The sequence below is a fragment of the Triticum urartu genome, chromosome 1 (genome assembly GCF_003073215.2).
Source record: "Triticum urartu cultivar G1812 chromosome 1, Tu2.1, whole genome shotgun sequence".
Lineage (NCBI taxonomy): Eukaryota > Viridiplantae > Streptophyta > Magnoliopsida > Poales > Poaceae > Triticum > Triticum urartu.
The window spans coordinates 370,302,469-370,446,647 of NC_053022.1; positions in this window are offsets into that span (position 1 = coordinate 370,302,469).

Here is a 144,179-nt window from a genome sequence, read left to right on the forward strand (position 1 = left end):
CATGATCATAATGAGACCTAGCCACAAACAGCATGTAGGGTTATTACCGGATGATGTTTCCCGGGGCCCGAAGCTGTCTAAACCCTTGTCTTGTGTCGCGTCTCTCGATTCTGCTCAACCCCTCTCAAGCTACCACATAGATGCGTTGGCCTCGCGACTAAGTCCTCACACTAAGGACATCTGCCGTGACAATTCCACGACAACTTGTGTTAAAGTTTGTGATTCCCGTAGCATGCATGTATGGTGAACCGTTATGTGATGAAGTCAGAGCATGACTTATTTTTTGATTGTCTTCCTTATGAGTGGCGGTCGGGGACGAGCGATTGTATTTTCCTACCAATCTATCCCCCTAGGAGCATGCGCGTAATACTTTGCTTTGATAACTTGTAGATTTTTGCAATTAGTATATGAGTTCTTTATGACTAATGTTGAGTCCACGGATTATATGCACTTTTCTTCCTTCCACCATTGCCAGCCTCTCTAATACCGCACACCTTTCGCCGGTATCATACACCCACCATATACCTTCCTCAAAACAGCCACCATACCTACCTATTATGGCATTTCCATAGCCATTCCGAGATATATTGCCATGCAACTTTCCACCATTTCGTTTATTATGACACACTCCATCATTGTCATATTGCTTAGCATGATCATGTAGTTGACATTGTTTTTGTGGAAAAGCCACCATTCATAATTCTTTCATACATGTCACTCTTGATTCATTGCATATCCCGGTACACCGCCGGAGGCATTCATATAGAGTCATATTTTGTTCTAAGTATCGAGTTGTAATTGTTGAGTTGTAAGAAAATAAAAGTGTGATGATCATCATTATTAGAGCATTGTCCCAATGAGGAAAGGATGATGGAGACTATGATTCCCCCACAAGTCGGGATGAGACTCCGGACGAAAAAAAAGAGGCCATAAAAAAGAGAAAAGGCCCAAATTAAAAAAATGAGAGAAAAAGAGAGAAGGGACAATGTTACTATCCTTTACCACACTTGTGCTTCAAAGTAGCACCATGATATTCATGATAGAGAGTCTCTCATTTCGTCACTTTCATATACTAGTGGGAATTTTCCATTATAGAACTTGGCTTGTATATTCCAATGATGGGCTTCCTCAAAATGCCCTAGGTCTTCATGAGCAAGCAAGTTGGATGCACACCCACTTAGTTTCTTTTGTTGAGCTTTCATATACTTATAGCTCTAGTGCATCCGTTGCATGGCAATCCCTACTCACTCACATTGATATCTATTGATGGGCATCTTTGTAGCCCGTTGATACACCTAGTTGATGTGAGACTATCTTCCCCTTTTTGTCTTCTCCACAACCACCATTCTATTCCACATATAGTGCTATATCCATGGCTCACACTCATGTATTGCGTGAAGATTGAAAAAGTTTGAGAATGTCAAAAGTATGAAACAATTGCTTGGCTTGTCATCGGGGTTGTGCACGATTTAAATATTTTGTGTGGTGAAGATAGAGCATAGCCAGACTATATGATTTTGTAGGGATAACTTTCTTTGGCCATGTTATTTTGAGAAGACATGATTGCTTTGTTAGTATGCTTGAAGTATTATTATTTTTATGTCAATATTAAACTTTTATCTTGAATCTTTGGGATCTGAATATTCATACCACAATTAAGAAGAGTTACATTAAAATTATGCCAAGTAGCACTCCACATCAAAAATTATCTTTTTTATCATTTACCTACTCGAGGACGAGCATGAATTAAGCTTGGGGATGCTTGATACGTCTCCAACGCATCTATAATTTTTGATTGCTCCATGCTATATTATCTACTGTTTTGGACATTATTGGGCTTTATTATCCACTTTTATATTATTTTTGGGACTAACCTATTAACCAGAGGCCCAGCCCAGAATTGTTGTTTTTTTTGCCTATTTTAGGGTTTCGAAGAAAAGGAATATCAAACTGAGTCCAAACGGAATGAAACCTTCGGGAACGTGATTTTCTCAACGAACAAGACCCAGGGACTTGGACCCTACGTCAAGCAACCAACAGGGAGGCCACGAGGTAGGGGGCGCGCCTACCCCCCCCCCCCAGGCGCGCCCTCCACCCTCGTAGGCCCCCTGTTGCTCCACCAACGTACTTCTTCCTCCTATATATACCTACGTACCCCCAAACGATCAGATACGGAGCCAAAACCCTAATTCCACCGCCGCAACTTTCTGTGTCCATGAGATCCCATCTTGGGGCCTTTTCCGGAGCTCCGCCGGAGGGGGCATCCATCACGGAGGGCTTCTACATCAACACCATAACCTCTCCGATGAAGTGTGAGTAGTTTACCTCAGACCTTCGGGTCCATAGTTATTAGCTAGATGGCTTCTTCTCTCTTTTTGTATCTCAATACAATGTTCTCCCCCTCTCTTGTGGAGATCTATTCGATGTAATCTTCTTTTTGCGGTGTGTTTGTTGAGACCGATGAATTGTGGGTTTATGATCAAGATTATCTATGAACAATATTTGAATCTTCTCTGAATTCTTTTATGTATGATTGGTTATCTTTGCAAGTCTCTTCGAATTATCAGTTTGGTTTGGCCTACTAGATTGATCTTTCTTGCAATGGGAGAAGTGTTTAGCTTTGGGTTCAATCTTGCGGTGCCCTTTCCAGTGACAGTAGGGGCAGCAAGGCACGTATTGTATTGTTGCCATCGAGGATAACAAGATGGTTTTTTATCATATTGCATGAATCTATCCCTCTACATCATGTCATCTTGCTTAAGGCGTTACTCTGTTTTCATGAAGTTAATACTCTAGTTTGAGGAGTTCATGTATTCACAATGTGTTAATGTTTTGTTCCTCTACTCTATTAAAAGGAGGCCTTAATATCCCTTAGTTTCCAAATGGACCCCGCTGCCACGGGAGGGTAGGACAAAAGATGTCATGCAAGTTCTTTCCATAAGCACGTATGACTATTTAAGGAATACATGCCTACATTATATTTATGAACTGGAGCTAGTGCCGCATCACCCTAGGTTATGACTGTCATGATGAATATCATCCAACAAATCATCGATCCAATGCCTACGAATTTATCTTATATTGTTCTTGCTAAGTTACTACTGCTATCGTTACTGCTGCACTTGCTACAAAATTATTGCTATCACCGTTACCGTTACCTTTGCTACTGTCACTACTATCAAAACTATCATATTACTTTGCTACTGATCACGTTGCTGTAGATAATTAATCTCCAGGTGTGGTTGAATTGACAACTCAGCTGCTAATACCTTCAAATATTCTTTGGCTCCCCATGTGTCGAATCTATAAATTTGGGTTGAATACTCTACCCTCGAAAACTATTGCGATCCCCTATAATTGTGGGTTATAAACTAACCTATTGACATAGTGCCCACTGCCAATTGTTGTTTTTTGCTTGTTTTCACTTTGCAGAATATCAGTACCAAACGGAGTCCAAATGCATCGAAAATTTTTGGAGAATTTTTCTGGACCAGAAGACACCTGTTGGGCTAAAGAAGTACCAGAGTGGGGCACAACCCACCTGGGCTCGCCTCTTCGCCCTATAAACACCCAAATATTCCATAAACCCTAAGGGAGTCGATGAAACACAATTCCAGCCGCCGCAAGTTCTAGAACCACGAGATCCAATCTAGATACCATCACGGAGGAGTTCATCATCCTCATTGGTGCCTCTCTGATGATGCATGAGTAGTTCATTGTAGACCAACGGTTCCGTAGGCAGTACCTAGACGGCTTCTTCTCTCTTCTTGATTCTCAATACAATGGTCTCTTGTAGATCTATTTGATGTAACTCTTTTTGCCGTGTGTTTGTTGGGATCCAATGAACTTTGGGTTTATGATCAGATCTATTTATCCATGAAAGTTACTAGAGTTTCTTTGATCTCTTATATGCATGATTATTTATAGCCTTGTATTTCTTCTTCGAATATTTAGTTTAGTTAGGCCAACTAGATCGATTTTTCTTGCCATGGGAAGAGGTGCTTTGTGATGGATTCGATCGTACGGTGTTCTTTCCCAGTGACAGAAGGGGCAGTAAGACACATATGCATCATTGCTATTAAGGATAACAAGATGGGGGCTATCCTACATGAATAGATCTCATCTACATCATGTCATCGTTCTTATTGCATTACTCCATTTCTCCATGAACTTAATACACTAAATGCATGCTGGATAGCGGTCGATGTGTGGAGTAATAGTAGTACATGCAGGCGGGAGTCGGTCTACTAATGTTCGACATGATGCCTATATAATGATTATTGCCTGGATATCGTCATAATTATTTGAGGTTCTATCAATTGCCCAACAGTAGTTTGTTTACCCTGTTGGAAATATGCCCTAGAGGCAATAATAAATTAGTTATTATTATATTTCCTTGTTCATGATAATCGTTTATTATCCATGCTAGAATTGTATTGATAGGAAACTCAGATACATGTGTGGATACATAGACAACACCATGTCCCTAGTAAGCCTCTAGTTGACTAGCTCGTTGATCAATAGATGGTTACGGTTTCCTGACCATGGACATTGGATGTCATTGATAACGGGATCACATCATTAGAAGAATGATGTGATGGACAAGACCCAATCCTAAGCATAGCATAAGATCGTGTAGTTCGCATGCTAAAGCTTTTCTAATGTCAAGTATCATTTCCTTAGACCATGAGATTGTGCAACTCCCGGATACCGTAGGAATACTTTCGGTGTGCCAAACGTCACAACGTAACCGGGTGGCTATAAAAGTGCACTACGGGTATCTTCGAAAGTGTCTATTGGGTTGGCACGAATCGAGACTGGGATTTGTCACTCCGTGTGACGGAGAGGTATCTCTGGGCCCACTCGGTAGGACATCATCATAATGTGCACAATGTGATCAAGGAGTTGATCACGGGATGATGTGTTACGGGACGAGTAAAGAGACTTGTCGGTAACGAGATTGAACAAGGTATCGGGATACCGACGATCGAATCTAGGGCAAGTACAATACCGCTAGACAAAGGGAATTGTATACGGGATTGATCGAATCCTTGACATCGTGGTTCATCCGATGAGATCATCGTGGAACATGTGGGAGCCAACATGGGTATCCAGATCCCGCTGTTGGTTATTGACCGGAGAGTTATCTCGGTCATGTCTGCATGGTTCCCGAACCCGTAGGGTCTACACACTTAAGGTTCGATGACGCTAGGGTTATAGGGAAAGTATGTACATGGTTACCGAATGTTGTTCGGAGTCCCGGATGAGATCCCAGACGTCACGAGGAGTTACGGAATGGTCCGGAGGTAAAGATTGATATATATGTGAAGTATGGTTTTGGCCACCGGAAGTGTTCCGGGCATCACCGGTAGTGTACAGGGACCACCGGAGGGGTCCGGGGGTCCACCAGGTGGGGCCACCAGCCCCGGAGGCCTACATGGGCCAATAGTGGGAAGGGACCAGCCCCTAGGTAGGCTGGGGCGCATCCCACCAAGGCCCAAGGCGCCTCCAAGAGGGGAAGGGGGCAAACCCTAGGGCAGATGGGCCCTAAGGCCCACCCCAGGTGCGCCTCCCCCTCTCTCCCCCCTTGGCCGCCCCCCTAGATGGGATCTAGGGCTGGCCGCCACCCCTAGGGGTGGAAACCTAGGTGGGGGCGCAGCCCCTCCCCTCCCCCTATATATACTTGAGGTTTTGGGCTGCCAGAGAGACGATTCAATCTCCTTCTTGGTGCAGCCCTACCCCTCTCCCTCCTCGTGTCTTGCGGTGCTTGGCGAAGCCCTGCTGGAGTACCACGCTCCTCCACCACCACCACGCCGTCGTGTTGCTGCTGGATGGAGTCTTCCCCAACCTCTCCTTCTCCCCTTGCTGGATCAAGGCCTAGGAGACGTCACCGGGCTGTACGTGTGTTGAACACGGAGGTGCCGTCCGTTCGGCACTAGGATCATCGGTGATTTGGATCACGACGAGTACGACTCCATCAACCCCGTTCACTTGAACGCTTCTGCTTAGCGATCTACAAGGGTATGTAGATGCACTCTCCTTCCCTCGTTGCTAGATTACTCCATAGATTGATCTTGGTGATGCGTAGAAAATTTTGAATTTCTGCTACGTTCACCAACAGTGGCATCATGAGCTAGGTCTATGCGTAGTTACTATGCACAAGTAGAACACAAAGTAGTTGTGGGCGTCGATATTGTCAATTATCTTGTCGTTACTAGTCTTATCTTGATTCGACGGCATCGTGGGATGAAGCGGTCCGGACCAACCTTACACGTACGCTTACGTGAGACCGGTTCCACCGACTGACATGCACTAGTTGCATAAGGTGGTTGGCGGATGTCTGTCTCTCCCACTTTAGTCGGATCGGATTCGATGAACAGGGTCCTTATGAATGGTAAATAGAAATTGGCAATTCATGTTGTGGTTTTGGCGTAGGTAAGAAACGTTCTTGCTAGAAACCTATAGCAGCCACGTAAAACCTTGCAACAACAATTAGAGGACGTCTAACTTGTTTTTGCAGCAAGTGTTTTGTGATGTGATATGGCCAAAGGATGTGATGAATGATATATGTGATGTATGAGATGATCATGTTCTTGTAATAGGAATCACGACTTGCATGTCGATGAGTATGACAACCGGCAGGAGCCATAGGAGTTGTCTTAATTTATTTATGACCTGCGTGTCAATATAAATGTCATGTAATTACTTTACTTTATTGCTAACCGTTAGCTGTAGTAGTAGAAGTAATAGTTGGCGAGACAACTTCATGAAGACACGATGATGGAGATCATGATGATGGAGATCATGGTGTCATGCCGGTGACAACGATGATCATGGAGCCCCGAAGATGGAGATCAAAAGGAGCAAAATGATATTGGCCATATCATGTCACTTTTTTGATTGCATGTGATGTTTATCATGTTTTTACATCTTATTTGCTTAGAACGACGGTAGTAAATAAGATGATCCCTCATTAAAATTTCAAGAAAGTGTTCCCCCTAACTGTGCACCGTTGCGAAGGTTCGTTGTTTCGAAGCACCACGTGATGATCGGGTGTGATAGATTCTAACATTCGAATACAACGGGTGTTGACGAGCCTAGCATGTACAGACATGGCCTCGGGACACATGCGAAACACTTAGGTTGACTTGACGAGCCTAGCATGTACAGACATGGCCTCGGAACACGGAGGACCAAAAGGTCAAGCATGAGTCGTATGGTAGATACGATCAACATGACGATGTTCACCGATGATGACTAGTCCGTCTCACGTGATGATCGGACACGGCCTAGTTGACTCGGATGATGTTATCACTTAGATGACTACAGGGATGTCTATCTGAGTGGGAGTTCATAAGATGAACTTAATTATCCTGAACATAGTCAAAAGGTCTTCGCAAATTATGTCGTAGCTCGCGCTTCAGTTCTACTGTTTAGATATGTTCCTAGAGAAAAATTAGTTGAAAGTTGATAGTAGCAATTATGCAGACAGTAGAAGGCTTATGTCCTTAATGCACCGCTCAGTGTGCTGAACCTCGAACGTCGTCTGTGGATGTTGCGAACATCTGACATACACGTTTTGATGACTACATGATAGTTCAGTGCGTAATGCTAAATGGTTTAGAATTGAGGCACCAAAGACGTTTTTGAAACATCGCAGAACATATGAGATGTTCCAAGGACTGAAATTGGGATTTCAGGCTCATGCCCACATCAAGAGGTATAAGACCTCGACGATTTTCTTAGCCCGCAAACTTAGGGAGAAAAGCTCAATTGTTGAGCTTGTGCTCAGATTGTCTGAGTACAACAATCATTTGAATCGAGTGGGAGTTGATCTTCCAGATGAGATAGTGATGTTTCTCTGAAGTCATTACCACCAAGCTGCTAGAGCTTCGTGATGAACTATAATATATCAGGGACATAAATGATGATCCTTGAGATATTCGCGATGTTTGACACCACAAAAGTAGAAATCAAGAAGGAGCATCAATTCTTGATGGTTGGTGAAAGCACTAGTTTCAAGAAGGGCAAGGGTAAAAAGGGATACTTCATGAAACGGCAAATCAGCTGCTGCTCTAGTGAAGAAACCCAAGGTTGAACCCAAACCCGAGACTAAGTGCTTCTGCAATAAGGGGAACAGCCACTGGAGCAGAATTACCATAGATACTTGGTAGATGAGAAGGCTGGCAAGGTCGATAGAAGTATATTGGATACACATTGTGTTAATGTGTACTTTACTAGTACTCCTAGTAGCACCATGGTATTAGATACCGGTTCGGTTGCTAAGTGTTAGTAAACTCGAAATAAAAGGTTGCGGAGTAAACGGAGACTAGCTAAAGGTGAGCTGGCGATATGTGTTGGAAGTTTTTTCCAAGCTTGATGTGATCAAGCATCGCACGCTCCCTCTACCATCGAGATTGGTGTTTGCATTGAGCATACACATGATTGGATTATGTCTATCGCAATACGGTTATTCATTTAAGGAGAATAATGGTTACTCTATTTATTTGAATAATACCTTCAATGGTCTTGCACCTAAAATGAATGGTTTATTGAATCTTGATCGTAGTGATACACATGTTCATGCCAAAAGATATAAGCTAGTAATGATAGTACCACCTACTTGTAGCACTGCCACGTAAGTCATATCGGTATAAAACGCATGAAGAAGCTCCATGTTGATGGATCTTTGGGCTCACTCGTTTTGAAAAGTTTGAGACATGCGAACCATGTCTATTGGTGTATATGCATGAAGAAACTCCATGCAAATGGACCATTTGGACTCACTTGATTTTGAATCACTTGAGACATGCAAATCATACCACATGGGCAAGATGAATGAAAGCCTCGTTTTCAGTAAAATGGAACTAGAAAGCAACTTGTTGGAAGTAATACATTTTGATGTGTGCAGTCCAATGAGTGCTGAGGCGTGTAGTGGATATCGTTATGTTCTTACTTCACAGATGATTTGAGTAGATGTTGAGTATGTTTACTTGATGAATCACGAGTCTGAATTATTGAAAGGTTCAAGTAATTTCAAGGTGAAGTTGAAAGTTCGTCGTGACAAGAGGATAAAATGTCTATGATATGATCATAGAAATGATTATCTGAGTTACGAGTTTGGCACACAATTAAGACACTGTGGAAATTGTTTCACAACTAATACCGCCTGGAACACCATAGTGTGATGGTGTGTCCGAACATCATAGTTGCACCCTATTGGATATGGTGTGTACCATGATGTCTCTTATCAATTACCACTATCGTTCATGGGTTAGGCATTAGAGACAACCGCACTCACTTTAAATAGGGCACCACGTAATTCCGATGAGATGACACCGTATGAACTATGGTTTAGAGAAACCTAAGCTGTCATTTCTTAAAAGTTTGGGGCTGCGACGCTTATGTGAAAAGTTTCAGGTTGATAAGCTCGAACCCAAAGCGGATAAAATGCATCTTCATAGGACACCCAAAACAGTTGGGTATACCTCCTAATTCAGATCCGAAAGTAATAGGGATTGTTTCTGGAATCGGGTCCTTTCTCGAGGAAAGGTTTCTCTCGAAAGAATTGAGTGGGAGGATGGTGGAGACTTGATGAGGTTATTGAACCGTCTCTTCAACTAGTGTGTGTCAGGGCACAGGGAGTTGTTCCTGTGGCACCTACACCAATTGAAGTGGAAGCTTATGATAGTGATCACGAAAGTTCAGATCAAGTCATTACCAAACCTCGTAGGATGACAAGGATGCGTACTACTTCAGAGTGGTACGTAATCCTGTCTTGGAAGTCATGTTGCTAGACAACAATGAACCTACGAGCTATGGAGAAGCGATGGTGGGCCCAGATTCCGATAAATGGCTCGAGGCCATAAAATCCGAGAGAGGATCCATGTATAAAAACAAAGTGTAGACTTTGGCAGAATGGCTCGATGGTCGTAAGGCTGTTGAGTACACATGGATTTTAAAAGGAAGACGGACAATGATGGTAAATGTCACCATTAAGAAAGCTCGACTTGTCGTTAAGATGTTTCCCGACAAGTTCAAGGAGTTGACTACGGTGAGACTTTCTCACTCGTAGCGATGCTAAGAGTCTGTTGGAATTATATTAGCAGTCACTGCATTATTTATGAAATCTTGCAGACAGGATGTCAAAAACCATTGTTTCCTCACGATTTTCTTGAGGAAAGGTTGTATGTGATACAACCAGAAGGTTTTAACAATCCTGAAAGATGCTAACAAGTATGCAAAGCTCTAGCAATCCTTCTAAGGACTGGAGTAAGCATCTCGGAGTTGGAATATACGCTTTGATGATGATCAAAGATTTTGGGTTTATACAAAGTTTATGAGAAACTTGTATTTCCAAAGGAGTGGGAGCACTATAGAATTTCCGATGAGTATATGTTGTTAACATATTGTTGATCGGAAATGATGTAGAATTTCTGGAAAGCATGTAGAGTTATTTGAAAAGTGTTTTTCAATTGAAAACCTGGATTAGGCTACTTGAGTATTGAGCATTAAGATCTATAAGGATAGATCAAAACGCTTAATAGTACTTTCAAATGAATACATACCATGACAAGATTTTGAAGGAGTTCAAAATGGATCGGCAAAGAAGGAGTTCTTGGCTGTGTTATAAGGTGTGAACATTGAGTAAGACTCGAAACCTGACCGCGGCAGAATAGAGAGAAAGGACGAAGGTCGTCCCCTATGCTTTAGACGTAGGCTCTACAGTATGCTATGCTGTGTACCGCACCTGAAGTGTGCCTTGCCATGAGTCAGTCAAGGGGTACAAGAGTGATCCAAGAATGGATCACAGGACAGTGGTCAAAGTTATCCATAGTAACTAGTGGACTAAGGAATTTTCTCGATTATGGAGGTGGTAAAAGAGTTCGTCGTAAAGGGTTACGCCGATGCAAACTTTGACACTAATACAGATTATTCTGAGTAGTAAACTGGATTCGTATAGTAGAATAGTTATTTGGAATAGCTCCAAATAGAACGTGGTAGCTGCATCTAGGAGATGACATAGAGATTTGTAAAGCACACACGGACCTGAAAGGTTCAGACCCGTTGACTATAACCTCTCTCACAAGCATAACATGATCAACCCCAGAACTCTTTGGGTGTTAGTCACATGGGGATGTGACCTTGAGTGTTAATCACATATCGATGTGAACTGGATTATGGACTCTAGTACAAGTGGGAGACTGTTGGAAATATGCCCTAGAGGCAATAATAAATTAGTTATTATTATATTTCCTTGTTCATGATAATCGTTTATTATCCATGCTAGAATTGTATTGATAGGAAACTCAGATACATGTGTGGATACATAGACAACACCATGTCCCTAGTAAGCCTCTAGTTGACTAGCTCGTTGATCAATAGATGGTTACGGTTTCCTGACCATGGACATTGGATGTCATTGATAACGGGATCACATCATTAGAAGAATGATGTGATGGACAAGACCCAATCCTAAGCATAGCACAAGATCGTGTAGTTCGCATGCTAAAGCTTTTCTAATGTCAAGTATCATTTCCTTAGACCATGAGATTGTGCAATTCCCGGATACCGTAGGAATACTTTGGGTGTGCCAAACATCACAACGTAACTGGGTGGCTATAAAGGTGCACTACGGGTATCTCCGAAAGTGTCTGTTGGGTTGGCACGAATCGAGACTGGGATTTGTCACTCCGTGTGACGGAGAGGTATCTCTGGGCCCACTCGGTAGGACATCATCATAATGTGCACAATGTGATCAAGGAGTTGATCACGGGATGATGTATTACGGGACGAGTAAAGAGACTTGCCGGTAAAGAGATTGAACAAGGTATCGGGATACCGACGATCGAATCTAGGGCAGGTACAATACCGATAGACAAAGGGAATTGTATGCGGGATTGATCGAATCCTCGACATCGTGGTTCATCCGATGAGATCATCATGGAACATGTGGGAGCCAACATGGGTTTCCAGATCCCTCTGTTGGTTATTGACCGGAGAGTTATCTCGGTCATGTCTGCATGGTTCCCGAACCCGTAGGGTCTACACACTTAAGGTTCAATGATGCTAGGGTTATAGGGAAAGTATGTACGCTATTACCGAATGTTGTTCGGAGTCCCGGATGAGATCCTAGACGTCACGAGGAGTTCCGGAATGGTCCAGAGGTAAAGATTTATATATAGGAAGTATGGTTTTGGCCACCGGAAGTGTTCCGGGAATCACCGGTAGTGTACCGGGACCACCGGAGGGGTCCGGGGGTCCACCAGGTGGGGCCACCAGCCCCGGAGGCCTACATGGGCCAATAGTGGGAAGGGACCAGCCCCTAGGTGGGCTGGGGCGCATCCCACCAAGGCCCAAGGCACCTCCAAGAGGGGAAGGGGGCAAACGCTAGGGCAGATGGGCCCTAAGGCCCACCCCAGGTGCGCCTCCCCCTCTCTTCCCCCTTGGCCGCCCCCTAGATGGGATCTAGGGCTGGCCGCCACCCCTAGGGGTGGAAACCTAGGTGGGGGCACAGACCCTTCCCTCCCCCTATATATACTTGAGGTTTTGGGCTGCCAGAGAGACGATTCAATCTCCTTCTTGGCGCAGCCCTACCCCTCTCCCTCCTCGTCTCTTGCGGTGCTTGGCGAAGCCCTGCTGGAGTACCATGCTCCTCCACCACCACCACGCCGTCGTGCTGCTGCTGGATGGAGTCTTCCCCAACCTCTCCTTCTCCCCTTGCTGGATCAAGGCGTAGGAGACGTCACCGGGCTGTACGTGTGTTGAACACGGAGGTGCCGTCCGTTCGGCACTAGGATCATCGGTGATTTGGATCACGACGAGTACAACTCCATCAACCCCGTTCACTTGAATGCTTCTGCTTAGCGATCTACAAGGGTATGCAGATGCACTCTCCTTCCCTCGTTGCTAGATTACTCCATAGATTTATCTTGGTGATGCATAGAAAATTTTGAATTTCTGCTACATTCACCAACATACCCACCGTATCCTATTTTGTCAAGAGAAGCCACTAGTGAAATCTACAGCCCCCGGGTCTATCCTTTATCATATCTTTTCAGAACTATATTCTATTTGCCTATTTCTTTATTTCATCTTTCATTCTCATATCTATATTACCAAAAACCCAAAAATACATTGCTGAATTTTATTTGTCGTTATTATATTTGCATCTACCAAACTATCTCTTTACCTTTTACCCGAGAGGGATTGACAACCCCTCTTACGCATCAGGTTGCAAGTATTTGTTCTTTGTGTGTGATACGTCTCCAACGTATCTATAATTATTGATTGCTCCATGCTATATTATCTACTATTTTGGACATTATTGGGCTTTATTATCAACTTTTATATTATTTTTGGTACTAACCTACTAACCGGAGGCCCAGCCCAGAATTGTTGTATTTTGCCTATTTTAGGGTTTCGAAGAAAAGGAATATCAAATGGAGTCCAAACGGAATGAAACCTTCGGGAACGTGATTTTCTCAACGAACAAGACCCAGGAGACTTGGACCCTACGTTAAGCAACCAACAGCGAGGCCACGAGGTAGGGGGGGGGGGCGCCTACCCCCCTGATGACCAACGAGTATAGGGGATCTATTGTAGTCCTTTCGATAAGTAAGAGTGTCGAACGCAACGAGGAGCAGAAGGAAATGATATGCGGTTTCCAGCAAGGTATTCTCTGCAAGTACTGAAATAAGTGGTAACAGATAGTTTTGTGATAAGATAATTTGTAACGAGCAACAGGTAACAAAAGTAAATAAGGTACAGCAAGGTGGCCCAATCCTTTTTGTAGTAAAGTAAAAGCCTGGACAAACTCTTATATGATGTAAAGCGCTCCCGAGGACACATGGGAATATCGTCAAGCTACTTTTCATCATGTTCATATGATTCGCATTCGGTACTTTGATAATTTGGTATGTGGGTGGACCGGTGCTTGGGTGATGCCCTTACTTGGACAAGCATCCCACTTATGATTAACCTCTATTGCAAGAATCCGCAAATACAACAAAAGTATTAAGGTAAACCTAACCATAGCATGAAACATATGGATCCAAATCAGCCCCTTACGAAGCAACACATAAACTAGGGTTTAAGCTTCTGTCACTCTAGCAACCCATCATCTACTTATTACTTCCCAATGCCTTCCTCTAGGCCCAAACAATGGTGAAGTGTCATGTAGTCGACGTTCACATAACACCACTAGAGGAGAGACAATATGCATCTCATCAAAATATCGAACGAATACCAAATTCACATGACTACTAATAGCAAGACTTCTCCCATGTCCTCAGGAACAAAAGTAACTACTCACAAAGCATAAACATGTTCATAATCAGAGGGGTATTAATATGCATATAGTATCTGAACATATGATCTTCCACCAATTAAACCAACTAGCATCAACTACAAGGAGTAATTAACACTACTAGGAACCTACTAGCACCAATCCCGGACTTGGACACAAGAATTGGATACAAGAGATGAACTAGGGTTTTGAGAGGAGATGGTGATGATGAAGATGTTGATGGAGATTTCCCTCTCCCGATGAGAGGAGCGTTGGTGATGACGATGGCGATGATTTCCTCCTCCGGGAGGGAAGTTTCCCCGGCAGAACAGCCCCGCCAGAACCCTAGATTGGTTCCGCCAAGGTTTCCCCTCATGGCGGCGGAGTTTCGTCCGAGAAGATGGCTTATGATTATTTTCCCATCGAACGATTCCATATAGCAAAAGATGGTCACCGGAGGGCCACCAGGGGGCCCACGAGGTAGGGGGCGCGCCCAGGGGGTAGGGCACTCCCCCCACCCTCGTGGGCAGGGTGTGTCCCCATGGTGAAGTTCTTGCACTCAATGTTTTTTTATATATTTGGAAAACATCATCCGTGAAGTTTCAGGACTTTTGGAGCTGTGCAGAATAGGTCTCTAATATTTGCTCCTTTTCCAGCCAGAATCCCAGCTCCCGGCATTCTCCCTCTTTATGTAAACCTTGTAAAATAAGAGAGAATAGGCATAAGTATTGTGACATAATGTGTAATAACAGCCCATAATGCAATAAATATTGATATAAAAGCATGATGCAAAATGGACGTATCAACTCCCCCAAGCTTAGATCTCGCTTGTCCTCAAGAGAAAAGCCGAAATCGGAAAATATGTCCGCATGTTTAGAGATGAAGGTGTCGATAAAAATAAAATACGGACATGAGGGCATCATGATCATTCTTAGAGAAGCAACTTATATAATTCTTGTCATATGATATCTTATGCTAGAGTAATAATTCAATCACAATATTAAGTATGAATCGTAAACTTCATTGAAAACTAACAAACTATAATCTCAGTCATTGAAGCAATTGCAATTTATCATAACATAGGAAAGAGTCAATGTATAAGAGCTTTTTAGCAAGTCCACATACTCAACTATCATATAATCTTTCACAATTGCTGACACTCACGCAATACTTATGGGTATGGAGTTTTAATCGGACACAGAGAAACATAGGGGCTTATAGTTTTGCCTCCCAACGTTTTACCTCAAGGGTAATGTCAACAGTAATAGTTCATGAAAACTCACATCCAATTAGCAATATATACCAAGATCTTTCCAACATATTGTGCTTTCCAAAGGATAAAATGTAAAAAGGAAGGGTGAAGATCACCATGACTCTTATGCAATGTAGGAGGTAAAAGTAAAAGATAGGCCCTTCGCAAAGGGAAGCAGAGGTTGTCATGCGCTTTTATGGTTGGATGCACAAAATCCTAATGCGAAAGAACGTCACTTTATATTGCCACTTGTGATATGGACCTTTATTATGCAGTCTCGCTTTTATTACTTCCATATTACACAATTGTATAAAGCTTATTTCTACCACACCAATCAATCATACATATTTAGAGAGCAATTTTTATTGCTTGCACCGATGACAACTTACTTGACGGATCTTACTCAATCCATAGGTAGGTATGGTGGACTCTCATGGCAAAACTGGTTTAAGGGTATTTGGAAGCACAAGTAGTATCTCTACTTGGTGCAATGAATTTGGCTAGCATGAGGGAGAAAGGCAAGCTCAACATGTTGGAGGATCCAAGACAAAATAATTTATCTCAGATGTAAGAAAAAATAACCCATCACGTTGTCTTCCTTGTCCAATGTCAACTCTTTAGCATGTCATATTTTAATGAGTGCTCACAATCATAAAAGATGTCCAAGATAGTATATTTATATGTGAAGACCTCTCTTTCTTTATTACTTCCTGTTAATTGCAACGATGAACAAAACTATGTTTGTCAACCCTCAATAACTTTTATTCATCATACTCTTTCTATGTGAGCTCATTATTCTCCATAAGTGTCACATGATCTCTTTGTTTCTTTTTATTTCTTTCTCTTTTCTTTTATTCACTTGGGATCATGGTAAAAATAATCAAGCCCTTGACTCAACACTAATCTTTATTATATAGCTCATGGACTCAATTACATAGAAGGATAATAAAGCAAAACTCACAACTAGATCATACTAAGAACTTTTATTCTACTAGATCAGGGATATTACCAAAAGGATCGAACTAAGAAAAAGGTAAAGATAAAAGTGATGGTGATACGATACCGGGGCACTCCCCCAAGCTTTCAGTTTCCAAGTGGAGTGCCCATACCGTATACTCAATTCTTCTTTGTTGGAGGAGACGGTGGAGTTGTTGATGATGGATAGTCGCACATCGAGCGTAGGAGGTCTTCTAGCTTGCGGATAATGCCCTTGAGTGCGATGATATGCTCCTTCAACAAAATATTTTCACGTGTGAGATACTTATTTTGTATATGAGCCAACTCAATCATCTTGAAAGCTTCGATTGTGATCCAGTTGAAGGGTGTCCTCTGTTGCTGGAACTCGGTCCTCCATGGCCTTCTTGATCCCTTCATCCTTGTTGATCTCCATAGGTTCTTCTCTCTTCAGCTACATCTTCATTAGCCAAGCATCATTTCCCTCATGGTTGGAGGAGGAGGGAGATGACATAGTACCTGGCCTTGAGAACCCTGACAGAAAACAGCTCGAAACAAAGACAGGAGATTTTTGCGTGATACGGGAGTCAAAACCCCCGGGAGGTTATATAATGAATTTTTACCGACCAAAATACGTGTCCTGTAAGAAAATGGAGTCCGGAGAGCACACGAGGTGCCCACGAGGTAGGGGGGCGTGCCCAGGGGGTAGGGCGCGCCCTCCACCCTCGTGGGGCCCTCGTGTCCTTTCCGGACTGCTGCTTATTTTTCTATTTTTCTAAATATTCCAAAACGTAGAAATATTGCCTTAAAAACTGTTTTGGAGTCGGTTTAGTTATCGTACCACATACCTATTCCTTTTCGGAGTCTGAAACATTCCGAAAAGTGTCCTTTATGTACTCCTCCGGGGTTACGGTTTCAATAACATTGGTTTCAACATTTATGGGATTACCTGAAATATAGTGTTTGATTCTTTGACCGTTCACCACCTTCGGATTTGTGCCTTCTAAGTTGTTGATTTTTATGGCACCGGAATGGCAGACCTCCTCGATAACATAAGGACCCTCCCATTTAGAGAGAAGTTTTCCTACAAAAAATCTTAAACGAGAGTTGTATAGAAATACATAATCACCTACATTAAACTCACGCTTTTGTATTCTTTTGTCATGCCATCTTTTAACTTTTTCTTTAAACAACTTGGCATTTTCGTAGGCTTGGGTTCTCCATTCATCAAGCGAGCTAATATCAAATAACCTCTTCTCACCGGCAAGTTTAAAATAATAATTAAGTTCTTTAATAGCCCAATAAGACTTGTGTTATAGTTCGAGAGGGAAGTGACATGCTTTTCCATAGACCATTTGTACGGAGACATACACATAGGATTTTTATATGCAGTTCTATAGGCCCATAATGCATCATCAAGTTTCTTGGACCAATTCTTTCTGGACCTATTAGCAGTCTTTTGCAAAATTAATTTGAGTTCTCTATTGCTCAGTTCTACTTGACCACTAGACTGAGGGTGACAAGGAGATGCAATTCTATGATTAACATCATAGTTAGCAAGCATTTTACGGAAAGCACCATGAATAAAATGTGAACCACCATCAGTCATTAAATATCTAGGGACTCCAAACCTTGGAAAAATAACTTCTTTAAGCATTTTAATAGAAGTGTTATGATCAGCACTACTAGTTGGAATAGCTTCTACCCACTTGGTAACGTAATCAACAGCAACTAAAATATGTGTATAACCATTAGAGGAAGGAAAATGTCCCATATAGTCAAAGCCCCAAACATCAAATGGTTCAATAACAAGTGAATAATTCATAGGCATTTCTTGACGTCTACTAACATTACCAATTCTTTGACATTCATCACAAGATAAGACAAACTTATAGGCATCCTTGAAGAGAGTAGGCCAATAAAAACCAGATTGCAGTACCTTATGTGCAGTCCTATCTCCAGCATGGTGTCCTCCATAAGCTTCGGAGTGACACTTGCGTAGGATCTGTTCCTGTTCATGCTCAGGTACACAACATCTAATAACACCATCTACTCCTTCTTTATAAAGATGTGGGTCATCCCAAAAGTAATGCCTCAAATCATAGAAGAACCTTTTCTTTTGCTGGTATGTGAAACTAGGTGGTATAAACTTAGCAACAATATAATTAGCATAGTCAGCATACCATGGAGCAGTATGAGAAGTATTTATGACATTAGTTGCTCATCAGGAAAGCTATCATAAATAGGTAGTGGGTCATCAAGCACATTTACTAACCTAGACAAGTTGTCTGCAATGGGGTTCTGAGCTCCTTTTCTATCAACAGTATGTAAATCAAATTCTTGTAGCAAGAAAACTCATCTAATAAGTCTAGGTTTAGCATCTTTCTTTTCCCTAAGATATTTAATAGTAGGATGATCAGTGTGAATAGTTACTTTAGAATCAACAATATAAGGTCTAAACTTATCACCAGCAAATACAACTGCTAAGAATTCTTTTTCAGTAGTAGCATAATTTCTTTGAGCATTCTCTTGAGTTTTACTAGCATATTGAATAACATTTAGTTTCTTATCAACTCTTTGTCCTAGAACAGCACCTACAGCATAATCACTAGCATCACACATAATTTCAAAGGGTAAATTCCAATCAGGTGGCTGAACAATAGGTGCAGAGATCAATGCTTTCTTAAGTATTTCAAATGCTTCTACACAATCATCATCAAAGACAAATGGTATATCTTTTTGTAATAAATTAGTCAGAGGCCGAGAGATTTTTGAGAAGTCCTTAATGAACCTCCTATAAAAACCGGCATGACCAAGGAAACTTCTTATACCTTTGATGTCCTTGGGACATGGCATCTTTTCAATAGCATCAACCTAGGCTTTATCAACTTCAATACCTCTTTCAGAAACTTTATGGCCCAATACAATACCTTCATTAACCATAAAGTGGCACTTTTCCCAATTCAAGACATGATTAGTTTCTTCACATCTCTGCAAAACTCGATCAAGGTTGCTCAAGCAATCATCAAAAGAAGATCCATAGACGGAAAAGTCGTCCATGAAAACCTCACAATTCTTTTCACAAAAGTCAGAGATATAGCCATCATGCATCTTTGAAAGGTAGCAGGTGCATTACATAAACCAAAAGGCATACATCTATAAGCAAAAGTACCAAAAGGGCATGTAAAAGTAGTGTTTGATTGATCTTTGGCTGACACGGGTATTTGAGAGAAACCAGAATAACCATCTAGAAAGAAAAAATGTGTATGTTTAGACAATCTTTCTAGCATTTGATTGATAAAAGGTAAGGGGTAATGATCCTTTTTAGTAGCCTTATTTAACTTGCGGAAATCAATTACCATCCTATAACCAGTGATAATTCTTTGAGGAATCAATTCATCTTTATCATTAGGAACAACGGTAATACCTTCCTTCTTAGGGACACAATGGACATGACTTACCCACTTACTATCAGCAATGGGATAAATTATACCTGCCTCAAGGAGCTTTAGTATCTCCTTTCTTAGCACTTCTTTCATTTTAGGATTCAGACGGCGTTGATGATCACGAACTGGTTTAGCATCCTCTTCCAAATTAATTTTATGTTGACATAGAGTGGGACTAATGCCCTTAAGATCATCAAGAGTTACCCAATAGCGGCACAGTTCTTCTTCAGAGTTTTTAATAATCTCTCTTCTTCATGTTCTGAAAGGTTAGCACTAATAATAACATGATATATCTTTTTCTCATCAAGATAAGCATATTTAAGAGTATCAGGTAACGGTTTAAGCTCAAACACGGGATCACCCTTGGGTGGAGGAGGATCCCCTAGGATTTCAACAGGTAAATTGTTTTTCAGAATAGGTTCCTGTTTAAAGAATACTTCATCTAATTCCCTTCTTTCATTCATAAACATATCATTTTCATGGTCTAGCAAATATTGTTCTAAAGGATCACTAGGAGGAAGGGCAATAGAAGCAAGACCAATAATTTCATCCTTACTAGGTCATTCTTCTTCATGGTGTTGTCTACTAAATTTAGAAAAATTAAATTCATGAGTCATATCATCTAAAGCGACAGTAACAACATCCCTTTTGCAATCTATGGTAGCATTAACAGTATTTAAGAAGGGTCTACCAAATATAATGGGACAAAAACTATCTTGTGGGGAACCAAGACAAGAAAATCAGCAGGATATTTAGTTTTCCCACACAAGACTTCAACATCTCTAACAATTCCCATTGGTGAAATAGTATCTCTATTAGCAAGTTTAATTGTGACATCAACATCTTCTAACTCAGCGGGTGCAATGTCATGCATAATTTCTTTGTATAAGTCAATAGGTATTGCACTAGCACTAGCACCCATATCACACAAGCCATGATAACAATGATCTCCTATTTTAACAGAAATAACAGACATGCCTACCACAGGTCTAGGTTTATCTGTATCACGGGGTTTAGCAATTCTAGCAGTTTCATTACAGAAATAAATAACATGCCCATCTATATTATCAGACAAGAGATCTTTAACAATAGCAATATTAGGTTCAACTTTAACTTGCTCAGGAGGTGTATATGTTTTAATATTGCTTTTACGAACCAAAGTTGAAGCTTTAGCATGATCCTTTATCCTAACAAGGAAAGGCGGTTTCTCAACATAAGAAGTAGGAACAATAGGATCATTATAAGTAATAGTCTTTTCTTCAACTTTAATAGGTGCAGCTACTTTTACTTCTATGAGAGGATGATATTTAAACCACTTCTCCTTGGGGAGATCAACATAAGCAGAAAAAGATTCATAGAAAGAAGCTACTATTTCAGAGTCAAGTCCATATTTAGTGCTAAATTTACGAAAAATATCGGTATCCATAAAAGATTTAACACAATCAAAACTAGGTGTCATACCTGACTCCTTACCATTGTCGAGGTCCCAATCTTCGGAGTTCCGTTTAATTCTTTCCAATAAATCCCATTTGAATTCAATAGTCTTCATCATAAAAGATCCAGCACAAGAAGTATCAATCATGGTGCGATTGTTACCAGAAAGCCGAGCATAAAATTTTGAATAATCATTTCTCTTTAGAGCTCATGATTGGGGCATGAATATAACATTGATTTAAGCCTCCCCCAAGCTTGAGCGATGCTTTCTCCTTTGCGAGGCCAAAAATTATATATATAATTGCGATCACGATGAACACGATGCATAGGATAAAACTTTTGATGAAATTACAATTTCAATCGTTTGTAGTTCCAAGACTCCATATCATCACATAGCCTATACCATGTCGATGCATCTCCCCTCAAAGATAAAGGGAAGACCTTATTCTTAACAACATCTCCGGGTACAGCTGCAAGCTTAAATAGTCCACAAACTTCATCCACATATATTAGATGCTCATCAGGATGTTTTGTTCCATCTCCTAAAAAAGGATTAGCTAGCAGTTTTTCTACCATACCCAAAGGAATTTCAAAGCAAGCATTTTCATTTTCAGTAGGTTCAGTAGGTTGAGGAGCAACTCTTTGCTCTACTGGTCGGGGTGAAGATACCCTGAACAAGCCCCTCAGAGGATTACTTTCCATAGTAACAAGTGACAGTAAATTTCAGCACACTATATAAATTTTTCCTTACCAAATTCCACCTACCAAAGGCGCTTCACTCCCCGGCAACGGTGCCAGAAAAGAGACTTGATGACCCACAAGTATAGGGGATCTATCGTAGTCCTTTTGATAAGTAAGAGTGTCGAACCCAACGAGGAGCAGAAGGAAATGATAAGCGGTTTCCAGCAAGGTATTCTCTGCAAGTACTGAAATAAGTGGTAACAGATAGTTTTGTGATAAGATAATATGTAACGAGCAACAAGTAACGAAAGTAAACAAGGTGCAGCAAGGTGGCCCAATCCTTTTTGTAGCAAAGGACAAGCCTGGACAAACTATTATATGATGTGAAGCGCTCCTGAGGACACATGGGAATATCGTCAAGCTAGTTTTCATCACGTTCATATGATACGCGTTCGGTACATTGATAATTTGGTATGTGGGTGGACCGGTGCTTGCGTGCTGCCCTTACTTGGACAAGCATCCCACTTATGATTAACCTCTATTGCAAGCATCCGCAAATACAGCAAAAGTATTAAGGTAAATGTAACCATAGCATGAAATATATGGATCCAAATCAGCCCCTTACGAAGCAACACATAAACTAGGGTTTCACTCTAGCAACCCATCATCTACTTATTACTTCCCAATGCCTTCCTCTAGGCCCAAACAATGGTGAAGTCTCATGTAGTCGACGTTCACATAACACCACTAGAGGAGAGACAACATACATCTCATCAAAATATCGAACGAATACCAAATTCACATGACTACTAATAGCAAGACTTCTCCCATGTCCTCAGGAACAAAAGTAACTACTCACAAAGCATAAACTTGTTCATAATCAGAGGAGTATTAATATGCATATAGGATCTGAACATATGATCTTCCACCAATTAAACCAACTAGCATCAAATACAAGGAGTAATTAACACTACTAGCAACCTACTAGCACCAATCCCGGACTTGGACACAAGAATTGGATACAAGAGATGAACTAGGGTTTTGAGAGGAGATGGTGCTGATGAAGATGTTGATGGAGATTGCCCTCTCCCGATGAGAGGAGCGTTGGTGATGACGATGGCGATGATTTCCGCCTCCGGGAGGGAAGTTTCGCCGGCAAAACAGCCCCGCCAGAACCCTAGATTGGTTCCGCCAAGGTTCCGCCTCGTGGCGGCAGAGTTTCGTCCGAGAAGATGGCTTACGATTATTTTCCCATCGAAAGAGTCCATATAGCAGAAGATTGTCATCGAAGGGTCACCAAGGGGCCCATGAGGTAGGGGCGCGCCTAGGGGGGTAGGGCGTGCCCCCCACCCTCGTGGGCAGGGTGTGGCCCCCTGGTGAAGTTCTTGCGCTCAATGTTTTTTATATATTTGGAAAACATCATCCGTGAAGTTTCAGGACTTTTGGAGCTGTGCAGAATAGGTCTCTAATATTTGCTCCTTTTCCAGCCAGAATCCCAGTTGCCGGCATTCTCCCTCTTTATGTAAACCTTGTAAAATAAGAGAGAATAGGCATAAGTATTGTGACATAATGTGTAATAACAGCCCATAATGCAATAAATATTGATATAAAAACATGATGCAAAATGGACGTATCACCCCCCCAGGCGCGCCCTCCACCCTGGTGGGCCCCCTGTTGCTCCACCGACATACTTCTTCCTCCTATATATACCTACGTACCCCCAAACAATCAGATACGGAGCCAAAACCCTAATTCCACCGCCGCAACTTTCTGTATCCACGAGATCCCATCTTGGGGCCTGTTCTGGAGCTCCACCGGAGGGGGCATCCATCACGGAGGGCTTCTACATAAAGGCGGATGAAGTGTGAGTAGTTTACCTCAGACCTTCGGGTCCATAGTTATTAGCTAGATGGCATGTTCTCTCTTTTTGGATCTCAATAAAATGTCCCCCCTCTCTTGTGGAGATCTACTCGATGTAATCTTCTTTTTGCAGTTTGTTTGTTGAGACTGATGAATTCTGGGTTTATGATCAAGATTATCTATGAACAATATTTGAATCTTCTCTGAATTCTTTTATGTATGATTGGTTATCTTTGCAAGTCTCTTCGAATTATCAGTTTGGTTTGGCCTACTAGATTGATCTTTCTTGCAATGGGAGAAGTGTTTAGCTTTGGGTTCAATTTTGCGGTGTCCTTTCCCAGTGACAGTAGGGGCAGTAAGGCACGTATTGTATTGTTGCCATCGAGGATAACAATATGGAGTTTTTATCATATTGCATGAATCTATCCCTCTACATCATGTCATCTTGCTTAAGGCGTTACTCTGTTTTCATGAACTTAATACTCTAGATGCATGCTGGATAGCGGTCGATGAGTGGAGTAATAGTAGTAGATGCAGGTAGGAGTCGGTCTACTTGTCTCGGACGTGATGCCTACATACATGATCATACCTAGATATTCTCATAACTATGCTCAATTCTGTCAATTGCTCAACATTAATTCGTTCACCCACCGTAAAATACTTATGCTCTTGAGAGAAGCCACTAGTGAAACCTATGGCCCCCGGGTCTATCTTCATCATATTAATCTTCCAATACTTAGTTATTTCCTTTGCTTTTATTTTACTTTGCATCTTTATCACAAAATACCAAAAATATTATCTTATCATATCTATCAGATCTCACTCTCGTAAGTGACCGTGAAGGGATTGGCAACCCCTTATCACGTTGGTTGCGAGGAGTTATTTGTTTTGTGCAGGTACGAGGGACTCGCGTGTAGACTCCTACTGGATTGATACCTTGGTTCTCAAAAACTGAGGGAAATACTTATGCTACTTTGTTGCATCTCCTTTCCCCTTCAAGGAAATCCAATGCAGTGCTCAAGAGGTAGCAGTGTGCAGGTACCATTTACCTAGTGTTGCTTGGTTCTCCTACTGGTTCGATAGCCTTGGTTTCATAACTGAGGGATATACCTATCATAGCTGTGCTGCATCATCCCTTCCTCTTCAGGGAAATACTGACGCGAACACGAGCCATCAGAGATGTTGTGGATAGGAAGTCAACTTCCGAAGGGTGCCAATTCCTTGGTCGCTCTTTGGTAAGTTGGTCTTCAAAGAAGAAAAATTGCGTGTCTCTCTCTTCCACCGAGGCCGAGTATGTTGCCGCCGCAAGTTGTTGTGCACAATTGCTATGTATGAGACAAACTTTAAAGGATTATGGTGTCACTTGTCACAAAGTGCCTCTTCTATGTGACAACGAAAGTGCAATCAAGATTTCCCGCAACCTGGTGCTTCATAGCAAGACGAAGCACATTGAGATTCATGATTATTTCATCCGGGAGCATATCAGGCATGGGGAGATTGATATTATCTACGTCAACACTCAAGAGAAACTAGAGGATATTTTCACGAAACCCTTGGATGAAGCAAGATTTTGCGAGTTAAGGAATGAGCTAAATATCATTGATTCAAGCAATGTGGCTTGAATCAAGGCACACCCCTCCAGATTCTCCATAATGTCTTGTTCTAGATGTACGCATGGATATAGGTTGAGTGTTGTTCTCTCAATGAACTCTCCCTCCCCCATTATGCATAAATTGATCAAGTCTTTCACATTCACACATCAGGTGGCGTGAGCTTAGGTCTGTAGTTCTTGATCGGAGGTGCCCATCTATGGCCCTTATCTTTTGAAGTTGATTGAGGTGAAGTGGGCTGCTGAGTATCTAGGAGAGGCTCTTTCCTACTGAGCACATGGTCTCTCACACAGTTCTGAATTTGCGCTTGAAGGATAACTAGGGAACTGCGTCTGCTGGACCCGGAGAGGAGATTGCCCCCACTGACTCAGATGATGAGCAGGAGCTGATTACGAGTTTGTTCCTTCTCCAGAGAAGGTGCCATCTTGGGCATCTAAGCTCAAGTCAAAGATGAAGAAGCTTTTCTACATAGAGGCCAAGGGTCAGTATAGGGAACATGTGGCTGAGAAGGCTGCTCGCACTCGCCATAAGACTATGATGAGAGCCCTCGGTAAGGAGATCACTAGTGGCTCGGAGGAGCGCCTTATAGATGAGGAGGTTTGGGTTTCCCAACACTACAAGTGGTAAGACTCAGAGACAGAGCATCAACATGCAGCAGCAACAGAGGAGTCTAAGGGGCACGAGGAGTCCGGGGATGAGGAGGACTCAGTTGGGCCTGAGGTGTACTAATGAGATGGCGCTTCACCATCACCTTGGTCGTGTCTAGTACTCTTTGCCCTTTTGGTGTCTCGATGCCAAAGGGGAGAGAATTTAGAAATTTGCCGAGTCACAAGTGTGTCTTGTTTGCTGTTGATTTCGTTCTCTTGTGAACTCTTTATCGTCCTTTGGTTTGCTTTTCATCCGAATGTGGAACCTATCATATGGTGTGAGGCATATGCTACCTTATCCTATCATCTTTATGTCTACTTGTTAGATTGTGAGATGTTATCTATCTTGTGCCCTATATTTATGCTCACATGCTATTCACTTGCACCCTTGCTTAATCCTCTCATATTATTGTTGCAAGTATTGCTAGTCTATAAAATATAGGGGGAGTGTTGATCCTAGTGTGTGGGCTTTGCATTCCAAAGGCATACCCATATAGTGCACACATCTAGGAGGAGCCCATCTATATTTTGTAGATGTTGGGTTTGCAGGTTATCTTATCTCTCTTTTGTGCAAATCTCGTATTGTCATCAATCCACCAAAAGGGGGAGATTCTTAGGGCATATTTATCCCTTAGTGGTTTTGGTGATTGATGACAATGCTTTTGCGGACTAATCGTGTGTGTTGAGCATTTCAGATACATCTACCTTTGCCGGGGTACTGATCCACGGGCACCTATGGGACCGGCGGGCCGGGTCCCTTTCGGTTCGGCGGGGGCGGAGGTCGTGCAAAGAGCAAATCGAGGCGAAGCACGCGAGCGATTTACCCAGGTTCGGGCCGCACGGATGCGTAAAACCCTACTCCTGCTTTGTGGTTTGGTATTGATTTCTAGCTCGGGAGCGCGGAGTGCTACAGTACACACCAGCGGCTAGCAAGACCGAGCGTGAATGTTGGAACTGGCTAACCCCCCCTCTACGTTGCACACGGGCCTCCTTTTATATGCTCAAGGGGTTACCCACAGGTGGCGACGGAGGTAAAGGGCAAAAATGGAAAGGTGCTGTGGTAGGTACAGCTACCTGTTACAGTGTTATCATACCTAACCCTGGCGGCAGGGGACAAGGGCATTAATTGCCCGTCTGCGTCGCCTAAACAGTACCGAAAGGGACCGCTAGGGACGCCACCGTTTGCCACGATGGTTATCTTGTCAGCGCCTGCTTGCCACCTCGCACCCCTAGCTGCACAGCCTTCCGCCACGTACGCCTGGAAGGGCCCCAGAGCGACACGTTGATGGATGTGCTAGAGCGCGAGCGCAGAGGGGTGGCTTGCCGCGGCAAGCGCTTTGCCGCGGTCGTTGTCTTGTCGTGTTCAGGAGCTTGTCGCTCACCGGGCCTTGCCGGGACGCGTGGCGCGTCGCGGCAAGTTTTCTTGGTATGCCTTGGTTGGCCTTCCCGGCAAGCTCCTCTTGCCGGGGTCTTTGGATGCTTTTGCTAGCCTTCCCGGCAAGCTCCTCTTGCCGGGGTCTTGTCTTCTTGGCTTGGACACTTTGTTCTTGAATGGTCTTCAAAGGAACCACGGGGGATCTTGGCGGTCACCCGGCAAGCCTTGCCTCGGGATGCTACGACTGCCCGTGCACAAGTTCGGGATACTAGGGTACCCCTACTCTAGTACACCGACAGGAGCCCCCGGGCCTGGGCCATACACGGTGCCGAGCGCTGTTGGGCCAGGCCCAAAACAGTGCATGGGCACGCGCGGCCTAGGTCACGCCGCATATCTCTCCGCTTCCACCACGCACGCCCAGAACGGCACGCGTCAAACGCGGCGTCGTGGGTGACGTGGGCGGCGTGCATGGGGCTAAGCCCCGCGAGCATGCGTCAGGCCATGATGAAGGGGACGGTTCACGCCCTCCTCCCTAAACGGAGGTAGGTGTGGGGGCGCGGTGCATTTACTGGACGGGGCCAGTGCGCGGTTTTTCGAGGCGTCCACTCCCCGCGATCACGGGGTGGGGCGAGGCCGCCTCATTCGTCGCCTCGGTCCTGCATCCCCGCCACGCGGCTCCCATGCGCTTGGGGTCGCGGACGGTGGAAGCTGGAAACTGGGCTGCCGCGAGCAGAGGCAGCGGGTCGGCCCCGACTCCCTGCTCTTCCCGTGCCTTGATTCGCTGAGCGGGGCGGCCGAGCCCCCACCTCGCTCCTTTATAAAGAGCAGGAGGGGGGCACAGAAGCCCGCACTCTCTCATCTCCTCCTTTCTTCAGCTTCTGCTCCCCTTTCTCTCATTCGCCATGGAGAAAGGGAACCCTGGCCCTTCATCGGTGGCGGCGAGGGTCGCCGCCAGACAGCGCACCCCTCCCTCTCCTGCACCCGTGGTGGCAGAGCCAGCCATAAGGGGAAGAGGGAGGGGGCGAGGTCGTGGACGAGGTCGAGGACGAGGTCGAGGCGCTCGGGGAAGAGGCGGACGGGGCGGCGCGCCAGCTTCGCTTCCGCCGGTGGTTCCTCTCCCCACGGCGGTCCATATAGGGGACGACCCTTGCGAGTTCTTCGTCAGGCTGCGCCGGGCGCCTCGCCGTTGCCTCTGGCTTCCAGCTCCGTTTGCGAGCGCAATGGAGTTGGACCCGCCCGAGACACTGAGACTGCACACGAGGGGCTGTGGGATCAGCGGCACGCGAGTCCGCGTTGTCTTCCCAGCCCCTAATGTGATGTATCTTGATCGAGGGTGGAAGACGTTCGCCCGTATCCACAGCCTGATGGAGGGGTTTACCCTCCATTTTAAGTTGATGGAGGGCGATCTTCTCTCCTTCAAAGTCTTCGGGTGCTTCGGCACCCGGACGAAGTGCTGCGCGGACAGCTCCTCTGATAGTGAAGGCTCCCCCTCGAGCGAGAGTGACGAGGAGGAGAGCGACAGCGACGATGAGGGTAGCGGGCGGCGGGATGGCGGGTCCGACTAGGCGTCGGGCGCCGCTTCGTGTGGCACCGGTGACCCCATTATCCGTGTCGCCGGCTCCTTGAACTCTCTGGGGGTCGTCTCCTTGGGCGGCTGGCGTAGGGAGGCTGCAGAAGGGGAAGAGGGCTGGCGACAAGGCCGTCAGGTCGGAGTACGAGGGCGTGGTGCCCTCGACAGCATGCTGACGTCCTGCCGCCCCGTCTTCGAGCCCCGCTTCCGGCACCGCCATCACCGTCCGGCTTTCGGACGGCCTCCGGGATTTTCTCTTGGTGTCTTCTGGCACCCGTAGCTCGCCTAGGTGCCCCTTTTGCCCTTTTCGCCTCCTTGCCCTACCTCCTGAAGAGAGGGACAGGAAAGGGATTACGGGCATCTTATCTTTTTAATTTGTAAGCCTTCGGGCCTTTTCTGCATCTAAAACTTGTAATCCTCTCTTTCATGTTTTTCATCCTCTATGGACTGTACCTGAGTGGGATGTTTTTTAATGAAAAGGGGATGCTTGCCGGGTTATTTGTCTCGCGGGTTGAACCCACACCAAGGAGCAAATCCTTGGTATCCCTCGGACAGACATTTCATTTCCCGGCAACAGGCCCTGCCGCCTTCCCACATCGCTCGACCTTCCTCACGCCTTTGACGGAGGCGGGAACGAGGTGGGTGCGGCCTCCTCGTTTCATCCCTTTGCTGCTGCGACTACGACCAAACTTGGCCCCGGGAACGAGCCCCAGGGCCTAGAGTTGAGGGAGCACGGCAGTTTCCGGGAAGAAACGCAGTTTCGCATTCCCCAGTCCATAAGAGGATGCTTGATGAGGGACGAAAGACTTATCAGACATCGCAGCCCCCGGCAATTCTGGCTTGCCGGGGCCCGGGTGCCGGCGCGCCCTTCTTCTCCTTTTCGTCCTCAAGCGGTCCGGTCAGGATATGCGAGCCCTGCGAACGAAAGAGAAGCAAAGGGACGGACACTCGACCTCTAAGCTAGGGGTTAGCCGCTGTTAGGCACTATCAACCCTAACCAAGGACGAGACTCGACCTAGCATGCATGCTATAACCCCGGGGTGTCAGCGCTTCATTTACTTGTGCTCAGGGTCTGCGCCTGGCTCTGTACAAAGGATTACATGCAACAGCGGCAAGACTTGTACAGAAGGGTGGTTGCCGGACAGGGTCCGACAACCGCGCCTTACGGGTAAAACTTATGAAGATGCTCGATGTTCCAGGAGTTGCTCACTGGTACGCCATCTTTGGTCTCAAGGCGGACAGCGCCAGGCCTTGTGACTTGTTTCACCCGGTAAGGGCCTTCCCACTTCGGCGTCAACTTGTTGGAATTCTTGGCGGACTGAACGCGCCGAAGAACAAGGTCGCCTTCCTCGAGACTTCTGGCATTAACTTTGCGGCTATGGTAGCGGCGCAAAGCTTGCTGGTAGCGAGCAGCTCACACAGCATCCTGAAGACGGTCTTCCTCAAGGAGCAGCGCGTCATCTTGTCGCAGCCGCTCTTGCTCGAGCTCATCATAAGCGAGCACTCGAGGTGACCCGTATACGAGTTCCGTGGGGATAACTGCCTCTGCTCCATAGACTAGAGCAAAAGGTGTCTGTCCAGTGGCTCGATTTGGCGTCGTTCTGACCGACCAAAGAACCACCGGCAGCTCCTCGATCCAGTTCCTTCCGCACTTGTGCAGCCTGTCAAAAGTTCTGGTCTTGAGCCCGCGCAGCACTTCGGCATTTGCCCTCTCCGCTTGACCGTTGCTTCTCGGGTGGGCAACAGAAGCGAAGCAGATCTTGGTGCCAAGATCTTGGACATATTGCATGAAGGTGCGGCTCGTGAATTGTGTACTGTTGTCGGTGATTATCCTGTTAGGGATCCCGAAGCGGCAAACAATCGACCTGAAGAACTTGACGGCTGACTGTGCGGTCACCTTCCTCACTGGTTCCACTTCCGGACACTTTGTGAACTTGTCGATTGCAACGTACAAGTACTCAAAGCCCTCGACAGCTCGGGGAAAGGGGCCGAGGATGTCGAGCCCCCAGACCGAAAATGGCCAGGATAAAGGGATCGTCTGGAGAGCTTGAGCTGGCTGGTGTATCTGCTTGGAATGGAACTGGCACGCTTCACACTTGGTTACTTGTGCAGTTGCATCCTGGAGGGCTGTTGGCCAGAAGAAACCTTGCCGGAATGCTTTGCCGATAAGTGCTCTTGCGCCAATGTGGTGACCACATATGCCTCCGTGTATCTCTGCCAACAGTTTTTGTCCGTCTTCCCGGTGAATACACTTCATTTCACACCGTTGAGTCTTCTTCTGTACAGTGTCTTGTCGACAAACTGGTACATACTTGACTGCCGGGCTACTCTTTCCGCTTCTTCTTGCTCTTCGGGAAGTTCTCCCGTCTGAAGGAAACGGACAATCTGCTGCGCCCATGTTGGAGCTTGGGGCTCGACAACAAGGACTAAAGGCAAATCTGCTGCTGCGGGAACGTCCGCTTCCACGGCAAGAACCCGCGGCTCTGCCGGAGCTTGACGTTCCCCGACAAGCTTGCCGGAGCAAAACTTATCGGGACCTTCTGCTTCGACGGAACAAACCCTAGGGCTTGCCGGAGCATCTTGCTCCTCAGCGCTCTTGGTGCTGATCTTGGAGACTGCTGCGGGAATATCTGCTTCTACGGCAAGAACCCGCGGCTCTGCCGGAGCGTGACGTTCCCCGGCAAGCTTGCTGGAGCAAAACTTGTCGGGAGCTTCTACTTCAACGGAACAAACCCTAGGGCTTGCCGGAGCATCTTGCTCCTCAGCGCTCTTGGCGTTGACCTTGGGGACCTTCTTGGCGGCGGCTTCGGGAAGCTCTGCCGGCAAATAGTCATCAGAAACCAACTTCCTCTTCTTGCTCTGTCCAGTTGATGGCGTTACGGACGGCTGAGTCAGCTTGAGCACAAAGATCCCTGGTTCCACAGGTAACTTAAGTGCGGCACACTTTGACAGGCCATCTGCAATGGCGTTTTGAGTTCTTGGAACGTGTTCCATTTGTAGGCCGTCAAAGTGTTCTTCTAGCTTTCTCACTTCGTCGACGTAAGCTTCCATCAACGGACTCTGATAATTCTTGTTTACTTGGCGGACGACAAGCTGTGAATCACCCCTGACAATGAGCTTCTTGATCCCAAGGTCCGCCGCGATCCTGAGACCGGCGAGCAATCCCTCATACTCTGCAGTATTGTTTGTTGCTTGCTCCTTGGGAAAGTGCATCTGGACTACGTACTTGAGGTGCTCTCCGGTGGGTGCGATAAGCAGCACACCAGCGCCGGCGCCTTGGAGCGAAAAGGCACCATCAAAGTACATCAGCCACTCTATGCTTGCTTCCTTGCCGGGGATGCTTGTTTCCGGAATTTCTTCATCTGGTGTTGGCGTCCATTCTGCTATAAATTCTGCCAATGCTCTGCTCTGGATAGTTGAGGTGCTTTCAAACTTGAGGCCAAAGCTTGACAGTTCCAGTGCCCACTCAACAATCCTGCCTGTCGCTTCTGGATTCTGCAGTATCCTCTTCAGCGGAAAGCGAGTGACAACTGTGATCTCATGTGCTTGGAAGTAATGGCGCAGCTTTCTCGAGGCCATGAGAAGGCCGAAGATCAATTTCTGTACACCAGAGTACCTTGACCTAGCCCCCTGCAGGATGGAACTGACAAAGTAAACTGGACGCTGCACCATTTTCTTCTGTGTCTCCTCGTGCATCTGCGCAGATCCATCTTTGTCGGGACCAGAGCTTGCCGGGGAAGCCCCCTGCTTGTCGCTGGATGCGCTTGCCGCGGTTGCTGGCTCATCATCTGCCTCCCTCTCTGCTACTAACGCAGCACTAACCACTTGATTGGTTGCCGCTATGTACAGCAGCAACTTCTCTTGTGGTTTAGGTGCGACAAGTATTGGAGGGGAGGACAGGTATCTCTTCAGGTCTTGCAGCGCAGCCTCCGCTTCCGGAGTCCATCTCATTGGACCTGCCTTTTTCAATAATTTGAAAAACGGCAGGGCGCGCTCAGCAGACCGAGAGATAAACCTGCTGAGAGTAGCCACGCAACCGGCAAGTTTCTGTACATCCTTGATGCGCTTTGGTGCTTCAATCTGCTCAATGGCCTTGATCTTGTCGGGATTGGCTTCAATTCCCCGCTGAGACACGAAGAACCCGAGAAGCTTGCTGGAGGGAACTCCAAACACACACTTCTCTGGGTTGAGCTTGAGGCTGATCTTGCGCAGATTTGCAAAGGTCTCGTCTAAATCTTGAATTAGGGTTGCTCTATCCTTGCTCTTGACCACTATATCATCCATGTAGGCTTCCACATTTCTGTGTATTTGTGGCTCCAGAGCAACATGGACTACTCTTGCAAATGTCGAACCAACATTTTTTAATCCGAAAGGCATCCGTACGAAACAGTACGTGCCACATGGAGTAATAAATGCAGTCTTCTCTTCATCCTCTTCTGCCATGAAGATCTGGTGATACCCTGAGTATGCGTCAAGGAATGAAAGCAAATCACATCCGGCTGTGGAGTCAACAATCTGGTCAATGCGCGGCAAGGGAAATGGGTCTTTGGGACAAGCTTTGTTAACATCGATAAAATCGATACAAAGCCTCCATTTCCCGTTTCCCTTGCGCACGACTACAGGATTGGCCAACCACGTGGGATGGAGCACTCCTCTGACAAGGCCTGCTGCTTCCAGTTTCTTGATCTCTTCTGCAATGAATTCTTGGCGCTCCACTGCCTGCTTCCTGACTTTCTGCTTGACGGGCCGCGCATGAGGACAAACGGCAAGGTGGTGCTCAATCACTTTCCTAGGAACACCGGGGATGTCCGACGGCTGCCATGCAAACACGTCGACATTCGCCCGCAGGAAAGTAACGAGCGCGCTTTCCTATTTAGGGTCGAGCGTGGCACTGATGGTGAAGGTACCACCAGTGCCGTCCTCCTTGGCGGATGCCTTCTTCGTCTCTGGCGGAGCTGCCATCGTCTTCTTGCACTTGTCGGTGGAGCTCGATGGTGCGTCCTCAACGACAGCGCAGCACTCCGAAGAGGTGCGCTTGCCGGAGTGGGCATCAGAACTCTTGCCGGACTTGCCGGTGGAGCTCGATGGTGCGTCCTCGACGGCAGCGCAGCACTCCGAGGAGGTGCGCTTGCCGGAGTGGGCATCAGAACTCTTGCCGGACTTGGTCTTCTTCCCCCCGGGAGCTTCAGCGGCAAGTGGGTTGCGATCCGCCGTGGCTGCTGCTTCCCGGTAGATCTTGTCGGCACAGATAAGAGCATCCTTCTTGTCGCCAGGGACAGAAATGACGCTTATCGGGCCTGGCATCTTCAGCATGTTATATGTGTAGTGAGAGGCTGCCATGAACTTGGTGAGTGCTGGACGGCCAAGTATCCCATTGTAGGGCAATGGGATATCGGCAACGTCGAATGTGACCTTCTCGGTCCTGAAGTTTAGCTCGCTGCCAAATGTTACCGGCAGCGTGACCTTCCCCTTCGGCTTGCTCCTTCCCGGATTCATTCCTTGGAATGTGCCGGTCCCTTCGAGCTCGCTGTCAGGGATTTGGAGTTTCTGGAGTACAGCGGAGGAGATCAGGTTCAAGCCGGCCCCGCCGTCAACTAACATCTTAGTGACCTTGAGGTTGCGGATAGTTGGTGAAACCAACATCGGCAGGCACCCGACCGCGGTTGTGCTGGACCATTTTAGAAGCTTGCGTGATTCGACAGGTGGTTCCGCTGCATTGACTTCCCGCGCCCACTGCTTGAGTTGGCGGTGTGAAGTGTGCAGAGAAGCACCGCCATCGACGCACAAGACCTCTGTGGCTTTCTGAAACTCCTGTTCACTGGTCTCAAATCATCCATGTCTTCATCGTCGTCATCTTCATCGTTGTCGCGGCCGCGGGGAGGCCTGTCTCCTTGCCGCTGCTTGGCCTTGTCGCGGCGTCCTCCCCGTCCGGCGCGCTTCTTGCCGGATTCTTCAGCACCCCCTTGGGCCCTCTCCTTGTCGTGCCGCTCGTACTCAGCTTTTTGTTGCTGGACAAGCTGCTCGACTTTCCTGCAGCTCCGGAGGTCATGGCCCTTGGTGCGGTGAATCTTGCAGTATTGGTTGTCGTAGCCGTCCTGCTTGTCGGCGGCCGCCACAGCCTGGCAGTTGGTGCATGCGGCAACCTCCTTGCCGGAGCTACTGACCTTAGCTCGCTTGGCGCCGCCGTCGCTGCTGGACTGCTCAACGACCAGCACCTCTTGGTTCTGCTTCTTCCTATTGTTGCGCCGCCGGTTTTTCTTTGCCAGGGCGGCATCCTCGCTGTCAGATCCCCCTACTCCAGTGCTTTCTCCGGGGAACTTCCTCCCTTCCTCAGCGCGCGCACATTTGTCGGCCAGGGCGTATAGCTCGCTAACGTCCCGAATCTTGCACATCGCCATCTCCTCCCGCATCCTGTGGTTACGCACGTTTTGATGGAACGCGCTGATTACTGCGGCAGGGTGGATATTTGGGATGGTGTGCTGTACACAGCTGAACCTCTGGATATACTTGCGCAGGGGCTCCCCTTCCTTCTGGCCGAGCAGGTGAAGGTCACTCTCTTGGCCATGAGGTTTGTGGCCGCCTGTGAAGGCGCCAACAAACTGATGGCACAGGTCTGCCCAGGAGGATACGGAGTTTTCCGGCAAGTGCATGAGCCAAGACCTAACGTTGGGCTTAAGCACCAGCGGGAAGTAGTTGGCAAGGATTTTATCGTCCCGCCCCCCAGCAGCCTGCACCGCGATGGTGTAGATGCTGAGGAACTCCGACGGATGTGACTTGCCGTCGTACTTCTCTGGTACATCTGGTTTGAAATTCTTTGTACTGGGCCACTGGACTTCCCGCAGCTCACGAGTGAACGCAGGGCAACCTACCGCGTGCGGCAAGTCGCCTTGTTCCCCTGGCGCATGCATGTCAACAGAGGGCCCAGCGCGCTGGTCTGATTGACGCCGCGCTTCTCTCCGGTGCTCGATGCGAGTATGAGCGTCTTCTTGTTGTCGTTCTCGAAGAACTTGGCACTGATCGCGACGAGCTCGCGGATCTGATGACGCGGTGGAGTCGCTGTCGAGGTGGACCCGGCGAGTCGGCGATCTTGGCCTTCGGGGTGGAGAGTGCACAGTAGTTGCACCCCCACCAGTCTTGTCGTCTCCGGCTCGTGCCTGGCTGGCTTGTCGCGGCTGAGACGTGCTCGGTTGCCGTGGAGTGGTCGCCGTTGGCGAAGCCGATGAGACTCTGGATAGTGGCCCTCCAGTCGTCAATCTTGTCCGCCGCTGGAGGGTAGTCTAGGAGCAGCTGAGCTCGCGCCAGAGCTTCTGCTGCGGTGGCGGGTGGCGGTGGCGAACGGTGCGAGGAGCGGGATATGCTCGGACTTCTAACTACGTTAGAAGGAGCAGTATCTCGTCCAGGCGACCGTGTCTCGCTCGCGCCAGCAGGTTGACGTGCATGGTGGTCCTGAGCGCTCCGAGATCCACCAGCTCGATCTTGATCTAGCGAACGCATGGTACCATGAGTACCATGACGCTGCCGGTCCCGCGCCTCCTGAGATGGGCACGGTGCATGCACAGACGCCGAGGTCTTGGAGTGCGCCCGGTCGTTGTGGGAGCCGGCTACGCCGCCGATGGGCAGCGCAGCCTTGTCCTGGGACCTGGCAGCACCGTGAGTTCCCTCGTCGACGTGTGTCCTTCCGCCGGTGCCTGCCCCACCAACCGTTTGCTCCGGCGGTGGCTGGCTCGGCGCGGACGGAGCGGCTGCCTCCGAAACTTTCTTCTTCGGCGGCATGTTGATGAAGATGATGAAGACCTAGCTCGCAAGAACGCCGGATCTGGTTCACACAACTTCGACGCCCCCTACCTGGCGCGCCAAAGATGCCGGGGTACTGATCCACGGGCACCTATGGGACCGGCGGGCCGGGTCCCTTTCGTTTCGGCGGGGGTGGAGGTCGTGCAAAGAGCAAATCGAGGCGAAGCACGCGAGCGATTTACCCAGGTTCGGGCCGCACGGATGCGTAAAACCCTACTCCTGCTTTGTGGTTTGGTATTGATTTCTAGCTCGGGAGCGCGGAGTGCTACAGTACACACCAGCGGCTAGCAAGACCGAGCGTGAATGTTGGAACTGGCTACCCCCCCCCCTCTACGTTGCACACGGGCCTCCTTTTATATGCTCAAGGGGTTACCCACAGGTGGCGACGGAGGTAAAGGGCAAAAATGGAAAGGTGCTGTGGTAGGTACAGCTACCTGTTAAAGTGTTATCATACCTAACCCTGGCGGCAGGGGACAAGGGCATTAATTGCCCGTCTGTGTCGCCTAAACAGTACCGAAAGGGACCGCTAGGGACGCCACCGTTTGCCATGATGGTTATCTTGTCAGCGCCTGCTTGCCACCTCGCACCCCTAGCTGCACAGCCTTCCGCCACGTACGCCTGGAAGGGCCCCAGAGCGACACATTGATGGATGTGCTGGAGCGCGGGCGCGGAGGGGTGGCTTGCCGCAGCAAGCGCTTTGCCGCGGTCGTTGTCTTGTCGTGTTCGGGAGCTTGTCGCTCACCGGGCCTTGCCGGGACGCGTGGCGCGTCGCGGCAAGTTTTCTTGGTATGCCTTGGTTGGCCTTCCCGGCAAGCTCCTCTTGCCGGGGTCTTTGGATGCTTTTTCTAGCCTTCCCGGCAAGCTCCTCTTGCCGGGGTCTTGTCTTCTTGGCTTGGACACTTTGTTCTTGAATGGTCTTCAAAGGAACCACGGGGGATCTTGGCGGTCACCCGGCAAGCCTTGCCGCGGGATGCTGCGACTGCCCGTGCACAAGTTCGGGATACTAGGGTACCCCTACTCTAGTACGCCGACAACCTTATGGCACAAGACGATTCGAACCTCTGTGGAGATTTATAAAGACGGTGTTTTCTTGCGTTTCTTTTTTGGTGGACTTGAGTCATAGGATCACCATACTATTAAGAGGGGGTCCTCTTTGGAAAGGTTTGGGTGGAATCTTCACGTACACTATCCTTGCACCCTATTTCCTTTCCCGACATTGGAGATTGTTCATCCTTATGTTTGCACCTTGGCAGAACAGACTAAGCAGTACTACAGCTCCACACAACGGTAGTACCGCTCCCGCGGTACTGCTGCTATGTAGTACGGATCCTACTTCTGCATATTTCGCGGGTTTTGTAAATGGGCGGTAGTAGAGCGGTAGTTCTCCACGGTAGTACCGCTCCTGCGGTACTACAGGGCTAAATGCCTCTCTACTACCGTGGATTTACGAGGCTTTAACGAGCTAAGTGGAAGTACCGCTGGTCTCCACGGTAGTACCACTTAAGCGGAACTACCACTGGAGAGTACCGTGGGGAGTACCACTTATTTCCTTCGTTCTGTTACGGTCTGTTCCACGAGCGGTAGTAGGGCGGTAGTTCCCAGCGGGAGTGGGCTGTTGGCAGCCGATACCACGGGTATCGGCTGTTATTCATCTCCACACGGTAGTATCGCGGGAGGGCATGGTAGTATTGCTCAGGTGGCACTACCATTCCCCTGGTCTGCTCAAAAAGAACTAGGAAGCCGGCACTTCCGTGCCAGCGAAAGTACCGTTCATCCGAGCGTTACTACCGCTTATGCGCGGGCTGTTGGAGCATAACGGTTGGATCCTTCTTCCCACTATAAAAGGGAGTTATCTTTCTTCTAGTTGGCCACCTCTTCCTCCCCCAAGCTCCATTGTTCCTCACTAGCTTATTCTTGCCCAATCTCTCTCCCTAGCCAATCAAATTTATTGATTCTTTAGGGATTGCTTGAGAAGGCCTAGATCTACACTTCCACCAAGATAAATTTGATTCCCCCACTAATCCCTTGCGGTTCTTGTTACTATTGGGTGTTTGAGCACCCTAGACGGTTGAGGTCTCCTCGGAGCCACATTCCATTGTGGTGAAGCTTCATGGTGTTGTTCGGAGCCTCCAATTCGGTTGTGGAGAGAGACCCAACCTTGTTTGTAAAGGTGCGGTTGCCGCCTTCAAGAGCACCACTAGTGGAATCATGGCATCTTGCATTGTGTGAGGGCGTGAGGAGAATACGGTGGCCCTAGTGGCTTCTTGGGGAGTTGTGCCTCCACACCGCTCCAATGGAGACGTACTTCCTCTCAAAGGGAAGTAACTTTAGTAACACATCCTTGTCTCCACAGTCTCCACTTGTGGTTATCTCTTACCTTTACCTTGTGCAAGCTTTACTTGTGTTATATTCTTTGCTTCCTTGTGTTGCTTGTGTTGGTAGCATCATATAGGTTGCTACCTAGTTGCACATCTAGACAACCTATTTGTTGATAATCCTAATTTGTTAAGAAAAGTTAAAAATTGGTAGTTGCCTATTCACCCCCTGTCAACCATGTCGATCCTTTCAGTTATGACCATCCTGCAATAGTGGTAGTACAAATTTGCATGCTCATACACATTATAGGACCATTGTGTTTCCTTGTTTAGGTACTAGTACCAATGTTGCATGCTACCAAATGTGGAAGTGGTCACAACTTGCACTACTAGCTTTAGATCATGGCCATGATGTTCGCTGATCAATGGCTATTACCCACGAGCAAGTTCCACTCATTAGTGACACTTGCTCTTCAGTAAATGCCACTGATCATGTTTTGGAAACTGCACTGATCAGTGGTTGTTGCCCATGAGCAAGTGCCACTCATCAGTGACACTTGCTCTTCGGCAAGTGCCACTCATCAGTGTCTGAACCCAACCAGGCTATTACTAACCCATGTCATCTTATCTGACAAGGTGATGAAGACAGAGTCAGACAGGGCCAGTCGAGGAGCTCAGGTCGTGGTCGGTGCCGAAGGCTCCATTGACTTCATCCCCACGAACCGATGGATCAAGAGGGTGGACCTTCCTGGAAGGGTTGCCTTCATGAGCAAGCCATGTTCAAGGGGGTGATCTCCGAGGATCGGCCATGAGGAGGGGTCCTGAGAGTCGCTGCATTTCTACTGCTAGATCAAGGACAAGGAGGATCTCGCCACGCTCGTCATCTCGCCCAAGTTCACGGAGGTGATAAAGTAGTGGATGGTGATCAAGCCCCCACATGTCGTCAGGCTGCCGGCCAACAAGTGGTGTGAGTTCTGGGTTCAGGTCTGGAATTTCCAGGGGGAGATGGTGCTTGGACGGGGCTGTCAGTACTTCTGCCGCCACAATAGGATCGTCCCCAGTGACCTTGTTGTCATGCGGATCTCTGGCCTAGGCCTGAAGGTGTAGATCTACAACCACGACATCTCGGTCAGATGCAGGGTACACTACACCAGGCACAGCTGCATCGGCGACTTCTCCCGGGCTCTCTATATCGTTAGTTACCCTATCTTATTATGGAACTATTAGTAGTGTTAGTAGTTTGTGTTGGGGACTGATAGTGATACCTTTAGTGATTAGATGGATCACTAGCCCTTACTCTCAGTCACTGATTCAAGAACGAATACCGAGACAGAAAAAACCCTTGCTGGTCTACTGCTTAATCGCTTTACATCGCTAAAGAATCCATAATGGACAGCAAGAACTCTGAATCAAGAAAAGTACCAAAGGTGATCGTTTGAACTTGTGCTACAAACATGTTAATATTTTGGCTAGGATCAGCATCCTGGCATGAAGCGGGGGGCACGGGATGCCCCTGTTGTCTTTAATGATGGCCCTAGTATATTAGTTACACTCTTAATCTGATGTTATCTTCATGTGCAATGCTTGTTTACATTGTTTTCCTACTATCAGTTGTGCCTGTTGGTGTGTTGCTAATGTGGTGGTAAGGCCACCACATTTGAATGGGTTGAGTAGAACACAAACATGTATGCAGCCAAACAGCTATGGTTTGCATCTGCTCAGTCCTTAAGCACATATGCAGGCAACCAAACACCCAGCCCTAAAGTGCTCACTGATGCAATGCAAGCAACCAAACAACATGCAGGTGTTGGTTTGTTGCCTGTTTTTGCTCAACCAGGCTGGGTCGAGATCGGGATGAAATGCAAGTACTGTTGCGGAAGACAACCAAACACGCCCTTATAGACGGAGATTGTTTGTTCATTTTGTTCGCCTCCAATGGGAAAGCGGTGTGAGATGAGATGGGGTGGTGCATGTGGTTCCTAGCTAGCACGTCAGGGATCATCGCCTCCTTCAATATGGACTCGTATGTACTAGATTAGGATTGTGCCTTGGCGCGAGGGTGCCGGTCCCAACATTTTGGTCAAGCATGTAATGCTCAAGTTCGTAAGAATCCTCATTTAGCATATGTATTCAAACAAGAAAACAAAATAAAAGAAGAAACATTAACTTCTAATAGAAGCAAGACAACAAAACATAACCACTTGACATTAAGTTCAGTACTAAGAGCGCAAACATGAGAGGAAGTACTAATCTTAAACAAAGTTTGTAACATATCCATATATAAGAAAGGCAGCTACCCAAAAGCAAATTCACTACAAAGGAAACATCTCAAAAGCACTAGGTAGTAAACACATACTGATAGTTACAAAACATTACAGTAGAGAACAGTTCCACGTCGAACGACAATGCATCAAATATTTGATCCTATGAGTCCAGTCAAAGTAAATATTGCCCAGTATAATTGAGATGTATCAAGTTTGGCATAAATAAATAGACAAAAAAGCAACAAAGTTGAATGGATCGGGATTACAACAAGTTGTTCAAATATAAAGCAACACATTCCACAAGTCTAAGGACCATTGGTAATAATTAGCAAAAGTTGTTTACAAATAAAGGGACTGAAAACCAAGTAGGACATTACATGGCAGCTGGATAGTATAGTACATAAAGCAAGGCCTACAAAAGACTATACAAAAGGCAAGTAACAAAATCAGATAGCTTCCTTGATAAGTATACAAAATGAGTGAATGGTGTAGCTCATGAGGGCAAGTGATACCGTTGGAAGCATAGTTCCAATTGTCGGTGTCAAAACCGGCGGATCTTGGGTCGGGGGTCCCGAACTGTGCGTCTAAGGTCGATGGTAACAGGAGACAAGGGACATGATGTTTACCCAGGTTCGGGCCCTCTCTATGGAGGTAATACCATATGTCCTGCTTGATTGATATTGATGAGTATGAGTATTACAAGAGTTGATCTACCTCGAGATCGCGATGGCTGAACCCTAGAGGTCTAGCTTGTATGGCTATGATAATGAATTCTCTCCCTCTCTGGACAACGTCCTCCGGTTTATATAAGCACCGGGAGGATCTAGGGTTACACAAGGTCGGTTACAAAGAAAGGAATCTACATATCCGGTCGCCAAGCTTGCCTTCCACGCCAAGGAGAGTTCCATCCGGACACGGGTGCAGTCTTCGGTCTTCGTATCTTCATAGCCCATCAGTCCAGCCCACGGCTAACAGGCCGGACGCCCGAGGACCCCTTAGTCCAAGACTCCCTCAGTAGCCCCTGAACCTGGCTTCAATGACAAGGTATCCGGCGTGTAGATCTGTCTTCGACATTGTAAGGCGGGTTCCTCCTTCCGAACTCCCAAACAGTCTTCGGATGTATCAATGTGTCCGGACCTGTAAATCACACCACACACAACTGTAGAGAGAATATAATATTTCACGAATCCAATCTGCTGACAACTTTTTTATAACATGACATCATGTCTGCCCGGTCACTATATCGAATCATTTTGTCCGCCATCCCGTATTTCGAGATGCGGTTTCCATTGGCATGTCTTGTCAAAGCAGAGATCGTGTCCCCTTATTGCGGGATTCTCATCAATACAGGCGTGGGTAACCCAACCGTGCCATTTACACAGCCCTTGGGAGCAGGTGAATTTTAAGGCGCGTGGGGAGGCGTTCAATATTTACTACCTTTATAAGGAGACAAGAATCTCTTTTCTCCACCCACGCCTTCTTTCTTCCTCTGCCCTTCCACTCTTGAGCTCCAGCGCCCAAGTTCTCATCCTCTCCATCTCTAGAAAGCACTCAACCATGTCCGGATCCGGAGGTCAAGGCAAGTGGATGGCCTCCTCCATCCATGAGGAGGACATCGCCGAGCTTTGGGCGGCCGGGTACCTGGCGAAGGGAATCGCCCACCGCCTTCCAACCCAGGGACAAATCGTTCCCATGCCGAAGCCCAACGAGAGGGTAGTATTCATCCCCCGTTTCCTCTGCGGGTTAGGATTTCCACTCCACCCCTTCGTCCATGGACTGATGTTCTACTACGGGATAGGCTTCCATGATCTATCCCCGAACTCCCTCCTCAACATCTCGGCGTTCATAGTCGTGTGTGACGCCTTCCTTCACATCCAACCCCACTTCAGGTTGTGGCTCAAGGTCTTCAACGTGAAGCCGAAAGTGGTGGACGGCCAACACGCGGAGTGCGGAGGCTCCATGGTTAGCAAGCTGGCCAATATCTCCTAGCCGAAAGGCACTTTCGTGGAGACTATAAAGGAATGGCAGAAACATTGGTTCTATATCACAGAGCCCTGCTGACGGTGTCCTGGACTAGGGGGTACTCATCACATCGTCTCTCGGTCAGTTGGATTGGGCCGAGGACCCCCATGGCCGCATACTCATGGGCCAGTTCGGACAGTTTCCGCATACAAGGAAGATTCCACAAGACTTGGTGATCAAGACAAGGACTCCACCCCACCGGCGTATTCATCTAGGACTCTTGTTATCCTAGGCCTCTGGTGCATTATATAAACCGAGGCCAGGCTAGTCGATAGAGATATACAACAATCATACCATAAGCTAGCTTCTAGGGTTTTAGCCTCTACGATCTCGTGGTAGATCAACTCTTGTAATACTCATATCATCAATATCAATCAAGCAGGACATAGGGTATTACCTCCATCAAGAGGGCCCGAACCTGGGTAAACATCGTGTCCCCTGCCTCCTGTTACCATCGATCCTAGACGCACAGTTCAGGAACCCTACCCGAGATCCGCCGGTTTTGACACCGACATTGGTGCTTTCATTGAAAGTTCCGCTGTGTGATCGGCAAAAGGATCGATGGCTCGTCTGCAGGTCAACTGCGATGCCGACATCTTCGTCGCCGGCTCGACTGGTCACCTTGGCTCGACCGAGGACCATGCTCCATCTTCGATCGTCATGTTTGAACGAGGGCCTTCATCAACATCAACTCCGATCTCTATCAAGATCATGGAGGAATCATCCATGGAGCTCGGGGGCTCAACGTCAACATTGCTCTCGGGCGACCGTGCTGTTTTTCTGAACAGCAAACTTGTATCCGCTGTCACCACCTCTTAGAGCATCGCTTTGACGATCCCTTTGGTGGAATTTTGCGGAATTGAGTCTACAACAACCCTGGAAAATTTCGTCGAGTTCCGATGGAGGAATCTCCGACAATCTATGATCTACCGGAGCCCTGTCAAATCTGGACGGGAATCTGGACGAGTGTAGGGCGTGGTCTCCAGAGCCCAGCTCGGAGGTTCTTTGGAAGATCCAACCGTTCATCTACTGTGGAAATCCCATATCTACCAACCCTTCAAATTGTAGCTCGATCCAACGGTTCAAACTCCGGGAAACTTCCGATGAGTGGACCAATTTTCGGATCTGTTTTTTGCGCGAATACGGATCCGACCCGAATTTATGTTTCTTTATGAACGTGATATTGGACAACCTTTTTTAAGGAATTTTCTTCCATGGTATTGTGCGTTGTTTTTAAACACGTACCCATAAAATTTTAAGCCGCCTTCAAGGTAATCTTCACCATCACGCTGGTGTTAAACCAGTCCGGCGGTACTGCTCCACGGCTGCCGACCTGCGCTACACACGTCGCCGTTTTATTGAGCCGAGCTCAATTCCTTCGATCATCATCTCGGCAAGCCGAACAAGAGTTCGGCATCACGAAGGATAAATCATCAACAACATCGCCGCCCCACGGATTACACGGAGTGGGCATACCGGCATCGCCACATGGTCACTTCATCAAGCCGGCAACGACCACGTCACGACATGCATCGGCAGGGCCGCACTATTGCTTCTTCAAGCTGGTGTCCATCACGCCGACCTACTTCAACTCATCGGCTGACATCGAGGCTTCGACATCTCGGCTGGACCGGGGGCTTCGCCATCTCTTCATCAACCTACTCCAGAGACTTCGGCGTCACTAGTCGACCAGCTCCGTCATGTTAGCTGGACCGAGGGCTTTGCCTCGGCGAGCCAACCTTTGACAGCATCGCCATACCGTCGCTTTATCGCCATTCAGGCAATGGGTGTGCGGATCGAGTCCCAATTTTGGGAATCACCTTTCTTCGGATTGCTACAACAAATAAACTAGGTGCTATTAATCCTAGTATTTTTTTCTTGTTTGGGTTTATTATTCCCAAGGAATTATTACTCTGGTTTGTCCATCATCTGTACACAGGTCTATCAAATGATGGCCACATTAACGACGGTCACGTGGTGGTTCGGTCAGTTTTCGTACATAGTCTGGCGAACGCCGCATCCGGAACTCGGACCGACCTATGAATTCAGGCTTTGCCACGCCTTTACCGCATCACGCCGACACCCTGCATCGACATTGACTTCGGCGCCAGGCCATATTTCTTTTATTACTCACTTTGCATAAATTATTTATTATGCAATGATTTTTTTATTTATTATTATTACTATTATCTCCGGTTTTCACTACTTTTTGTGCACAGGAAAATGATCCGGGGACTTCGGCATCACACTGCCGGTCTGCATTGACCGTGCTATGTCACCACTTCGGCGTGTCGAGCTCTCCGCTCCGCCACCTCGGGACCGTCTTGGGGGATGGAACCTTGTCCCGCATCAAGCTCAGACCACGTCATCAATGTCGAACACATCAACCAGCTAAGTCGCTTTCATGCTCAAAATTTTAATTTTTAACTTGTGTTCGGTTCGACCAAGCATTATACTTTTTTGGGAAAAAGTTGCTTGTAAAAAATTTCCTTGTCCAAACTTTGTTTGTGACACACATATTCAAATACCCCATTTATTTGGGGGCTTCCTTTATGAAGCATTTCTTCTTGCATATGATTATACTTGTACGACTTCGTTCCTTGTTCGTATATTACGCCACAATATGCACCATATTGACTTAAGCGATTTGCAAGCTGGGTTGCCTGGCTCCTGTGCTTACCCCTATGTTCCCGATTGTTCGGCTAGGGAGTAAAGGGAGCACCTCTGCGATTGTCACGACCGGGTCCTTTGAGCTCTGACCTCAGACTGGGTGAAGCCGAAAGCTAGCGCTCTTATTGTTTTCAATCATGGTCGGCACACAACGGAACTCATGAGTACAAAAAATCTATTGCACAAGTCTCATAGTAATAATGAGCACCGAAGAAAGGTATCGGTGGGGGTACTATTTTCTTCAAAGATGCTTCTTACACTTCGTCTGTAATATAGCATAAGTTCCCTGAGCGCGCTTTGTCTGTTACAGCCTTATGGCCCGGTTGCCTGGTTATCGGAAACACTGTTGATATTCTCGACAGGTGGAGTACATAACACTTTTCGGTCCTTGACCGATGAGGGAGAAGCCGACGGTCGGTTAAGACGCGTTTAAAGTTCGGTTGAACAAAGATATGATATAAGTACTTCGGTACATACAATCATTATACATAAAATCTTTTACCCAAGTCACTTGGGGGCTCTTAAAATTTATATGAGCTATTTTACAGTAAATGTTTTTTCTTCTTGGTCGTTGCAAAGTCTCTTTCTATCGCTCCTTTTTCGACGTGAGTGTGTGGTCAATAGCCAGATAACCCATTTTCTCTCTAGTGACCGCTCGAGTTTAGTTCGCTAAACTGGTCTAACGAGAAGTACTCCGCCTTCGGGATAGGAGGTTGAAGTCGTAGGCTGACCCGCTTGAAGTCTTGAGATAGGATGTGTCATGTTAAAGCATCACAGAAGCACTTTTTTTCTAAAGTCCAATTTTCGGATTGGCACCAAACACTTGATCTTGTTCGGACGTCAAGTTTTTACTGACGTTTTTTCCTTTTCCAAGCTTATGGCACTTTTAAACTATTTATGTGTTTTCAGCACAAGTCTCGCAGTGCAATGCCGGACACCTTTATAGATTCGGCAAAAACATTCTCGGATCTCACTATATATGCATTGGTTTTGAATTGTGTCTTCGGTCAATAGTTGGGTTGCCCGGCTCCTGCGCTTGCCTCCTATGTTCCGCTTTGTTCGGCTAGGTGTGCAAAGGGAGAACCATTGCGATTGTGCTTCCAGCTCACATGGTTAAGCACCTCAGTGGAGAAAACTGAAAACTGACTGTCACAATAAGCGTAAACTGGTCAGCAATCCGATGACAGTGTTAAATTACGGGCCATTCATAACAATGGCCGAAGTGTTTACGGCTTGACCTCGACTGTCGGCGAACACTACCGGGGGCTATTAACTGGCCTCCCAAACTAAATCCTCGATATTATGCTCTTACATTAGAGCTGAGGCTGCATGATCATGCTTAGCATGACAACCCAAAGAAAGGAACCGATAGCGGGACTATTTTCTTTGGAAGACATTTCTTATGTTAAACAGTAATATAACATATCTCTCTGTGTACCTTTGTTCATAAAACCGTATGGCCAAATTGCCTTGTTTGTCATAAATCTTTGCCCTCATAAAGGCTTTATAAAGTAGGACAAACACTCCTCGGCTACTAGTCGAGGAGGTGGAAGCCGATGGTCGGTCAACAAAGTTTTGTACAATGCTGATCCAAGCATTAATGACGTAAAGTACTTGGATACATAGAGTCATTACACATAATTTTTGATTTTACTATGGATATCGATCCTTAATTCGGCCACCCGTGCCCGCATTAAGGCTCGGGGGCTACTGGGCTTTGGCCTTATTATTTACAAATATTAAAGGGGCACATCGATCCCCTGATCTGGTGTTGCCACCCGACCAGTGTCTCGGGGGCTACTGCATTGCCTGTTCAATGCAGAAAATTTTAAGTGCAATACAGTTGCCGAGGAGATTTTGATCCTCAGGTTGGTCGGCCGCACCCAACCTGAGTCTCGAGGACTAAGCACGCCGCTTTTTGTGTCCCGAAGTATTCTGCCGAGCTAGGACTTCATCCTCAGGCCGATTTTGCAAATCAACCTGAGTCTCAGCGGCTACTGGGATCAGCGGTCTTACGTCATCCTTCAGGTGCATCTCGGGTTTTAGACCGATACACACCTTGAGGGCTACTGGCCATATATCTCAGCAGAGAATAAATTGCAATAATAAAAAATATTGACAAAAAATCGGCCCACAGTCGGGGTGGTGCACCACCTCGGAAGCAGTCTGGCATAAAGCTCAGGTGCTAGTGGCTGGCTCCATAGAGGGCATTTCCGGCATTAAGCTCGGCTAAACTCCTTCAACTTTTTTGAACCAAGGTGATATGACACCTCGGATATAGTCCAGCGTTGGAGCTGGGACACTGTCCGGTGTTGGAGCTCATATATAGTCCGGCGTTGGAGCTTGGATACAGTCCGGCGTTGGAGCTTGGACAAAGTCCGGCGTTGGAGCTCGGATACATTCCGGCGTTGGAGCTCGGAAGCGGTCCGGCATTGATGCTCGACCGCAAAAGATACCTCGAATGCAGTCCGGCGTTAGAGCTCAGACGCAAGAGGACACTACCTCCCGGGAACAACTTCAAACCCGAGGTGTGGCATAAAAATAACAAGGCATTGATAAAGGCCAGAAACTTAAAGGGGCTCCGCGGATACCCGACGTGTAGACTCGCCGAATGCATTTCGGCGATCCTCAAGATCGAAGATGAGAAGATTTGCTGAACCAGTTTTCAAGACCGTCAACCGAAGATGAAGAATAGTTCAGAAGAATCGAGGAGCGTCCCTAACTTGAAGACCGGTTCAGGGGGCTACTGACGGTGTCCTGGACTAGGGGGTACTCATCACATCATCTCCCGATCAGTTGGATTGGGCCGAGGACCCCCATGGCCGCATACTCATGGGCCAGTTCGGACAGCTACCGCATACAAGGAAGATTCCACAAGACTTGGCGATCAAGACAAGGACTCCACCCCACCGGCATATTTGGCTAGGACTCTTGTTATCCTAGGCCTCTGGTGCATTATATAAACCGAGGCCAGGCTAGTCGATAGAGATATACAACAATCATACCATAGGCTAGCTTCTAGGGTTTTAGCCTCTACGATCTCGTGGTAGATCAACTCTTGTAATACTCATATCATCAATATCAATCAAGCAGGACATAGGGTATTACCTCCATCAAGAGGGCCCGAACCTGGGTAAACATCGTGTCCCCTGCCTCCTATTACCATCGATCCTAGAAGCACAGTTCGGGACCCCCTACCCGAGATCCGCCGGTTTTGACACCGACACCTGCGGCACAACCTGGGCCGCAACTTCTAAATTCAACTCTGGCGCTCCCATGCGAGTCACCTCCTGCGTCGAGAAGGGCCTGAACTGGTGTTTGTCAGACGAGCTGACGGTGCTGCAGACGCGCATTCGAAGCATGGTGGATAGAGATATCAAACTCGTCGATATAATCTAGGTGATGCTAGTTCGCCGGATTATTCCATGCCAAAGCTAAATCCGCCCTCTCTGGGAGTTCAATCCGAAGAAGCACCATACCCTAAAGAGGCTCTTCAAAACTACTCATGAAGATGCCTGGAGGTTGCTTTTTAAGGGCAACGAAACTCCGTCGGCCATAGATTCAGATTGTGGGCATGACATCAACCACCTCGCCAACGAGGTATATTATTCTTACTGCATCCCTTACTTGTTTGTTTCAAGGATGAGGTCTAAGCCTTTATTATCATGGCTTCTTCAGGAGTGGATGGAGAAGGCGAAGCTGATCCAATGTCCGGCTCCGCTGCCAGAAGAATCAGTCATCTTGCGTTTAGCAAAGATGATGGTGCTGGCGCCTTATAAGGCGCCAGAGAAGAAGGCCACTGGGAAGGCCAAGGGGGTCCGGAGTGGCCCCCGCCGCCGGGCCACTTCAGACGCGACGTCCAAAGCTAAGACCCGCTCCTCCGCCACCGAAGATGGCGATGATGAAGAGGAGGAGGAGAACAACCCTCCCCCTGATGAGGGGAGGAGGAAGAGGGTGGCCTCGGCAAATCTGGAGGCGGAGACGTCTAAGAAAGGGAAGAGCTCCCTTGCGGATAACACCGCATGGGACGCCGATAGTAGTCAGGAGAGATGCCCCCGCACTAAGCCTCGGGCCGCATCGTAAGTGCTAATACCTATATCCGCCCATAAACCAAGTCTTTCCCCTTCATTCTATTGATATAATCAGTTATGCTATTGCAGTCCAGCCCATGATAGTCCCCAGCGATCCTCATCACGAGGTTCGCTGGACTCAAAGGCTATGGCCAGCGATTTAACGCCGGCCGCTCACTCCCCCAAGGCCAAGGACGATGCGGAGGTGCTGTCCCAAAGGACTATTCCAGGCGGGGGAGAGGCTCAGGAGGCGCCAGAAGGCGAAACCCACGTCGCCGGACACCAGGGGGAGTCAATCCCCATGGAGACTGGGGGGGAGGGTCGTATTCAGTTCGGCCCTCAGCCGGACTTGATTCTAGAGTCCAATGCGGCTCCGGAATCCGGCACGCAACCTCCTTCGAAGGAAGGGGGATGCCTATTCCCCCGGTGACCCCTGTCCAACTAGGGGCACCGGATAATCTGCTGGAAGTGCTGCGAGGCGCTTCCATTGTGGATGAGCACCGTGTCCTTATGGGCACGGTAATTGAAAGGGTTCAATCCACCAAGAGCGGACTAACCAAAGCCTGCAGCAGCCTGTTGACAGGTTTTGAAGTAAGCGGCGCAAAAAGGAGAAAATCCCAATATAGACAGTAGCCCCTGAGACACCGTCCGGTGTTCGGAAAGAAAAAACCGGACAGAGGATCAATCTCCTATTGCAGGAAACTAACTAAATTTGTCTTAAATGTATGCACAAGCGTCGCTGCTGGCCGCGGCCTCGCATACTACCAAAGTCTCCGGACTGAAGCAGAACTAGCGGAGGTCGAGGAGGAGCTGGGCCATGTGAAGAGGAAGCTCCAGAAAAAATAAGGTAAGTAATAACATGTTATCTATTCGAAAAAGGGAAAATGATATGCAATGACCGAAATACCATGATGTGAACAGAGGCGACGACCGAGGTCGAAGCCCTGAAGGCGGCCCTGGTCGAAGCCGAGGGGAAGGCTGTCAAGGAGCAGGCCGCCCGTAAGAGGCTCAAGGCCCGGGTCAAGGAAGTCCAACAGGAGATCCAGGACGCGATGAGGAAGTGCGAGACCTTGGAGCACAATACATCGGCTCAAGAGGCCGAACTCGCCAAGGCTCATAAGAGTGTGGAGACGACCCAGAGTGAAGCCCAGGGCGCCCTCCAGGAGATCCAGGAGGCTAGGAAGATCGCGGCAGGTAAGGCATTCAATATGCAAAGCAAGAATGTGAAGAGGAAATATCTTTTACTGACCCGGATTCGGAGTTCTCCAGGGGATTTTGCTGATCTGCCACGCAGTGGGACCGACGCCGCCGAATTCTTCCGAGCCGAAGGAGGGGGATCCCCGGAGAAGCTATTCTGGTCGCAATATCTTGCGCCGGAACATCCGGTGCCCTTTAGTGATCAGCTAAAACAGCTGGTCGAGCTGCACAGGGTGGCCGAACTGGCCATGAAGGATTTAATAATCCGTCTATGGCCAGCCGAAGCTATACCCAACAGTTACTTCGGCCTCGTGAAGAGGCTGGTTGATTCCTGTCCCCGGCTTGACATCATCAAGCGGTCCGTCTGCATTGAAGGCGCGCGTCTAGACTTCTCCTATGTCATGGTCTGGTGGGCGAAGATGGACGCCGTCAAGTTGGCGACTGAGGGGCCGCCTGAAGGCAAGCAGCACCGCACACCTGAGCAATACTTTGGCGATGTCTTGGAAGGGTCACGTATTGTTGCGGATCATTGTGCGAAAGACACTACCTTTGAGTGAATGTATTCGAGCTCCCCCTACCTTGTATGATAAAACAAAGTGATTGTGCAATATAATGTTGGTTATGTTTTTAAATTTTTACTTCCTGTGCGGCCGTGTTGTACAAAATCTGAGGGTTAACCAGTCATCGGCTTCTGCCCCCATGTAGGTAGTATGGGGGTGTTTGGGATGGAATATAAACAATCTTGATCCAATTAGATGGTCATTGAAGGAGTTGTTTAGCGCATCGAACTAGGCAACCAAACTATGTGGCTGTAACGCCCTCACTTAGCCATAGGAGTGCGACAATAAAAACATGGGCGTAGCCCCTAGTATCCGAACTAGAGTGCTATAAGCGTCTGAACCGGAAGTACCAATCCTTCACGCAATGTGGAAGAAATATCCAACGATTTGCAACCTCTGAACAGCTGACCGGCTCTCGCCGCATCATGACAGTCAGTTTTGGCTTTCTCTACTAAGGTGCTCCTTCGGATAAACCGAGGCACAATCACAGTAGTTCTCCCTTTACTACCTTAGCAAATATAGCGGAACGTAAGGTAGCAAGCACAGGAGCCGGGCAACCCAACTATTGACCCAAGACATGATTCGGAGCCAATGCATATAATGCTAAATTCGGGGTGCCGAACTACACTTATAAAAAGTGTTCGGACTTTTGTTGCCGTAATGTGGGGTGCTATGAAGCCCCTGGCAAACATCAAGCATACCAAAGTGTACGGGTGCTACCTAATAGGGTTATCCACAGGGGAGCTGAAAAAGAGAAAGAAAACAGAAAAGGTACAAAGGTAAAAAGCTGGAGTCCTACAGCTCAGCCGCAAACTGTTCTCATTGTAATTTAATTAGTACGTCAAGGCGCATAGATACAGGTAGTGCGATAAGCAATAGGCTATCTGACATGCCGAAACCAAGGGAGAGCTGCATGTGGGTCCTGAAAAATAGGTAAAGTTATCGTTAACGGAATCACCTAAAAAGTCCCCCATATGTCTGTGTTTCTCGTCATCTTGGTGTGTTTATCCTTCAAGAGGACCGATGACCAGACCACCAGATGGTTCCTGTGGGATTGAGACCTGAAAAGGAAACAAGTAAAAGTGAAAGTATGTGTGTATCCGATGTCGGTTGAGCCGTACTATGGACCACAAGCTAGCTATGGCTTCGTCGATGCCCATGGGATTTTGAGTGCGTAGTTATGTACGCGCGGCACGAATGCCACCACTTGATCGGGACTGAGGTGGAGGCCGGATTACTAGTCAAACACCTGACGGGTCGAGCTCTCCTGCTGCAGAGTAGTTCGGAGCCTCTTAATGGTGTCCGTGGGCAACCTTGAGAAGGCCGCTCTGTACTTCTGCTGCTAAGGCAGCTGTGTGCTCTTCTGTACGGAGGGAGCGTTCCGTATTTCCATTGATCATTATGACGCCACGTGGACTGGGCATCTTGAGCTCGAGATAAGCATAGTGTGGTATTGCGTTGAATCGAGCAAACACAGTTCGTTCGAGCAGTGCGTGATAGCCGCTGTAGAAGGGGACGATATCAAAGATTAGCTCCTCGCTTCGGAAGTTGTCCGAAGATCCGAAGAAAACATCTAGTGTGATTGAGCCCGTACAGTGGGCCTCTACACGGGTATGACTACTTTGAAGGTAGTCCTGGTGGGCTTGATCCCAGATGGGTTAATGACCATTTTTCGCGTTATATCCTGATAGAGCAGACTGAGGCTGCTACCTCCATCCATAAGGACGCGAGTCAGGTGGAACCCATCAATTATTGGATCTAGGACCAATGCGGCCGAGCCACCATGACGGATACTGGTCGGATGATCCCGACGATCAAAAGTGATCGAGCATGACGACCATGGATTAAATTTTGGGGCGACTGGCTCTATCGCGTACACGTCCCTGAGCGCACGCTTGCACTCCCTCTTGGGGATATGGGTAGCGTATATCATGTTCACCATTTTAACCTGAGGGGGAAACTTCTTCTGTCCCCCTGTGTTCGGTTGCTGGGGCTCTTCATCATCGTCCTCGCTTTGCGATCCTTTTTCCCTGTTCTAGGCGTTTAATTTGTCGGGTGTTTAAAAACCCAGCAATCTCTATTTGTATGATTGGGTGGCTTGTCTGGGGTGCGATGAATCTGGCACGGACGATCAAGTATGCGGTCCAAGCTGGATGGGCCTGAATTGTTCTTTTGGAACGGCTTCTTCCGCTGACCGGACTTAGAGCCCCTGAATCCGGCATTGACTATCGTGTCCTCGGTGTTATCACTGTTGTTTCGACACTTGTATTTGTTGCGTCGAGACTTGTCTTTGCTAGCTTTAGCTTCAAGGGTGCCGGTGTCGCTTGCATTGTTTTTGCTACGGGCCAACCAACTGTCCTCGCCCGCACAAAAACGGGTCATGAGTGTCGTGAGGGCTGCCATGGATTTTGGCTTTTCTTGGCCGAGGTGGCAAGCGAGCCATTCATCGCGGATGCTTTGTTTGAAGGCTGCTAGGGCTTCGGCATCTGGACAATCAATGATTTGGTTCTATTTAGTTAAGAACCTAGTCCAGAATTTCCTGGCGGACTCTCTGGGCTGTTGAACTATATGGCTTAAGTCATGAACGTCCCGAGGTCGAACATATGTACCTTGGAACTTATCGAGGAAGGCCTCATCCAAGTCCTCCCAGCTGCTAATAGAATTTGTAGGCAGACTGTTGAGCCAGTGCCGAGCTGGCCCCTTGAGTTTTAAAGGGAGGTATTTCATGGCGTGGAGGTCATCGCCGCGGGCCATATGAATGTGGAGAATGAAGTCTTCGATCCACACCGCGGGGTTCATGGTTCCATCATATGATTCTATATTCACGGGTTTGAACCCTTCTGGGAATTCATGATCCAGGACCTCATCAATGAAGCAATGAGGGTGTGCGGCACCTCTATATCGGGCCGTATCGTGACGTAGCTCTGATGGAGTTCGTCTGCGGTTTTCAGCCCGTGCATGACTAAGTTTGTCACGTCCGAACAGGTGGCCGTCATCGCGTGTCGAGGCACGTCCTTGCGATCTGTAGATTGATCAAGTATGTCCTGCTTTATTGTTCAGGCTTTGCTGGAGGTCATATGTATGACCGTGGGCTAATTTACCTCTACCTGTGCGATGAGGCGGGGTTGGCTGGTGTTCAGCGTGAGTTGTCGTTTTGTCCCGACCACGTGGTGGTCGGTCAGCCGCATTGTACGATGAAGGTATGTATTCCGGCGCCTCCTCGTCAAACCGAGGTAGCAATTTGCGCTTTGGGTAGCTTTTGGTAGGGCACTTGAGGCCGTATTCTTCGGCTGCTAGGACATCGGTCCATTTATCATTGAGCAGATCTTGGTCAACTTGAACCTGATGCTGCTTCTTTTTCAGGCTCCTTGCTGTGGCAATTAGCTACCACTTGAAGCGCTCCTGCTCAAGAGGTTCCACAGGCATGATGAAATCGTTGGTGCCGAGGCTCACCTCATCCTTAGAGAGCGGAAGATAACTTCCATCCTCCGAGTCTTCGTGCGTGGCCTGCTTACCAGGGCTAGCCTGCCCATCTTCCCGTTCATCTTGTTCATTAGCTGTTTCAACGGGGTCTTAGTTTTCTTCGGCACCTTCCAGAGTGTTATCTTCTCCTGTGCCGGTGTTGCTGTCTTTACTGCGGCGTGACTTAGAGCGGTGCCACTGATGCCAGTGCTTGGATTGTATTTCAGAAGGTTTATACTCAGCTAGATCTTCCTTGTCATCGCCGCTATTCTCCTTTGGTGCATCCACCATGTATACATCATACGAGGAAGTGGCCGTCCAGCGTCCGGTGAACGATGGGTTCTGGGCATCTTCTTCTTCGGCATCGTCGTCCATACCGTCGATGTCCTCGGAGTCGTAATCAAGTGTGTCAGTCAAATCCTCGACCGTGACTATGAAGTGGGTGGCGGGTGGGAAGCAAAATTCTCCATCGTCAGCCCCTGGTTCGAACCGGATATAGTTCGGCTGTGAGTCCTCTACCAAGGACAGGTTTTTTAACGAGTTTATCACATCGCCCAAAGGCGAGTGCTGGAAGATATTTGTGGCGCTAAACTCGAAGATCGATAAACGATCAAGTTCGGCATCCGCAGGCTCACGTGATTCGGAACTTACGGCCGGAGACGAGTCCGGAGTTCCGGTGACAAAGACGTCGTGAGAGGTTAATTCTATGTGCGGCTCCAACGCCATGGAATATGTGGCTTCCGTGGTGGGGTTGATCCTCCCGTCCTTGGATGGCGCAGTCTGCTCCGGCTCTAAGGCCAGAGCGGTTACAGGGGCGATCTCCTGGATGTGGTCTGATGACAGATTTAGGTCATGATCATCGGGGTGACTGGGGGTGGCTGCCGCGGTCTCGAATCTGGCGAAGATCAAGTCTCCACGGATGTCCGCAACGTAGTTCAAGCCCCCGAATCTGACGTGATGACCAGGGGCGTAGCTATCAATCTACTCCAGGTGGCCACATGAGTTGGTCCGCAGTGCGAAGCCGTCGAACACGAAGATCTGTCCGGGGAGGAAAGTTTCTCCTTGGACAACGTCACTATCGATGATTGAAGGGGCCATCAAACCTTTCGTCGACGGCACAGTGGAACTCTCAATGAAAGCACCAAAGTCGGTGTCAAAACCGGTGGATCTCGGGTAGGGGGTCCCGAACAGTGCGTATAAGGTCGATGGTAACAGGAGACAAGGGACACGATGTTTACCCAGGTTCGGGCCCTCTCTATGGAGGTAATACCCTACGTCCTGCTTGATTGATATTGATGAGTATGAGTATTACAAGAGTTGATCTACCTCGAGATCATGATGGCTAAACCTTAGAGGTCTGGCTTATATGGCTATGATAATGAATTCTCTCCCTCTTCGGACTACGTCCTCCAGTTTATATAAGCACCGGGGGATCTAGGGTTACACAAGGTCGGTTACAAAGAAAGGAATCTACATATCCGGTCGCCCAGCTTGCCTTCCACGCCAAGGAGAGTCCCATCCAGACACGAGTGCAGTCTTCGGTCTTTGTATCTTCACATCCCATCAGTCCGGCCCATGGCTAACAGGCCAGACGCCCGAGGACCCCTTCGTCTAGGACTCCCTCACCAATGGCCGACAATAATGTTTTGGTGATGGAAATAAACACTGTAAGGAAATAATAAACATTTGTTTACCAACATGGCTAACAGCAATACTCAAATGCGTGCATCTTTCTCTGGTAGAAAAGCTCAGTGATAGTATTTGTGTTCTGTGAGTGCATCCTTCTTCGGTAGATAGTAGAATCATGAACATGTATTGCCAAATAGTAGAGGCTGGAAAGACCCAACCTAGAGGAGTAAAAACTATAGATATTGTCTATTCCAAGAACAAGAGCACCACCGGCCATCAATCCAATGCCCACAAATCCCCAAAAAGATACGAATGTCACTCTCTTTAATAGATTTAGCATAAAAACAAAAATAAGAAGCTCACCAGCAAATGTCACCAAAAGGAGAAGCTTGGATGGGCCTTGGAATTGCCCGACTTTTCCATCGAAGTCCTCCACATCGGAAGCTGTCCAAGAAGCATTTTTGTCCCAGAAGCACGGTCATAATTGCCAAGCAAAAACCATAGTGTCAGCTAAGATAGCACATGCACACACACAATAGTTGTAACAATAAAGAAAATACAGGCCAAATAAAAATAGGGTGTCATCAAGAACGCCTAATTGTTCAAGGATATATTATGGGCTGGGCTCAATCAAACTTGTTTTTGATAACTTTTTAAAGAACGTGCAACTGCTTCAACATGTAATGTGAAACACATTCTCACAACCAAAGCTTGAAATTTGGTCAAAAGCACAGGTGGGTAAATATAACAAAACAAATATTTGTAACAATAGATATGGGATATGGTTGAGAATACCTAATCACTAAGAAATTCTACCAAACTATAAACATAGCAGAAGTAATATGAGCTGAAATCTCTGATGGAATAAAAAATTAGAGCATGTTTGGCATATCATTTTGAATTTACAAATAGAAATAAACTATAGACAAGAAAGAAAACATTAAGTAGATAGAGAGTATACACTACTTTCTAACAGGAAAGAAGGTAATTTAACCAGCAAGGTACTGCCACTGACTCCAACATGAAAGAACGAAGAAACATTTTGTAATCAACATCTTTCATGCTCATGTTTCTTTTGTAATCAGTAGAGTAGTTGCAACCATGCAGATATCACTGAGCAAAAAAGGGAAGGTCATGACTTACTTAACATTTGCCGGCGGCAAGGGACACAATGGCATTGGTGGTAGTGGTGGCGACCGGTCGCCAACAACCATGGAGGGTGAGGGAGTCCTGGATTAGGGGGTCTCCGGACAGCCGGACTATATCCTTTGGCCGGACTGTTGGACTATGAAGATACAAGATTTAAGACTTCGTCCTGTGTCCGGATGGGACTCTACTTGGCGTGGAAGGCAAGCTAAGCAGTACGGATATGGATATCTCCTCCTTTGTAACCGACCTTGTGTAACCCTAGCCCCCTCCAGTGTCTATATAAACCGGAGGGTTTTAGTCCGTAGGACAACATACAATCATACCATAGGCTAGCTTCTAGGGTTTAGCCTCTCCGATCTCGTGGTAGATCAACTCTTGTAATACTCATATCATCAAGAATAGATCAAGCAGGACGTAGGGTTTTACCTCCATCAAGAGGGCCCGAACCTGGGTAAAACATTGTGGCCCCTGCTTCCTATTACCATCCGCCTTAGACGCACAGTTCGGGACCCCCTACCCGAGATCCGCCGGTTTTGACATCGACATTGGTGCTTTCATTGAGAGTTCCTCTGTGTCGTCGCCGTTTGGCTTGATGGCTCCTACGATCATCGATAGCGATGCAGTCCAGGGTGAGACTTTTCTCCCCGGACAGATCTTTGTGTTCAGCGGCTTCGCACTGCGGGCCAACTCGCTTGGCCATTTGGAGCAGATCGAAAGTTATGCCCCTGGCCACCAGGTCAGGTTTGGAAGCTTAAACTACATGGCCGATATCCGCGGAGACTTGATCTTCGACGGATTTGAGCCCCTGCCTTGTGCGCCACACGGTCACGATGAGTACGATTTAGCTCTACCATCGGACTGTATTCAGGAGATCGCACCGGCAGCCGCTCCGAGCCTCAATTCGGAGCCAGTTGCGCCATCCAGGGATGGGTGGATAGACCCCGTCACGGAGACCGTATCCTCAGCGGCGATCGAGCCGAATATTGACCTTACCCTTCACGAGAGCCGTGTTGCCAAACTGCCGGATCCTTCTCCGGCCACGAACTCCGAACTGCCTACGCCCGTTCCTGTCGAATCCGATTGGGCACCGATCGTGGAGTTTACCTCCGCGGATATTTTTCAGCACTCGCCCTTTGGCGACATACTGAACTCATTAAGGTCTCTCTCCTTGTCAGGAGAGTCCTGGCCGAACTACGTCCGGTAGGATTGGGATGCGGATGACGAGGAAATTCGCCGCCCACCCACTACCCACTTAGTAGCCACTGTCGATGACTTAACCGACATGCTCGACTTCGACTCCGAAGACATCGACGGTATGGACGACGATGCGGGAGACAAAGAAGAACCACTGCCCACAGGGCACTGGACAGCCACCTCATCATACGATATATACATGGTGGACACACCCAAAGAAGGCAATGGCGACGAGACAACGGAGGATGACCCCTCCAAAAAGCAACCCAAGCGCCGGCGTCAGAGGCGCCGCTCTAAGTCCTGCCAAGGCAAAAGTGGTGATATCGGCACCGGAGATAATAGCACTCTGGACAGTGCCGAAGACAACAACAATCCCCTCTAGCAAGATTTAGAGCAGGAGGATGGAGGAGCCAGCCCTCCTAAGAGAGCGGCAGATGGAGAGGCGGAGGATGATAATTACATGCCTCCCTCCGAAGACGAGGCAAGCCTCGACGATGACGAATTTGCCGTGCCAGAGGATCCCATCGAACAAGAGCGCTTCAAGTGCCGGCTTATAGCCACGGCAAATAGCCTTAAGAAAAAGCAGCAGCAGCTTCAAGCTGATCAAGATTTGCTAGCTGACAGATGGACTGAAGTCCTGGCAGCCGAGGAATATAAACTCGAACGCCCCTCCAAGAGTTACCCAAAGTGCAGGTTGCCACCCCGACTGGAGGAGGAAGCACCGAAACCTACATCCCCGGCGTATGACGCAGCTAATCGGCCACCTCGTGGCCGCGACAGAGAGGCATTCCAGCCAACAGCTCAACCCGCACCCCGACGCCATTCAAATAAAAAGGCATGGGGAAATACGCCAAACCTGTGAGACGTATTGGAGGACAAAGCAAAACATGCAAGATCAATCTACGGATCATGAGGGCGCACCACTATGCGAGATGATAATCGTCACGCTGGATACAGTAAAAGTAAGTCTGGCCGGGCCGAACACAGCAGGCAAGACTCATTCGAGCTGCGTCGCGACATAGCCCAGTACAGAGGCGCCGCACACCCCCTATGCTTCACAGACGAAGTAATGGATCATCAAATCCCAGAGGATTTCAAACCCGTAAATATAGAATCATACGACGGCACAACAGATCCTGCGGTATGGATCGAGGATTTCCTCCTGCATATCCACATGGCCTGCAGTGATGATCTACACGCCATTAAATACCTCCCACTCAAGCTCAAAGGACGAGCTCGGCATTGGCTCAATAGCTTGCCAGAAGAGTACATTGGCTGTTGGGAGGATCTGGAAGCTGCATTCTTTGACAACTTCCAGGGCACTTACGTGCAACCCCCAGATGCCGATGACTTGAGACACATAATTCAGCAGCCAGAGGAATCGGCCAGGCAATTCTGGACACGGTTCCTAACAAAGAAAAATCAAATCGTCGACTGTCCGGATGCAGAGGCCCTAGCAGCTTTTAAGCACAACATCCGCGATGAGTGGCTCTCCCGGCACCTTGGCCAGGAAAAGCCGAAATCTATGGCAGCCCTCACGACACTCATGACCCGCTTTTGTGCGGGAGAAGACAGCTGGTTGGCTCGCAACAATAACATATCAAAGAACCATGGTACTTCAGATACCAAGGATGGCAATGGCAGGTCACGTCGCAACAAACATAAGCGTTGCATTAACAGCGACAATACCGAGGATACGACAGTCAATGCCAGATTCAAAGGCTCTAAACCCGGTCAGCGGAAAAATCCATTCAAAAGAAGCACTCCGGGCTGGTCCAGTTTGGACCATATACTCGATCGCTCGTGCCAAATACACGGCACCCCCGACAAGCCAGCCAACCACACCAACAGGGATTGTTGGGTGTTCAAGCAGGCCGGCAAGATAAATGCCGAAAACAAAGATAAGGGGTCACATAGCGATGACGAGGAGGAGCCCCGGCAGCCGAACACCCGAGGACAGAGGAGGTTCCCCCCCACAAGTGCGGACGGTGAACATAATATACGCAACCCACATCCCCAAGAGGGAGCGGAAGCGTGCGCTCACGGACGTATATGCGTTGGAGCCAGTCGCCCCAAAGTTCAACCCATGGTCTTCCTACCCGATCACCTTTGACCGCAGGGACCACCCCACTAGTATCCGTCATGGCGGATTCACCGCATTGGTCCTAGACCCAATCATTGACGTATTTCACCTCACTCGAGTCCTTATGGATGGCGGCAGCAGCCTGAACCTGCTTTATCAGGAAACAGTGCGAAAAATGGGTATAGACCCCTCAAGGATCAAACCCACAAAAATGACCTTTAAAGGCGTCATACCAGGTGTAGAGGCCCATTGCACAGGCTCAGTAACACTGGAAGTGGTCTTCGGATCTCCGGATAACTTCGGAAGCGAAGAGTTAATCTTCGACATAGTCCCGTTCCGCAGTGGCTACCATGCACTGCTCGGGCGAACCGCATTTACGAAATTCAATGTGGTACCGCATTACACATATCTCAAGCTCAAGATGCCAGGACCTCGGGGGGTCATCATAGTCAATGGAAACACAGAGCGCTCTCTCCGCACGGAGGAGCATACTGCGGCCCTCGCAGCAGAAGCGCAAAGCAGACTCTTAAGGAAATCCACTAGTTCGGCGATCAAGGACTTGGACACCTTCAAGCGTGCTCGGAGTAATCGGCAACTAGACCGCCTGGCATGTTCCGAGCTCGCATAGCAATGCAGCCTCCACCCCGGTCCCAGCCAAACGGCGAAATCCATGCCACGCGTACATAATTACGCATTAAAAATACCATGGGCACAGGTGGGGAGGGGGCACAACTACGGCATGCTCCAAGATGCGGCTTAAACTGCACTGGGGGCTTCCCGCTTTGTTATTTTTCCCTTTCAGGACTTTAATCTCTAGAAACCCTGTCCGGCAGCATGATTGCCGAACACATGATGCAGCGATCAAGGAGGTAGAAAGCTACATCACACCATGGAACTCCCAGGTGCATTACGATAATGAGTGAAATATTTGCTTGAATACTATTCCTCAGCTTGCCCTTGGAAGGGACATGTCAAACAATCCTACTTTTTGCTTATCGCACTACTTGTATCATTCTGCTTTAACGCACCTGTTTGAATAAACAATGCATAGCATTAAGACTATTATTGCATTCTTCCTTTATATATATATATGTTCATTCATGACATCTAGCACCCGTACACTCTGGTACGGCCAATATGCTAGGGGCTTAAGCATACCCCATAATACGGCGTGAGAAGTCCAAACACTTTCGACAGTGCGGCACCCCGAACTTATAGCATTATATGCATCAGCTCCGAATCATGTCTTGGGTCAATAGTTGGGTTTGCCCGGCTCCCATGTTTTGGTACCTTACGTTCCACTATATCGGCTAAGGTAGCACTGGGAGAACTACTGCGATTGTGCCCCGGTTCTGCTGGGCTAAGCACCTCAGTCGAGAAAGCTAAAACTGACTGTCATGATAAGGCGAGAGACTGGTCGCTGTTCGAGAGGTTTCAAGTCCCTAAAGACTTATGCTGCTTAGAGCGAGGAGCCGGCCCTGTCCGGCTTAAGGCGTGTATTGCGCCCCAAATTCGGCCTTCCGAATACTAGGGGCTTCGCTGAAATTTAAAATTATAGAATTCTATGGCTAAGTGAGAGTGATAACGCATTATAGTCCGATTGCCTTGTTCGTTATGCTGAGCACCTCCCTCGAAGGACCCAACAATGGGAACAAGAGTGCTCAAGTTTATCCGGAACACCCCAGCACTCGTGGCATGGGGGTAGAAGCCAACGACTAGCCATCTCTCAGATTTGATAAACAGCCGAACAGAAGGCAATATTTTAAATTCAAACAAGCGTTGCATAGCGCATATGAACAAGTTTTCATAATACAGGATTACACGAGCAAGTTTACTCAAATATTACATATTTCGTACACTCGTCCGCTACGATATGGGAACCCTTCAGGACACCCTCATAATACATCTCAGGGTGGCGATGCTCCTTGCCCGCAGGCGGCCCTTCCTTCACCAGCTTCACAACGTCCATCTTGGCCCATTGCATCTTGAAACGGGCGAGAGCCCGGCGTGCGCCTTCGATGCAGATGGACCGCTTAATGACTTCTAGCAGTGGGCAGGAATCCACAAGCCGCCTCACCAGGCCAAAGTAGCTGTTGGGAAAGGCGTCGCCAGGCCACATCCGGACTATAAAGCCCTTCATGGTCTGTTCGGCCGCCTTGTGCAGCTCGACCAGTTGCTTCAGCTGGTCGCTCAGAGGCATCGCGTGTTCGGTCCCAGTATACTGAGACCAGAACAGCTTCTCCGTTGAGCTTCCCTCCTCGGCTTGGTAAAACTGTGCGGCATCCGACACGCTGCGGGGCAAATCTGCGAATGCTCCTGGAGAGCTCTGGATTCGGGTAAGTAACAAGTAATTTACTTTCACATGCTTGCTTTGCATATAGAATGCCTTACCCGCCGCTATCTTCTTCATGACATCAATCTCCTGGAGGGCCTTTCGGGCTTCGGCCTTGGCACTCTTTGCACTCTCAAGGGCCGCGGCAAGCTCGGACTCTCGTGTCTTCAAGTCAAGCTCCAACGCCTCGTGCTTCATCACGAGAGCGTGGAGCTCTTGCTGCACATCGCCCACCGTGCCTCCTGCCTTTCCCGCTTGTTGCGCTCCTTGGCCGCTTTGTTTTCGGCCTCGGATAGCGCTTGCTTCAGGGTCGCCACCTCGGTCGTGGCCCCTGGCAAATTTACGATGATCCTGTCATTTTGCAATCGCATTCTTTTTATATATATATCCATAGACTAGGTACTACTTACCTTTGTTCTCCTCGAGCTGCCTCTTGGCAAGGCCGAGCTCTTTCCTGGACACTTCGAGGTCCTGCTTCAGTGTGGCAACCTCCGCAGTCAGTGCGGCAGAGGCTAGCACGAAGCCTGCATACGCATATAGACATACTTATATTAGACTCCTGCGATATTGTTTGATCCTCTATTCGGCTTTTCTTTGTGAACACCAAACAGAGCATCAGGGGCTACTATCTATGCGGTAATATTTTTCCTATATTTCAAATACTTACCTCAAAGCCTGTTAGAAGGCTGGCACAGGCTTCAGTCAGTCCGCTCTTGGCGGACTGAACCTTCTGGATCACCGCACTCATAATAGTGCGGTGCTCTTCGTTGATGGAAGCGCTGCGAAGCGCTCCCAGCAGATTGTCCGGTGCCCCTGGATGGGCAGAGGTCACCGGCACGGGCGTCTTGCCCCTTTTAGAAGGAGGCCGCCTGCCCGAGTCCGGAACCACTGGAGGTTCCGGCGTGGTATTCGGCTGAGGGCCGAACTCAAAGCCCTCAGGAGCCTTACTCCCTCTGCTCCTGGAGTCCGGAAGGTCGCCTTGAGGCGCCTCCGGGATTGTCTCCCCTCGACCCGGTGCCTCTTGAGACAATACCTCGGCATTGTCCGTAGGGCAAGGGGAGGTGGCGGTCGGAAGTGGATCGCTATCCATATCCGATGAGTCCAAGGAGCCGCCCGACGAAGATACGTCGATACGGGCTTGGGGCGCTCTGCATAATCATATTCGGAAGTAGGGGAAGCAGTGCGACAAAGGTATGCTATGAGTTACTCTGGTATCTGAATACTTACGACTTCGCCGGGGGCTTGGCCCTGAGCAGCCACTCGTCTTTGCCTTCGGCGGCGGTGGTGGAGTAGTCTGGAAGGAGGGTCCTCCCCTTCTTGGACCCTTCGCCCCCCCGGTCGGGGCGGCCTTCCTTTTCTTGTCTCCCTCGACTAAAGGGGGAGCATCTTCATCTTCCTCCTCGTCTTCGGGGGAGGAGTGCGTCGCGGAGTTATCGGACGATGAGTCTGATTCCACCTGGCGCCAGGAACTCTTTAGGGTTCCCTTGGCCTTCTTGGTCTTCTCCGGCACCTTGTAAGGAGCCGGAGTCAGCATCTCCGTCAGGAGAGCGTCCGCAGTGTCTTCGGGAAGAGGGGACAGACAGTTAATCTGCCCCGATGTCTCCACCCAGTCATGTCAAAGGCATGGAGCTCAGACCCCGCACATGGTTAAGCTAGGGAAAATAAATATCCTACCGGATGTATAGAACTCACCGAATGCGCTAGGCGCTTCGCGGTTTGTCCGCGGTCATCAGTGAGAGAGGGAGGGACCTCGGCGCCCTTGAACAACACCCTCCAGACGTCCTTGTGTGTCGTGTCGAAGAGCTCGCTCAGAGTCTGGTGCTGGGCCAGGTCGAACTCCCACAAGTTGAAATCCTGTTGTTGACACGGGAGGATCCGGCGGAAGAGCATGACCTGGACTATGTTGACAAGCTTGAGCTTCTTGCTTGCCATATTCCGGATACATTTCTGGAGTCTGTCCAGCTCCACTGATGAACCCCGGGATAGGCCCTTCTCTTTCCAGGAGGTGAGCCGCGTGGGCATTCCGGATCGAAACTCGGGGGCCACCATCCAGTTGGTGTCGCGTGGATTCAAACGAGTAAACATCGAGGCGTATGACGGAACAACAAACCCTGGGGTCTGGATTGAGGACTACATCCTCCACATCCATATGGATCGAGGAGATGATCTCCACGCCATCAAGTACTTACCCCTCAAACTCAAAGGGCCAGCTCGGCACTGGCTTAAAAGCCTCCCCGAAAACTCCATCGGAAGCTGGGAAGAGCTCGAAGACGCCTTTCAGGCAAATTTTCAAGGGACATATGTCCGACCACTGGATGCACACGATTTAAGTCATATAACTCAACAGCCCGGCGAGTCAGCCCGAAAACTTTGGAATAGGTTCCTCACTAAAAAGAACCAAATAGTCGATTGTCCGGACGCCGAAGCCTTAGCAGCTTTCAAGCATAGCGTTCGAGACGAGTGGCTCGCCAGACACCTCGGTCAAGAAAAGCTAAGAACAATGTCAGCATTAACAAGACTCATGACCCGTTTTTGCGCGGGCGAGGACAGCTGGTTAGCATGATGCAGCACCAGCGACCCAAGTACATCCGAAGTCAGTGATGGAAACGGGAAATCACGACGCAGTAAGAGTAAGCGCCGGAATAAAGAAGACATCATGAAGAGCACGGCGGTAAATTGTGGATTTAGAAGCTCTCTGCCAGGGCAGCAAAAGCCGCCCTCCAAAGGCAACAAAGACGAATTGTCCAGCCTAAACAAAATTCTGGACCAAATATGTCAAATCCATATCACCCCGGATAAACCTGCAAATCATACCCATAGAGAATGTTGGGTCTTCAAACAGTCCCGCAAGCTCAACGCCGAACACAAGGGGCAGGATACACCAAGTGAAGACGAGGACGAGCCTCGCAAGCAAAGCACAGGGGAACAGAAGAAATTCCCACCAGAAGTCAAAACAGTCAACGTGTTACACGTGATAAAAGGAAGAAACAAAGCGGCACCTTTAGAGGAACATGCCCCAGGACCTATCACCGCGGAGCTCCGCCATTGGTCGTGCCAACCGATCATCTTCGACCATCGGGATTACTCGGCAAGTATCCGGCGTGCAGGATGGGCTGCCTTGGTATTAGATCCAATAATTGACGGATACCACTTCACCCGAGTCCTGATGGACGGCGGCAACAGTTTAAATCTGATATATCAGGACACAGTCCGCAAAATGGGGATAGACCCAACAAAAATTTGCCGCAGCAATGCTACCTTTAAAGGAGTAACGCTAGGCCCGGACGCTCACTGCAGGGGCTCCCTGCTACTAGAGGTTATATTCGGCTTCCCTGATAACTTCCGTAGTGAAAATTTAACTTTCCACGTCGCTCCGTTCCAAAGTGGCTATCAAGCACTACTCGGACGTGAAGCTTTCGCTCGCTTTAACGCAATGTCGCATTACGCTTACCTCAAGCTCAAGATGCCCAGTCCACGCGGCATCATTACAGTAAATGGAAATATTGAGCGCTCCTTGCGCGCCGAAGACGGTGCGGCCACCTTGGCCGCCGCACACTAAAAGGCCTCACCAACTCAAGAATTTGACAGGTCGTTAAGAACATGGACACGGCTAGACGGAGTCTGGCTCAGCTATATGTAATTAATACAGGTTTAATGGCTATACCCCTATTACAATACAAGGGGCTCAACGCGCGCACAAAAGTGGCAATAAGGCTCACCTCTACTCATTTTCAACTATATATTGTTTATTTAGTACAACTTAACTTTTGCACGACAACTTTTCAATTAAGTTCCTCTCTTTTTCAGATGACCATCATGCTACACCCGTCCGGGATACGGCACAACGGAGACACAGGCGCAGACGTGCAGCAGGGACCCGTTCCAAGGATTCTTTGTAGATTAAGACCCAGCGTAAACCTTTTTTACTGTCTCTTGCTGATTTACATCCCCCGGATTCTCAGTACAACCGAGAAGGATGCTGACGTCTTGGCATGTGGCCACGCCAGAATAATGCACGTACCTGGACACCAGGGGCTTATTACAAAGGGTACTGTTTAGACCTGGTTTACACCATAAAGACCGAATACCTTAGGGAGTGTTTGGCATCGCGAGTTTGGCCTTATATGCATCAGCTCCGAATCATGTCTTTGGTCAAATGTTGGGTTTGCCCGCCTCCTGTGTTTTGCTGCCTTACGTTCCGCTCTATCGGCTAAGGCGGCACCAAGAGAACTACTGCGATTGTGCCCTGGTTCAAAAGGACGAGCACCTCAGTAGAGAAAGCCGAAAACTGACTGTCATGATATAGCGTGAGTCTGGTCAACCACTTGATGACCTATTGGAATCTTCAGGATTCCTCCGCATTAACGAAGGGCCGTTTCCCGGCCAGGCATGTACGCACCCCGAATCCGGACGAGTGCGGAGCCAGCAGGGGCTATCTAGTAGCCCCACTGGCAAACTCCTCTGGCCAAGTGAAAGTGTTAAAGCATCATAGTCCGGTTGCCTAGTTCGATGCTCCATCGCCTCCTTAATAGGACCAAGACGTTGGATTAAGTGCGAATACGTGTCTTCTGCGACCACCCCTGCATTATATGCGTGGGGGCTGAAGCCGACGACTGCAATCTTTCAGGTTATATATATGTATACTAAATGGCCGCACAGGAGGCATCACAATACTTTCGGGCAAAAGTATAAATACAGCCTTGATAAATTCAACAAAATGTTGTTTTTACAATGGGAATACATGCCACTCAAACATAACATTCTTCGAGCACTGGGCCTCTATTGAACGAGCGCCCTCAAGAACTTCTTCAAATAGTGCTCGGCAGCCACTCGGCCTATGGCGAACCCTGCGCTGCGACAGTGGTGGCATCCATCTCCGCCCAGTATATTTTGACACGGGCAAGGGCCATCCGCGAGCCTTCTATGCACGCCGACCTCTTCATCGCATTGATGCGTGGCACCGCACCAAGGAACTACGGCACCAAGCTAAAATAGTTGTTCGGCTTCGGCCTTTCCGGCCACAGATGATCCAAGACAGACCACATGGAGAGTGAGGGAGTCCTGGATTAGGGGGTGTTCGGGTAGCCGGACTATACCTTCAGCCGGACTCCAGGACTATGAAGATACAAGATTGAAGACTTCGTCCCATGTCCGGATGGGACTTTCCTTGGCGTGGAAGGCAAGCTTGGCGATGCGGATATTCAAGATCTCCTACCATTGTAACCGACTCTATGTAACCCTAACCCTATCTGGTGTCTATATAAACCGGAGGGTTGTAGTCCGTAGGCAATCAACTCCATATACAACAATCATACCATAGGCTAGCTTCTAGGGTTTAGCCTCCTTGATCTCGTGGTAGATCTACTCTTGTACTACCCATATCATCAATATTAATCAAGCAGGACGTTGGCTTTTACCTCCATCAAGAGGGCCCGAACCTGGGTAAAACATCGTGTTCCCTTCCTCCTGTTACCATCCGGCCTAGACGCACAGTTCGGGACCCACTACCCGAGATCCACCGGTTTTGACACCGACATTGGTGCTTTCATTGAGAGTTCCTCTGTGTCTTCGCCTTTAGGACCGATGGCTCCTTTGATCATCAACAACGATGCGGTCCAGGGTGAGACTTTGCTCCCCGGACAGATCTTCGTCTTCGGCGGCTTCGCTCTGCGGGCCAATTCGCTCGGCCACCTGGAGCAGATCGAAAGCTACGCCCTTGGCCATCAAGTCAGGTTTGGAAGCTTAAACTACACGGCTGACATCCGCGGAGACTTGATCTTCGACGGACTCGAGCCATGGCCAAGCGCGCCGCACTATCTCGAGAGGCATGATCTAGCTCTGCCCCCGGACAGTGTCCTGGAGGCCGCACACGCATCGGTTCCGACCCCTAACTCGGAGCCTATTGCGCCAATTGAGGATGAGCAGTTGGACGTCACCTCGGGGGCTGCGATCCCAAAAGCGATCGAGCCGAACGCTAGCCCCGCACTCTGCACGACCCGTGACTCCGAGGATCCGGACTCCGAACCCCCCGCGTCCCTGCCAATCGAATCCAATTGGGCGCCGATAATGGAGTTCACCACCGCAGACATCTTTCAGCACTCGCCTTTTGGCGACATCCTGAATTCTCTTAAGTCTCTCTCTTTATCAGGAGAGCCCTGGCCGGACTACGGTCAGCGAAGGTGGGATACGGACGATGAGGAAATTCAAAGCCCACCCACCACCCACTTTGTAGCCATTGTCGACGATCTAACCAACATGCTTGACTTCATCTCCGAAGACATCGACGGCATGGACGATGATGTAGGAGACGAACAGGAACCAGCACCTGTAGGGCGCTGGAAGGGCACCTCGTCATATGACATATATATGGTGGATACTCCAAAAGATGGAGATGGCGATGGAACAGTGGGGGATGACGCCCCCAAGAAACAGCCAAAGCGCCGGCGTCAGCGGCGCCGCTCTAAATCCTACCAATGCAAAAACGGTGATTCCGGCACGGGAGATAATACTACCCAGGATAGCGCCGAAGAACACCCACCTCAGCAAGATTCGGCACAGGAAGATGGAGAAGCCAGCCCTCATGAGAAAGGGGTAGACCGAGAGGTCGAGGATGATAACTATACGCCTCCCTCCGAAAACGAGGCAAGCCTCGACGACGACGAATTCGTCATACCATCAGACCCCGCCAAACAAGAGCGTTTTAAACGCAGGATTTTAGCCACGACAAGCAGCCTCAAGAAAAAGCAGCAACACCTTAGAGCTGCCCAAGATTTGCTAGCTGACAGATGGACTGAAGTCCTTGCGGCCGAAGAGTATGAACTCGAATGCCCCTCCAAGAGTTACCCGAAGCGCAGGCCGCTACCCCGATCAGAGGAGGAAGCACCTACATCACCAGCGCATGACATGGTAGACCGGCCACCTCGCGGCCGCGACAGAGAGGCCTCTCGGCCCTCCATTCAAGCCATGCCCCGACGCCGCTCAATTAAGGCATGGGAAAATGCGCCCGACCTGCGAGACATACTGGAGGATAAGGCAAGACAAACAAGATCGATCTACGGATCACGCAGGCACCCTACGGCATGTGACAATGATCTTCACTCCAGATACAACAAATCCGGCCGGGCCGAACACAACAGACATAGCTCTTCCGAGCTGCGTCGTGATATAGCCCAGTACAGAGGCGCCACACACCCGCTATGCTTCACGAATGAAGTAATGGATCATAAAATCCCAGAGGGTTTCAAACCTGTAAACATCAAATCATGCGATGGCAAAACTGATCCGGCGGTATGGATCGAGGATTATCTCCTGCACATCCACATGGCACGCGGTGATGATCTACACGCTATCAAATACCTCCCGCTCAAACTTAAAGGACCGGCCCGACATTGGCTTAATAGCTTGCCAGCAGACTCAATCGGTTCTTGGGAGGACCTGGAAGCCGCATTCCTCGACAACTTCCAGGGCACTTACGTGCGACCGTCGGATGCCGACGACTTAAGCCACATAATTCAGCAGCCAGAGGAATCGGCCAGACAATTCTGGACACGGTTCCTAACAAAGAAAAACCAGATAGTCGACTGTCCGGACGCAGAGGCCCTAGCAGCCTTCAAGCATAACATCCGCGACGAGTGGCTTGCCCGGCACCTGGGACAGGAAAAGCCAAAATCCATGGCAGCCCTCACGACACTCATGACCCGCTTTTGCGCGGGAGAAGACAGCTGGCCAGCTTGCAGTAACAACTTATCAAAGAACCCTAGTAATTCGGATACCAAGGACAAAAGTGGCAGGACACGTCGGAATAAGCAAAAACGCCGCGTTAACAGCGACAGCAATGAAGACACAGTAGTCAATGCCGGATTCAAAGGCTATAAATCCGATCAGCGGAAAAAGCCATTCAAAAAGAATACTCAGGGCCCGTCCAGTTTGGACCGAATACTCGATCGCTTGTGCTAGATACATGGCACCCCGAAAGGCCAGCCAATCACACTAACAAGGATTGTTGGGTGTTCAAGCAGGCAGGCAAGTTAAGGGCCGAAAACAGAGACAAGGGGCTGCACAGCGACGATGAGGAGGCCAAGCCGCCGAACAACAATTGACAGAAGGGCTTTCCCCCACAAGTGCGGATGGTGAACATGATATACGCCACCCACATTCCCAAGCGGGAGCGGAAGTGTGCGCTATGTGACGTATACGCGATGGAGCCAGTCGCCCCAAAGTTCAACCCATGGTCCTCCTGCCCGATCACTTTTGATCGAAGGGACCATCCCACTAGCATCCGGCATGGCGGCTTTGCCGCATTGGTTCTCGACCCAATCATCGACGGATTTCATCTCACAAGAGTCCTCATGGATGGCGGCAGTAGTCTGAACCTGCTTTATCAGGATACAGTGCGGAAAATGGGCATAGATCCCTCAAGGATCAAGCCCACAACAACAACCTTTAAAGGCGCTATACCAGGTGTAGAAGCCAACTGTACAGGCTCAGTAACACTTGACGTGGTCTTCGGATCCCCGGACAATTTCCGAAGCGAAGAGTTAATCTTCGATATAGTCCCGTTTCGCAGTGGCTATCACGCCCCGCTCGGACGAACCGCATTCACAAAGTTCAATGCGGTGCCGCACTACGCATATCTCAAGCTCAAGATGCCAGGCCCTCGAGGAGTAATTACGGTCAACGGAAACACCGAACGCTCCCTTCGTACGGAGGAGCATACGGCGGCTCTCGCAGCGGAGGTACAAAGTAGCCTTCTCATGCAATTCTCCAGTCCGGCCATTAAAAAGCCAGACACTGCCAAGCGCGCCCGGAGTAACCCACAGTAGGACCGCCTGGCACACCCTTAGCAAGCGTAGCAATGCGGCCCCAACCCCAGCTTTTGCGACATAGCGAAACCAGTACCTCGCGCACATAACTACGCCCTTGAAATACCATGGGCACAAGGGAAGGGGCACAATAACGGCACGCCCAAAATACGGCTTAAAACGTACTAGGGGCTGCCGGATTCTTTTTTTTTTAATTTTTTCTTACTTTCAGGACTCCATACTTCGGACGACCTGTTCGGCAATTCGACTGCCGCACAAACGATGCAAGATCCAGGGAGGCAAACAAGCCATGCCACATTATGGAACTCCCAGGTGGTCTCTATTATGAGCGGTATACCTGCTTTAAATACAATTCCGCGGCCTGCCCCTGGTCAGGACATACTGAATAGTCCAATATCTTTTGCTTACCGCACTATTTGTATCGTTCGGCTTTGATAAATAGCCTCTCTATAAACAATGCTTAGCTTTTTGTCTATTTTTTGCATTATCCTCTTTTCACATATATGTTTATTAAATGACATGATTGCACCCGTACACCATGGTACGGCAAACATGCCAGGGCTTCAGTACCCCTCATAATGGTGTGAGAAGTCCATACACTTTCACAAGTGCGGCACCCCGAACTTATAGCACTATATGCATCGGCCCCGAATCATGATTTGGGTCAATAGTTGGGTTTGCCCGGCTCCTATGTTTTGGTGCCTTACGTTCCGCTCTATCGGCTAAGGTAGCACTAGGAGAACCACTACGATTGTTCCCCGGTTCAGCTGGGTTAAGCACCTCAGTGGAGAAAGCTAAAACTGACTGTCATGATGAGGCGAGAGACTGGTCCCTGTTCGAGAGGTTTTTCGAGTCCCTAAAGACTTATGCCGCTTCGAGCGAGGAGCTGGCTTTGTCCGGCCAAGGCGTGGATAGCGCCCCGAACTCGGTCTTCCGAACTAGGGGCTTCGCCGAAATTTAAAATTATAGAGTTCTATGGCTAAGTGAGAGTGTTCAAGCATTATAGTCCAATTCCCTGGTTCGTTGTGCTGAGCGCCTCCCTCGAAGGACCCAACTATGGGAAAAAGAGCGCTCAGGTTTATCCCGAACACCCTAGCACTAGTGGCATGGGGGCAGAAGCCGACGACTGGCCATCTCTCAATTTTTTGATAAACGGCCGCACAGAAAGTAATATTTTAAATTCAATAAGCATTGCTTAGCGCATATGAACAAGTTTTCAGCGCACAGGATAAACACAAGCGAGTTCATTCAAAAATCACATCCTTGGTACATTCATCCGCCATAAGGCGGGCACCTGCAAGAACATCCTTGTAGTAGTTCTCGGGCTTGCAATGCTCCTTCCCCGGCGGCGGCCCGTCCTTCACAAGCTTCTCAACGTCCAGCTTACCCCAGTGCACCTTTGCATGGGCAAGGGCCCGACGGGCACCTTCGATGCAGACGGAGCGCTTGATGACCTCGAGCCTCGGACAGGCCTCCACCAGCCGCCGCACCAGCCCGAAATAGCTCCCAGGCAGGGCCTCTCCGGGCCACAGCCGAACTATGAAGCCCTTCATGGCCCGTTCGGCCGCCTTGTGTAGCTTGACCAGCTGTTTCAGCTGGTCGCTCAAAGGCACAGGGTGTCCGGCCTCAGAATACTGAGACCAGAACACCTTCTCCGTCGAGCTGCCCTCTTCAGCTCGGTAGAATGCAGCGGCATCGGATACGCTGTGGGGAAGATCTGCGAATGCCCCTGGAGAGCTCCGGATTCAGGTAAGTAACAAGTAGTTTACTTTTATATTTCTGCTTTGCATGAAGAACGCCTTACCCGCTGCTATCTTCCTCATCTCCTCCAACTCTTAGAGGGCCTTTTGGGCTTCGGCCTTGGAAGACTTGGCAGTCTCAAGGGCCGTCATGAGCTCGGATGCTTGCGCCTTTGACTCAAGCTCCAAACTCTCATGTTTTTTCATGAGAGCCTAAAGCTCTTGCTGCCCCTCACCGACCTGAGCCCCAAGTCTGTCTCGCTCGGTGTGCTCCGCGGCCGTTTTCTTTTCGGCCTCAGACAGCGCCTGCTTAAGGGTCACCACCTCAGTCGTGGCCCCTACAATAAGCAGTACAATCCTGTTATTTTTTTTTGCAATCACGCCTTTTTATAGGCACTTTTTCTGTAAGGTATTTCTTACCTTCTTTCTCCTCGAGCTGCCGCTTGGCAAGGCCGAGCTCTTGCTCGGTCCGCTCGAGGTCCTGCTTCAGGACACCCACCTCCGCAGTCAGTGCAGCGGTGGATAGCAGCGAAGCCTGCATACGCATATTGACTCTTTTTGTTAGACTCCTGCGAAATTTAATAGATCCTCTATTCGGCTTTTCTTTCCGAACGCCAAACAGAGCATCAGGGGCTACTGTCTATGCGGTAATATTTTTACATATTTTTACTTACCTCGAAGCCTGTTAGAAGGTTAGCGCAAGCTTCAGTCAGTCCGCTCTTGGCGGACTGAACCTTCTGGATCACCGTACTCATAATAGTACGGTGCCCCTCGTCGATGGAGGCGCCGTCAAGCACCTGCAGCAGATTTTCTGGCACCTCCAGTTGGACGGAGGCCGCCGGCTTAGAAGGCTTGCTCCTCTTGGAAGGAGTTCGCCTACCGCGGTCCGGAACTGTAGAAGATTCCGGCGCGGTGTCCGGCACAAAGCCGGACTTGGAGCCCTGGGGGGGCTTATCCCCTTCACTCCTGGAGCCCGGGAGGTTGCCTTGCGGCTCCTCCAGGACCACCTCCTCCTGCCCCGGAGCTTGTCGCGACGCCACTTCGGCATCGTCTGCAGTGCGGGGGGAGATAGCGGGCGGAACTGAGTTCACGTCCGATGAGTCCAGGGAGCCGCCCGACGATTCGTTGAATTCGGCCCGGGGCGGGCTGCATAATTACGTTCGACATTAGGGAAAGCTGTGCGACAAAGGAACATCATGAGTTACTCTGACATCCGAACTTACGATTTCGCCGAACGCTTGGCCCTGTTTGGCCACTCCTCTTCGCCCTCTTCGGCGTCGGGGGAGTAGTCCGGCGGAGGGGTCTTCCTTTTCCTAGACCCCTCGGCCTCCCCCGTTGGGGCGGCCTTCCTCTTCTCTCCTCCCTCCGCTGGGGGGGAGAGTTTTCTTCTTCCTCCTCCTCGTTTTCACGGGAAGAGGGCATCTCGGACTCGTCGGATGATGAGTCCGACACCACCACGTTACGGGCACTCTTTCGAGTCCCCGTGGTCTTCTTCTTCTTGGCCTTCTTTTCCGGCACCACATAAGGCGCCAGAGCCAGCAGCTTCACTAGTAGAGCTGGGGCTGGGTCTTCGGGCAGCGGAGCCGAACAGTTAATCGGTCTGGATATCGCCCGCCATGCCTTTCAAAGGTAAGGGAGTTTAGATCCCGCATAGAGTCAAACTATGAAAAAAGCTTAACATCCTGTAAAAGGTGAAGATAGCTTACCTCGCTAGCGTGACGCTGCGAGCTGTATCCGCGGTCCTCGGAAGCGGATGCGGGAGCCTCGGCGCCCTTGAATAGCACCTTCCAGGCATCTTCGTACGTCGTGTCGAAGAGCCTGCTAAGGGTTTGGTGCTGCGCCGGGTTGAACTCCCACAGATTAAAATCCCGTTGTTGGCACGGGAGGATCCGGCGGACGAGCATAACCTGGATTACATTAAGAAGCCGGATTGGCTTGTTCACCAGGGACTGGATGCATGTTTGCAATCCGGTCACCTCTTTTTCGTCACCCCACGACAGGCCCGTCTCTTTCCAGGACATAAGCCGCGTGGGGGGTCCGGATCGAAACTCGGGGGCTGCGGTCCATTTCGGATCGCGTGGCTCGGTGATGTAAAACCACCCGGACTGCCACCCCTTTAGGGTCTCCACAAAAGAGCCCTCGAACCATAGGACGTTGGCCATCTTGCCCGCCATGGCGCCTCCGCACTCCGCCTGGCTGCCACGCACCACCTTGGGCTTGACGTTGAAGGTCTTGAGCCAGAGGCCGAAATGAGGGCGGACGCGGAGGAAAGCCTCGCACACGACGATAAATGCCGAGATGTTGAGGATGAAGTTCGGGGCCAGATCGTGGAAATCCAGGCCGTAATAGAACATGAGCCCCCGGACAAATGGGTGGAGTGGAAAACCCAGTCCGCGGGGGAAGTGGGGGAGAAATACTACCCTCTCATGGGGCCTTGGGGTGGGGAGAAGCTGCCCCTTTTCGGGAAGCCGGTGCACGATGTCCTTGGACAGGTATCCGGCCTTCCTTAGCTTCTTGACTTGGCCCTCCGTAGCGGAGGAGACCATCCACTTGACTCCCGCTCCAGACATTGCTGGAGAAGGTTGAGGTGGGAAGTGCGGGCTTGGGCGCTGGAGCTCGAGTGCGCAGGAGATGGATAGGCAAAGGAGGAAGAAGGCATAGGTAAAAAGGTGGATCCTTATCCCCTTATATGGGCGGATGCGGTTGTGCGTCCCCACCAGCCTAGTAAAACTCGCTTTCCTCCCAAGCGCCGTGATAAATGGCACGGTTGGGTTACCCATATCCGTATTGATGAGAATCCCGTAAAGGGGGTACACGATCTCTGCTTTGACAAGACGTGCCAAGGAAACCGCCTCGCAAAAAATGCTGAGGTGGAAAAGTAAAAACGATTCGAGTAAAGGACTTGGCTGTAGTGTGATGACACACTACGGAATACGTCAGCAGTTTTGATTTGTGTTAATATTATTCTCTCTATGGCGATATGTGGAAGCTTATTTTGCAGAGCCGGACATTACTCTTGGTGTTTACAATCTTCTATGAAGGACTTGGAGGAGGAACTCGCCTTGCAATGCCGAAGACAATTTGCACGCCGGACTCGTCGTCATTGAAGCCTGGTTCAGGGGCTACTAAGGGAGTCCTGGATTAGGGGGTGTTCGGGTAGCCGGACTATACCTTCAGCCAGACTCCAGGACTATGAACATACAAGATTGAAGACTTCGTCCCGTGTCCGGATGGGACTTTCCTTGGCGTGGAAGGCAAGCTTGGCGATGCGGATATTCAAGATCTCCTACCATTGTAACTGACTCTATGTAACCCTAACCCTATCCGGTGTCTATATAAACCGGAGGGTTGTAGTTCGTAGGCAATCAACTCCATATACAACAATCATACCATAGGCTAGCTTCTAGGGTTTAGCCTCCTTGATCTCGTGGTAGATCTACTCTTGTACTACCCATATCATCAATATTAATCAAGCAGGACGTAGGGTTTTACCTCCAGCAAGAGGGCCCAAACCTGGGTAAAACATCGTGTTCCCTGCCTCCTGTTACCATCCGGCCTAGACACACAGTTCGGGACCCACTACCCGAGATCCGCCGGTTTTGACACCGACAGCGAGTCCGGACAATCTATTGATTCCGGCCCATTCGGCAAGCTGATCAGTCAATGGAAGTGGACGCTTTGGAACGTGGAATTGCGACCAGAACAGCTTGTCGACTTCACGATCTGTTTGATCTCGGAACTATTCGGCCGCATCGACAGCGCTCGCTGCCAAGTCCAGATATGCGTCGGCCGAACTCCACAGCCGATCCAGAGGGGCATACCGCAGATCGCCGAACTTCCTCCGCGGCATAAAGGGCTTCCCAGCCACAATATCCCTGGCTTCACGCAGTTCCTCCTTCTTTGCTCTCATTGCAGAGCGGGTGTCTTTGGTCGCCATTGTGGCCTTTTCGAGGTCCGTAGCCTTCACCCGGCTTTCTTCTTCAAGAAACTGGCAGCGGTCGGTAGTGTCTTTTAACTTCACAGCCATTTTGGCCATTTTCTCTTTGCTCTCGCTATGCGCGGCCTTCTCGGCTCTCAACTCTTCGGCCGCCTTCAAAGCGGCCGCATTACTACTTCTTGCTTGCTCCTTGGCTCGGGCAAGCTCTGCCCGCAGGGCCTCCATGGTGGTAGCTCCATCTGCAGTCACAACATATTAAAGACACTGGCATCACGCTGCTCTTACTATGTGACATTCACTATAAATATCACCTACCCTGTGCCTGGTCAAGCCGTTTGTTAACAAGCTCGATGTCGGCATCCGCCGCATCCAGTTGCCGCTTTAGTTCGGCAACCCCATCAGTCCGGCTAGTCACCGGAGCTTCAGACACCTGCACATAACGGCAGTCTGGTTATTACCTGGGACTACGATCCTCTGTTCGCCACCGTTCTCGATGACAACCAGAGTCCCAGGGGCTACTATCTACGAAGGGTGCACCTAAAATGCGTGGTATCATCACAAATGTACATCATTTCACGTACCTCAAAGCCCATCAATAGACTCATAAAGGCTTCATGCAACCCGTTTTCAGCGGACGAAATCCTTTCAATCACCATACACATTAATGTACGGTGCTCTTCTGAGATAGTCGTTCGCTCTAGCAGACCCTTCAGTACGTCCGACCGCATACTGGATGGTGCTGGATTCTTTTGATTGCTCTCTTCAAGAGCCGGATACTGAGGGCTTCGGGTGACCATGGGATTACCTTCTGGCCTTGCCGGATCCGGAGAAACTCTCCGTGACGACACTTCAAGGTCGCCCGCTTCTTGAGCCATGGAGTCCGGGGGAGGCGTTTCGCTCTCCATCATCTCCGGAAGAAGATCCCCCGAAGACGAGCTCTACTGAGAAGGGCTTAGATCCGAACTGCAAGATAGATGCTTCGGTTATCTTCCTCAGAAGTAAGGTAGTATCTCTTCACTATTAAGTACTTTTTGATTACTTACAGCTCGTTAGAGGGCTGATCCCCGCACGGACTTTGTGCGGCAAGAGCACCCTCCGAGGCGGGACCCTCTGGTGGATTTTTCTTCTCCCGTTTGGAAACCTTGGTTTCCGGATCATCAAAGGTAGTCCTCTTCCTCCCAAGGGGCAAGGGAATGTCAGATTCCTTCCCTTGGTTATCCTCCCTCACGGAGGTGCTCGTTCCCTCAGTTGGAATAGGTAGCGGTGGGGGCCCGCTTTTGCCCTCTTTATTCCCCCATTCATCTTCCTTTGACGGCACCAGGCAAGGTGCTGGCTCGAGCATCTTTTCCAGCACCGGATTGTCCAAGCCTTCGGGAAGGGGGGCCGAACACCGGATCATCTTCGCCTTTGTTATCCAGCCCGGGTCAAAAAGTGATTCTTCAGAATGACGTCATGATAAATGAAAGACAGTGTGTTCGGCTAGAGGATTACTTACTTGGGCCGCGGTGCGGTTGCTACTCAGGCCCACATCCTCGGAGGTGTCCGAACACTCTATTTGGGGTCCGAAGAATGACTTGTACATCTCCTTGCGCGTCAGGCCGAGGAAATTCTGAATAGTGCGCGGTCCTTCTGGGTTGAATTCCCACAAGCGGAGGGGCCGGCATTTGCAAGGCTGGACTCGACGAACCAGCATAACTTGCACTACCATAATCAAACTAAAATCTCCCTCGAAGAGATCTCAGATGCGGCTCTGTAGTGTGGGCACATCCTTGGCTGGACCCCAGCTCAGCCCCCTGCTGATCCATGACATCAGTTGTGGTGGAGGGCCCGAGCGAAAGGTGGGGGAAGCTACCCACTTGGCACTTCTGGGAGCGGTGACGTAGAACCATTCCCGTTGCCATAATCCGGACACCTCTGGAAAGGAACCCTTTGGGCATGGAGCTCCAGCGATCTTGCTTATTAATGCACCACCGCACGCTGCATGCTGTCCCTCGACTGTCTTCGTCTTCACATCAAAGGTCTTGAGCCACAGGCCGAAGTGAGGGGTAATGCGGAGGAAGGCCTCACATACGACAATGAATGTCGAGATGTGGAGAAAGGAATCCGGGGCTAGATCGTGGAAATCAAGCCCGTAATAGAACATCAAACCCCTAACGAAGGGATCTAGAGTGAGGCCTAGCCCTCGGAGGAAGTGGGAGATGAACACGACGTCTTCATTGGGTTCAGGAGTAGGGACGACCTGCCCTCGGGCATACAGCCGATGCAAAACTTCGGCGGTCAGGTATCTTGCCTCCCTCAACTTCTTGATATCCTCTTCCGTTACGGAGGAGGGCATCCATCGGCCCTGGAGGCTAGATCCGGACATGATTGAAGGTCCGAAGCACCTGACCTAGGCTTTGGGTGTTAGAACTCGAGGCGGGGGAAGGATTCGATTGAGCACGGGAGGAAAAAAGTAAAAGCCTTGTCCCTTTATAAAGAGGGTGAATATCCAGCGTCCTCCTCATGGACGTTTGGGACTTGCCTAAAATCTAGGAGTCCTAAGCACGGTTGGGTTACCCACACCTGTATTGATGAGAATCCCGTAATAAGGGGGACACGATCTCTGCTTTGACAAGACGTGTCAAGAAACTGCCTTGCGTTATGTGCGGGGCAGTTAAAGAACAACGGTTCGAATAATCACCGAGCCATGGCATGATGTCATGTTGCGAAAACGTGTCAGCAGATTAGATTTGTGGAAATATTATTCTCTCTACAATGGTATGTGGAACTTATTTTGCAGGGTTGGACACTATCCTTTTATTCAAACTCTTCTGTGGTGTATCCGGAGGAGGAACCCGCCTTGCAATGCCGAAGACAACACTGCGCGCTGGACTCATCGTCATTGAAGCCTGGTTCAGGGGCTACTGAGGGAGTCCTGGATTAGGGGGTCTCCGGACAGCCGGACTATATCCTTTGGCCGGACTATTGGACTATGAAGATACAAGATTGAAGACTTGGTCCCGTGTCCAGATGGGACTCTACTTGGCATGGAAGGCAAGCTAGGCAGTACGGATATGGATATCTCCTCCTTTCTAACCGACCTTATGTAACCCTAGCCCCCTCTGGTGTCTATATAAACCGGAGGGTTTTAGTCTCTAGGACAACATACAATCATACCATAGGCTAGCTTCTAGGGTTTAGCCTCTCCGATCTCGTGGTAGATCAACTCTTGTAATACTCATATCACCAAGAATAAATCAAGCAGGACATAGGGTTTAGCTCCATCAAGAGGGCCTGAACCTGGGTAAAACATCGTGTCCCCTGCCGGTTTTGACACTGGCATTGGTGCTTTCATTGAGAGTTCCACTGTGTTGTCACTTTAAGGCTCGATGGCTCCTTCGATCATCGCTAGCGATGCGGTCCAGCGTGAGGTTTTCCTCCCCGGACAGATCTTCGTATTCGGCGGCTTCGCACTGCGGGCCAATTCGCTTGGCCATCTGGAGCAGATTGAGAGTTACGCCCCTGGCCATCAGGTTAGATTTGGAAACATGAACTACACAGTCGACATCCGCGGAGACTTGATCTTTGAGGGATTCGAGCCCATGTCGGACGTGTCGCACAGTCGCGACGAGCATGACGTAGCTCTGCCGTCGGACAATGTTCGGGAGAACGCATCCGCAACTACTCCGGCCATTAATCTGGAGCAAGTCGCGCCATCCGAGAGCGGAGGGATGGACCCCGTCATGGAGGCCACACTCTCAGTGGCGATAGAGCCGGATACAGACTTCACCCCTTACGAGAGCCGTACCACCAAACCACTGGGTTCATCTCCGGCCACGGACTCCGAGCTGCTCACATCCGTGCCCGTCGAATCTGACTGGGCGCCGATCATGGAGTTCACCTCTGCGGATATGTTTCAGCACTCACCCTTCGGAGATGTGCTAAATTCATTAAGGTCTCTCTCCCTGTCAGGAGAACCTTGGCCGAACTATATCCGGCTAGAATGGGATGTGGACGACGAAGAAATTCATTGCCCACCCACCACCCACTTAGTAGCCACTGTCGACGACTTAACCGACATGCTCGACTTCGACTCCGAAGACATCAACGGTATGGACGACGATGCAGGAGACGAACAGGAACCACCGCCCACAGGGTGACGGACCACCACTTCATCACATGACGTATACATGGTGGATACACCCAAAGAGGGCAATGGCGAAGAGACAGCGGAGGATGCACCCTCCAAGCAGCCCAAGTGCCGACGTCAGCGGCGCCGCTCTAAGTCCCGCCATAGCAAAATCAGCGATAACATTGCAAGAGGAAATAACAGCCCAGTCGACTCTAGAAGAAACGATGACTGCACCACCCCAGTGGCAGAGCACGATCAAGATGCAAACTGCAAACATAGTACGAATCCGATGTCCAAACACGACGACGCCAAGGATAAGCCTCATCAAACCCCGTCGGAGGAGGAAAACAGTCCGAACGAAGATGCACACATCATCCCGGAAATGCACCTGGAGCAAGAGAACCTCCGCAGAAGGCTTATTGCCACAGTGAGGAGCCTGAAGAAACAGAAGCAAAGGCTTAAGGCCGCACAAGATATGCTCAACACCAGGTGGAACAAAGTAACAAAGTATGGTGGAAGTCACCAAACAAATAGCTATCCAAAGCGCAGGCTATTACCGGAATTCGACGATGAGGTCTTAGAGCCAACACAGCCGAAGAATGATACGACCAACCAGCCTGATCCACCACCTTGTGAGTGCGATAGAGCGACTAACAAGGTCGTGCATAAGTCAACACACGATCTACGTGAGAACTTGCACCAAAAATCCGGCACAACCAGATCCATCTACGGATCTAGGAAGCGCGCTCCGGTACAAAACCAAAACCGAATACTACAACCGTCCGAACACCATGGCACATCCCAATATAGGGGTGTCGCACACCCCCTATGTTTCACTGATGAGGTGCTGGATCACGAATTCCCAGAGGGATTCAAACCGGTGAACATAGAGGCGTACGACGGGACCACAGACCCTGGAGTCTGGATAGAGGACTTTATCCTCCATATTCATATGGCCCGTGGAGACGATCTCCATGCCATTAAATACTTGCCCCTGAAGCTTAAAGGGCCAGCTCGGCACTGGCTGAAAAGCCTCCCCGAAAACTCAATTGGAGGTTGGGGGGAGCTCGAGGACGCTTTTCGGGCTAATTTTCAAGGGACTTATGTCCGACCTCCGGATGCAGACGATTTAAGTCATATAATCCAACAGTCCAGAGAGTCTGCCCGAAAGCTTTGGAACAGGTTCCTCACCAAGAAGAACCAAATCGTCGAATGTCCGGACGCCGAAGCCTTAGCAGCTTTCAAACACAGCGTCCGAGACGAATAGCTAGCCAGACACCTCGGCCAAGAAAAACTGAGAACAATGGCAGCCCTAACAAGCCTCATGACCCGCTTTTGTGCGGGCGAAAACAGCTGGTTGGCCCATAGCAGCACCAGCAACCCAAGCACATCTGAAGTCAGGGATGACAATGGTAAACAACGACGCAACAAAAACAAGCGTCGAAATAAAGAAGGTAGCCCAGATAACACGGCGGTAAACGCCGGATTTAGGGGCTCCCGACCAGGTGAGCAGAAAAAGCCTTTCAAAGGCAGCAGAGAAGGACAATCTGGCCTAAACAAAATTCTTGACAAAGTCTCTCAGATTTATGGCACCCTAGAAAAACCTGCAAATCATACCCACAGAGAATGTTGGGTCTTCAAGCAGGCCGGTAAGCTAAACGCCGAACACAAAGGGGAAGAGACAGCAAGCGAAGACGAGTATGAACCTCGCCAGCAAAGCGCCAGAGGACAGAAAAAGTTCCCACCAGAGGTTAAAATAGTAAACGCGATCCATGTGACAAAGAGGAGAAGCAAGCATGCACTCTGATGCACACGAGCCATAGAGCCCGGCACCCCTAGGTTCAACCCCTGGTTGGCCTGCCCGATCACTTTTGATCATAGGGATCATGATACAAATATCTGGCGTGAAGGACTAACGGCCTTGGTGTTAGACCCAATCATAAATGGGTACCGTTTCACACGAGTCCTCATGGACGGCGGCAGTGATCTAAATCTGATATATCAGGACACAGTCCGCAAAATGGGGATAGATCTGACACAAATAAGCCATAGTAATACTACCTTCAAGGGAGTAATACCAGGCCAAGAGACCCGCTGTACGGGCTCTCTACTACTAGAGGTGGTATTCGGTTCTCCCGATAACTTCCGAAGCGAAAGGTTAACCTTTCACATCGCTCCATTTTGAAGTGATTATCAAGCACTACTCGGAAGGGCGGCTTTCGCTCGTTTTAACGCAATACCGCATTATGCTTTTCTCAAGATCAAAATGCCCAGTCCACGTGGCATCATCTCAGTTAGTGGAAATACCGAACGTTTTTTACGTACGGAAGAGGATGCGGTGGCTCTAACAGCCGCAAACTAGACGGCCTAACCAACCAGAAAAAATGGCAGGTCGTCAAGACCACGGACACGGTTAGACGAGTCTGGCGTTCCATCGCATAAACGATACCAGGGGCTTCCTGCGTGTAATCAGGGCCAGCCCGGCTCAACTTGGTTTCTTTTGAGTTTTGATAGTTCATTTATAGCAACCAATTCCTTTTTTTGGCACGGCAACTTTCACCTAAGTTCTTTCCTTTTACAGATGACAATCGTGCTACACCCGTCCAGGACACGGCACAACGGAGACACAGGCGCAGACGTGCAGCAGGGACCCGCCCAAAGGTTTCTTTTTAGATTAAGACCATGCGTAAACCTTTTTTTACTGCCTCTTGTTGCTCACATCCTCCGGATACTCCACACAACCGAGAAGGATGCTGGCGTTGTTGGCATGTGGCCACGCAAGGATTATGCACGTACCTGGACACATGGGGTTTCCTATTAAGGGCATTGTTTAGCCTGGTATATGTTATAAAGACCGAACACCTTAGGGAGTGTTCGGCGTCGCGAGTTTGGCCCTATATGCATCAGCTCTGAATCATGTCTTTGGTCAAATGTTGGGTTTGCCCGGCTCCCATGTTTTGGTACCTTACGTTCCGTTATATCGGCTAAGGTAGCACTGGGAGAACTACTGTGATTGTGCCCTGGTTCATCCAGACGAGCACCTCAATAGAGAAAGCCGAAAACTGACTGTCATGATATAGCGAGAGACTGGTCAACCACTCGATGACTCAGCAAAATCTTCGGGATTCCTCCGCACTAACGAAGGGTCATTTCCCAGTCATGTATGTACGAGCCCCATATTCGGACGAGCGCAGAAGTACCAGGGGTTATATAGTAGCCCCACTGTCAAACTCCTATGGCTAAGTGAAAGTGTTAAAGCAATATAGTCCGATTGCCTCGTTCGCTACGCTATCACCTCCTCAACGGACCAAGACATTAGATCAAATGTTGATATGCATTTTTTGCGAACACCCCCGCATTATATGTGTGGGGACGGAAGCCGACGACTGCAAACTTTCAGGTTATATACATATATACATAAACGGCCGCACAGGAGGCATCATAGTACTTTCAGGCAAAAGTATAAATACAGCCTTGATAATTCAATAAAACATTGTTTTTACAATGGGAATACATGTCACTAGAACATAATATTCTTCGAGCACTGAGCCTCTATCGAACGAGCGCCTTCAAGGACTTCTTCAAAATAGTGCTCGGCAGCCACTCGGCCTACGGCCGAACCCTGTGTCACAACAGTGGTGGCCTCCATCTCCGCCCAGTATGTCTTGACATGGGCAAAGGCCATCCGCGCACCCTCTATGCACGCCGATCTCTTTACAGCAACGATGTGTGGCACAACACCAAGAAATTGTTGCACTAAACTAAAGTAGCTATTCGGCCTTGGCCCTCTCGGCCACAGGTGATCTACAACGGACCTCATGGCAAGTCCGGACAACCTATGGAGCTCGGCCCACTTGGCCATTTGCTCGTTCAACAGCAGCGGACAGACTGGAGCTTGAAATTGTGACCAGAACAGTTTTTCCACTTCGTGATCTTTCTGATCCTTGAAGTACTCTGCCGCATCAGCAACACTTGCAGCCAAATCCACGTAGGCATCCGCAGAACTCCATAGCCGGTCCAGAGGTGCATACTTTGGATCTCTGAACTTAGTCCGCAGCAAGAAGGGCTTCCCAGACACGATATCTGCAGCTTGATTCAGCTCCTCCTTCGTCGCTCTAATTTTGGAGCGGGCTTCCTTGGCAGCCACCAAGGCCTTCTCCAGGTCCGTCGCCTTCGCTCGGTTTTCTTCTTCAAGAAGCTGGTAGCAGTCAGCAACATCTTTTAAATCTATAGCCATCTTGGCTATTTTTACCTTGCTCTCGCAATGCGCGGCCTGTTCGGCCCTCAACTCTTCGGCCGCCTTTAGAGCGGCCGCATTGCTACTCCTTGCTTGCTCCTTGGCTCGGGCAAGCTCCGCCCGAAGGGTCTCCACGGTGGCAGCTCCATCTGCAGTCACAACATATTAAAGATACTGGCATGACGCTCCTCTTACTATGTGTTGATCAACGAGAAAATCACTTACCCTATGCCTCGTCAAGCCGCTTGTTGACAAGCATGATGTCGGCATCTGCCGCATCCAGTTGCCGCTTTAGCTTGGCAAACCCATCAGTCCGGCTAGCCACCGGAGCTTCAGGCACCTGCACATCAAGGCGGTCTGGTTATTACCTGGGACTATGATCCTCTGTTTGCTGCCATTTTCGACAACAACCAGAGTCTCAGGGGCTACTATCTGCATAGGGCACACCTAACGTGTGCGATACTATCAAAAACATATACTTTTTCACGTATCTCGAAGCCTTTTAGCAGACTCATAAAAGCTTCATGCAAACCGCTTTCAGCGGATGAAATCCTTTCAATTACCGTACCCATCAGCGTACGATGCGCTTCCAAGATGGCTGCTTGCCCCAGAAGATCCTTCAGCGCGTCCGACCGCATACTGTACGGACCCTTGCTGCCGCTCTCCTTAGGAGCCGTATACTGGGGATCCTGGGTAGCCAAAGGGTTATCCTCTGGCCTTGGCGGATCCGGAGATACCCTTCGCGATGACACTTCAAGGTCACCTGCTTCATGAGGCGGGGTGCCAGGGGGAGGCGTTTCGCTCTCCATCATCTCCGGAAGAAGATCCCCCGAAGACGAACTCTGTCGAGACGGGCTACGATCCGGACTGCAATTTATGAGCACTGGTTATCGTCTTCGGAAGTAAGGTAGGATATTTCCACTATTAAGTACTTTTTGACTACTTACAGCTCGGTAGAGGGCCGATCCCCGTGCGGACATTGTGCGGCAAGAATACCCTCCGAGGCAGGACCCTCTGATGAAGACTTCTTCTCCCGTTTGGAAACCTTAGTTTCCGGATCTTCGGAGGTAGTCCTCTTCCTTCCCCGGGGAGCGAGAATGTCAGATTCTTCCCTTTGGTTGCCCTCCCTCGCGGAGGCGCTCATCCCCTCGGTTGGAATGAGTAGCAAGTGAGGCCCCCTTTCGCCCTCTCTACTCCCCCCATCATCTTCCTTTGAGGGCACTGGATAAGGCGCCGGCTTGAGCATCTTGTCCAGTATCGGATTTTCCAAGCCCTCGGGAAGGGGGGCCGAACACCTGATCATCATCGCCTTTGTTATCCAATCCTGGTCAAAGAGCGGCTCTTTAGAATGATGCCATGATAAATAAAAGGACAGTAGGTTCGGCACGGGATTACTTACTTGGGCAGCGGGGCGGTTGCAGATTAGGCCCACGTCCTCGGTGGTGTCCGGACACTCTATTTGGGGTCCGAAGAACGATTTGTACATCTCTTCATGCGTCATGCCGAGGAAATGTTGAATAGCTCGCGGTCCTTCTGGGTAGAATTCCCACATGCGAAGGGGCCGGCGTTTGCAAGGCTGGACTCGACGAACTAGCATAACTTGCACTACCATAACCAGACTGAAATCTCTCTCAAAGAGATCTCGGATACGGCTTTGCAGTATTGGCATGTCCTTGGCTGGACCCCAGCTCAGCCCCCTGCTGATCCATGACATCAGTTGTGGTGGGGGGCCCGAGCGAAAGGTGGGGGCAGCTACCCACTTGGCACTTCGGGGAGCTGTGATGTAGAACCACTCCCGCTACCACAATCCGGACACCTCTGGGAAGGAACCCTCAGACCATGGAGCGTCAGCGATTTTGCTTATTAAAGCGCCTCCGCACGCTGCGTGCTGCCCCTCGAACATCTTTGGCTTCACATCGAAGGTCTTGAGCCACAGGCCGAAGTGAGGGGTAATGGGAGGAAGGCCTCACATACGACAATAAATGACGAGATGTGAAGAAGGGAATCCGGGGCCAGATCATGAAAATCTAGCCCATAATAGAACATAAGACCCCTAACAAAGGGATCCAGAGCGAGGCCTAGTCCTCGGAGGAAGTGGGACACGAACACGACGCTCTCGCTGGGTTCAGGAGTAGGGACGACCTACCCTCGGGCAGGCAGCTGATGCAAAATTTTGGTGGTCAGATATCTGGCCTCTCTCAACTTCTTGATGTCCTCCTCTGTGACAGAGGAAGGCATCCACCGACCTTCAAGGTTGGATCCAGACATAGTTGAAGGTCCGAAGCACCTGACCCGAGCTTTGGGTGTAAGAACTCGAGGTGGGGGAAGGATTCAATTGAGCACGGGAGGGAAAAAAGAAAAAGCCTTGTCCCCTTTATAAAGAGGGTGAATATCAAGCGTCCTCCCCGTGGCCATTTGGGACTTTCCTAAGATCTAGGAGTCCTACCAATAGGCACGGTCGGGTTACCCACGTCCGTATTGATGAGAATCCCGTGATAAGGGGGACACGATCTCTGCTTTGACAAGACGTGTCAAGAAAACCACCTCGCGTTATGCGCGGAGCTAGTTGAGAAAAACGGTTCGAATAATGACCGGGCCATGGCATGATGTCATGTTGTCAAAACGTGTCAGCAGATTAGATTTGTGGAAATATTATTCTCTCTACACTGGTATGTGGAACTTATTTTGCACGGACGGACACTATCCTTGTATTCAAAACTCTTCCATGATGTATGAGGAGGAGGAACCCGCCTTGCAATGCCGAACACAACACTGCGCGCCGGACTCATCGTCATTGAAGCCTGGTTGAGGGGCTACTGAGGGAGTCCTGGATTAGGGCGTCTCCGGACAGCCGGACTATATCCTTTGGCCGGACTGTTGGACTATGAAGATACAAGATTGAAGACTTCGTCCCGTGTCCGGATGAGACTCTACTTGGCGTGGAAGGCAAGCTAGCACTACAAAAAAATACACTTCCGTGATGATACGTGTTTGTCACAGTAGGTCGTGTTTTTTGTCATGCATGTACATCCATGACGATTTCATGACAGAATCAAGATAGTCATACCTGTGTTGTCGTAGAAGTGTTCCATGACATTACCAAAATTATCATCACGGAAGTGTCCACTTCCATGACGATAAATCGCGCGTCACAGAAGTGCTTTCCTCAAGGGTGACCGACAAGTGGCATCCACCATAACGGAACACTGTTAAGCTATCGAGTCGGGTTTTGGATCCGATAACCCGTTAACAGCCCTGACCAATGGGGATTTTCCACGTGTAAAATCATCATTGGTTGGAGGAAACACGTGTCGGCTCACCGTTGGGACAGATGTCATCCGCTCATTGGACCAAAGGTGCCTATGATACGGTGACATGTGGCATGGCCCAACAGAGGCCCATTCCTGTGAAAAGGCCGGGCCGTTTGACTTGGTCAAAAGGTGACGGGCCGGCCCACGGAAAGCCTGTTAACGGCTTGTTCGCATATAGCCCATTTACAGCCCGCTAACCCAGGGCCCGTTACGCCCTATCCGAATTAGGCCCAGTAGCGTCATCTGGGTCGTCCAATATGATTCAGCCCGTTTTAACTTTTGGCCCATGTGTGGCCCATGACTTCTTTCGGCCCATATGAGGACCTTTGTAACTCTTGGCCCATTAACGACCCATGGTGAAACTGGCCCATAATGAATAGTGTATCACTTTATACCCATTAACGGCCCGTTATTCCATTGGGACATTTCCAACCCAAGTTATCTTTCGGCCTTCTCAGGGCCCATTGATTCTTGGGCTCATTTGCAGCATTCGGTTACATACGGCCCGTTACTGTCATTTTCTGCTTGTGGGCCAAATTCAGCCCGTCGTTACAGTTGGCCCGTTTGCGGACCGTTAATACGTTGGGCCGTTTACATGTCAAAAAAACCCGTTGGGCTGTTTTCATAGAGTTATCAAATACGGCCTATTAACGGCCCATTATGGTCCACGAATAGTACGACCCATGATTGGCGAAATGATGATACGCCCCGTAGAAGGCCCATGGATCCTACGACCCGTATGAGGCCCATGGATAGTACGGCCCGTAGAAGGCCCATGGATCGTATGGCCCGTAGAAGGCCTATGGACCCTATGGCCCGTAGAAGGCCCATGGACCCTAAGGCCCGTATAGAAGGCCGATGGATCCTATGGCCGGACGAAGGCCCATGGTTACAACAGTCCGTGTGTTGCCATGATTATTTTGGCCTAGTTACCAAAAATAGGCTATTGTGGCCACTAGAAAAAAACAGAAAGAGAACTGCAGTGACTACAAGCAAACAACTAAACAAGACAATAAGGAAATAAATAAGCAAGCAATTAACGCTAGCTTATTACCGCTATTACACATATTACATCCACTGGGCATCAAAGTTCGCCACCAGTGCAAATATAGGGAACAAAGCAGCACATTACATACACTGGCCGTCAAAATTGGCCACCAGTGCAAATAAACGCGGCAGCAAAACAAGAGCATAACTGAAACAACTTCATAAGAGCTCAAGAAATGTTATCCTGGGTATCCACCATGCTGGCAATAAGCTTAGCAAGCTGATTAGCTTTGTCCTGTTTGGCGCTAAAATCCTCCAACGCTTGCTGTTGCACCAGAAAGTATGCATCTGAATGCTCCAGGGACTTCCGCAGTCCTTCCGCTTCTTGTTGAAGCATAGCTGATCGATGTCTTTCAACTTGTAGTTGAGACTCAAGAAACTGAACTGATTCAGACAGTGAGTTTGAATAGCTTGTGCAAGCGGTAGTGGCTACTAACTCGAACACTAAACCAAGACAGGACTTTCGGGTTGTCTCGCTGTCTTCAAGATAGTCTTCCTTAGCTATTTTATCAGCTTTGTTGGAGACCAACAAGGATGTGTCACTATCCAGAACCTTATCTGCATTACTTCTTTTACCATTGCTTAATAAGGCACTCTTCCCCAATATTCTGTCAGCATTCTAAAAGAAGAAACAAGCAGACACATAACAAGTTTAGCATGTACTAGTATATGAAACTCATTTCAGTGAACTAGTTCATTAGTAAGGTGGACAGGATTAAACTACCAAGTCTTCTATTGCCAAGTACTAGTACATAATAAAAGCATCAAACAAAGATATATCTATGTCCTATGGTCACTGCATTGTCTTGCCAAATCAAAATAGAGACACGGTTCAAATCATATCAGTTCAAGACAAAGCAGCAGTGAAAGAATACAAAGCGTGGGAAACTACACCGCACAACAAGATTTCAGATGGGTACCACAGGTCTACATGTACAACAACACTATTGGCTCTGTAGTGATGCTAGTAATGTGCATGATATGAAAGTCAACTGTATACACAATTGAAATTGAAATCAACAGAGCTATTGATAAGAGCAAACCTGTTAAAGAAACATGCGTGCACATACCTGTTGTGCCATTGGAGTTTCGATTGGATCCTTCAATTTAAAAATAAGTTTGTATGAGTAAATACAGTGATACAAGAGCAAATCAATCATAGTTAAAAAAGGCGCGCCTAAGCGAGCGCTTAAGCACGCCTAGGCTCTAGGCGTTGGCAAAACGCATGGCGCATAACTATGCATAATCTGTGCATAACTGCGCATAAGCATGCGCTTTGGTCAGTAAAGCGCAAGGCGGTGGCAAAACACAGAATTAACGCCTAGCGCTTTTTTGAACTATGATAGCAATGGAATCTTAAATTAGAACAGTTGTTCTTCAGGTTTAGGCACTTGTTCTACATGAACAGAGTACAGTAAGACGCAAGAATATAATACTTAAAAATAGAAAATGAGCTCATAGACCTTACCACATTCTTGGTTCGGGACCAGTACAGAACAAGGCGTTCCCAGTCATCGTCCAATAAATGTGTCTCAGGAGAACGTAAGGGAATTTGATGAGTTTCTTTGCCGGTGAAGTACGTTTTCTTCAGGTAATTCTGATACTGCCACCAAGCATTCTTGAAGATAGCAGAGGTATTAGCATAGGTTACCTCATCCTGAGTTTCCAAATCGGTCCTTCTCTATAGAGAAAAATGGGAAAATTTGCTGTATTATAACCATCATGGAGGTAGGATGTATGGGACGAAGCAAAGTAATTGCCATGAATAACATTACTTACACATAACTCCTGGACAAACACCTGCAACTGGCATTTTCCTTCATCTTCAGTATAATATTTCCAAGGTGGGAATATACGCACATACGATTTAACAACATCAAATGCGACAGATGCTAAACTCCGACTAGCTAGTTGTGCTTCCTCCACAGGAATAGGCGTACTAACTGGTGGAGTTGGGGTTCTCCGTGATAGTACTGGCCCTTTGGGCACTGGAGCTGCCTTACTAACTGCTCTTGTTTGGGAGCTCTGTGGTGGAGATGGTGTTGTGTCAATAGGAACTGGGTTACTATCGGCTGGGGTTGGGGTTAGATTGGGTGAAGCTGGTTCTCTGTCCATCGCAGTAGGGGTACAATCTACGGGAGTTTGGGTTATGTGTGGTAGGGATGGTTCTTGTGCATGTACAACTGGGGTGCTATCTCCACCAAGAGGTAGCACTGTTTTATTTGAAGACCGTGTTTTTAGTCCGCTAGATACTGGCATCACCCGCTCCAATTCAAATGGCTGATAAACAGGAAACATAGTTGAATGTACAGACATTGTATGAGAGACAGATGCAATAGATAGTGTGGAAAAAAGAGGGCATGAAATAGCTGACATGTATATTGTTTAACTAAAACGGATAGCATGACATAATTTCACATATATGATGTCTATCTAAACTGGATAGCATAGCATAACATAATTCAAAGATATGATGAATAACTAAACAGGATCGCATGACATAATTCACCTACATGTTATCTAAGTAATCAGGATCGCATCATTTAATTCACATATGTGATTTATATGCTAAACAGAGGGCATTCGATATGATGTCTGAACTAAGAACATGGTGTTGAATATTGTGTATATGATGTCTAAACTATGCAATGCAAGACACCGTATGCATGATATGAGCAGTATAACCGTGCCAAGTTAGAGCATACACCTCAGTGGGGGAATAGGACTGGTCATCTGTCTCTGAATCCATCTGTGAGGAGCTATTGGGACCCAACAAGAGATTTGCTTCGACAGGTAGCACGGTCTGCTCTGAAGGTCTTGTTTCACTCCATATTTTTCCATCTCCCACCCAAATGGCGGATTCACAGGAAGAGTAGTTTAATGTACAAACATTATCGACAAATGGAAATGTAATGAAGAAAAGGATGGGCAAGATATCATTCAAATATATGATGTCTGGTTAAACAGGATGGTATTGCACATTTCACATATATTATGGCTGGCTAAAAGACATGAGACTGCATAATTCCCATATATGATATAGAAACTAAATAGGTGGCATTACAGAACATGTCTAAACTAAGCAGATGACATATATGTGTCAAAAGTAGGCACTACAAGGCAACATATGCATGATATGACTAACATCATCATGCCAAGGTAGAGCAAACACCTTGGGGGGTAAATAGGAGTGGTTAGCAGCGTCTGAATCCGCCTCAGAACAGATATCTTCCTCTGGATTACAATCTGGAGAGGGGTGGGGAGGGTTTTCCATTGAACCCACCACGGAGCGATGTCTGCATGACATTGTATTGCCGCGCAAAACTCTTCTCTTTTTCTCTACATGTTCAACATGACTGTGTACAATATCTGACATGCATACGAAAAAAATTTGGTGAGATTATGTAAGGAGAGCATGCGGAAATTTAGAGTGATGGTAACAACCAGTGGATCGACATTTTTCCGTTGAACCAAAATAGCCCTAATGGATCGACATGAATGTATAGTAATAAGTGATGCAAGAAGTGTACAACCTCTTTGCCGTAGCCGTGTCGACCTCAGCATCATTGGGTTGGTCGCTGAAGCAGTTGAGGCAGAGGTGGCTGTCGGAGGTGTGGAGGAAGATCTGAGGAATCTGTAGATGGCGTCCAGGGCACTGCTCTGTTGTGATGAATCGTTCTGTCGTTGGAGCAGCTCCGGTGAGCCGTAAGACGTCAAGGCTGAAGCAGCACAAGACAGATATCGTCAATCTCAAGTGGGATTCTAATAGCATCTCCAATAGATGATGTAAAATGGATGTAAAATTAACATCACCAAAAACCACCTGACTACAACAGATGAGGTAAAAACTGTTGACTCTGAACTTAACCGTCGAAACTGAAATTTACTGTGGAATCTGAATGCTACTTTCAAAACTGAATGCAATGGTAGCAGATAGGCACTTGACATGTAGTTTAGGGAGGGCCTGCGGTTCATCTTCAACCTGCACCCCCCTGAGCCGCCAGCCACCACCGGCCGAACCGTCAGCCCCAGCGCCGCCTCGCCGCCCCGAAACAACTCGCCACCGCTGCCCCGGCCAGCCCTCTAGGTCCCCCGCCCCCCCCCCCCTGAACCCTAAGATGGATAGTGGGGTACCTCTCAAGCGAGCCCCGTCCCCGCTGCGGGTGGTTCTTCCTTAACTCTGGCGAGCCCCCCAATCCCTTAAAATCAACTGACCCAAAAGTCGATTCAGTCGACTGAAGTGTGGCTTAATCAGAGCAGAGCAGCAGCAAGAGCGAGGGGGAGAGCTGCAGCAGCAGCTGGGCGAGCAAGCGATCGAGCAAGAGCCGGAGCAGCAGCAGCAGCAGCGCGAGCGAGAGCTGGAGCAGCAGCAGCAGATCCGGCTGGTATGGACGCCGCCGCCGAAGGGGCCTCGCACTAGGGGAGAGCCACCGTGGAGATGTCACTCGCGGCGCCGGCTTCAAGGTAGCCACTCCTTGGGGGTGTGGAATGGAGCACCGTCGGTGCCGGGAGGTCAAGTTAAGGAGAAGGTGCGATGCGATGAGTGTACAACCTATTTGGTGGCACCAAGTAGGCCTCGGCTTCGTCCGAGGAGTCGGTGAGGATGTTGCGGTTCCGGTGGAGCAGGTTAAGGCGGCGCTGTGAGGATGGAGCAGCCGCGATAGACGAGGCGATCATCGGAGCAGCTCCTTGGAGGTGGAGGACGGGGCGGCTGAACCGACGAGACGGCGAGATGGACGACGGATCCTCATCCGGGGAGGTGGATGAGGGACGTCGAGCTGTTGCGGTGGACGATGTCGTCGGGGAAGAGGCTCCGGCTGGGCAGCAGTGACGTGGCGGACGGAGGAGGGTGGGGTTTCGCAGCTGGAGCGGAGAGGTTATGGCGGCCTAGGATTTCGAATGGCGAAAATGGGGCGATGGGAGGGGGTGAAGCATGACATAGGGACACGCTTGTCCAAAATGTAGGGTGTGTTACAAAAGTACCCCCCATCGATTTGAACTAGCGGCCCTTTCGGCTCAGGGTTAGAAGGGGGATTTCACGTGTCCGGATTTGGCAGCTGGAGGGAGTTTTCGCGCGCGTTGTAATTTGAAGATAGCAAGGCGTGGGTTGTGAAGGCGGTTTTGGGAGCACGATATCTGAATTTTCGGGATATAACAAGACGCGGGTTGAATTTTAGGGACAAGCCTAACGTGTAGTAATATTGTACTTGTACGTACCAAATCAATTCGCACTTCCCTCAACCAAAAAGAAAACAAAAAAATAAAACTATTCACACCACACAAAGAGAGAGTCTTGCCCCGTTTTACTATACAAATGCTATTCAAAGCTACTCCCTCCTTCCATCTATATAGGGCCTAATGCGTTTTTTGATGCTAACTTTGACCAAATATTAGAGCAATGATATATGACATGCAACTTACACAAAGCACACCGTTAAATTCGTCTGTGAAAGGTTCTTTCAATGATATAATTTTCACATTGTGCATGTCATGTACTATTAATCTTGTCAATAGTCAAAGGCGGTCTTAAAAATCTCATTACGCCCTATATAGATGGAAGGAGGGAGTATGAATCCATGTTATGTCCGATTAAATTTTTTCACTTGCTGTATAATGCATGTAACCTACTCATACCAACATTTAGTGCATTCCAAATGTCTATACTACCGCTGCAATTCGAACTATATTTGAATTCCTTTCTCTATTTCAATAAGAATCTACAATCATGATTGTTGCCAACTTCAACCATCATAGTTTCCTTGCTATCCACCAGATATAAATCGGACGGCCTATAATGCAGGATGGCAGGCACACCATCATCAACAACTCCGTTTTTTATAAGAGTAGAGATAAAATATATTAAATGTAGTATAACATGTTCATAACCACACCATGTGTATCACCGTTATATATATATATATTCACACATGCGTCGGTTTGAAACACTATGATAAATTCTTCAAATATCCGAATTTGCTTTTTATAATGAAGTATATATGATCTCTATTCGTCTTTTACACCCACACAACCCTCTTATCTTTGTAGCTAGCGCTAACTTTCTCTTGTGCATGCACACGCCCGCATCCCTCTCACCCTCCCTCAGCATTCTCTAGCTCCATCGTGCAAATTCGTCTTTTCACTTTAGGTCGTTCACCCACGGTGTGTGTAGGCCCCCCAGCTCCTTTACGGCACACATCGATCGATATGCCTCTCTAGCCAGGTGTGCCTAGCACAAACACAAGCTTCCCCTCTTCTCTTGTCACCGTCCATGCCTCACTCCCACCACTCTTTTCATCGTTCTCGTACTCACACACTCCTCCCCCCTCGATATAGTATGCCTCTCGTACCACCTCCTACATGCATCCCTCTCTCTCTATCCTTCTCCTCGTGCATCATTTGCTTCTAACACACACATGCATGTATACCGATCGATCTCCCAACATATACCTAGATCGACTTTAACTCCCCCCCCCCCCATCGACCGACGTACCTCACAAGTTATGTCTCTCCTTTCTCTAACAAAGGGCGATTGATCTTCCTATGTAGTTATGTCTGCTTACCACAGCCATATCATCCCCCCTCATCATTCGTGCATGCCTCCTGACCCGTCTCTCGCACGCACGTTGTCGGATTTCGGGTTCCGGCAGACCCTTGAGGTTCGAACACTGGGGTGCGCGCGGAGATTTCGCCTCCTACCTACCTGCACCCCTCCGCCATGCTAGGATCTAAAACTAAGGAAAGAACAACACAAGAGACACAGGGTTTATACTGGTTCGGCCACCGTTGTGGTGTAATACCCTACTCCAGTGTGTGGTGTGGTGGATTGCCTTTTGGGCTGATGATGATGAACAATACAAGGAAGAACAGCCTCGCGAGTGTCTGTTCTTGGCTGGGGCGATGAACTGCTCAGTGGAGTTCAGTCACCTTCTCCCTCTCTCTGCCTCCAGCCAACCGACCGAATCCCCTTGCTATGTGGGTGGCTGGTCCTATTTATAGAGGCCCTGGTCCTCTTCCCAAATATCGAGCGGGAAGGGAGCCAACAATGGCGGGCTAATTTGAAGGGGGACAACAAGTATCAGCTATCCTGACAAAAGTAGTCTTCGCCTGCGCAAAGCTCTGGTGATGACGCCGTCTTGGGCTCCATGGTGACCTCCGTCTCGTAGTCCTCCTGGTCTTGGTCTCGTTGCACCGAAATGGCAACCTTTGCCTGATGCCTCGGTACTCCGCGGCTACGCTTGCCCCCTTTGCACCAAAGAGGAAAGGAGGACGCTGCGCGGGCTGGCACCCGCCTGGCACCTTGAGTCGTCATGGCTTGCGTCACGGGCACCTCGTGAGGTACCCCGCCTTGATCTCTCCGCCTCCTCGTGAGCCAGCCTGACGAGGCCGTGCCTGAGGAAGCTCCGCGTCATCCGCCCCGCGAGGCTTGGCCCCTCGCGAGTGTCTTGGGTTTGTGTTGGTGAAGATGGGCCGTGCTGGACCCCCCTTTGAGCCACGCCGCAGGCCACAGGCAGGCAAGTCTGGGGACCCCCGTTCCCAGAACACCGACAGTAGCCCCCGGGCCCAAGGCGCGCCCGGACTTGGTCGTGCAGGGAGGCGGAAGGGCAAGAGCGAAGCGCCGCGGGCCCTAACAGCCTGCAGCCTTGGGCGCCGCGTGGCGGTTGATTGGACGTGGGCGTCTCCACTTCCCCACGACGCCTCGGCAACTGCACGGATTGGACAAGTCCCTGCATGCAAAAACGGGTCATGATTACCTGCGATCATGGAGGTCGGCGGTTGGCCTTCGCCGGCTATAAGTACGGAACGGCGCGCGCCCTTCCAGTCCATCCCTCCTTGCTTCTCCTTCTTCCCGATCCTTGCTCCGTCTTGCCGCGATGGCTCCGATCCGCTGGTTCTCGACGGCAGAGAAAGGAAAGGCTCCCCGAGAGGGACCAGACCCACTCCCACCGAAGAAACGGCTCGTCCACCGTGGCACGGACGAGGGGGCCCTTCTGGTGGTGTCGAGGCCTTCCCGCTTCCATTGTACGCCCACGTCGAGGGCCCCGGAGGAGCTGATGCTGACCGCCACGGGCGGCGCCGCCGTCGGCGCCGACGGGTCACGAAGGTGTGGGTCGTCCCTCCTGGAGTCCACACCGAGGGCTCCTCCCAAGAGTTCGTGCTCCACGTCGCCATCCCTCTTCAGTCTTGGATCCGCCTTCCTCCCTTCTTCGCCTCCGTCATCCCGCAGGGGGGCCCCTGGAGCTCTGGCTGCAGCATGCGGGCTGCAGCACCCTCGCGACCGAGGCAGAGGTCGCGGTCGTCGCCCCGGGCGAGGTCTACATGACTCGGGGCTGGAGAGAGATCGCCCGGGTTTGCAGGACAAGGGGCGTCTTCACGATCCACTTGGACTACGACGGTGCTTCGGTGATGCTCTTCAAGGTCTTCGATGCGAGCGGGCGCCGGCTGCAGTGCTTCCCCAGGGAAGGCGGCCGGGACCCTGCTGCGACGAGGACTGGGCTCGCCAACCGCTCCCTTGGTGGCTCCTCAGGCGGTGGAGACGTCGAAGGTTCCAGCGACTCCGGCGAGCCCTTCGCGACTCCGGAGACGAGCGACGACAGCTACGAGCCCCCGAGCCGGCGCCGCTCCTGGAGCAGGGCGGGCTCGTCAGGCCATCGTCGACTCTGATCTGGATGGGGTTGGCATCGATGCTTGACGGCCCACTGTTGATGATGGCATCTTTTGTACGGATGCACGTAGTTTGCGTCCCTTTAGGATTTGTTCCCTGCAAGGAACCAAAAATGCGCCCCGTGGGGGCTTGTAAGGTGCCTGTGATCCTGTTTTGCTAATATAACCCTTGTCATAGAATTGCGCGAGTTGCTCATCCCGTCTTAGCTCAGTCCTCCCTTTCGAACCTCACGAGGGCTTGGTGCTCTGCGCCGACAGGTCCCAGTCCCAAGGCGGCTTCAGCCGTTGCTGGTATGCCAGGTCGCGATGCCATGGTCAAGGCCAGGAGGTGAGCGACCCGGAGTCCGGTAAGAGCCCCTGAGTCGCGATGCTCAGGAGGTCCCCTTTGGCGTCCAAGCAGTCGTCGCTTGGTGAGAAAGGAGAGCGGCGTTGCTAACAAGGGATAGCATTAGGTGCGGGGATGGTGCCATGGTAGCTGGCGCTTCCGGGCGATGACTTATCTCGAGGATCAGGGGCCGCTCTCTGGTGTGTCGCCGGGTCCGTGCATCGGCAGGCGCGAGGCTACTTGGCGAGGTCCTCGTGTGTCTCTCCCCTCTCGCTTTTGCTCCCCTTTCTGCTCTACGTCCTCGGGTCCCGGCCCTCGAGCGAGTCTCAGCCGTCGCTGGTATGCCAGGTTGTGATGCTGTGGTCAAGGCCAGAGGATGAGGGCTAGAGAGCTAGTAGGAGCCCTGAGTCGCGATGCTTAGGCACCCCCCTTTAACGTGCAAGCGGTTCGCGCGGACGAGAGCGAAGGAGACACCGCAAGGGCCTCGCCTGACGCAGCTCCTTCGGGAGGTCCTGCAGGTCCATCATAGAAAAAGCAAAGGGTTGCCATGACAATTGACGGTCAGCCGTGGGTTGCTTCCGAGGGGCAGTGAGGCACTGAAGGCTTGACGAGGTGACGCTATGTGGGGCTACCGCGGCCAGAGCTCAGCCATCCAGGTTTGTCGGCGTTGCAGGGACGGACCCATGCGCAAGCGTCGTGCCGTTTGGGAGCAGCTTCGTTAGTTGGCGTCAGCTGAGCAGGCAACTTGGTAAAACAAATTAGCCGCGAAGGAGTGGATTCGTTCAAATATATGCTGGGAATGTGGAGATCACTAGGTTAGGCCCGAGCGACTTGGGGGTGATGCAGCCCGAGGGGCGCCCCCAACAAGGTAAGCTGACAACATAGAATAAAAAGGGATACACGCCGCAGGGACGGACCCCCACGGCCTGGGAATAATGCAGCCCTGGGGGGGCGCTCCCAGTTGGAAGTGAAACTAGAGAGATGTCACCTGATGATGTTTGAGGACGAAGGAGTGTTGGTGTAGCAGACTCGGTGGGCTGCGGAAGCTGATCCTCATAAGCCCCCAAGCCCAGGGGCCTCGGGAGGCTCCGGAGGCGCTGGCGGCTCCTCGCGGACCATCTCCATCTCCGCTAGGGCGGCGGAACGCCTGGCCTCCCGTGCCTCCGCGATGCCCCTCATGAGGCGCTGGTACACGTCAGCCACGCTCGGCAAGCCGTAAGGCATGCGAACGTAGTTGTGGGGTGGACCTCCGCAGCGCCCCACTTGCGAGGGCCAGAGGCGCTCCAGGGAGGCGACTTGGTTGAGCCCCGGTACATCAATGCAGACGTGCAGCCCGCCATCCTCGCCTGGATGGGGGGCCACTGCTGGTAGGTGACGGCCGCCCCTCATGAATCTTGACTCCTGTAGCTCATGAATGGCCTTGCTGACGAACTCCTGAGGGTCTGGATCTCCTTGCCTTGCTCCTTCTCGAGGGAAACGTGCTTCAAAACACGCCTCCAGGTGGTGCCCAAGCGCCTCCCTCGTGACCCTAGCTAGGTCGGTGGCCCTCCAGGGGAGAGCCCCCAAGCCCTGCCTGAGGAGGGCGCCGGGTGCGCTTTCCTATGCGATGGAGGGAGGTTCCCCCTGGGCAGGCGCGGGCCCAGAGGGGCCTGCCACCTGAGGGGCCGGGCTGGACGATGTCTTCTTCTTCTTGGGGGCGGCCTCGGGAAGCCTCCTGCTTCCGCGATCCGGGTCTTCCAGTGATGCGGCCTGAAAGGCTCGTTCCAGGGAACACACTGCGTCCTTCTCTTCACATGGCACCGTGATGACTCCGCCGCTTCCTGGCATCTTGAGGACGTTGTAGCCGTGGTGAGTTACGGCCATGAACTTGGACAGCGCTGGGTACCCAAGGATGGCGTTGTACGATAGGCGAATGTGGGCGACGTCGAAGTCGATGAGCTCGGTGCAGTAGTTGTTGCATGCCCCGAAGGTGACAAGGAGGCGGACCTGCCCAATCGGGACCGTGGAGCCGTTGGTGATACTGGAGAAGGGCTTGGTTGGCTGAAGCTGGCTGTAGGGCACTTGGAGGTTGTTGAATGTTTCCACGGACAGGACGTTGAGCCCTGCCCCGCCATCGATGAGGGTCTTGGTGACCACCATGTTGCTGATGATTGGGGAGCAAAGCATCGGGAGAACTCCGGCTGTAGCCGCACACTTGAGCTGATCTGCTGAGCTGAACGTGATGGCGCACGCCGACCACCTGAGAGGGCGCGTGGCTTCGAGCCTGGGGAGGACTGCGTTCACTTCGCGGGCGAACTGCTTGAAGATGCGTTGAGAGGCTGGGGCTTGAGCCCCGCCCAGGATGCAGGCGATCGCGCGCGGCTCCTAGAAGCCCCCAGCCTCCTCGTCCTGGTGGCGGTCATCATTTCTCCTTGGCTGCGGCGGCAGCGGTGGGAGGCCTGTGTTGCCTTGCGGGCGATCCTAGCAAGGCTGATCCCTCCAGTCTCCCTCGCGAGGCTGATCCCTCCATCCTCTCTCACGAGGCGTGTCTTGCCAGCGTTCCTCGCGAGGTTGGTCGAGCCACCCTTGGCGCGGGCCACGGTCTTCCCAGCGTCCTGCGTTCCTTCCTCCTCCTCGACCGTAGCCCCGGTCACCGCGGTCAGGGCGACGGCCGATCCTTCCTTCTCGCACAGCTCAAAGTTCTTGACATTTGTTGGTGTTGTGGGTGTGGAGGTTGTGGTACACACAGTACCGGCCGCCCTCGGAAGGTTCGGGCTGATCTCTGCCCCGCTTGGTGTCTGGTTCTGCCACGAGCACGGCAGCCCCCTTGCGCTTCACATCCTTGGCCTTGAGCTTCTTCTCTTCTGGGTCTGCGGCAGGCAGCTCGAGGAGGGAGAGACGCCCTTCCTCAGCCCTGGCGCACTTGTTTGCCAAGTTGAACAGCTCCAAGGAAGTGCACAGGTCTTCATGCATCGCCAGCTCCTCCTTCATCTTGATGTTGCGCATGCCGTCGGAGAAGGCCGAGATGATGGCCTCCTCAGTCACCTTGGGAATCTTGAGGCGTGCGTTGTTGAAGCGCTGGATGTACTTCTGCAGGGTTTCCCCAGGCTGTTGCTTGATGCGGCGCATGTCGCTCACGGCGGGTGGCCGGTCGCGAGTGCCTTGGAAGTTGGCGATGAAGCGGGTGCGCATCTCGTCCCAGGAGGAGATTGTGCCTGGCGCCAGGTTCAGGAGCCAGGTGAGGGCCCCGTCCTTGAGTGCCATGGGGAACCAGTTTGCCATGACCTTCTCGTCTCCGTTGGTAGCTTCGATGCCCAGCTCGTAGAGCTGGAGGAACTCTGCAGGGCCAGCCGTGCCGTCGTAGCGAGGAGGCAAGTCTGGCTTGAACTTGCCGGGCCACGCGACGCTGCGTAGCTCGGTGGTGAAGGCGCGGCAGCCTGCTGTGGCCACGGGAGGCCTCGGGTGACGGGGAGCTTGGTCTTGCATGTCCCCACGCGCAGCAGCTGGGAGCAGCGTGGGATCTTGACGTGCGGGAGCAGGAGCATGGTCGCGACGTGCTGGAGCAGGGAGCGCCCGGGCAGCTTCTTGCGGGCGAGGGACTTCCTGGCAGCTCTGCTCTTGCTGCGTTGGCGCCTGACGGAGCGGGTTCCGCCCAGGGGCCACACGCCTTGGATCCATGGCGTCTTCTTGAGGAGGAGGCGGCAGGGGCGCCGCTGGAGCCTCGTCGCCCGCGCGGTGCGGGGTGCGGTGCAGTGGAACGGATGACGCAGGAGAGCCTCCCGCGGCGCGGACGAGCTCGGCGACGCGGTCGAGCCATTCTTCATAGACGTCGTCGACGGGACAGTAGCGCAGAAGCTCGTTTGCCGCGATGAGCGCGGCCCGAGCCTCCATGGGCGCGCGAAGCGCGCGGGACAAAGATCCAGCCGGGGCGAGCGAGGGAGTGGCGGTGCGGCCGTCTTGCCGCACGGATGGATGCTGGGACGATGCTTGCTACTCGCCCCCCGCCGGGCCGGTGGCGGCGTTGACGGCAGGTGACGGGGAATGACGTGGATGCCCACCGACAGGGGCCGTCTGGGCGACGCGGGAAGGGAGTGCGGCCCGGCGCTCGGCGCGGGCCCGACGAGCGTCAGACATGGGCGTGATGGTCTGAGGAGAACGGGGTGGTGGAAGACGAATCCCGGCGCACCCCTACCTGGCGCGCCAAATGTCGGATTTCGGGTTCCGGCAGACCCTTGAGGTTCGAACACTGGGGTGCGCACGGAGATTCGCCTCCTACCTACCTGCACCCCTCCGCCATGCTAGGATCTAAAACTAAGGAAAGAACAACACAAGAGACACAGGGTTTATACTGGTTCGGGCCACCGTTGTGGTGTAATACCCTACTCCAGTGTATGGTGTGGTGGATTGCCTCTTGGGCTGATGATGATGAACAATACAAGGAAGAACAGCCTCGCGAGGGTCTGTTCTTGGCTGGGGCGATGAACTGCTCAGTGGAGTTCAGTCACCTTCTCCCTCTCTCTGCCTCCAGCCAACCGACCGAACCCCCTTGCTATGTGGGTGACCTCCGTCTCGTAGTCCTCCTGGTCTTGGTCTCATTGCACCGAAATGGCAACCTTTGCCTGATGCCTCGGTACTCCGCGGCTGCGCTTGCCCCCTTTGCACCAAAGAGGAAAGGAGGACGCTGCGCGGGCTAGCACCCGCCTGGCGCCCTGAGTCGTCATGGCTTGCGTCACGGGCACCTCGTGAGGTACCCCGCCTTGATCTCTCCGCCTCCTCATGAGCCAGCCTGACGAGGCCGTGCCTGAGGAAGCTCCGCATCGTCCGCCCCGCGAGGCTTGGCCCCTCGCGAGGGTCTTGGGTTTGTGTTGGTGAAGATGGGCCATGCTGGGGCCCCCTTTGAGCCACGCCGCAGGCCGCAGGCAGGCAAGTCTGGGGACCCCCGTTCCAGAACGCCGACACACGTGCACAGACAACAAGCAGCCATCTCCTCTCTTATTGATATTGCGGGCGTGCCCTCCGTTTGTCTAGCAAGCCTATCCCACAATTTGTTAGAAGCAACTCCACTACCACCGCCTCCAACACTCTAGCTCTGTCTCTCTCCCAACCTTATTCCTCTCCTGCACATATGCATGGATGCCGATTGATCTCCCTTAATACATGAGGCAAATCGATCTCCTTAATACATGATGTAGACCTCTCTCCTCCTCCACACATATACCAGCCATTGTACCTCTATAGTTAATTGGGCCTCCCTCTTCCCCCACCACATACCGATAGTCGAGCGCTGTAGGTAGGTATCCATGCCACAGAGACAAACTGCACATGTCCCATCTCACGTTCCAGTAGGCCAGCCACTCTATATCTTTGACGTGGGCACCCACAAACTCGATGGCACTCTTTATCGATCCCGCGCGCACACACACACATCATCCCTCTCTTTGATTCTATGGACACCTCAAGCTGATGATACCTCCACTCTCTTCTCGTGGATCGCCCCCTCTATATATATGTTATATCCAGGACTCTATTTCACACACATTGCATATGTTACATTTTTTGATTGACCCCCCCCCCAAAAAAACTCTCAAAAACCCACACACTATATCTCTCTAGGTTTGTATCTCTCTCACACAACCCCACGTAGGTGGTGTATGTATACAAGAAGAGAATAGGTGCACCGTGCACGTACTCACACTTCATGCCCAGCCACACCCGCGCGGGTACGCGGTGGAGCTCATTTCTTTACGAAATGGCAGCCCACATGCTAATTTGAATGCATGTAGCAGTTGTTTACCTAGGGAGGTCGTGTACCACGCGTGCCCGAAACAAAGTTCGACTTGACGCGTTGCCGCGTTATTTTTAAATAAAGTTATATCGCTCAATGGCACGTACACAGAATATAGAACGATTTTTATGGAGAAAAAGGTAGTCCGCTCACTATATACAATGGAGCCTGCCTGCCTGGTTTGTCGCTCTTCAGAGTATCTCACACAAGGCTGCGGTGGCCTCTCTCTCTCTCACCGTTGTTCACTGATCCGGCCGCATCCCGTCCGCCGAGGGAAAGGGAGTGCGGCGGCCTCTCTCTCTCTCACCGTTGGTCACTGATCCGGCCACATCCCGTCCATCGGGGGAAAGGGAGGAAGTACATCATTTCTCTGTTCGACGGCGCCGAGGCAGCACGTCCCAATCTACGGTACACGTCGTTCTCTCTGACCAAGCTCCAGCGTGGCAGGGCCTACGCCACCTGCTCGCAGATTCCGCCCGCCGCCGCTCACCTAGTTACATCCCGACGACCTCCAGGTATCCCCTCCGGCCTTGCTCCACTGCCCGTCTTCCCACGTCGCTGCATGTGGATCTTCCATAGTTCTTTGCCCAAAACGTAGCTCGCCCAGTGTACTTTCCATATTGCATTCTCGTCCTCACACCGTTTTAGACAAACACAACCGTGTTGTTATCTTCCCTTAGGACAAGGAATATGCTTCTTTTTTGTCGTCGCATGTGTCATCAACTATTATTGGCTAGTAATTGTTTCCTTTCTACCTCTTTTTTGCAAACAGGGCTATCCATTTCACCTCGTTGCTATTACGACCTTTTGGTGAACTGCACAAATCACTTTTTTCTTAAGAGTGTTTTGTGCAGTTGTACTAAAATGTCACACGGGCAACATCTCTACATTTCAGTGTGACTACACAAAGGGATATTAGTTTTGCTCTATCCTCCTCATCCAACTCCGAGCCTAATCTTCTCCAACTAGTTAGTCTTAAGAGAGACTGCAAAGGTGACCGGCTTCTATTTGTGTGTTTATTGTTTCATCAACAGTCCTCTATTATCGTAATCACACTTAATATCTTTCGAATAGGGACGCTCAGCTCTATTTTAGTGGAACTGCACAAAATGATCGGAATGTTGCATGCTCCAGATAGCTACTTTTTTCCCAACATGCCTTGTTGATTTAGACAGAGCTGGGGGGACATTGCTGCCAACGAAAGCATGGATCAATTTTAATTTAACACCTTCTCACAACTCTGTCTTCAGTTGTGATGTAATTAATAGCTCTGATCTGCTAATAATTGACATGCGTTAGCAAGGAAGTTAGTTTTTTATTGTTTCCGAAAGAGCATCGATGGCAAGACATGAGAAACAAAAGCTGAAAGCTCACACCATTGTAAAATTTCATGTCGCTGGAAAATTATTTGTATAGTACGTCAATTATGTAAACAAATGATGGAAGCTTGATAGCATTGCTAGAAGCCTCCTCATCGTCCGGGTCCATGTGCCATGCACAAAATTATACTCCTTCATTCCTAAATATTTGTCTTTTTACAAATTTCAAACGGGCATATAGAGTGTAGATTCACTCAGTTTGCTTCATATGTGTACTCCCTCTGTTCCTAAATATTCTATTCGTCTTTCTAGAGATTTCAACAAGTGACTACATACGGAGCAAAATGAGTGAATCTACACTCTAAAATATGTCTATATACATCCGTATGTGCCAGTCCATTTGAAATCTCTAAAAAGACAAATATTTGAGTAGTCACTCGTTGAAATCTCTAGAAAGACAAATACTCCGGAGTATATTTAAGAATCGACGGGGTAGTGCACAACCGCATGGGAGACTCAGCCTGGTCATTGCGCCGCATTAATAGTGAGTAATGAGCAGTCAAATCATAAGCCCCACCTTTCCCACTGTAAGTTGCTCTGAAGAAGCAACCATCAATACGCTCTTCTTTGAATCTGCTCATACTACTCTATCTATCACTGCTTATACAGCGCGCTTTAGAAAAAAAATATCTGTGGGACCAAGGCGACTAGCGATCAGCCTGAAAAATAGCATTGGTAGTTATAGCACGGCGTCTATTACTAGAGGGAATAATGCGTACACACATGCAGGCAGTGCTTCCACCCCGGGTACACATATGCATGCACTTACTCCACTCCGTAGTAGTATAGTACATGGAGAGAAAATTGTGGACTTGATTGCGGTTACCACGCCCTAATTAATTGAGCATTAAACCAAACACGTCTAAAGTCTCTCTGGTGGTGGAAATGCATTGAGAGAAATGCATCATAATGAAGCGCGCCCTATAAACTATGACGGAGGGAGGAGTAGTATGAAGGTGCAAAACCAAGTACGCGTATGGCCAGTCGGTCAACGCACCTCCTCTTGGCATATCACTAACATGTGGGACAGGAGTGTGAGCAAACCGATCTCAATTGATGGCAAATAGCCAACCCGCCGTTCCTTGAGAGAGACGAGGAGCGAGAACACACAGACGGGCTCGCACGGAGGCCAAGATATATTCGAGCATGGTTGGTTGATCGATATCATTCATTACATGTTGGGCTGTCGTTTTTCGCCTTTCTCCGGAATAAACGTGTACTTTATCAGAGATAAAAAATAAGAGTACAGACACTCCACCGTGTGGTTCTAGTAGTAGTACTACTCATACTACTGCGCTTGGCTCTTCGCCTCTTCGTGAAGTCGAACAATGATGGTACTCCGCATGTTGGGTACTATAGTGTATGCCTCTGACAATCTGACACCGAATGGACTGATGCATGTCCACCGAGGGTAGGTTGCATTAGTCAAAATGCGTAAGCGAGCTTCACCTTGTCCTGCAAGCTTCTCCTCATTCTGCGAGTTGACGGGACACACCAAAAAGTAGTGCTAGTCCATACTCCCTCCTTTCTGGTTAATATGGCTTAATCTTTTTTGCGGGTAAATGAGAGAGCTTTATTCATATATAAGCATTCTTAGGACGATCAGCCAATACACTAGTCACTAGGAAGCGAGGTACCCTGCAAAAAAAGAAGTACGAAGCGAGGTGTTTCATCAAGCCAGCTCTTGGCCACATTCAAAGTGCAGCAAGCACGGTTCGCATGAAGATGCGCCGCAAGGTTTGCTGACCTGTTTACATGCTAAATAACCAAAAAAGAGGAAATATTACCGAGCGCTACTATTTGTCACAGGATATGAGCCAGAATTAAGCGAGAATTGTGGCGAGTGTTCCATGCAATCAACTTCCATTATCACATGCGAGAACCCTCGAAGAGAACCAAATGTGTTGAAGATTGCTTTATCACATTTTAAAATTATAATTAGAGTGCAGACGCTCCTCCATCCGGTTCCCACTACTAGTATAGTACGTACCTTTATAGACTATAGTAGTAGTACTTGTAAACTTTGCGCTTGGTTGTTCGCCTATTCAAGAAGTCGGACAATAATAGCACTAGTAGTATAGTGTATGCTTCTGGCAATCTGACACCGAATTAACTGTTGCACGTCCACCGCCTGAGCGAGGGAGAGCTTGCATTAGTCAAAAGTTCCTCCTTGTCCTGCGAGCCACCACGCGCAAGCTTCTCCCGTCCTGCAACCTTCTCCTCGTTCGGCATGTTGACGGGACACAGCAAAGTAATGCTAGTCCATACTGCCTCCTCTCCGGTTAATATGGCTTAATTTCAAACGATATAAATACATTGTATGTCACTATATATTTCTTAAAATACGGTCAATGGACTTCATAATATGCTCATTGCGCTCAATATATATTTTCTAGTGTTTATACGGTCACTAGCTCACCCTGACTGAGTATGTGTGTGCATGCACATGTAGGTTGAGCACTTAAGCGTGACCGTGTGTGTTCCGTCGTGTGCTCAGACATGGATGCATTAGGGCATCGCGCGCGTTTTTGCGTCCACGTGTACGTGTGACTGTTGCATACATGTAGGGGGAGTACGTGTAGGGGCCACTAAGGAGCAGTTAAATCACACAGTAAGTTAGTCGGAAGAAGCAACCATCATTTCACTCTTGAATGACACGTACGCAATATAAAATGGTTGATATGGAGAGAAAAAGAAAACCACTATATATACACTAGCAGGAGCCTAAGCTACAAGCCTGCTTGCTTAGGTTGCTCTCTTCACAAGCATAGAACGACGAGCCTGATCCCGCAACTGGGGGAAGGGAACAATGTTCTGCGTAGACGCGGTCGACATCGGCGAGGGAGAAAACCCACAGTCGGTGCATCCCAATTAGGGGTCAGCGTGGTATGGGACGATGCCGCGTCCCAACCGCCCTTCTAGCTACAGCCCGACGTCCCAGGTAGTCCATCTTCCTTTTGGTGCCAGCTTGCTACACTGCCGTAGCTCCATCTCCATGTCGATCTTTCTCTACTTCTACCGGCTTCTACTTGTGATGAGTTTATGTCTCATGAAGTAGTGCCAGTACTATTATTCTAATCACACTTCTTCAATATCTTGGCCATCAGGGATGCTCAGGTCGATTTTAGTGGAACTGCACAAAAGCATCGTATGATCCGAGGGTGCCAGTCGTCTTTCCTTCGACCGGTTCTACCTGGCCAGGAAATTAAATCATGTTTAGGGTTTAGGGTTTAAGTCGTAGTGACCCCATCAGTAGTTTTTCTTTCGTACACGCTCTCACAACTAATTTCTTTAGTTGTGAAGTAAATATTGGCTATGATCTGTGAATCATTGAGATGCATCAGCATGCGTGTTAGTTTTCCTTTGTATTTGATGGAATGTTGTAACGGGGCAACCTTGGAATAGGAATGAAAAGGAGTGGAAAGATTCCGTTTTTCCGGAGAAAAAATGGAAACGGAGAGAAACCAACGTTTTATTTTGTTGGATCATGCCATCGAGAAAAACCAAGTTTAAATCACGTCTGTCGTGTTCGTGTCTCACCCTCCTCCACGGCTCGATCCCACACGGTCGCTCGGCATGCCACTCACCGCAAACCGAGTATACGATAACTTTCCCGCCTGCTTGTCGATGGATCACACCATGGAGTACTAGCACTACTGGAAGAGATTGACGAGTTGGGGGAGGATAGCTAGCTGTAGCATGGACTCCCAAGAACTTTTTACATGCATGTTGTAGCCGGCTATTGCGACCTTTGAACGCGGAGCAGCCGCGTGCACCCGGAAGCGGCGCGGATGACGCTCTCTCGGTCGACGCGCCGCTTCAATGTCGGCGCCAGTGAGAGGTCGCGTCCGCTCTGGCCGGCCATGAATGCGGCACTGACCATTTCGGGCGGGAAACACGCACGGGTGATGAAGAGGGTTCGGGTTGGTCAGGATCGGCCGTGGCAGCGGTCCGGACGTGCGCAAACAAGAGATCATGTACGTTAATATTGCTGCGTACATAATTAACAACATAAATAATGTGCCAGTTGGACAAATATGATTGGAGATGGAGATGGAAATGGAATTTTACGTAAACACGGGTATGCATGTCTATGTCTATGTGTGTGTGTGCGATGACTCTCGCGACCTGGAAGCGGGGCATGTTTTTGATCGAGTTTTCTTTCTTGGTACGTTAGAAAATCAGTTTGTCTAATTCACATCTAGATGTTATTTAAGGATATCACATCTAAGCTCCCACTAGTATATAATGCAGCAACAAGAAACAAAAAACTAGGAAAAAAATAGACCACAAACAGAGTGGACATCAACTTAGATGTGACATAACTATGTCACATCTAGATGTGTCCTAGACAGACCCTTAAAAAATTGTCCGCCAGTTTTCGTTTCTTTTTTCTGGGAACGCGTGTATTCTATTTAAAACCACTGCTATGGAGATTTTTTTTACTCCATTATAGCCTCTTGTTTGATAGAGTTTCTCGCGTCTCGCTCTCTCACCCTCTCCATATCAAAACAAGATGACAGTGTCCACTCTATCTCTCTCCTCACCGGTGGTCACAGATCCGGCCGAATCCCGTCCGCTGCGGGAGGTGAGGAGGTGCAGCGTTGACGTTGTCGCCGTCGGTGATGGAGGAAGCCGATGCGCACCGTCCTCTCAGAGCCGGCGCTGGCACGGATGAAGATCTTCCATCAATGATCTTTGCTTGTTACGCACAAAGATGATATCCTTCGTCAGTTCACCTTGGTTGCGTTGGAGACGCAGTCGTCTTTCACGTTGGTGCAATTTTATCACACAATTGGCTATGAACCAAATGTTTCCTCGAAGAAGGATCGACGTTGGTACTAAGAGCATAAGTTTTGTATTGATTTCTAAGCCTTCTCACAACTTTATCTCCAGCTCCCCTGTAATTTTATTTGTCCAGCTATTAACTTTGATTTAAAAAATGGTGTGGACTAAAAACCCGGATGGACGTAGTAGCCCTCCATTTTTATTTACTCCGCATATTAGATTTGACTGAAGTCAAACTTTGTAATACCCTCAAACCTTTCCAATAATTAAATTAAAATTCTTTATTTGTACACACTCTCACACGTTTCCGATAATTTGGCGCATGTGTGGTTGCTCACTTAAGGGAGGGTAGTGTACCACATGTGAAGGACAGGAAGTGCGACCAGGACGCGTGGGCGTGGATCGTTAGTTCATCGGAAGTAGTACTAGTTTTCTTCACTGTACATTAAATAAAGAGTTTCGTTTCGTACTTACACAATTTAAAACGATTGTTATGGAGAGAATAAGAAAACCACTCCACTACATATTAGTCGTATACACGAGAGTACTATATGGACACAGCTTCATTGACTTAGTGCACCTACCTTTGGATTTATGACAGGTGGGCCCAAAATGTGGCTGGCTCACCTGTCATACAGCCAAAAGCGGGTGCGGTGAAGGCACTGGAGCTCAGTTCGTACTGCAGTAGTATATATATAAGCGGGAGCCTCAGTGCTTGTTCGCTAGGGTTTGCACTCTCCACACGCTCGCCGCACTACATATATGTTACACGCTGGAGGCTTAGTGTTCATTTGCTAGGGTTTGCTATATTCACAGTCTCTCACCCTCTCTTCACCAGATCTAAACAAGACTGCGTTGGCCTCTTGTCTCTCTCTCTCCCCTCACAGCTGGTGAAGGAGGCGTCTGTATCCCGTCGCACCAGGAAGGGGAGGAGGTGTAGCATTCACTCTATCGCCTTCGGCGAGGGAGGCAATCCACTGTCGGCTGCGTTGTTCTCTTTCACCCAGCACCTCTGCGGGATGGTCACCGACCCCTTCTTCCTCGCTGTCGTACGTAGTGTGGGTAGATCCGGCCTCCCACCGCACACCTTGCCACATCCCAACGACCCCAAGGTATAAGTTTCTTTGAAACCATCGTTGCTCTAGCTGCATGTGGATCTTTTTCGATCTGTAATCGAATCTAGGTCTTGGTTCAAAGAGGAAAGAAGGGTGCGGTGGGCTGGAGAAAGAATCTAGGATGTGGTTCAATGAGGAAAGGAGGGGCGGAAAGTAGTAGGTCGAAAAGGGAAAAAGGGGGTAACCCAGTACACACATCTGTAAGGAACCGATCTCTTTGTTGAAAAGGGAATTAAACTTGGGGGTCGGGTAGTTTGTGCAGGACTAGATTTTCTACCCTCACATAGAAAGAAGGTTCAAAGAGAACAGATATGGGACCAGCGCATATATGATGCTTGGCTACATACTCTGCATCACCCATTTGTACGTGTGGACGCACATGGTGCTGGCATGTCCCATACAGCTATTTTGCTGTTGTTAATCTAAGAATGCCGCCGGAAAATTGAAGCAATGCCACTGTTAAAAGTAAATTACATTTTTTAACGAATGTTGTTTCAAGAGAATGTCTCTGTTAATATGAATCAATGCAACCGTTTTAGAAATGCTACTGTCCTACTTTGTTTTCCATCCAAGATAAGTTAGATGCTTCTTTCTGTCACCGTTTGTTTCATCCTCCTTTATCGGCAAGTAATTGTTTCATCTTTTGCCTCTGTTAAAACAGGGATAAAGATTCAACTTGTTGCTATTGCGACATTTTGCTTCGCTACTCAAAACACTTATGTTTTAAGAGTGTTTTGTGCTGTTCAACTTGAATGTCACATCGGTGACATTGCTTAATTTTGGTGGAACTGCACAAAAGGAGATCGAGATGTGTTTCCAGTCTTCGCGGCGAGTTGTTTCAAATCTTGGTCTCAACCACATGATGTGTAGTGTGCTTTGAGATGTTGTGCTACTTGTTTTGGTACCGTTTTAAATAAATTTTGAATTGAAGCTATTGTATTGCTGTCTTTTTCCATTAAGTAGTGAACAAAAATGGGGCCAACCCAGACATGATGCTTGTTGCTTTGTTACAACAAATTCAGCATCACCCCCTTTATAAGCTAGTAATTGATGCCACTCTCAGAATTAACTACTGAATCTTATTTCAAAACTGCAACACTTGTTAGGGATTGGCGGGATTATCATTTTTGTGGCTGCATGTTTCATCCTCCTTTATTAGCCAGTAATTTATTCCTTTTTTGCCTCTGTTTAAACAGGGATATCTATTCAACTTGTTGCTATTGCGACATTTTGCTTCGCTACGCGAAACACTTTGCTTGATTTTCAGTGCAACTGCACAAAACGAGATTGGATTTCCTATTCGTGTTGGCAGATTCGTATTTTATCTTGTCTGTCTCATGAAAGGTCAGTACAGGTCTTCATCCACATGATTGTGCAGTGTGCTTTGAGATGTTGTGCTACTTGTATTGGTACTATTTTAAATAAGTGTTGAATTGAAGCTATTGTATTGCTGTCATTTCCCATTAGTAGTGAACAAAAATGGGAACAACCCAGACATGATGCTTGTTGCTTTGTTACAACAAACTCTGCATCACCCCCTTTATAAGTAGATGGAAGCACATACTGTTGTTGCGCCCACTCTCCCCTGGAACTGTTTATGCTTTTCGTTAATCTAATGCCGCTGGTAAAATTAAGCAATGCCACTCTCAGAATTAATTAACTACTGAATCTTAGTTCAAAACTGCAACACTTGTTAGGAATGGTACTATCCTGCTTTGTAGTTCTTTCTACATGTTTAACCAAGGTATTGTTAAGATAATGTCTCTGTTAAAATGAATTAGTTGCATTGTTTTAGGAATGGTACTTTTCTGCTTTGTCGTTCTTTATACATGTTGAAACAAGGCATTGTTAAGATAATGTTTCAGTCAATATGAATGAATCACACTGATAGAGTATTGCTACTCTCCTGCTTTGTTTCCCATTAAGATAAAGTAGATCAGTAGATGCTTTTCTTCTGGGAGTACAAGTCATCAACCGTTATTTCTCAGTAATTGTTTCCCTTATACCTATTGTTGCTTACAGGGATATCAAAATTAAAGCTCGGTTTTATTCCGACTTTGATTTTAGTTGAACTACACAAAAGGAGCCAATGTGTCCAAGGCAAACTGCTGCATTACTGGGTCTAGTTGGTCATTCCACTTTGTAGAAAGAAGCAGACACTGTTTGTGCTACATTACAGAAGGAATGACCGAGAAGCTTTACAGAGTATTATTAGACACCGGTGACATGACTAGTCTGCAGAGACCATTGGCAATTTAACAACACGTGGAGTGCCCTGGGCAAAAAGTGCCCAAACAAGTACAAGAAGCTACAACAGGACTCCACGATCATAGGCATTAAATATTTTGAATGGGAAAAGCTTGTCAAAGTTTAATCATTGATGTTAGCAAGAAGACGTTAGTTTAATATATTGGAATTGGAAAACCTTGTCAAAATTTGCTCACTGATGTTAGCCAGAAGACATGCATTTGATATTTTTGAGTGGGACGCCCTTGCTGTGAGCAGCGTCGAGTGTTTTTCCTATTCCTGTGTTCAGTTTACAAGTAAATAGTTACTCTGGTGAGATATTCTTGTGTTAAGAGTTTGTTCTGAATATTGTCTATGTAATGCCAGTGTGATGGCCTGGCTTATTGGGGATGATAGACTACTCATATCAATAAGGAATTCCTTCTTTTCCGGGAGCCCATTCGGACAGAACTGCAAAGTTAAGCGTGCTCAGCTTGGAGTAGTGTCAGGATGGGTGACCGAGCGAGAAGTTGCTCCCGGGTGCGCACGAGTGAGGACAAAGTGCGCAGAAAAGACTAGTATTGATCTGTGGGGCCAGTCTAGATCCCGCCAGGAGTAACGACCACCGGCGGGTGTGTACAGGGCATTACAAGTTGGTATCAGAGCCAACCCTCGCGGTTACATGAATGTTTACGGACAGGTGTGCGGTCATGTTGTTCATGACGTTTGTGACCCATCATGGCAAACAGCATGGCACATGTACCGGACTGGAAGCACAGACGTATGTACCAAGAGGGAACGTTCCTGTGGCCCGACGAGGACGTCGGTTCCTCTGAGTGGGGGTGTATGTGATGGCCTGGCTTATTAGGGATGATAGACTACACATATCAATAAGGAATTCCTTCTTTTCCGGGAGCCCATTCGGACAGAACTCCAAAGTTAAGCGTGCTCAGCTTGGAGTAGTGTCAGGATGGGTGACCGACCGAGAAGTTGCTCCCGGGTGCGCACGAGTGAGGACAAAGTGCGCAGAAAAAGACTAGTATTGATATGTGGGGCCAGTCTAGATCCTGCAAGGAGTAACGACCACCGGCGGGTGTGTCCGGGGCGTTACAGCCAGGCCTTGTGTTTGATTGCAAAGTTGAGCTTGGAATGTTGTGGCATGCGGCATCACAAGCTGTTCACCGTGCCTCCTGAGAATAATGCTTCGTATTGTTTTGCATGTCGATCTAATGCCAGTGATTTGCTTGTTAAGAAGATCATCCTCTTCTGTTGTTTCCATGCTTAAGAAGTTCATCGTCTGATGTTTCATTCATAGCCTATACGACAAGTCGGGTAGGTTAGACGTGAAACCATATGATCTTCCGACCAACTCATGATATTAGGCCGTGATTGGATCGTTGTTTTCCAACCAAAACCGCTTGTAAAACTGACGCTTGTAAATTAAAACAGATGGTCTCAGGCGAAGGCGCTTGGTTGGTCGATTTTGACTAGTAAAATATTGGAAGTACTTCACACACGATAAAAACGCTGAACGACACTCGGACGATTGCTAATCCAGCCGTTAGCTACTGTTTCAGCCTTTCCCATGGATGGCATGATACGCACGTCGTGCATGTATCGTCTGGTAATGTCGTCCATATAGCAGTGCTCGTAAAATATACACTAGTATCTCAAATTACACGCGTAACCCGCCGGTTTTACTTACAGACCTCGGGCTCTCGGTTTCATTACGCCTGTATTTTACGCGTTGTCCGATGACGAGTAAATTACACTTGTATGTTAATACAGGTTTGAAATAAACTAGAGCTCCCAAGCGCGGCCTTACCGTTTCATGCCGTCTCAGTTTCTGAAAGGTGCTCATAGGTGTCCGATGATCCTGGATTCCCGAATGAGTAGCGGGCGCTGTATCAGACCATCCGTAGGGCCCGCGAGGCCCTCTCCATTGTCCTTCGAGTTGTTGCGCTCATCGTGGCACCGAGCATTGTTAATATCGTTAACGAACATGAGGATTCAGGAGATGACTTTATTTTGACTGGATGACACTAGGGACCCACTAGGGCCATAGCGTACGTACGCAAGTGCCTCCTTATTATGTACAACTATTTTTTTTGCTTTCTCCTAGTTTCCTGACATCACGGTCCCACACCATTGTCAACCTATGTAGTCAATATAAACGAGAGAATTGCACAAGGTGCGGCTGACAGCTGGGACCAAACAGCTCGAGCAGTATTTGTGTTTTTGAGGTGTGAGCACTGCAGAGTTTTTCTTGGCGATGATTTCGTTGTTGTTCAAAGGAGAGCAGGATATTAACTGGGCGGGCTGTGGCCCGTCTAGCCCAGGCCAGATATCCAGCCCAGATACTAATTTTTTCAAGATGAAAATGGCGAGCCCAGCTATACGTCTTTTTGAGGAATACCCAGAGAAGGGCAACTTGTTATTCTCTGCCTCGCTGGGTTGTAAATCTTTCCTAGGAGGGATGCATTAGGCTTAACAGGAAAATGGGCTTTAAAAATAATAAATGGGATGTAATTATAAAAACTGGGCAGTAACTATAAAAAAATGCACCAAACACGAAATTAGTTTATAAAATATTATTTATGGATTTTGAAAATCTTAAATTTCAATGTTGCGCGCGCAATGTTTCGTTGGATTTTTACATAATACAAATTTATATTTAATCTGACTAGAAATGTCGGGATAAAAATATTTCGGATCCCATCAAAATGTGGGAAATTTTATTGAATCCTGTCTTCAACGATTGGTTGAAATTATTAATCGTTGTCCTAACTAGAAAATGGGCTGTACTTTTAATAAACTGTAAATGGGTTGTTGCAAATTCGATTAGAATTCAAAAATGAGATGTACATTCTTACAAAACGCAAATGGGCTATAAGTTCTCTGCCACACACTTGTGGGCCTACTAAGTGACGCGTCCCCTAAAAAATAAGTTGACGCGTATGCAAGGCTTTGTCAACTTATTATAGTCAACACACGGTTCTAGCAGCAGTGGCCATTGGATGTCTATCCAACGGATGTCGTGCTTCTTCTTCAATCTCGGATATTCTTAGCTTCGGCAGCCCAAAAAATGATTCCTCCCCCTGACATCCGGGGCGCCCCATTTCGGAGGCTGACCTGTGGGCCTACTAAGTTGGAGCGTACCAAGGGCTTTGTCAACTTAGTCAATATAAATGATTCTAGCTTCAGTGACCGTACGATGTCCATCCAATGGCCATAGTGCTTCTTCAACCTCTGGTCTTCTTGGTTCAGCCGCCCAAAGCAGCGCCGGTCGTGCTGCCTGTTCCTGCCTCCCGTGGCCGGCTGTGCTGCCGCGGAGGCCTAACCGCCCCCATACTACTCCCACCGCTGGCCAGGCCATCCCTCCACTCACACACACCCCCTGTTATTCTGCGGCGACGGCAGCCTCACACCGTAGCCGAACCAGTGAACCCTCGTACTCCTCTCCGTGCAGGCTTCCACTGCTGCGTCTTCCCCGGCTCCGCGTCGTCCCCTTCCTAGGCCTTGCCATCGTCCACCGCCCTGGTGCTCTCGGCGCGGCGTGGTCAACATGGTCAACGACCGACTTCCATCGGAAGAGTACTGTACGTGGAGAGGCTGACAGCTCGGTCCACGGCGGCCGCAAGGAAGTGCCTCCTTATTACGCGCAAAATAATTATTCCTCCACTTGACAGCGGGGACCCACCGGACGGGCCACCTTATTTCGCGAAAAAAATGTTCCCCCCCTGACTGCTGGGACCCACCGGACGGGCCATCGTATTTCGTGAAAAAAATGTTCCCCCCGCTGTCAGCTCGGACCCACCGGAAGTGCCTCCTTATTACGCACAAAAAATGAATACTCCCCCTGCTAGCTGGGACCCACCTTGGTGGGAGGCTGACTTGTGGGCCTACTAAGTTGACGGGGACGGAGGGCTTTGTCAAGTTAGTCAATATGAACGATTCTAGCTCCAACAGCCGTAGTGCTTCTTCAACCTTTGGTCTTCTTGCTCTAGCCGCCCAAAGCAGCGCCGGTCGTGTCGCCTGCTCCTGCCTCCCGTGGCCGGTTGTGCTGCTGCGGAGGCCTCACCGCCCCCTACTATTCCCACCCCTGGCCAGGCCTTGCGGCGACGGCAGCCTCACACCGCAGCCGAACGAGTGAACCCTCATACTCCTCTCCACGTGGGCATCCACTCTTGCGTCTTCACCGGCTCCGCGTCGTCCCCTTCCTAGGCCTCGCCGTCGTCCACCGCCCTGGTCCTCTCGGCGCGGCATGGTCAACGTGGTCAAGGAACGACTTCCATCGGACGTGGACTGTACGTGGAGAGGCTGACAGCTGGGTCCACGGCGGCAGCAAGGAAGTGCCTCCTTATTACGCAGAAAATAATGATTCCTCCACCTGACAGCAGGGACCCACCGGACGGGCCACCGTATTTCGTGAAAAAAACATTCCCCCCTGACTGCTGGGACCCACCAGCTACACCTTCGCACGCAAGGAAGTGCATCCGGGCAAAAAAAACGATTCGCCCCCTGACTGCTGGGACCCACCAGCTACATCTTCGCACGCAAGGAAGTGCGTCCGGGCAAAAAAAATCAAAACGATTTGCCCCCCTGACTGCTGGGACCCACCAGCTGCATCTTCGCAGGCAAGGAAGTGCCTGACAGTCGGGACCCACCTGGTCGAAGCGTACGTAGCGTTGTCATTCTGGTCGCGAACGTGTACGTACATATATATTGATCGATGTAGAGGCGCACACGTGTCGTAGTAGATGCGCCCACGTGTCGTAGTAGAGGCGCGCACGTGTCGTAGTAGAGGCGTGTACGTGTCGTAGTAGAGGCGCGCACGTAGCATGTACACGTACGTACAACGGCCAGGGTGCAAGAAAGGAAATACGGCCACGTACATACATACGAGCAGGGTCTCGAACGCCTACTCGCGCATACGTAGGGCGAGGGCTCGTGTACATGGCTGTGTCGGAACGGAGAAACAGCGTCGTCGTGTTCATGGGGAGGCAACGGAATGCGTCGTGTTCATGGGGAGGCAACGGAATGCGTCGTGTTCATTGGGAGGGGTGTGGCATACCGCAAAACGGAGGAAACGGATCTCCTATGGTCGAAACGGGGGTCCTGTTGATCGGGAGGAGTGTGGCGTACCGCAAAACGGAGGGAACGGACCTCCTACGGTCGAAATGGGGGTCCTGTTGATCGGAAGGGGTGTGGCGTACCGCAAAACGTAGTAAACGGACCTCCTACGGTCGAAACGGGGTTCCTGTTGATCGAGAGGGGTGTGGCGTACCGCAAAACGGACGAAACGGACCTCCTACGGTCGAAACGGGGGTCCTGTTGATCGGGAGGGGTGTGGCGTACCGCAAAACGGACGAAACGGACCACCTACGGTCGAAATGGGGGTCCTGTTCATCGGGAGGGGTGTGGCGTACCGCAAAACGGGACTCCACGGGATACTGTTCATCTCCACCATTGACCTCCTCCAGCCTCCACGGGCTCCTGTTCATCCAGCCTCCACCGCGCGCTACTCCAACGGCTACTGTTCAACCACCCCTCCACGAGCACCCCTCCACCGTCTACTGTTCATCCAGCCCTCCACTCCATGGGGTCCTGTTCAACCACCCCTCCATGGGCACCCCTCCACCGTCTACTGTTCATCCAGCCCTCCACACCACGGGGTCCTGTTCATCCAGAGGCAATGCCACCACTCAATGTTCATCCAATCGATCGGCTTCAGTTAGCAGCAGTAGTGAAGGAATCGCTCGATCAGGTTCAGTTAACAGCCATTGATTGATCGCTCGGGTTCAGTAACGCGTAGCCTGCAGTGCAATTACTCGGGTTCAGTTAGAGCCCAACGCCTCGCTCGGGTTTAGTTAGAGCCAACACCTCGCACACACACACGCGTACGTGTCCGAGAGAAACGCGCATCGCTCGGCCCCCGACCTCCCACCATAACAGGGAACTCCCCGAAATTTTCCTCCCCCTCGCTTCTACCACGGTTTTTTCCGTCATGGACGGCCCAAAGAATGTCATGCAGCTGCATCTCCGCCCCGCCCACGATGAAAAGCCCATTTTCTGTCATGATTTTTTGTCATAGAAGTAGGAGCCCACCACATCTATGATGATACCAGGTTTTGTCACAATTATCGTCATAGAAGTGTCATATGTATGACAGAAAAAAATTGTTCGGCCCAAAATGTCACGGATGTGTCTTTTTTTTTGTAGTGTAGGCAATACGGATATGTATATCTCCTCCTTTGTAACCGACCTTGTGTAACCCTAGCCCCCTCCGGTGTCTATATAAACCGGAGGGTTTTAGTCCGTAGGACAACATACAATCATACCATAGGCTAGCTTCTAGGGTTTAGCCTCTCTGATCTCGTGCTAGATCAACTCTTGTAACACTCATATTATCAAGAACAATCAAGCAGGACGTAGGGTATTACCTCCATCAAGAGGGCCCGAATCTGGGTAAACATCGTGTCCCCTACCTCCTGTTACCATCCGCCTTAGACGCACAGTTCGGGACCCCCTACCCGAGATCCGTCAGTTTTGACACCGACAGAGACCCCGAACTAAAAAAAATTAACAACACAACTAGAACAAAAAATAGTAAACTAAAAAGCACCAGCAAATAGTAAACTAAAAAGGACCAGCAAATAGTAAACTAAAAAGCACCTTTCAGCCATGTAATGCAAGTATTAATTATGCATTTCATAAATAATTGAGCTACCCTCCTCCAGGTGCTACGGGGATTGTTTGTATAAACGAAGAGTAGACATGTTAAAGAGATAAAAGCCACAAAGAAGTGAATACATCTTTTGGAACTAACAATACGAACACAAACAAGACACAAATTCAATGTAAAATAGAGCCCACTTTCCCAGGTTTCAGCGCTAATTCACCCAATGCACACATGGACACACACACTACATAACTTGTCTATTTATTAAGAAGAAAGCGGAAGGGTCATTTGTAAGGAGAAAATACCATATCGCCAAAAAGAAAATGCTTAATCTTGAAAAGGCATGCTTCCCATCCACTATTTACAATTGATCCTATCAAGAAGAAACATTTAAACAAAGTACAGCAAGCACTGACAAAGATATAGGAGCAACTAATCCAAAAAAATCTGAATGCTAAAAAGCTCTATTAAAGAAGTGAAAATATAGTTTGATACATTATATCTTAGTACAAGTGTACATAATATGATATCTGATATAAAAGATGCTTTACTTAACTAAGCTCGACGGACCAGGACTCTAGTTAGATGATTCTAAAATAATATCAAGATGCATTAGAAATAACTCACATAATATATACCATATAGAAAAATATAGACCTACAATAAAACCTTTTAAATTGGCTAACAATACAATAAACAAAGTAATCAGTATTTGTTAGAAATATTAATCAACAAAAAGTGTGACTGTAGATTTTGATGTGTCAGGCAAAAGAGAAAATAAGAAACTGCCAGCTTAATATTGGTTGGGAAGTAACATCAATGCCATAATCCTGCCAGATTAATAGGAAAATCAATAAGCATCTACCATATCCAAGTAGGAGCTAGAACGCAAATACTTGAACCTTCAAAATATTACAGTAATAAAAACGGAAGTTTCAGTGTACGAGCTCCATATACAAAATATTTTCATTGCTAAAATAAAAATAAGTTGTGTAGGTTCATCCTTATTTAACTCCTGTTTATGTAGGTAACTATTTTAAACTCTATATTTGGAGCTTTGTTCAAAGTGCATGATCCAAAAAATGCAGTGGTGATAGACAAAATCGGGGAAAGCTTCTGAACAAATTAAAGAAAACAAAAGGAAATGTCCGCTCAATGGCTCGGATTAACCCATCAAATTAATCACAGGTGTCGAAAAATTGTTTATAGATACACACAGTAACATGGGACATGCTACCTCGGTCACTCTTTACATGAACAATCCAGCATTATCTCCAAAGAAAACTCACAAAATAATAATCATGTTGCATTATCATTTGTACCATGTAAGAACAAATAGCTGCAACTGGTAACTTGCGAAAAAATAGAAGTAATACTATCACAACGAATTAAAACAAGGCATTCAACCAATAACTTGTTGGGAGCGAGTCTTTCTAGTATAACAAAGTGAACTTACTCTTAACCAAATTAAATTGAGGACCAATAACAAATAATAAAAGATCAAGAGCAACTTATATGCAATAAAGGTATGAGAGAGAAGAAATCTTTACATAAGACAACTATAACACTGGAACATAATAAGCAACACCTTTAAATACAAATAAAAAAGGTTCAGGGTCCATTCCATAGTGGCTCAGATTCGCCTTTCCTCGATCATATAACCTACCCCCGTCATCTCTTATCAGCAGATCAATCTGTTTATACAGTGGAGCTGCCCTGGTTATCACTCAACAAGAATGACAATCCAAGGACAGAACAATAAGTATCACAGGATCAATAAAGGATTCTAGAGACAAGAGGGAGGATCCAACTTGATACCCATAGGTGCCTCAATTGCTCAAAGGCACACTTATTTCAGTCACGGTTAATCATTGTCACCCTAGCACGAACGCCAGTGATCAATATATTAAATCCAGGAGCATAGCTATACGACCAGGGCATCCACATGTAAACCAGAGCATCACATGAGCTCCTATGGCAACAACTAAACATAAATAGCAGCCTACAAACCCTAGAATAACATGGATCCACAACTACAGAGCTCAAGTAGGAAGTGATGTATGAGTATAGAGCATCAACCAGACAAGAACCACATCAATATAGCCATGGCCATGTCCCATACAGTAGCGGAAGCAGAGCAACACGAGGAAGATGGAGCTTGTTTCCTCGAATAAACCGTCTACACACAAGCTTAGAAGCTGCTGGATTGTAAGGCGGGTAGCAAGAGGAGGAGTGGAGTTCTCTACAATTCCGGCATGCACATGAGTCGAGGTGTCATAACCAACCACAACCAAGTGGAGCAACATTCCGAGGACAAGGACATCCTAATGATCTACGAGATGCACTCCTCGAGAAGTCAACGAAGAAGAGCTCTTCTCAATTGCATTCTAAACTGCATCCTTTCAACTGTGTTATCCTTCGTCGCGTCCTTTCAACTGTGTTTTTCCTTCTCAACTTCATTTCTTTCTCTATGTTGTTCTATCAATTACTCTCACATATATCCATTTCAGCGTCAAGTAATTCCGGACGAAGACAATATATCTTTCAACTCAACAGCGAATCCATGTTATAGTTCTGGGGTCAGTTTGACCCCACAAATTTATCGTTTTGGCGCCGCCATTGTCTCAACTGTGTTTCTCCCTCTCTATTACGTCTTATCAACTGTGTTATCTCAACCGCAGGAACAAACTCTGGTTGACCCCGAAGCTTATATTCTAGAGTAATCCTATCGACTAAATCACGCACTCTCCTTTGTTTTTTTCATGAAATTGATCATACATAAGATGTGTAAGAAAAAGTTTGACCATTTAATTAAAAAAATCAAGCATTTAGAAAAGTGTTAATCAAGCGTTTGAAATTTTTTAAATGTATAAAGAAAATGTTTGTCATGTATATGAAAAATGTATACCATAAATATCCAATGTGTGAAAAAAATTTATCATGTATTTAAAAAAGTTAATCTAAACATTTAAAGAAAAAATTAAACAAGAAATTAAAAAAATGTTAATCAAGCATTTGAAAAATGTTAAATGTGTATCAAAAAATGTTGACCATGTATTAAAAAATTGTCATGCTTGTATTTCAAAAGTATATAATGTGTACAGAAAAAATGTTGACCATGTTTTCAAAACAATTTAAACTTGTATTTGAAAACGTTAAACATGTATAGAAAAAAATATTGATCATGCACTCAAAACCTGTTAAACTTGAATTTGAAACATGTTAAATGTGTATAGAAAAGATGTTGACTATGTAAAAAAATGTTAAACTTGTATTAAAAATAAAGCATTTGAAAAAAGTTAAATGTGTATAGAAAAATATTGAACATGTATTAAAAATGTTAATCTGGTATTTGAAAAATATTAATCAAGAGTTTGAAAAATATTAAATGTGTATTAAAAGTGCATTAGATATATACCAAAAATATGTATAGAAAGTCATTGAAATCTGAGAGAAAAGAAGAAAAAATGATATAAAATGAGACAAAAGACAAACAAAAGTAAAGTAAAACGAAGAAAAATGTTAAATTTGTATTGGAAAAATGTTAAATGTGTATTAGAAAAATGATCTTGACATATACGAAAAACATAGGATGGAAACTAAAAGCAACAAAGATAACCCAAAAAAATGTATACCAAAAAGGAAAAAAAAAGAAAAGAAAGAAACTGAAAAATAAAACCAAAGAAACAAATGCAAAAAGAATGGAAATAGTGAAAATCGATAAAGAAACAAAGAATAACAAAAATATGTTAACCATGTATTAAAAAAAGTTAAACTTGTATTTGAAAAAGTTAAACTTGTATTTGAAAAAGTTAAACATGTATTAAACATTGAATTAGATATATACCAAAAATGTGTACCAAAAGACAGTGAAAACCTGAGAGAAAACAAAAGAAAACCAATAAAAGTGATAAAATAAAGAAAACTGACAAAAATGAGAAAAGGAGAAGAAACAAATGAAAACTAGAAACAATGAAAAAGGACAAAGAAACAATAAAAAATCTGTAAAAACAAAGAAACAAAGAAGAAAAACTAGAGAAAAACCAACGAAAAAACACCCCGTGAACATCAGACTCTTTTACTTCATCTGGGTCGTGCCCTAGTAATTGATCACGAGCCCGACTGGCTAGCAGCGCTATCTTGCATCCAAGAGATACTATGTTTGAACCCCCTGGCACTCCCATTTTCTCTCCACTTTATTTCTTCTTTTAGATACGCGGCAATGGGCCGACCTATTACTGAAGCGCTCAATGCGAGAGATCCTTCCGTCTCACATTATTCGAGATATAGCTTTATTTCTTCATTTAGTTATTTGTCAATGGGCCAGACTGTTACGGTTGCATTTGACACGAGAGATCCTTTCGTCTCGCTTAATACGAGATATAGCTCCCACAGCGGCCTTGTGACACCCCCGGCGACTCCTTTTTTTAGAGGGTCGCCTGCAGGGAGCCGGTATTAGTCCGGCCCAGTGACCACATGGCCCCATCATGCTTGTTTTTTGGGGTTTTCAATACTAAATTCATACATTACGAAAATTTTAATTAGTTAATTTTTTAAAGTGTTCATCGCACACAAATAAAACTAAATGCATTGTAAAAAAATGTTCGTCGACCTTTCAAAAAAATATGGTACCATTCAAAAAAATGCATATGATATTATAAAAATGTTCACATGTTTTAAAAATGTACTTGACATTTTAAAAAATATTATAAAACGTGCAACTATGTTTGTGTAATTAAAAAAATTGTACCATTCAATAAAATACATGTTGCATTCTTTTAAAATGTTCACGTTTTCATGTTTGTGACATTGTTTAGAAATATTTTATCCAATGTATAAAATTTTAGTTTTAAAATTATATTTGCTATATAAAAAAAGGTGTATTCAAAAAATGCTTTAAAAAGTAATTTTTGCAATATTGAAAACAAATATTTGAAAAAAATATCAATCATGTATTTAAAAATGTTAGACGTATATAAGAAAATGTTTTAGATGTATAAGGAAAATGTACAATATGTATGTAATAAAGTAGACACCAAAAGATATATTTGAAAATAATTAATGATTTATTTGAAAAAATTTAAAAAATTATACAAAGAATGTTCCTGATGTGCACGAAAAATATACAATGTGTATGGAAAATTATTATATGTTGAACAAAAGTAGAAACAAACAAAAAGCCCAAAGAAACCCAGTGAAAGCCGAATAAAGAAACAAAACAAAAACCCGAAGAAAAATAAAAATGAAAACCAAAAAGGCCAGAGAAAAGCGAAGAAAACACAAGGAAAATGTTACTACAAACAGTGGGAAAAAACCCAGGAAAACGACACATGCTTGGCAACATTGTTGGGCGGCCCAATAGCCAACCGCTATACGTGAATAGGAATCGGTACGAGCGACACATAACACTCGCACTCTAAAAGGGGTATTTCCACTTGTTAATTATAGGGCTGCTCTTTCATACGTCTCCAACATATCTATATTTTATGAAGTATCCACGTCATGTTTACAACAATTTTATATGGTTTTGGTGCACTTTTACATGATATGAATGGAACTAACCAGGACTGACGATGTTTTTAGCAGAACAACCGTGGTGTTGTTTTTTGTGAATAGATAAAAGTTATTGGATTGGGCTGAAAATTTACGGTGATTTTTTATGGACAAAAGGAGATCCCCGAAGCTTCCTGGAAGGACAAGAAGAGCCACGAGGACACAACAAGCTCAGTAGGCTCGCCCTGGGGGTAGGGAGGGCCAACCGGGCTTGTGCTTCCTCGTGCCCTCCCCCCTGATGTGAAATCGATGCCAAAAATTCCTATAAATGTAGAAAACCCTAGGAAGAAACCTAGACCTTCCACATCGCTGCCGTAAGCCTCTGTACTGAAGCGATCTCATATGGAGGCCTTCTCTGACAACCTACCTGAGGGGGAAATCATCACTGGCAGCCATTTTCATCATCCCGGCGGTCTCCATGACTAGGAGGGAGTACTTCATCCTCGGGGCTGAGGGTATGTGTCGTGGGTTTGTCGCGGCAGATGTCCTTGTGAAAGGACTTAGTCGTGGAGCCATCGCTATGGGTTAGCTCAAAGGGGTTAAACCAGACAAGGGGACACGTGGATTTTATACTAGTTCGGCCCCTTCAAGGAAGGTAAAAGCCTATGTCTAGTTGTGATTGGTATTGCTAGGGTTTCAAAGGCCAGGGAGCGAATCCGCTTTGTCTGGCTCTCGAGTTGTTGTCTGTCCCTAAACCGCGGCCGGGTCGTCCCTTTATATACGTAGGTTGACGCCCGCCGGGCTACAGAGTCCTGAAGCCGGATCATAAACGTATCCGGTTCGGTCTCTATCCTTCCTATCTTATAATACAAGTTATATGACTAGGTCGGTTTACATTTACAGGCTTTAACCCGCCTTTGGGCCTTGGGCCTTGGTGAAGTGCCATCATCCTTGCATCTTCATGGGCTTCTAATCTTCATGGAGTTAACCCGGCTACATAAGGCCGGCTTACCTCCAGTAGTAATATCCCCAACATTAGGCCCCAGATTGGTTTGAACTTGTTCATGTCAATCTTCTACACTTAGAAAAATTCTTCCCTCATATCTTCACCTTGATCTTGTAAACCGTCGTGACGTCATACTCCCAGATTACGATAAACCGCCCTGACGTCATCTATCCGTTGATGTCGACGATTACCTTCATTTAATGTGTATTCAGTCATAGAGGCGACACTTTTATTAATTTATCCATTTTTGGGCTCCTCGATTCTCGCACTTGTTGTTTTATCACTTTGCCTTATAAATAGGGGCAGAGGACCCCTTTCTTTTCTTTCCGCTACCCATTCATCTCTTCTTCTTCCTCTCGACGACCCCGCACTCGAGTGCCGCTGTCATCTTCGAACCTCGCCTCTGCTTCGCCGTCGACCGCTGCATCGACCTGTTCGCACCAGAGTTCCACAGCGCCCTTCCGCTGCTTCCGCGATCGCAATAAGTCATTTCCCCCTTCTTTCCTAGATCCATTAGGGTTTCCTTGCTCTTCGCTGTTCTTGAGGTTCATCAGAGCTTTTAGTGTTGTTCTTCCTTGGCCCTTAGGTGAACACTTCGTACCTGACGTACTCCTTGCCGTAGCTAATCTTCTGCTATCACCACAAACCCTTATGCACAAAGAACTGATCTAGTCCTTCATAAGTTGCTTCAGTTCTTCACCCTTTCTAGATCTAATTATTTTTACTTTTCTGTCTTATCTTAGATCCAAAAATTTCACATACCTCTGTGAAATCTGTTTCTCCTCACACCATCATAGGCGATTTAATTTTGTATAAGCAATCTATACCATTAGCCCTCTGATAAACCGGAAGATCCTTTTACCTCCATAATTATATTCCGATTTAATAGTGTCTGAGTACCCCTGTCGTGGTACTACCTTTTATGCATTATTGCATTGATCTCCGGTTTATGCCATGTCCTCTATCAGGGCATATTTTACTCCCTTCCATCTTGTATGTTATCCTGTGTGATTTATAGACCGGCCTTTTGTTTCCAGCTTGTTTGTTCCATGATGGCCAAGCAATTCACCGCTTGCAACTGGGCTCATTCCCAGGTCACAGAGGAACAATTGAATGATATGGTCAGCATTGGCACTTTGGCTAAGAAAACTGAAATGAAATGGTGAGTTCCAGGAATAGAAAATCCTCCAACCCCAAGGCAGGGTGAGGTGGTTGTCTTTGTTGACCACATAGGTCGTGGCTTCAAACCGCCAGGGTCAAAGTTTTACCAAGATGTGCTTGCCAGCTTCCAACTTCATCCTCAAGATATTGGTCCCAACTCGGTCTCCAATTTATGCAACTTCCAGGTCTTCTGTGAAGTATATTTACAAGAAGAACCAACCGCCGAGCTGTTCCAGGACTTCTTTCATTTAAACCGGTGCACAAAATTTGTAAATGGCCCTAACACTGAACTTGGGGGTGTCTCAATTCAAAAGCGGAAAGAGGTTGAATTTCCTCATGCCAAATTGCACAGCCATCCAAAGGAATGGAACCAAACTTGGTTTTATTGCAGAGATACATCCCCTGAAGATGAAAATCCCCTCCCCGGCTTTCGTGATCATAGACTATCCAACACCCATCCAATGCCACAACGCCTGAGCTCTTCAGAAAGGGCGAAATATGCCCCTCAACTCGCCAAACTCCGGGCCTTTATGGCGAACGGTTTAACAGGCATGGACTTTGTGCGCTGTTGGATATCCTGGAGTATCTTGCCACTAAGCCGGCGTTCTGGTTTAATGTGTGAGTATACCGGTGTGGTTGACGACCCTCAACGCCATTGCAACCTTCAATTATCTGAAGAAGAAGTCACTAAAGGTGTAAAGAAGATTCTGAATGAATCAGAACTGGCCTGTAGTCAAACCGGTCTGAGTCCCTTCTATGCCAAGAACAAACCGCCTGCTGTAAGCATTATACTTCCTTTTCATCTCTAATATTTTTAGCTTATGCAACCTGTAATCCTTCTTATGTGTATGTAGGGTGATGACCCCTTCTGGAAAAGGAAAACCATAGAGAAAGCGGCAAAGCCGACTGGGGATAAAGTGGTCAAGCCATCCCGCCCCAAAACCAAAGCCGTAAAACAGACGTCAAAACGGAAAACGGCTGACCGGATCAACATGGAGCTTGATGATGACACTGATGATCCAGAAGTTGAGGTAGAACTTGACTCACTTGGCTCTCTTTTCATGCATCTCATTAACAATGATCTTCCTCAGGAGGACGCAGAAGCTAGTCAAGCTGATGATGTAGAGGTAATTACCCTTTCCTCCGGTTCAGACTCTATGCCAACACAAAAAACTCGCCAAGACGTTCGGAAATTAAGCTTTTCTCAACCTCTTGCTCACTTGGATCCAACATTTATTTTGAAGACTCAGCAGCATGACGCTCACCGGACAACCCGGCACAGTGGCCAGCAGGTCACTTCAGCCGGTTTACCTGATACCCTGGTTCGGAAGCGCCGGTCTGAGGTCTCTCCTACTTCTGACCATTCTTACCCCAAGACAGGTTATTTCAGATAGCCTCTTAATCCGTCCAATTCAAATTATCAGGTGACACCTCCTTCATCTTCTGGTGAATCGACAGCAACTCAACTCCCCCCTTTGAAAACTGTGGCTGGGTAAGTTGTAAAAACCTTTCCTTTCAATGCGTCATAAATCCTTTGAATAGGATGTTAATCCTCTTTTATTCTGTTTGCAGGGCCAAAGCCAGACCCAGCAAGAAATCTCGGGTCACTAATCCACCCGAAGACCCGGTCGCCAAAGAAGAAGAAGAACCAAGAGGTGAACCGGAACAAACTTGTGAACCGGAAGGCTCTCATCCTGAAGCTACTTCTGATGACCCGCCCCTTGAAGGCCAAAATACTGATGAGCCAACAGACGTTGAGCCTGCCGCGCCCGATGCTGAACCGGCAGAACCAAACCGGGCTAGTCCGGTGAAATATGCTGAAATTCCAATATCACCAACCAAAAACCCTGAAGGCCAAGGTGATGACGTTATTATTACTGGAATAGGCCATAGCTCTCCTAGCCATCCTGTAGTTTTGGCTCAACATAGTGCCAAAGAAGAGCAGGCTGCTAGAGAAAAAGGCAAATGGAGCAGTGATTTGGCAAGTTATGCTCATCTCAACACAGAGGAGCTTCACTCTGGCTTCTTGAATCGCTTGCACGCAAACCGGGATTATGAAGCCGGTTTGGTAAATTTAATGAAGGAGCGATATGAGGTATCTTCTTCCTCCTTTGTATCTTGATTCATAGTCTGAAAATGCTAGCCCAAATAGCCCCCTAGGGCCGGGTTATAATGTGAATCATAACCCGGGTCTTCGTAGCACTTTAAGCCACTGATAAGAACCAGATTTACCCTTTAGCAAATAGATAGCTTTATGCCGCGTATCCCCCAAAGGCCGGTTTAACTCTAGCAAGTTAATCGGGGTTTTAATCCATACATCCGTTTTTGAATCAACATACATTAGCCCCCAAGTGTCAAGGATAATGTTTACATTGTTCTAGAGACTTGTATAAACTGTAGCAATTTAGAGCAAATAGGCATTAGCCCCCAAGTACGAAGTGCATAACCTATTATGCGGTTTGTACTTAGAATATGTATGTATCCTGTCATTTGATATATCTTCAATGTTTGCAGTCTGATCTAAGGAATAAAGAGACCCGAAACATTGATTTGCAAAACAATGTGAATTCCCAACAAGAAGAAGCCACCAAAACCAAAGAGGAGCTGACGAAAGCCCTAGCCGCCATGGAAAAACTCAAAGAATCTTTCAACAAAGACCGTGCTGAATGGGAGATCGAGAAATCCGGTTTAATAAAGAGTGCCGAAGATGCCAAGGCTGCCCTGAAACCGGTTGTGGAGGAACTGACTGGTTTGAAACGGCAAATTAATGCCATGACTTCTGCAATCTTTGGTAAGTGTGCCCTTTATGTATTTGGTATAACTTGTGGAACCTTATCTTTGACCAAAATGCTGATGTTAAACCGTGACAGGCACCCGGATTGGTCATCTTGGTACAAATATGCACATGAAGCTCAAAGCGGCATATACATTGGTTGAACAGATGTACTCTGGGTCTCAGCGGGCTATTTGCACGACAGCTTACAACAAACCGGCCCCAACTTTCATTAAAGAAACACTTGAGAAGTTGGCCATGTTACCAGCCCGTATTGCCGAATTGAAGAGGGCAGCTGCCAGGTCCAGAGCTTTAACCGCACTTATTCGAGCCAAAGCCTGGATTCCAGACCTTGAAGTGGATGATATCATTAAAGGATATCGAGGTGTGAAGGAAGATGGTTCAAACTTTGATAACGATGACCTCCGGCGGCTAACCAAACAGATGCGGCCAGTAGCCAGCAAACTGGCCAATGATACAGACTTGTCCCATTTTCAACCGGTTTATGACGCTGAAGGGAAAAGACAACCGGCCGACATCCATGAAGTTGAAGAACTTGTGCCTCTGATTCGTAAGCACACTTATGCTCCTGATATCAACCCCTCCAATTGAAGGAAATATGCCCTAAAGGCAATAATAAAGTTATTATTTATTTCCTTATATCATGATAAATGTTTATTATTCATGCTAGAATTGTATTAACCGGAAACATAATACATGTGTGAATACATAGACAAACAGAGTGTCACTAGTATGCCTCTACTTGACTAGCTCGTTAATCAAAGATGGTTATGTTTCCTAACCATAGACAAATAAGTTGTTATTTGATTAACGGGATCACATCATTAGTTGTATGATCTGATTGACATGACCCATTCCATTAGCTTAGCACCCGATCGTTTAGTATGTTGCTATTGCTTTCTTGATGACTTACACATGTTCCTATGACTATGAGATTATGCAACTCCCGTTTATCGGAGGAACACTTTGGGTGCTACCAAACGTCACAACGTAACTGGGTGATTATAAAGGAGCACTACAGGTGTCTCCAAAGGTACATGGTTGGGTTGGCGTATTTCGAGATTAGGATTTGTCACTCCGATTGTCGGAGAGGTATCTCTGGGCCCTCTCGATAATGCGCATCACTTAAGCCTTGCAAGCATTGCAACTAATGAGTTAGTTGCGGGATGATGTATTACGGAACGAGTAAAGAGACTTGCCGGTAACGAGATTGAACTAGGTATTGAGATACTGACGATCGAATCTCGGGCAAGTAACATACCGATGACAAAGGGAACAACGTTTGTTGTTATGCGGTCTGGCCGATAAAGATCTTCGTAGAATATGTAGGAGCCAATATGGGCATCCAGGTCCCGCTATTGGTTATTGACGGAGATTTGTCTCAGTCATGTCTGCATTGTTCTCGAACCGTAGGGTCCGCACGCTTAACGTTACGATGACAGTTATTATGAGTTTATGCATTTTGATGTACCGAAGTTGTTCGGAGTCCCGGATGTGATCACGGACATGACGAGGAGTCTCGAAATGGTCGAGACATAAAGATTGATATATTGGATGACTATATTCGGACACCGGAAGCGTTCCGGGGAGTTTCGGATAAAACCGGAGGCACCGGGGGGTTACCGGAACCCCCCGGGGGGTTAATGGGCCTCATGGCCTAAAGTGGAGAAGAGGAAGGGGCTGCCAGGGCAGGCGCGCCCCCTCTCCCCCTAGTCCGAATTGGACAAGGAGGGAGGGCGGCGCCCCCCCTTTCCTTCTTCCCCCCCTCTCTCCTACTTGGACAAGGAAAGGGAGTAGGACTCCTCCTGCGCCCTCCTCTAGGCCGGCCGCACCCCCCCCCTTGGATCCTTTATATACGGAGGCAAGGGGGCACCCTAGGACACACAAGTTGATCCTCGTGATCGTTCCTTAGCCGTGTGCGGTGCCCCCTGCCACCATATTCCACCTCGGTCATATCGTTGTAGTGCTTAGGCGAAGCCCTGCGTCGGTAGAACATCATCATCGTCACCACGCCGTCGTGCTGACAGAACTCATCCCCGAAGCTTTGCTGGATCGGAGCCCGGGGAGCGTCATCGAGCTGTACGTGTGCTAAGAACTCGGAGGTGCCGGAGTAACAGTGCTTGGATCGGTCGGATCGGGAAGACGTACGACTACTTCCTCTACTTTGTGTCAACGCTTCCGTTGCGATCTACAAGGGTACGTAGATCATACTCTCCCCTCTCGTTGCTATGCATCACCATGATCTTGCGTGTGCGTAGGAAAATTTTGAAATTACTACGTTCCCCAACAGTGGCATCCGAGCCTAGGTTTTATGTGTTGATGTTATATGCACGAGTAGAACACAAGTGAGTTGTGGGCGATATAAGTCATACTGCTTACCAGCATGTCATACTTTGGTTCGGCGGTATTGTTGGACGAGACGACCCGGACCGACATTACGCGTACGCTTACGCGAGACCGGTTCTCCCGACGTGCTTTGCACATAGGTGGCTTGCGAGCGACAGTCTCTCCAACTTTAGTTGAACCGAGTGTGGCTACGCGCGGTCCTTGCGAAGGTTAAAACAGCACCAACTTGACAAACTATCGTTGTGTTTTGATGCATAGGTAAGATTGGTTCTTGCTTAAGCCCGTAGCAGCCACGTAAAAATTGCAACAACAAAGTAGAGGACGTCTAACTTGTTTTTGCAGGGCATGTTGTGATGTGATATGGTCAAGACGTGATGAGATATAAGTTGTTGTATGAGATGATCATGTTTTGTTGAAGTTATCGGCAACTACCAAAAGCCTTATGGTTGTCTCTCTATTGCATAAGATGCAAGCATCCAATAATTTCTTTACTTTATCGCTATGCGATAGCAATAGTTGCAAGAGCAATTGTTGGCGAGACGACCACATGACGACACATTGATATAGATCAAGATGATGGAGATCATGGTGTCATGCCGGTGACGATAGAGATCATGACAGTACTTTGGAGATGGAAATCAAAGGCGCAAGATGATGATGGCCATATCATGTCACATATTTTGATTGCATATGATGTTTATCTTTTATGCATCTTATCTTGCTTTGAGTGACGGTAGCATTATAAGATCATCTCTCACTAAATTATCAAGAAGTGTTCTCCCTGAGTATGCACCGTTGCGAAAGTTCTTCGTGCTGAGACACCACGTGATGATCGGGTGTGATAGGCTCTACGTTCAAATACAACGGGTGCAAAACAGTTGCACACGCGGAATACTCAGGTTATACTTGACGAGCCAAGCATATACAGATATGGCCTCGGAACACGGAGACCGAAAGGTCGAGCGTGAATCATATAGTAGATATGATCAACATAGTGATGTTCACCAATGAAACTACTCCATCTCACGTGATGATCGGACATGGTTTAGTTGATTTGGATCATGTAACCACTTAGAGGATTAGAGGGATATCTATCTAAGTGGGAGTTCTTAAGTAATATGATTAATTCAACTTAAATTTATCATGAACTTAGTCCTTGTAGTATTTTGCAAATCATGTTGTAGATCAATAGCTCGCGTTGTTGCTTCCCTGTGTTTATTTTGATATGTTCCTAGAGAAAATTGTGTTGAAAGATGTTAGTAGCAAAGATGCGGATTGGATCCGTGATCTGAGGTTTATCATCATTGCTGCACAGAAGAATTATGTCCTTGATGCACCGCTAGGTGACAGACCTATTGCAGGAGCAGATGTAGACGTTATGAACGTTTGGCTAGCTCAATATGATGACTACTTGATAGTTTAGTGCACCATGCTTAACGGCTTATAATCGGGACTTCAAAGATGTTTTGAATGTCATGGACCATATGAGATGTTCCTGGAGTTGAAGTTAATATTTCAAGCAAATACCCGAGTTGAGAGATATGAAGTCTCCAACAAGTTCTATAGCTAAAAGATGGAGGAGAATCGCTCAACTAGTGAGCATGTGCCCAGATTGTCTGAGTACTACAATCGCTTGAATCAAGTGGGAGTTAATCTTCCAGATAAGATAGTGATTGACAAAATTCTCTAGTCACTATCACCAAGTTAGTAGAACTTCGTGATGAACTATGATATGCAAGGGATAACGGAAACGATTCCCAAGCTCTTCGTAATGCGGAAATTGACGAAGGTAGAAATCGAGAAAAACATCAAGTGTTGATGATAGACAAGACCACTAGTTTCAAGAAAAGGGCAGAGGGAAGAAGGGGAACTTCAAGAAGAACAGCAAGCAAGTTGCTGCTCAAGTGAAGAAGCCCAAGTCTGATCCTAAGCCTGAGACTAAGTGTTTCTACTGCAAAGGGACTGGTCACTGGAAGCGGAACTACCCCAAGTGATTGGTAGATAAGAAGGATGGCAAAGTGAACATAAGTATATTTGATATACATGTTATTGATGTGTACTTTACTAGTGTTTATAGCAACCCCTCAGTATTTGATACTAGTTCAGTTGCTAAGATTAGTAACTCGAAACGGGAGTTGCAGAATAAACAGAGACTAGTTAAGGGTGAAGTGACGATGTGTGTTGGAAGTGGTTCCAAGATTGATATGATCATCATCGCATACTCCCTATACTTTCGGGATTAGTGTTGAACCTGAATAAGTGTTATTTGGTGTTTGCGTTAAGCATGAATATGATTTGATCATGTTTATTGTAATACGGTTATTCATTTAAGTAAGAGAATAAATTGTTGTTCTGTTTACATGAATAAAACCTTATATGGTTACACACCCAATGAAAATAGTTCATTGGATCTCGATCATAGTGATACACATAATCATAATATTGAAACCAAAAGATGCAAAGTTAATAATGATAAGTGCAACTTATTTGTAGCACTACTGTTTAGGTCATATTGGTGTAAAGCGCATGAAGAAACTCCATACTGATGGGATTTTGGAATCACTTGATTATGAATCACTTGATGCTTGCGAACCATGCCTTATGGGCAAGATGACTAAAACGCCGTTCTCCGGAACAATGAAGCAAGCAACAGATTTGTTGGAAATCATACATACTGATGTATGTGGTCCGATGAATATTAAGGCTTGCAGCAGGTATCATTATTTTCTGACCTTCACAGATGATTTGAGCAGATATGGGGATATCTACTTGATGAAACATAAGTCTGAAACATTTGAACAGTTCAAAGAATTTCAGAGTGAAGTGGAAAATCATCGTGACAAGAAAATAAAAGTTTCTACGATATGATCGCAGAGGTAAAATATTTGAGTTACGAGTTTGGCCTTCAATTAAAAACAATGTGAAATAGTTTCACTACTCATGCCACCTGGAACACCATAGTGTAATGGTGTGTCCGAACGTCATAACCGTACTTTATTAGATATAGTGCGATCTATGATGTCTCTTACCGATCTACCACTATCGTTTTGGGGTTATGCATTAAAGACAGCTGCATTCACGTTTAAAAGGGCACCATCTAAGTCCGTTGAGACGACACAATCTGAACTGTGGTTTGGCAAGAAACCAAAGTTGTCGTTTCTTAAAGTTTGGGATTGTGATGCTTATATGAAAAAGTTTCATCCTGATAAGCTCCAACCCAAATCGGAGAAATATGTCTTCATAGGATACCCAAAGGAGACTATTGGGTACACCTTCTATCACAGATCCGAAGGCAAGACATTCGTTGCTAAAAATGGATCCTTTCCAGAGAAGGAGTTTCTCTCAAAAGAAGTGAGTGGGAGGAAAGTAGAACTTGATAAGGTAATTGTACCATCTCCCTTATTGGAAAGTAGTTCATCACAGAAATCTGTTCTTGTGACTACTACACCAATTAGTGAGGAAGCTAATGATGATGATCATGTAACTTCAGATCAAGTTACTACCGAATCTCGTAGGTAAACCAGAGTGAGATCCGCACCAGAGTGGTACGGTAATCCTATTCTGGAAGTCATGTTACTAGACCATGACGAACTTGCGAACTATGAAGAAGCGATGGTGAGCCCAGATTCCGCAAAATGGCTTGAGGCCATGAAATCTGAGATAAGATCCATGTATAAGAACAAAGTATGGACTTTGGTTGACTTGCCAGATGATCGGCAAGCCATAGAAAATAAATGGATTTTCAAGAGGAAGACGGACGCTGATAGTAGTGTTACTATCTACAAAGCTAGAATTGTCGCAAAAGGTTTTCGACAAGTTCAAGGTGTTGACTACGATGAGAGTTTCTCACTCGTATCTATGCTTAAGTCTGTCCGAATCATGTTAGCAATTGCCGCATTTTATGAAATCTGGCAAATGGATGAACAAAATTGCATTCCTTAATAGATTTATTAAAGAAGAGTTGTATATGATACAACCAGAAGGTTTTGTCAATCCTAAAGGTGCTAACAAAATATGCAAGCTCTAGCGATCCATCTATGGACTGGTGCAAGCATCTCAGAGTTGGAATATACGCTTTGATAAGTTGATCAAAGAATATAGTTTTATACAGACTTGCGATGAAGCCTGTATTTACAAGAAAGTGAGTGGGAGCACTACAGCATTTCTGATAAGTATATATGTATGACATATTGCTGATCGGAAATAATGTAGAATTAATCTGCAAAGCATAAAGGAGTGTTTTTAAAGAAGTTTTTCAAAGAAAGACCTCGGTGAAGCTGCTTACATATTAAGCATCAAAATCTATAGAGATAGATCAAGACGCTTGATAAGTTTTTTCAGTGAGTACATACCTTGACAATATTTTGAAGTAGTTCAAAAATGGAACAGTCAAATAAAGAGTTCTTGGCTGTGTTACAAGGTATGAAATTGAGTAAAGACTCAAAGCCCGACCATGGCAGAAGATAGAAAGAGAATGAAAGTCATTCCCTATGCCTCAGCCATAGGTTCTGTAAAGTATGCCATGATGTGTGCCCGATCTATTGTATACCCTACACTATGTTGAGCAAGGGAGTACAGTAGTGATCTAGGAGTAGATCACTGGACAACGGTCAAAATTATCCTTAGTGGAATAAGGATATGTTTCTCGATTATGGAAGTGACAAAAGGTTCATCGTAAAGGGTTACGTCGATGCAAGTTTTTGACACTGATCTAGAAGACTCTAAGTCTCGGTCTAGATACATATTGAAAGTGGGAGCAATTAGCTAGAGTAGCTCCAAGCAGAGCATTGTTGACATAGAAATTTGCAAAATACATGCAGATCTGAATATAACAGACCCGGTGACTAAAATTATCTCACAAGCAAAACATGATCACACCTTAGTACTCTTTGGGTGTTAATCACATAGCGATGTGAACTAGATTACTGACTCTAGTAAACCCTTTGGGTGTTGGTCACACATCGATGTGGACTATGGGTGTTAATCACATGGTGATGTGAACTATTACTGTTAAATCACATGGCGATGTGAACTAGATTATTGACTCTAGTGCAAGTGGGAGACTGAAGGAAATATGCCCTAGAGGCAATAATAAAGTTATTATTTATTTCCTTATATCATGATAAATGTTTATTATTCATGCTAGAATTGTATTAACCGGAAACATAATACATGTGTGAATACATAGACAAACAGAGTGTCACTAGTATGCCTCTACTTGACTAGCTCGTTAATCAAAGATGGTTATGTTTCCTAACCATAGACAAACAAGTTGTTATTTGATTAACGGGATCACATCATTAGTTGTATGATCTGATTGACATGACCCATTCCATTAGCTTAGCACCCGATCGTTTAGTATGTTGCTATTGCTTTCTTCATGACTTACACATGTTCCTATGACTATGAGATTATGCAACTCCCGTTTATCGGAGGAACACTTTGGGTGCTACCAAACGTCACAACGTAACTGGGTGATTATAAAGGAGCACTACAGGTGTCTCCAAAGGTACATGTTGGGTTGGCGTATTTCGAGATTAGGATTTGTCACTCCGATTGTCGGAGAGGTATCTCTGGGCCCTCTCGGTAATGCACATCACATAAGCCTTGCAAGCATTACAAATAATATGTTAGTTGTGAGATGATGTATTACGAAACGAGTAAAGAGACTTGCCGGTAACGAGATTGAACTAGGTATTGGATACCGACGATCGAATCTCGGGCAAGCAACATACCGATGACAAAGGGAACAACGTATGTTGTTATGCGGTCTGACCGATAAAGATCTTCGTAGAATATGTAGGAGCCAATATGGGCATCCAGGTCCTGCTATTGGTTATTGACCGGAGATTTGTCTCAGTCATGTCTGCATTGTTCTCGAACCGTAGGGTCCGCACGCTTAAAGTTACGATGACAGTTGTTATGAGTTTTATGCATTTTGATGTCGAAGTTTGTTCGGAGTCCCGGATGTGATCACGGACATGACGAGGAGTCTCGAAATGATCGAGACATAAAGATTGATATATTGGATGACTATATTCGGACACCGGAAGCGTTCCAGGGAAGTTTCGGATAAAACCGGAGCACCGGGGGGTTACCGGAACCCCCCCGGGGGGTTAATGGGCCTCATGGGCCTAAAGTGGAGAAGAGGAAGGGGCTGCCAGGGCAGGCTGCGCGCCCCCTCTCCCCCTAGTCCGAATTGGACAAGGAGGGAGGGGCGGCGCCCCCCCTTTCATTCTTTCCCCCCCTCTCTCCTACTTGGACAAGGAAAGGGAGGGGAGTCCTACTCCCGGTAGGAGTAGGACTCCTCCTGCGCCCTCCTCTAGGCCGGCCGCACCCCCCCTTGGATCCTTTATATACGGAGGCAGGGGGGCACCCTAGAACACACAAGTTGATCCTCGTGATCGTTCCTTAGCCGTGTGCGGTGCCCCCTGCCACCATATTCCACCTCGGTCATATCGTTGTAGTGCTTAGGCGGAGCCCAGCGTCGGTAGAACATCATCATCGTCACCACGCCGTCGTGCTGACGGAACTCATCCCCGAAGCTTTGCTGGATCGGAGCCCGGGGAGCGTCATCGAGCTGTACGTGTGCTAAGAACTCGGAGGTGCCGGAGTAACGGTGCTTGGATCGGTCGGATCGGGAAGACGTACGACTACTTCCTCTACTTTGTGTCAACGCTTCCGTTGCGATCTACAAGGGTACGTAGATCATACTCTCCCCTCTCGTTGCTATGCATCACCATGATCTTGCGTGTGCGTAGGAAAATTTTGAAATTACTACGTTCCCCAACACCAATCATATCCATGAGGAAGCAGTATTTCAAGCTTTAACTGGTATTGATTGGTCGACGGTTGATTTCCAGCGTCTGGGGAGGGATGAAGAAGTGCCCACACCAACTGACCCTCAACCATCAAACCGTCCAGACGAAGCATCCTAAACCGGTCGCCGGTTTACTGGCTACTGTGTGCCGACCTTGTGAAAACAATTATGCCATTGGAGCCGCTTTGAAATCTTCTTGTAATAAGATAGCCAAAACTCCGTTATTTGCCATGCCATCGAGCATGTTTTGTAATGCCTCATGACGACTGTTGCCACCTTTTGAGATATATTTATACACAACCCATGATGAATTGTGTTCCTGGGTACAACAACTCAAAAGTAGCTAGCGGTTTACCGCTAGACGGGTCATAATGTCCAGGAAGTGTATAAGACATAGATGAGATAATCGAAGTGTTTGTACAAAAAGCAATATACATGACATACCTCATTGGCTGACCAACGGTGTACACGGCAAAGGTGTTAATACCAGTCCGGAACGTTGATAACCCCATCTTTGTAATGCTGGTCTATATATTAAACCGGACCGGGATAACTACCGGGTTTTCTTTATAACACTGGTGATTTAGTCAAACCAGACTGGGTCAACAAACACCGGCTTATAATTGATGATGTGCCGACAACTTGTAGTTGAAAAGCAAGCCGGGTCAAGGACGACGGTTTATCAAAAAATACTTATGAACTTCAACCAATAAAACTCAAAAAGGAAAATATGCAAGGCTTTTTACGAGCTGCCAGGCTCCAAATCGAGGCTTTTCATGGGCTGCCAGGCCTCTGAGTTAAACCATTTAACAAAGCCCTTTTAAGATGGGCCTCCAATTAACCAATCATCATTTTAACTTCGACAAGTTCAAGGTCTATAAAAGATTGACATGTCAAACGTTCGATGGGTCATACCAGGATTACCTGGACAGGAGTGGCTTACTTGATGAAGGCAGGTTAACCCGGGTTTTTAGGTGAATACACCAGGCTTCCAAGCTGTGGCTTGATAGCCAATTACAAGCGTCCTTTCAAACTCTTTGTTGCTTTGCAAAAATAGCCCCCAAGTAACTTTGTGAGCTGTGCTCAGTGTGTGCCCATGTTTGAGTCTGTGCTTTGTGCAACACTCTCTTTAGCTCCACATATTTTTATTTTGTGGCCTAAATGCCTATCAAGAAGTGTAGCTATGGTGTGATAACAACCAAGCCCCCTAGTGATATCCCTTCATGGTTTCAAAACCGATCAAGAGGTGTAGCTGTAGTTCAAATATGACCAAGCCCCCTAGTGATTTTCTTTATATTCGTGCAATTGCTAAGACCGGATTAATAAAAACTTTGCTTTGTCAGTTAACTCGTATAACACACACAAGATGTAAAAAGAACAGATACCCGGCTTATAACGGAGGCTCCGGTTTATTATATGATATATACACTATCATAAATATGTACAGATGAAGAGCCTATGGCTTCAAGTATAGTAAGGCCGAAGGAGAGCTATGTTCCATGGCCGCTTGGTCTCCTCCTCCGATTGACGTGAGTCTTTATGCTCTTGAGCATCAGTGAGGTAGTAAGATCCGTTGTGCAGATTTTTGCTGACCACAAAGGGTCCTTCCCAAGGTGGGGATAACTTGTGCATATCAGTCTGATCCTGGATGAGCCGGAGCACCAAATCACCTTCTTGAAAGGTTCTGGCTTTAACCCGACGGCTGTGATAACGTTGGAGATCTTGTTGATAAATCGCCGATCGTGCTGCTGCAAGATCACGCTCTTCATCCAACAGGTCCAGAGAATCCTGACGTGCCTTCTCATTATCAGCTTCAACATAAGCTGTCACACGGGGTGAGTCGTGACGGATGTCACTAGGAAGAACGGCCTCTTCTCCATAGACCATGAAGAAAGGTGTGTAACCCGTAGACCTATTGGGTGTGGTGTTGATGCTCCATAACACAGAAGGTAGCTCCTCAACCCAACAACCCGGTGTCCGCTTTAAGGGAACCATAAGCCTGAGTTTGATACCCCGTAGAATTTCTTGATTTGCCCTCTCTGCTTGACCATTAGATTGGGGGTGAGCCACCGACGCTAGATCGAGCCGGATGTGCTCACATTGACAAAATTCTTCCATGTCCCCCTTTGACAAGTTAGTACCATTATCTGTTATAATGATGTGTGGAAAACCAAACTGGAATATCACCTTCTTGATGAATTGAACCGCCGTGGCTGCATCACACTTGCTGACTGGCTCTGCCTCCACCCATTTGGTGAATTTATCAACTGCTACTAACAGGTGGCTCTTTTTTTCCTTAGATCGCTTGAAGGGTCCAACCATATCAAGCCCCCAAGTTGCAAACGGCCACGTAATTGGAATCATCCGCAACTCTTGAGCCGGAACGTGCGCACGACGGGCGAATTTTTGACACCCGTCACATCTCTTGACTAAATCTGCCGCATCAGCATGCGTCGTCAACCAGTAAAAACCATGGCGAAAAGCTTTAGCAACCAAAGACTTTGAACCGGCGTGGTGACCGCAGTCCCCTTCATGGATTTCTCGCAAAATCTCACAAC